The sequence below is a fragment of the Armigeres subalbatus genome, chromosome 3 (assembly GCF_024139115.2).
Source record: "Armigeres subalbatus isolate Guangzhou_Male chromosome 3, GZ_Asu_2, whole genome shotgun sequence".
NCBI classification, from domain to species: domain Eukaryota; kingdom Metazoa; phylum Arthropoda; class Insecta; order Diptera; family Culicidae; genus Armigeres; species Armigeres subalbatus.
In genome coordinates, this window is record NC_085141.1 from 262,473,132 (window position 1) to 262,579,518 (window position 106,387).

A 106,387-nucleotide genomic window follows, 5' to 3' on the forward strand; every position below is an offset into this window, starting at 1 on the left:
ACTGACTAAATCGAATGGCTAATTGACCACTCTGACTGATCGACTCGACCGACTGGATCGGGATTGATCTTGAATTGATCGGACTGACGGACTTCCGACTTTGACTGGATCTTGGACTGAACGGATCGATCTAGCAACACGCAAACTGAACGAAGCACACCGAAAAAGTGGAACCACTCAAAATTTGCGAAGTTCCACTTTTTACGAAAAAATGAGCAAAGATTTCCGTGAAAAAAAAGAAGACGGATTTACAATTTACTCACCTGTCTCTGAGTAATTTGAACGGGCGTATGGAAGGTTCCCCTGCTAAAAGTTAGTAGTGCAAACAAAAAAAGATTGTTCAGCAACTAACAGTTACTTCATTTTTCCAATAGTTTTGCTATTTTTATATAAAGCTAGTAAAAAATACCCAGCTTTGCCCGGGTGTTTATGATGCAAATGTCACCAATCGTCAGATGTTAGATCAATTACCGTGCTATTGTTTTGCTTCCCTCAACCATTGTCCCAAAGTTGCATTCTATTGATTTTTTACCTTTCCCCGTTAAATTAATCAACTTTTTGTACATACACCCAATATTTTTTTACACGGTTGGTATTCTCTAATTTCCCGGGTTACCTGATTTTTCACAGATTTTTAAATACCACCTGAATTTCTTTGATTTTTTGTGAATTTTCATGGGGTTAACTCATAGTTTCATCAACACTGAAGGTCGTAATCAACTAAAACCCACCCGTGTAAAAAAAGAACCGGGTGTACAAACCTTACGGATCCCAAGGCGAATCGATTAGGGATAAAATTTTGCAAATCGGTTAACCCATTCGTGAATGAAATCGGCAGAAAAGGAACCTAAACTAATTTTTATTTATATAGATTGATTACATAAGTTAATGCAGTGAATAAATTCTTCATTAGAGAAGAATCTGTTATATAAACGAGCGATGCTCACAGAAATCGTATTCACTGATCATTTCTTTCAAACCTGTCCACTGTCAGTGGTGAAGGTTTTAAGGATCTTCATTCTAAGTTGTTGAACAGTAATCTAACACTTTCAACCATGTGGAGAGTAAAATTTTAAAAATAAAGCATGAAGCAAGATCTGTCGATCATAGTATCGACCACTCAGCGGAACTAATATGTGTAGAAATCTGCAAACAAGGGCTATATTTCTCAGCATTAGTGTCCCACCAAACTATTTCCATGATTTAGACCGTAAATTATATTTACATTTTCAAAATATGAATGATTTCAATAGAATAGAGCTCTCCTATTAGTCTAGTGGCAGAAATGAAAATTGCAGTTTTATTCTACATGCGATTTTCTTAGATGCATTTTTTTAAAATTTGGTACAAGTATGCGTAGAACGGCAGTAAAAGCTACCATAGAAAAGTTTTGGACAAATTTAAAGTTTTTTAAACTGATGTGTTTTACGATTTTGTTTATTTAAACTAGGTATTTATTTTTATTTCTCACTTCTCTTATTAGACCAATGCACTATGGGGAATTCTCATACAAATGAGCGGCCAATATTTTTTTTCAGTGAAAACTGTTTCTATGCAACATATATTATGTGATGGAATATTTAACCATCGTTAACCTTTCAAAAGATGTCATACTCAAAATTTTTGTTTTATTTTTTTGGGCATTTTTTTTGCATGTTTTCAATACAACATGTATAAAATAGCAAATAACCAATATTGTTGTTCATTTTCTAATCATTACGAGGTACCGTGGACTCCCGGTAATATGACCGTTTTTAATCTGAACACTTTTTAATTTGAACTCCGTTGGTTTGAACATCGTTCAAATTAAAAATGGTTTAAACGTCATTTAGCACGTGCGAAAGAGAAATCGAGAAAAGAAAAAAGGAACATCGGGAAACGGAATGTAGACTCAAAACAAACCAGCGAAGAGAGCGACCAGAAACCAGTTTTTCTGATGCAAATAGAGTAACCAGTAGTTCAAATTAAAAATGAACCCCGTTAATTTGAATGAGGTACCGTTCAAATTATCGGGGGTTCACGGTATAGAGAATAGAAAACTTTGATTGCAGCGTTCTCGTAGAAGTGCAAATATGCGCAAGCAAATCACTCACTAAAAGCTGGAACTAGGGTTATATTTTATTCCCCCATTTACAGATGAGGGGCATTAGGTTTGCAGGATCATTTTATAGCGAAGAATTATTATAATGAAAGTTTTTCTTCTACAACTTTTATCTTCACGTGCAAAACAAACCCAATTATCGAAAAGTTAAGGTTTTAAGCCTGGAAATGGTATATAAAAACCTTATATTTGGAGAAAAATGGAGATTGATTAAACTCTAAATCCTCAATGCACCTTGAACTACCTCCCTATACCTATGATGGTTGTACACTGCGTGTTGTCCGGCGCAAAACCGAATGTAATGTTGTAGGCGGTATTGAGGAGTGTTATACCTCGATAACTAGCACAAACTAGTCTGTGCACATTTTTTGTAGATAGAACGTATGATGCCATCAAGCCAAATCGAAAGCATTTCTTCTCCTTTCCATCTATTGTTGGTGGCTCCACTGCTTGTCCACCATCCTCAATCCTGATTCAGTTTATTCCCTATCTGTCCAATTGTCCATTGAACATTAACTCAAAGTATTCCTTCCACCTAGCAGCCCTGCTCGGTCGGCCATCAATTTTCTATAGATGTAATTGATCAGCAGCTCCTGGCCTGGTTTTTCTCATCTGTCGTTCTTTGGCACTCCACATTAAACCAGCCTTTCCGTCGGTTTCCTTGTGTGGTACTAAGTACCTCTGTGGCTGTTGAATTGACCGCCTCGTGGACTTGTTGCCACAATATGTTCAAATTTTCTCCAGTTGGGTGTCCTTCGCTGTATGTTCAGCCGCATGGCTCTCTCACGCCGGTGATACTGGACAGCCTTCTCTTACGATTCTTACAGCGAATCTTACATATCACCAGATAGTGGTAGAAGTCAATATTTGGGCCTCGGAAGGTCCTCACATCTATTACACCAAAACATTATCGATTTGAGAACACGTATCGCCATTTGGGTGTCTTAAGGTGTCCCTCGACCCTCCTTAGCCGTGCGGTAAGACGCACGGCTACAAAGCAAGACCATGCTGAGGGTGGCTGGGTTCGATTCCCGGTGCCGGTCTAGGCAATTTTCGGATTGAAATTGTCTCGACTTCCCCAGGGAATAAAAGTATCATCGTGCTAGCCTCATGATATACGAATGCAAAAATGGTAACCTGGCTTAGAAACCTCGCAGTTAATAACTGTGGAAGTGCTTAAAGAACACTAATTTGCGAGGCGGCTCTGTCCCAGTGTGGGGATGTAATGCCAATAAGGCTGCGGCAAAATTGACTAGCCTCAGGCCGTTGTCATTGGAAGTTGCGTGGAGGCCCTACTTCCCAATTTCTTGGCGAAAAGACTCTTCCCTTTCGACCTGTGCGTTTGCTTCACCGATGATGAACTTTGGGCATTCTACGTAGGTCTTGTTTAGACGCTCATACTGCCGGGAATTGCATATTTGTCCCATATGAATAGGAAACCCAGCAAAGATGGGACAAATATGCGATTCACGGCAGCATAGAACTCGTTCTTCAAATTATTGGGTTTGTCGTTGGTTGGTGCGTATACATTGATCAAGCTGGAAGTTGAAGAATTTGCCCTTAATTCTCAACACGCAGATGTGATCACACACCGACCTCTATCTAGTAATTTGACGCTGCTGCTTACCAAACACTACAAACCTACTCCATGCTCCGCCCCTTTAGTAGATGTGATACTTCAATGAAGTATCCCCAATTGGGTCTTTTGCCGTTCTCCTGTTCTTCGATATCGGACCTCCTGAAGTGCTGCAATCTTCACCTTTTGTAGCTCTCGAGCAAGTAGGGCAACTCGTGTAGGTTCCAACAGGGTTCTAGCGTTCCAAGTACAGAGTTTCCAATTAGTTTCAGCTACACATTGCCATGTCCTTCTCCAATTTAAACAATCGGGGAAGGACATGGCAATGTGTAACTGAAACTAATGTATTTTCATGTATTTTCGATTACATTTTTTGGGGTTGATTGTTGGTTTTTCGGTATGCCGCCTTACCAGAGCTGCGATATCTAGCCACGTAATGGAGCCAACTTCGGAATAGCTGACGTGACACCGCATCTTGTTCAGCCGCCCGCTCCTGACGCTGTTTTGAGCCGCCCCTAACATGGGGAACAGACGCTCATGTAGACAAAAAAAAATCCTCCACTTCAGGACTAGGCTAGTGCGCTTTGAGCGGCACACGCGCTGATAGAACCTGCTTTCGTGGATACATGCAGGTTTTTTATAGAAGTTCAACAGAGCCCACTGTCAAACCCCACTACATCCTAGGCTAGGCATCCTTGAATTAGACTATCCTTATTAGTAACATTGAATTAGAAGTTGATTAAAAACATCGGAAATGTGTTTGATCATATAAATAAGTTTCAGTCGAATGTATGACCAATGACCACAAAATCAACATTTAAAACAATAATTTTGGTGGTGGCATCATTCGAGCATAATCTCTTAAAGTGCAACAAAGATACCCAATGTTTTATTAGGTTCAAATTCAAAACATTTATTCAAATCTATAGGCCTTGCTCGTGTTACCCCGAGAGGGTGGCGAATTTGCCCCATGCAGTATACCGTGGACCCCCGATAATTTGAACGATACCTCATTCAAATTAACGGGGTTCATTTTTAATTTGAACTTCTGGTTACTCTATTTGCATCAGAAAAACTGGTTTCTGGCTGCTCTCTTGGCTGGTTTGTTTTGATTCTGCATTCCATTTCACGATGTTCCATTTTTCTTTCCTCGATTCCACGTGTTAAATGACGTTTGAACCATTTTTAATTTGAACGATGTTCTAACTAACGGGAGTTCAAATTAAAAAGTGTTCAGATCAAAAGCGGTCATATTACCGGGGGTCCACGGTATAAACAACTCGAAAAAACATATTTTTTAAAACCAATTATTGAGATGCCTGAATTTCAATAAACAATACTTTTTCATGACAATATTATAGGAAGACACGAAATAGATGGCTAAGAGACAAATCTTCAGTATGCGGAGAATTTTTAGTGTTCCACAAAGTGATCTTGCCCCACTTTCGCCTATGTTGAGCCAGTTTGGAACTCAGTTTTGATTTAGTTTATCAGTCCGTCATTTTTACTACCTTTGTTTTCAGTAGCAGCTGTGTTAAATTACTTTATTAACGTGATTTTGAATACATTTAAAAAATAAAATCACGGAGAGAGCCATAGCACACATGTCAGAAGTATCTGATCCTACATTGAATAAGTTTATTATGGTGGCTTTTTATTCAAGTCAAAACTTTTATCAAGTACTCAAAAGTTTTTTTTTAATTCGATTTATTTTTTTCTACGAAAAGCAGAATTGCATGAGTCTAGGGGCCATACAACATATTACGTAAGCACTTATAGGGGGAGGGGGTCTGCCGTTTTCTTACGCACCATAAAAATCACCATATAATCATTCGTATGAAAAAAATCCTTCATGGGGGAGGGGGTCGAAAATCCCAGAAAAATTGCTTACGTAATATGTGTACGACCCCCTAGTTTTATTTAGGCCGCCAATGTTGAAACAGCTTCATGCAACTTTGCCTTTTTCTATCATGCGATGATCAAAACATTAAATAATCGAATATTTTTGGTACATTCAAAGTTAATTGCTTTTGTTCCGGGTATTAAGCCACTCGGAGTGGAATTTAATTACTTTGTCTGAAACTCGATTATGCATTTGCTCAACATGTGATAGATTTAGTTCGGAAAAGGTTTTGGAGGATAACCGTTCCCTTCGTTCGGGTTTGATCCCACGCAACTAGCACGATAGACAGGTGCTTTCCTTACTAAGCTACGAAGGACCTTCGTCGTCCTCCGCAGCTTAGCTAATTCATAGAACTGGGCACGTAGCCGAACTCTCGCATTACATTTTCAGAACTAACTCTCTCATACGTATTTTTGTACAAATGCCAAACAAGTAGGATGAGTATTTAGTATTGTCTGGCTCCTACACACTTGCTTCATCAGCAACGGCGCTCGACCAAGTAGGGTTGTGTTAGGTTGTGCCAGTTAGTTGTCAGATTCCACCTCAACCACATAATGTCTTTTCTTCAAATTATTATAAAACCCATATTCATTCACTTAGTAAAGACACTGCAATTTTCGCATTTATCCAAGACACCAACCTTTTGATTTGATACACAACTATTAAACGCAATAGCTGATTGCTATTAATTGAATAGTTAGCAACAAGGCTATCTATCGAATGCAACTTATTGCGAGAAAATCGGTTCAGAATTATACATCACAGAAATAGAAACCCGTGTCAAGCAAAACATATAACAAACTTGCTAGTTGGACTAGGATTTATAGCAGCTAATTGCATAACACGAACCTCTGAGATTAAAATCACTGTTTTCATCATAGCTTCTAAATGAAATTGTAAATAATTTTAAAACGATAATAGTGTCAAACTAAGAAAGATTTTTCGCGTTGCATTCAAATTGGTTGAGTCTAACTGTATAGAAAGTTTTGCAGCACAATAAAGTTGTACCGAGGGGCTATCACTCAAAAAACGACTATTTTAAAGATGAAGTCCCACAGTGTAGTAATATACTGTCCGTCCGGGCCTTCCAGTCAATAACTAAGAAGCTTTTCTAGAATGCAAATGTTTAGTTCCGAGCTTAAATTCATTAGGACTTAAATTCGCCTACTATGGTCCATGGTCCATGGGGTCACAGGGGCGTTTCCTCCATCAATGCACCTAGATAAAACTCGATGGTATAGGAAATGAGAATGCCTCTACAATGTTGTAAAATGTGTTGAAGTGAAGCACTGAAGTCATTTAAAAATTTAAAGGAATAAAGAGAAAAAAAAAGAAAAAAAGATTAATATTATATTTAAACAATTTTTGGTCTGTGGGGTTCTAAATTCAACATTCTTAAGGATTTGCTGCTTTTTCAAAATGAAATATGAATATCGAGATAATATAGGTACCTATCTATATACATAAAAATGAATTTCTGTCTGTCTGAAGCTTATAGACTCCGAAACTAATGAACCGATCGGCGTGAAAATTAGTATGCAGAGGTTTTTGGGGCCGGGGAAGGTTCTTGAGATGGTTCGAGACCCCTCCTTCCTTTGAAATGCGGGGCTCTCATACAAATGAAACATATATTTCTGCATAACTCGAGAACTAAGCGGAGAGTAAATCCATTTTAGGCGATACGAAGTTCGTCGGGTCTGGTAGTTTTGCATACATGCATAATTTTATAATTCGAAACCCTATGTAACTATTGTCAGATTTTCTGGATATGATACACTGCGCGGCGTTTGTAATGTTCCCAAATGGGTACTTGCACAAAACTTCACGCGGCGAATGACTGTCGAAAGGTACGGCCGCGCCAAACGATACACCGCAATGCTTTTCTCCCATAAGAATCAAGTAAACGGGGTGCAGAAAGCGCGGCGGTACCTATCCTGAAGGGTACGCCGCGTGCAATTTTGAGAAAATCAGGCAATAATTTGTGTGATTTTAAAATTCTAAATCAAATCCAGATTTTTTTTGGAAATAATCTCCTATTTAAATAAAGACAATAATCATCCGCGTGAAAGCCGACTTCAACTGTATCTACCGCTTTTCTATAGGAATTGAAACTCTATAAATAAATCAAAATAATAGACCTGTGCAGTGAACCGAACCTTTATTGCTCTATTGTTTTCATCTCAATAAAAAATATTGAGTGTCTTTCACTTTCACGAGGAGCTGGTTGGCTCCATTTCAACCTTAAATAAACTAATTAAATTAGGACTCGTAAAGTTTCCGATATAAATTTGTTTTCAGTGATCATGACGAGCATAGCAAAAGGTAGGTTTTCCATTTCGATAGAAAATATGCCATACAGGCCTCGCTTACAACAGAGAGTGTTCAATGTGATGAACGGTCAGATGTATCAATAGATGCTATACTTTGAGCTGAATTACAGCGGCACGTACGAAGTTTAAGTGAAATTTTGATGAAATGGGCTATCTGCTTTGAACTTTTTTTTTTAATTTTATAACTATCTTAACGTCTGTCTATCCATGAAAACAAAATTTTCCCATGTTTCTTGTATTAGTCATTTCACACAAAACAGTTATGTTATAACTGTTGAGTATGCATTTTTAAACAGCTTGGCCCTTTTATAGTTATGCTAACGTTAATGAAACTTCAAAGAATTTGAAACTAACAGTTGCTTCTAGCGATAGCTATTCCTACAAGAAAAATAGCATAAAAGTTATTTGAATCCATATTTAGTTGAAAGTTCGAAAAATCATGAAACGAAATTTCCAATACCTTTTATTACACTAAAGCCTTTGTTTTTATATTATCACAACTCCCGAGTTTTGTTAAAATCTATTTAGTTTAATCAAGCTTCTTATCATTTCCGTTGCACTTCCCTTCATTACACAAAACACATTTCCCTCCCAATCTTTCGTTATCATTCAGTAGCATGACCTGTTGTGTGTGTATCATTTGTCTTTCTTTCGTAACATATTCTGGCCTTACAAGTTATCGGACAGATCTTAACCCCATTGCTGATGCATACTTCTATGGACGGTACCCCGGTACCGTACCGTACGGATCTCTAATTGTAGATGTCTGGCGAGCACGAGGCCGGCGCCACCCTGGTTTGCGTACCTGGGCTACTTTGAAAGTAATTTGGAAGCGAAATACCGTGCGGAAGAAGTGAAGTTGATTGAATGAAGAGGCTAGTCAAGTGTTAATTTGTTTTTGGGTAAAGGTGATCGTTTTCCGGACCTTGCCCAAACGAAAAGCTAACCATCGCAAAGGATTTCTTTATTTTTTATTGGTGTGCACTACGCAAAGGTAACGACATACAAATTATGAACTTTGTTTTTGGACTCATTGAAATCCAAAATTTTATTCGTGAGCATTTTTCAAGGACATATATATAATAGCACCTGTGTTATTCATTATTTTAATACGTTTATCTGTTAGCATTATTTATTTAGTATTCAAATGTAATATATTCAATTTTAACCTAATCCGGCGATAGATAGTGTTCGAGTAGAAGAAATCATTATCTATAAGTGATTCGTATAAATAAAGCAACTAGTGTACTCGGTTGTATAAGTTGGATTGAATATCACATTCAAATGAAAACGTTACTTAAATTTCAGAAACTCAAAACTTTGTTCTGTCAGGTTAGTTAAAATATATTGTAAGTGTGATAATTCCAATGTTATCCACTTCGTTCTACTTAGATATCCTTCAAATTATTTACTTCAAAATGGAAACAAGTCTATTTTTAGCAGCATTCTTCAAGAATATTCAAGAAATTCTTCTCTTGGGATCCAAACGAGCATGGAAAGTTGAATACCGTGTAAGTTTCGTTAAGACTGTGCAAAACTTACGTATTCTTACTTTTAAGTTGTTATGTTATTATAAAGATATTTTCATATATTATCGTTCATTCATTATTCAAAACAGTTCACTAATGACTCATTGTTTTTAGAATCGGATGGCATTAAACAGGAAGTCGTATCAGGTGACGAGAATCAACCCATCAAACAGGAAATCAAAACAGAACCTGTGGATCCAGAACCTGTGAATTCAGAACCTGTAAACTCCGAATCTGTAAATTCAGAACCTGTAAATCCAGATCCTGTGAATTCAACACCTGTGGAGAATGGTGTGGCAATCAAGCCCGAGCCAATGGATACCAACGAGGAAATTAAAACGGAAGAAAATGTGCAATTGCCAACAGAGATCAAGGCAGAACAAAAAGACGTTAAACCGGTGTTAACTATGGAGCAACTAATGGCACAGCGTGCTCGGTTCCGCAGAAAGCGAACTCCTTACAATCGTCATCAGTTAGTGGAGCTGGAAAAAGAGTTCGCAGTGCGTCAGTTCGTCAACTTCAAAGAACGGGCTAAAATAGCAGAGGGCCTCCAACTGACTGAAAGACAGGTAGAGTAAAAAAACATGGTTTGATATGCCTCTTGTCTAAAATTTTATTCTTTTTTATGAAGGTTAAAGTATGGTTCCAAAACAGAAGAGCAAAGGGAAAAAGGATAGATGCTGGGCTAACCTCACCATGGACTCAAACGCGATGGAGCACTGGTAGTGATGTGGCCGTTGGCGCTTTACCCCGTAAGCCACCGAAGAAACAGTCAAATACAAATACGCCAGTTGCTCCGATTGGAGGACCCGAAATAAAAAAAGAAGAAGGAGGTAAGAATCGGTCATGATTTCATAAAAAAATAAGATAATAACAATAAGACTTATTAACATCAAATTTCAATCCAGATGGAGATGTAACCATCGTAGGTGTTATCCACGTCAAAGGGGAAAGCGCCAAATACCGCCAAAAACGTACCAACTTTTCAGTGGAGCAACTGGAGGTATTAGAAAAGGAATTCACTGAAAAAAAGTACCTCAACTTCATCGAAAGATGTCACTTGGCGACAGAGCTGAAGCTTACTGAACAACAGGTTAGTACGCATTGATAAGTGTCTGGGCAATTGGGCATATGTTTTAAAAAATCTTCTTCTTCTTCAATGGCTCTACATTCCAATTGAAACTTGGCCTGATTTTCAACTTAGTGTTGTAATTGTATTTCCATAGTTATTAATTGAAAGCTTTTCTATGCCCGCCAATTGCATGAATATGTATCTTGTGTGGCAAGTACATTGGATACACTATGCCCACGGGAGCCAAGAATGTTTCCCACCCGAAAATATCCTAGGCCGTTCCAAGAGTCGAACTCGCCATCTCCGGATTGGCAATCCTACGCCTTTGGTCGCAATGCTAACTGGAGACCACCGAAGATTGGAAAAAGTCCATAATTTGAATTTATTATTATTACAATTAAAAAGTCCATAATATCAAATTCGCTCTTGAATAAATTATCTGCTAAAAAAATCAACTAAGTAAATTTTCTATATCATAGATTTATAAAAATAAAAATACTTTGCTTCACTTTTACTTTACTCTACTATGTCATTCGAAGTAAAGATTTTAGGTTCTTTAATTTATAAAAAAAAGTAAGATTTATTAAAAAAAAATAGTCCAATCTCATAGAATGTAAGAATGTAACTTTTAAAAATTAAGCTGTTCTTTCTAATACGTTCAAAATGTGTCTTTCTAATCTTAAATCACCACAAGCATGCTGGTCTATGTCCTTCTAATTGTTTTTATTAGGTTGCAAATGAATGTAATATCAATCAACAATAACAGCAAACTGTAAGACACTAAGCCTTAACATCGTGTACCTATATGAAATCTAATTCCAAATTGAGGATAATTTTTTGAACAATCGAAGAAAAAAACAATTTTTTCTCAACATTCCTTTATTTTTACAGGTCCAAGTATGGTTCCAAAATCGTCGTTCCAGATGGAAGAAGCTCATGCCTGACCCTGAAAATCCTGATAGTAATAAGTACGTCAGTTTGCGTGGATCATACGTTGATTTGCCCTTGAAAATCAAGAGTGAACCCGACTGGAATGAAGACGAACCGTTGGATTTCTCTGGTTTACAACCGATTGGAAACAACTCGCCGACACATCATCAAATAAAACTAGACCCGGACCACGTCATGCATCAGGCGATGATGCAGAGATCAGATCTCGAAATGATAAGCGATGCTTTCCGGGTATTGTCCGGAACGGACGAAGATATGCATCGAGGTGGTAATGTGTACAATAATGCCGTTCCCATGCTAGGAGCTGTAAAGCAAGAACCAACTTCTCCAGAGGATAATTCACTTGAATATCCCCCATATCCCCCATTTTACTCCAATGCTGAACCGAACGTAGATCCTGATATAATGGATCTATCAATTTCCACAAGGACGGTAACATCACATAGGGAAATACCACCCCGTAGCTCACCTAGTGGTGTTCTTAGTGAACTGCAAGCCGTTGAAATCAAAGTCGAAAATGATTCAACTGATAAGGAAATTGTAGAGAAGGCAGGCGCCGTTGTAACACCTGAATCTGGTTCGAATTCACCCGTAGAGACAACGGACGACGGAATACTAAACCTCGATACATCACAAACTACTGCGAAGAAATCGGAAAAGGATTCATCAGCTACTGTCGAAGAAACGTCCTCACACCCATCGGAAATGGTTTGTACTGATGAACCTGAATTGAAAACTCAATCAGAAGAGCCTATGGATACTGGAACAGATGTGCGAAATTCAACGGAATGTGTTGATAATTTGCCGTCAACTACATCGACTGTTAAACCTACAATTTCTAGTGAGGAAAATCAGGGTGAAAGTGATAATGTTAAAATAGAATCTAGTAATGCTGTGGAATCTGATGAAAATACATCGAATGTTTTAAGCACAGACTCGTCATCCACAAAGACAAATGTGGAAGTATCGAACGTGGAATCCACCATCACGAACGAACTACCTGAGGTTGAGAAAGTTACTGAAGCAGAAGTAATGCCATCTGACGAATCCGCAACTACGATTAATGGTTGCGAAAATTCAGAAGCAACACCACTAATAGTTCCTCCAACTGAGCAGGCACCAGATAACACTGAACCAGTATCATGTCCTGAGAAAATGGATGATTCCAATGAAGAATCAACTGCTTCGATCATTGACGAAACTATCACTACTACATCGAGTGATCAGAAGTCTGTCGATGATGTTTCGAACAATGATCCCGTACCTACGAATGAAACACTCGAAACTCCTAAGGAAGAATCACAGTCCGCTGAAGAAGCAGTAGCCACACCGCCAGAAAATAAAACGTCCGAGGCAGAACCTATGTTGAACGACTCAAAAAGCGAGTCAGCTGACGAAGCAGCGCCAAGAACAGCAGAAGCTCTGGCAGAGGAATCAAAGATCGAGGAAGGCAAAACAGGAAGCGACTGAGCCATGTAGAATTGTAAACGTGGAGTAGTAAACTTGGAGAGAGGATGAAGATAAGATTATGTGATTAGATTTTTTATTTTTTTAGGTTACTGCAGTATTTTAATGAAAACAAGTTTCCTTATATTTTTGGAAATCGTGTCTACGAAAACATTTATTTTGTTCACCTAAATAAGTTCAATGCTTGGGATGCTCAAGCACTCGTTTACGTTAGAGGTATTGAATTGCACTGATAACAGCGCGCGTACTTTCGTGTGCAATGTCTCACTCTGTATTATAGGTTTCATAAATTGAACATGGAGGATTCTCAAAACTGATTATTGGGAATTATGTTAGTGGTTTTAAATCTTTCTTTAGTACAATATTGTAATCGAATTTAAAGTCGGGAAATATAATTCACCTGTGCGTTTATTTCTGTCCTTAGAACCAGTATGAATTAAAGGTATATGTTCAACTTAGATTTGAAAGCAACTTAATATATATAAACATCACCACATTAGACATGTTTGTAGATATAAGCTTGGATGTTCATCGGAACTGACACATCACGATTTACGAAATAAAAGAAACCATGCGATTGTAAAAACATTAAGTAATTATCTTTGTTTTTAGTGATTATCACCAGTTTTGACCATTTAGTACTTCAAACTTTTGTTATTGAATGTATCGGTTGTAGGTCAATGTCCAGAAGACCAATCCTCAGAATCAGTTCCCCAGAATAGTATTTCCCAGAATTCCATTTCCCATAACGACCAATTCTACAAAATGGTATTCCCCAGAATGCAGCGTTTCCCTGAAAAAAAAATCCCCAGGATGACCCATTCCCCAGAAACCAGAAACCCAGAATGACTCGTTCCCCAGAAAAAAATCAGTCGAAAAATCTATGTTTTATTTTAAAATTTTCGCTGTTATTTCTATAAATTAAAAATACTTCTTTTGAAGCACGCATTTACCCGGATTAAAACAAAAGAGCATATCACTATTTCAGATTATGGCAGATGTGGTCCCTTTTTAAGCATGCTTCATCTTCTTATTATTGGCATTACATCCACCCATCCCATTTCCGCCTCGCCACGGCAAACACGATGATACTTCTATGCCGAGGGATTTCGAAAAAAAATCCCACCCGAAAATTTCCTAGCCTGGAACGTGGAACCTTTAGCATGGTCTTGCTTTGAATCAGCGCATCTTACCGCACGGCTAAAGAAGGCCCCTCCTAAGCATGCATTTGCCCGAAATAAGGCAAAATATAGTCCCTTTTTTAAAACATGCTCGACATTTGAAGAGAGACCAGAGTATTTTAAAACATGCTCCTGTCCGGAATAAGGCAGAACGATATATGCCACCGATATATGCCACCTTGATACTTGATGGGCTACAGCTCTTCGATGAACCTACGCCGAATGGAGTATCCTTCTCCACTGGACTCCATCCTGGGCCAATCGCTTCCAGTGGCCCTGAACATTGAGCGCTCTCAGGTCCTCTTCAACTGCAAAAAGCCATCGTGTACGTGGCCTTCAACGAAGCCTGCGGCCTCTTCCGGGTTCTCTACTAAATATTATCTTCACTTGACGTTCTTCCGGCATACGAACAACGTGACCAGCCCACCGTAGTCTACCGTGTTGTATACGCTTAATAATATCCAGACCTTAATACACCTAGTACAACTCGTGATTCATGCGACGCCGCCAGATACCGTTCTCCTGTTTACCGCCGAGTATTGTCCGCAGCAGCTTACGCTCAAACACTCTGAAATCTCTCCGATCAGCCTCCTTTAACAGCCATGTTTCATGGCCGTATAAAGCCACCGGAAGAATCAGAGTAGTATACAGCGCGAATTTTGTCTTCGTTTGTAGACTACGGGACTTAAGCTGGTTACGAAGTCCGTAATAAGCCCTATTTGCAGTTGCAATACGCCTTTTCACCTCGCGGGTAACATCATTATCGCACGTCACTAATGTTCCAAGATACACAAATTCTTCTACCACTTCAAACTTTTCACCATCCAGCACCATTTCGCTACCACCACCACTAATGAACCCACGTTGATTGCCAGCGACCATGTACTTCGTTTTGCTGGTACTGATCGTGAAACCAATCCTCACTGTCTCCCTCTTAAAAGGCACAAAAGCCTCTTCCACGGCACATCGATCAATCCCGATAATATCGATATCGTCCGCAAATCCCAGGAGCATATGCGATCCTGTGATAATGGTACCGATTCTTTGCACACCAGCTCTCCTAATCGCTCCCTCAAGCGCTATATTAACCTTCTTCGGATATTAGAAAAAACTTACGAATAAGATGTTGGGGTCATATTGACCCAGAAATGTAAATGCTTATAAAACAGTCAAATTATAACCGAATTACAAAGTTTATATACCGTTCGAAAGATAAACTCATCAATTTTTTGGCTATGTGGTGATATACTGGTTCTGGAGACAATGACCACCGGGAAACGACTTCCACGGGGACCTTGTCGGTCATATAAGGGAAGCAGAAAAATCGCTCCATATATGCCTTTCGATCGCTAATTCTTCATAGATTCTCCTAAAATGGTAATGTATGTTCCATGAGAGGGCTCCCGATGAAAGTGGCCACTTCTGGTACATGCAAGGTGCCCCCGGGGAACCCGCAGGAGGGGACATTTCCGTTTTAGCACCAAAATATGCCGTGCGGCGGCTCTTTTGTCATGATTTTCCACCAAACAGATGGTTATGCGCTTGAAATCGATAAGTGACCACATTGGCCACTCTTGGAACCTCTGAGGTGCCCTAGGGGAACCCGTAAAAGGGGACATTTCTATTTTAACACCAAAATATGCCGTGCGGCGGCTCTTTTATCATGATTTTCCACCAAACAGAAGGTCATGCGCTTGAAATCGATAAATGATCACATTGGCCACTCCTTGTATATGCAAGGTACCCCCGGGGAACCCGTAGGAGAGGACATTTCCGTTCTGGCACCAAAATGTGCGGTGCTGCGGCTCTCTCGTCATGATTTTCCACAAAATAGATGATTATGCGCTTGAAATCGATAATTGACCACATCGGCCGTTCTTGGAGTCTACCAGGGGCCCCCAGGGAACCCTTAGAATGGGATATTTCCATTTTAACACCGAAATATGCAGAGCGGCGACTCTTTCAGTGTGTTTTCCCACCAAAGAGATGGTTATTCTCTCGAAATCAATAAGTGACCACATTGGCCACTCTTGAACCTATGAGGTGCCCTTGGGGAACCCGTAGAAATGGACATTTCTCTTTCGTCACGATTTTCCACAAAATAGATGATTATGAAATCTATAAAATGATATGATATTGAAATCGATAAGTGACCACATTGGCCACTCTTGGAACCAATGAGATGCCCACGGGGAACCCGTAGATGGTGACATTTCCGTTTTTATACCGAAATGAATAAGTGACAACATTTTCCATTTTGGAACCTATGAAGTACCGCCGTGGAGCTCTTAGGAGAGGACATTTCCGTGCTTACTCTTACTTACGGCCGATGCCCACGTAGCGTGTTTTCAAGCTGCGTGCACGCCGCGTCCACGTAAGGTACCCGGCATCAAATGTAGTCGTGCACACGTTTACGTGTGCATTACTCCATTTGATGCTGGGTACCTTGCGTGAACGCGGCGTGCAAGCAGCGTGAAAAAACTTTACGTGGACATCGGCCCTTAAAGACATGCCGTGCAGCGGTTCTTTCACTATAATTTTCCATCAAATAGTTGGTTATGCTCTTGAAATTTAATATTAACCCGGGGGAACCCCAGGCCCAGTTTCGGTAATTGTGGAGTGCCGTGAAGAATCCATTGAAAATGTCTGTGCATACAAAATCTCACTCACTTTTTAGGAACTTTTCCTCAACCGAATTGCTCGCAGTAAATAGCATTCGACGAAAATCCTGCCCTATTGTTTCCTATTGAAAATTGGCCAGATCGGACTATGGGCTCCGAAGTTATGGCCAAAATACTAATTTCAGCAGCTGCATGGGAAAATCACTTTTCTGGCACTTATGCTCATCCGATTGGCTTGCAATAAGTTGCGTTCAGCAGAAAATTTTAGAATGCAAATAAACAAATATGAAAAATAAGAGCTATCTACCTATTAGTGTTATATTAGACTTTTCTTATATATTTCTCAACCCTTTTGAACGAACGATAAAGGCACCATCACCACTAGTAATCTACCACTAGGTAGATTAATCTTGATTTTTTTCTATCAAATAGGTCATTCATTCTGAACCTAATATCTACAACCTACAAGGTACCCGCAGGAGTCTCGCAGAAGGAGAGATTTTTTTTATATCGAAATGTTGAGTCAATATTGAAGGGACCATCGACTAATGGTAATATCGAGATGCGGAATAGAAAATCCTTGGAGAGCTGTTCGAAGGAATCATCACAGTAGCCCAGAAACTATTTTTTAATTTGACTCAGTACTCAATTTCAAATGAAGAACAATTTCAAGCGCATAACCAACTTTTTGAAGACTTGTGGCCAGGGTAGACAATGTGATCTAAATCGATTTCAAACGCATAACCATCTATATGTTGGAAAACATGGAGATAGAGCTGCCGCAAGCAACACAGTACATTTCATGAAATTGTCCTCTCCTACGGGTTCGCAGGGCATCTCTAAGGTTCCAAGAGTACACAATATCACTAATCAACTCCAAGCACATGACCATCTGTTTGGTAGAAAATAACAAAGAAAGAGCCACCGCACGGCATATTTTGGTGTTAAAATGAAAATGTACTCTTCTACGGGCTCCCGGAGGCACCTCATAGGTTCTAATGGTGGACAATATGTCATTAATCGATTTCGAGGGCACCTATTTGAAGGAAAATCACGACGAAAGAGCCGCCGCATGACATATGTTGGTGTAAAAATGGAAACGTCATATTATACGTGTTCTCCGAGGGAGCCTCATAGGTTTCAAATGTAACCAATGTGGTCACTTATCGATATCTAGCGCACGTCCATCTGTCAAACAGAAACACCGAAAGAGAAAACACCGAAAGAGCCACTACACGGCTTATATTGGTGTAGAAATGGAAATGTCCCCTTCTACGGGTTATCACTTATCAATTTCAAGCGCATAACCATCTGTTTGGTGGAAAAATCATGACAAAAGAGCCGCCGCACGGCATATTTTGGTGCTAAAATGGAAATGTCCCCTCCAGCGGGTTCCCCGGGGCACCTTGCATGTACCAGGAGTGGCCAATGTGGTCACTTATCGATTTCAAGCGCATAATCATCTATTTTGTGGAAAAACATGACGACAGAGCCGCCGCACGGTATATTTTGGTGCTAAAACGGAAATGTCCCCTCCTGCGGATTCCCCGGGGGCACCTTGCATGAACCAGGAGTGGCCAATGTGGTCACTTATCGATTTCAAGCGCATAACCATCTGTTTGGCGGAAAATCATGACAAAAGAGCCGCTGCACGGCATATTTTGGTGCTAAAACGGAAATGTCCCCTCCTGCGGGTTCCCCGGGGCACCTTGCATGTACCAGGAGTGGCCAATGTGGTCACTTATCGATTTCAAGCGCATAATCATCTATTTTGTGGAAAATCATGACGACAGAGCCGCCGCACGGTATATTTTGGTGCTAAAACGGAAATGTCCCCTCCTGCGGATTCCCCGGGGGCACCTTGCATGAACCAGGAGTGGCCAATGTGGTCACTTATCGATTTCAAGCGCATAACCATCTGTTTGGTGGAAAATCATGACAAAAGAGCCGCCGCACGGCATATTTTGGTGCTAAAACGGAAATGTCCTCCTGCGGGTTGCAGGGGCATCTTGCATGTACCAGGAGTGGCCACTTTCATCGGAAACCCTCTCATGGACCATACATTACCGTTTTAAGAGAATCTATGAAGAATTAGCGATCGAATGGCATATATGGAGCGATTTTTATGCTCCCCTTATATGACCGACAAGGTCCTCGTGGAAGTCGTTTCCCGGTGGCCATTGTCTCCAGAACCAGCATATCACCACATAGCCACAAAATTGATTAGTTTATCTTTCGAACGGTATATAAACTTTGTAATTAGGTTGTAATTTGACTGTTTTATAAGCATTTACATTTCTGGGTCAATATGACCCCAACATCTTATTCGTAACTTTTTTTGTGGGGTCGTTCCTGTTGCACCTTAAAATACTTTTGTCATGTCAGATGCTTCATTTCCTCAAAATATTAAAAGTCAAGAAATTTCAGAACGATCGGATTATCAGGTAAAAAGTTATTCTACTTTGAAGTTTTGTTTTGGGTCATATTGACCCCAACATCTTACTAAGGTTAAACAGTAGAATCGAGAGTGCATCTTCTTCTTCTTCTTCTTATTGGCATTACATTCCCACACTGGGACAGAGCCGCCTCGCAGCTTAGTGTTCATTTAGCAATTCCACAGTTAGTAACTGCGAGCCAAGCTACCATTTTTGCATTCGTATATCATGAGGCTAACACGATGATACTTATGCCCAGGGAAGTCGAGACAATTACCAATCCGAAAATTGTCTAGACCGGCACCGGGAATCAAACCCAGCCACCCTCAGTATGGTCTTGCTTTGTAGCCGCGCGTCTTACCGCACTGCTAAGGAGGGCCCCTAAGTGCATCACCCTGCTTCAATCCATGTAGGGTAACAAATCATGTCGATATTTCATCCACAACCCTTACACTTGATTTCGATCCGTCCAACGTTATACGAATCAGTCGTATCAGTTTCGCCGGAAAACCATGTTCTTGTATAATTTGCCATAATTTATTCCGTTTCACTGAATCGTACGCCGCCTTGAAATCAATAAACAGATGATGTGTCTGCAAGTTGTACTCCCGGAATTTAGCAAGGATTTGTCCAAGGGAAACATTTGATCCGTCGTTGATCGGCCCTCACGAAAACCTGCTTGGTTTTCGCCGACGAAGGTCCTTCAAGGGGTCTCAATCTGTTGAACAAAATACGGGACATAATTTTGTACGCCGAATCAAGGAGGGTTATTCCTCGGTAATTGGCGCACTCCAGTCTGTGCCCTATCTTAAAGAGCGGACGAATGAGGCCGTCCAGCAATTCCTCGTCTTCCCATATTTTTAACATAATATGGTGCAGAACTTCATAAAGCTGCTCACTGCCATGTTTGAGAAGTTCAGGCGGGAGCAGGTCCATCCCGCAGCCACATTGTTTTTCAGCTTTTTAATAGCTTTTCTAACCTCATCTAGTGTAGGCGACTCCACAGCTTGTCCATCGTCGCTAATATTTATTCTGTTCACCGATACACCGTCACTTCCACTGTTAAACAAAGTCTCGAAGTGTTGCTTTCACGCCACTTCGGCTTTATCTGTCAGCAAATTTCCTTCTAATAAAATCTCCGCATATCATTCTGCTCCATTTTTTCCTGCGCCTCGCTAATCACGTCGTTCGTCGTACACTTTTTTCTTCTGCGTTGGGTTCGTTTTTCGGCTGCTCTTGCTTCCTTGTACCGATCTCTATTCGATCGGGTACCCGACACTAACATCCGGCTTCTGGCAAAGTTCTTCTCGTCTGTCACTCTCTGACACTCCACATCGAACCAACCTGTCGTGCTGTTTGTGCTCACCGCTCCATAGATCGACTCCCATAGATCGTTCATGTTGTCGCTACCGTTGATAGAAACTCATCCGTTCGTCGAGCTTCTGGCGGTATTCAGCCGATACTCCTTCCGCCGACAATCGCTGGATATTGTAACGCATCGTTCGCAGTGATTTTTCGTTCGATACAGTTGACAATCGTGATCAAATTTTACTGACAACGAGATAGTGATCAGAGTCAATGAATCGCCTGCTTTGAGCGTGCTTACAGCGGCACACTAGGAGTTAACTTTCTGAAATCAGTATGGCGAAAGGCATCTAAGGTTGATTTTTCAAAATTAAGCACCTTCATCAAAAAAATATTTGGTGGGCGTAGTAGCGGATACCGTCCTACATAATCGGTACCAAATAGTTTTTCATAAAAAAAATCCTAATTTAAAGAAAACCCGCGTTAGATGTCTTTCGCCATACAAATTTCTGGCGATTAACTCATGCTGGCTATTCGCGCATATACGATAGCGCCTGGATATGGAAGCGGCGGGTTGAAAATCAGCCACTGCCAATAATTCATTTTCGGACCTCTGAATGTCCGCACATCGATAACATCCGAAAAATGGCGCCCATCCACCAGAACATGGTCTATCTGGTTGCAAGTTTCACCATTTGGGTGTCTCTCTTCGGATGTTCTTTCGTGCAAAGTAGGTGCTACTGATGGCCATCCCTCTCGCAGCAGCGAAATTTAGCCGTAGGTCGTGTGCTAAGACAAGACAAGGCAAAACATCTTGGATCCAACAATTTGATCGAATGCGTCATTTTGTGTTCGTCGCTGAATTCTGTGGCAACAACGATATGGTGATTTGCTTATCGCTCTTTCCCATCAGCCTGTATCCGTTGTCATGTGGGTTTGATCTTGATCAGGACACATATGGCAACTGGACGAGCCACGGTGGACATATTCAGGAACAGGATACTATCGATACTATAGTCATTTTATTAGATTGAGGGTTCGCCCGGACCTATGTGGCTGACGCTGTCGTTGCTGCTGTTGTCTGTCGTATTAAAATGGATAAAAATATTGAAAATTTTATTTTATTTTTCAAAAAATTAAAATATGTTTCAAAGTTTTGCACAGAACTCCACCGTGTTCAATTCTGACGCACCACCTCATTCTCCGCCCGCTTCGTGATCCTATATAGATAGGTCAGTGAATAATCCATCACGATAGGTTATTACTGTGAATAATAAGATTAATGGTAGATACTGTGAATCTGTTCTCAACGTGCTTTAAATGCTTAACATTAGTCATATGATTTTTATTTGAATCATTTTATCCCAAATTTCAACACGAAGTATATCTTGGAGGTTGGTCATCTGCTTTTTGTATCGAAAGGCTATATATTCAATTCAAAATCAGTTATAAATCATAAAGTAAGTGCTGCATTCAAACCTATAGCATGAAGTTGTACATACGGTACAAGCATAACCTGAAGAAAGTCATTTTTTTTATAACTATCGATATTTTTTATTCATTTAGATTACATCTAAACAGGTACCTAGCACGCCTTCTTGTAACTACCGGATTGAAGGGACCACCATCTGGGTTGCTGTTCGGCATTCTAGCAACATGCCTTGTCCATCGCATCCTTCCGGCTTTAGCAACCTTCTGGATACTGGGTTCGCTTTAGAGCTGGGCGAGCTCGTGGTTCATCCCTTCACGAAGAAAGTCAACAGTGGTTAAATTTGGCGAAATTCGTAAATTCACAATGTTCTGAAAACTCAGATATGAATGCGTACATTATGTGAAAGATTATGATTTGAAATATGTATTGGAGGTAGCCACTTTCCTTTGCTTGAACTCGAACCCCACGACTCTCAGTACGCTTGACTGGTGCTACGAAGGCTACGAAGGACCTCCTTAGCTGATTAAAACCACCAGTCTAGTGTACTGAGGGTCGTGGGTTCGAGATCCATCCACATAATGTACATATTCACATCTGAGTTTTCAGAACATTGTTAATTAATGTCCATGTCGGAAAAATAGGCAATTAACTTTGATTGAACTGAAAGTCGTAAAGTCGTCTGCCGGTATAGAGGAACTGTTCAGTCTTCCATCACAATGAACATATATTCATCTCATCGTGAAACAATGCTAAGCACCAATTTCGTCGCTTCTTCTTGCTAACAGGAGTGCTCACTGTTGATTTTTTTTAAAATGAGAAACAAATAAAATTCTTTTTCATTGTTTGGATTTTTATGAGATGAACACAGGAGTTATGAGAGTCGAGGAGCTGTAATCTTATGTGCACTCAAATTAGAGATGGTCAAGTCAAAAAGTTTTAATAAATAATAAATAACAGATATAAATCTTGTTTTAATCATTAAAGGCTGCGGAGCCGATGTAAGTGGAAATAACAATAAACAGTCAATCCTTCTAAAGTACATACATAATTATTCTTCACTTGATTGTTCCAATTAATTGTAATGCTTTAAAAGCCGAGTGCTATATAATAGCTCGCCGAATTAAGGGTGATGTGTGTTTGTAAGTAAAAATACTTCCATTTTTACAACTGGTACTCAACTTATTTACTTGTACAGTCGCATTCAACAAAGAATCTTGCACCATTATTTTCTATTGAAAATTGTTCAACACATTTGAGTTTTGTCTTCAAGAATATTTGACATGTGTTCAAGCGAGAAGACAACATTCCACTAAATGGATTAATCTGTTTTGTATTTTCTATCGTCGAATAATGCGTTACCGTTATTGCCATTTCTTAGGACGAAGATAAAACTCATGCTGAATCATATTGGAAGGTGATCGCCTAAAATGCACTAGTGGGTCAAAATAGTTCAAAATCTCAAATGTATACAAATCTCTTGAACAAATGGCGATAGGATTAAAATGAAACTAGGTTGGTACGTAACAAGATCAAACTTGTTTTTCGTTTAATTAGCGTTATTCTAAACAACACATGACTGTTCCCGTTTATTTCTTATTTAAGAGCGCAATTCTTGTTCTTGTATGTATTGTAATCAAAATTTGAATGCATTTAGAAGCCGCAAACGCCTAGTTGTATACTAAATAGTACTAGTACTATACTAGTAATATGCTATAAGTACATCAAATTGTTTTGATATGTAAGGATTTAGTGCGCAAAACACCGACATGGTCAAAGGTGTGCATTTTGGCCATTCATCCCTGTTGTCCTAAGTTTGGAGCAATCGCAAATGGTTGAAACAGGAACTGAAGCCAGAGAAGTAAATCCGGCGATATGGAAGAAAAACAGACTCTGGCGTGGTATACCTACTATTTTATTATTCGGAAAATGTTCTATAAATAAAAGTATCTGTACTCTCCGAGTAACTGGAATTTATATGCTCTTTGCGTTGGATTAAGCAGATGATTGGATTTTTCGCCAGTCTTTTGTCAGAATCTCGATTGGAAAGTAGTGATTACTGTGTAGTGAGGTACAAAACAATTTTGGGTAAGTTTGGCGAGCAACGTAAAACAACCATGTGATGAGTGTTGTGTAGTAATCACTATGCGACAAAAATATCAAGCTGTACAAAGTTATGAAGATGTCGATATTGTCCATTTTAAATATGAGGTGCATGCAGTTAATTACTTTTTTCCAGATCTCTGATTTTTTATTTTTTTTAATTTTCGAGGTGAGCGCCTCTGATTCTCAGAATTTATGTTTTCATCTGAGTGTTCAATACCTAAGTGTTACTGAGATAAAACAAATATGTTGCTGTAAATTCGTTCTTGCAATTTGTGAGTTACATCAGGCCTGATTCTGTCGAACTTGGAAATGAAACACTTGGTGTGTATATTTTATTGGTAGACTGAATTATAATTTTTAGCTGAAATATTAAATTCTATTCTTCTTCTTTCTAACTGGATCTTGACCTGCTTTTGAACTTTATTAGGATTTCCACAGTTATTAATTTAAAGCATTTATATGCCCGCTAATTGCATAAATATGTGTCTTGTGTGGTAAAGTACAATGGATACGCTATGCCCAGGATGCCGAGAATGTTTCTCGACCGAAAACATCCTAGACCAGATCGAACTCGCCATTTGCTGTCTCCAGATTGGCAATCCCTATGCCTTTGCTCGCAAGGCTAACTGAAGACCCGCTTCAATTCTATATGTACTACCTATGATGGTCGTACACTCCGTGTTGTCCGGAGCAAAACAGAATGTAATATCTTCTTCTATATGTACTATCGTCGCCAAAAATACACCTCGAGTTCAAAATTGACAAATTGGTATCTTCAGAATTTAGTAAATGGTTAACCTCGAGATACTTAACAAAACTGATGAATAAACTTAATCGATTATTATTAGTGGATCATAGATTATGAACTGTCATTTGAGGTCTTAATCTTAACAATACATAAAGTCATGTAGTGATGAAGCATTAAACCACAGAGAACAGACATGAAGGCTTGAACTAATGTTGTTAAACACATTTGAAACGTTTGTTTGAGAAACTGCATATGTAACATTTTTGGCCAAAATGAGATTTTTATATATTCTGAATCCTTGTCCAAAAATACATATTCTGGCAAAAAATACGAAAAAAAAATTTTGTTCAGGAGTGTATGAAAAAAATTTCGTTTGTTTGAGAAACTACATATGTCCATGTACTTTGAAGAGAAATTGTGGAGTACTGTTTACATTTTTTGCACTAAAAAGGCCCCAGGGTGTTGAGTTTTGCCAAAAACTAATGATCTGTATCGAGGAAATCGAAAGATTCAGTGCAAATTTGTTAAAAAACAGTTTTTTGTTGTTTTCTCGAAATAGTGTAAAATGGACTTATGCAGTTTCTCAAACAAATGATTCATTTGTAGAGATCGCACCTCAACGCCACCATCGAATACAAACCAATATCCAAATTAATCCAACCTAGCGATGACATTTGTATACATAACATAACCGGTGGTAATCTTTTTCTATATATAAAAATGAGTTTACATTCCCTTTGAAGGAATACAACTCACCAACGGATGGACCGATTTGCTAGAATTCCTCACGTCTTATGATCAGCTGTGTTTTTATATATGAAAAGATAAAACATTGCGCTAGGAAAGTTGAGTAAATGTTAAAATATTACGATTACGCGAGTTTAGAAGAAAACCATCAAGCTCGAACTGAAATCGATCTAGAGTGCGACATGATTGACAGTCGAAAAAAAACTTAAGCAAGATCTAAATGACTCTCGTTGATATCTCCAGGAACAAGTATATGAATCATGTACAACAATATAACTTCGACGTACACATTTTGTCACAAATTTCTATACTTTTATCACCAGAATACACCTAGAGCTTAAAAATTGATAAATTGGCATCTTCGCAACTTTAATTTTGTAAATCGTTGGTAAATCGTATCTTAACAAAACTAATGAATAAAATTATTCAATTTTCTATTAGTGATTCAAAGATTATACGTTAGCAACGCACAACTTACATTTTTATTATTTGACCTATGCTGCCGCGCAGCAAAGCTGAAATATTCGAAATGACCAGCATGAATACAATTTCACACTACGGTTCATACTAAAATAAACTTCTGCTCTTTTGCATACCTACTGTTTTTTTCTATGTGAAACACAGATTAAGGACAAGCTTCCCGAAATCCAAAACTATTTTCACTCGCGTTTACAAAGGGCACCCCATTCAATACGGAAGCAACGCACAACTATCATGTGTGGAATAATAAAAATTACAGTCGTGCATTGCCTCCGTATCGAGTGAGGTGCTCTCCAGAACGCGAGTGAAATTTGTTTTGGATTCCGGAAGGCTTGTCCTTAAGTAAAACTGCAACATGAGCTGGAGGAGTGGGATTAGTCAATCATTCTCACTGTGTTTCACAAACAAATAAACATCTTGAGATGTAGGATAGGGTCTTCAGTTAGCTAGACGGATGTAATTGATAGCTACAGACATACATTGTGTATTATGTAGACACAGCATTAGAACAGATAAATAAATAATGTAAATTTTCATTACGTTAAGTAATTAAGTAGTTATGCTTGGGGAAAAATATTTATCAAAGGGTTATAACCAATCTTTTCATATTCACAGAATAACAATAGGGTAAATCACTACTTGGGCCTATGGACCCGATTCCCGGCTCACTGCACAGAAAACTAATGATTTATGATTGGTAATTTTTAAAAAGTCTCCCATTTATCTTTCACAATACTCAATATATTTCAACCACTTGTTTTACTCCTAATTGATCCAATTGTAGAAAATAGAAATGTAGATTTCAAAACTTCGCTCTCCGTTGCCACACCACTGAGCCGGAGTGATTCTTTCCCCTTTTACAAAACGGTATCATCAAATAAACACCTACCTGAAAATCGTCACAGAGCTCGATACAACCATTGCTTTAAGTTGTTAATCACTACCCAACAAACAACGACAAGCTACAAATAAGCATCTAAGTCGAATTATTGTTTATTTGTAATCTTCATAGCTGAATGAAATGGATGCTGAATAATTCGCTAGACAGATTTCATCTCAGCATTTGGTCCAACTAATATTCAACTTGGCCTATTTATTTGTTTACCACCTTTATTTGAGGTCGAACTAACGCTTTAGTTTTATCACATTTCAGCACATTGGGGAAGTTCATCAATGTGCTGAACTAATGATTTTCAAAATTCTCTGTTCGACTATGATGAGATGCTCTAAAAGGGTGGTCGAATTGTGTTTGAATAGTAGATTAATAAGCAAGCATTAGACGTCCTTCTTAACCGTTGTCCTTTTTTTCCAGTTCATTTATTTGGTAGGCTCAGTCGTGTGTGACACTTTGCGGAGCCGCAATTCCAACCGTTGTCCTTCTAAACCATTGGAATTCACCTTTACCGGATTTATCGCACAGTGGGAGAAAACATAATAATAGTTTATGCTTTTTCCGTTTGGAAAAAAAAAATCGTGATGGCTTGAATTGATGATATTTGGATAGGAAAATAATAATTTATTTTCAAGACATTGTTGGATTCATTGACAAGAACACTCAGGCTTTTTATATTCGTGGGGCAATGCATAATTGTTTCGTGATACATAATTAATTCCTGATCTAGGATAAAGCTGTTGGAGATTATAACGAACAAAATTGCTGGTGCAATGAAGAAAATTCATGCAGTTTTTGTAAAGTCGACCATATTGCATGTCTGTTACAGATTTCCTTTATACTAGGTGTTTTTTATATGTAAATAAATGTCGATATGTGTAGTTATTTACTCGCTGCATGTGTGGTATTGATGGCAGAATAATATCGCGACCGGTTATTCAGAGTATCCGAGAAAGGTCGAACATAAATTCATTAAATTTTCATAAACCCCATCATTGGAGACGAATTTTATTTTATCGTTTTGACATTATTTTCTTATACTTTTTCCCAGTGTTATGTCAGGTTATGACTGACTGAACAATGGTTGAAATAAAAATCTTGTACAGTTATTAACAAACTATAGTTTGACAGATTGACTCGTTGATTAAGAGTCCAATAATGATTCATATTCAGCCATACGATTATTTATGTTATGCATTAAGTAAGCCATAACTTAAAAATAAAGGATGGCGCGGATGACAACGTTACCGGCGGATGATCAAATGTCAGCAGTTCGAGACCCGATTAAGGAAAATTTTAAAATGATTATATGAAAATAGCAATTGCAATACTTAATGGAGATCTTGATCATGGTACACGTATACCAGGAATGACAATATTATAAAACTAAGATGAACCTCCGATCTGTTTTCACAGGGTTCTAGTACTAATCATCCCATTTCAGGAAATCATTCGATCAAAATATTCTATCGGTGAAAACTTAAGAAAATTAGGTTTTAAGATTTTACAGGGGTTAGACATAAAGGCTGAGACAGCAAGGAAAATGTCGAAATTCAAATTAGCATAACTTTTCGTAAAATAATTCACTTTTGATAAAAATGAAACCATTGGATGCTAAATGTTTTCTAAGTTTTACCTCAGATGAAATTTCATATCGGTCTGAAGATAGCGGAGGTATTCCGGAATTCCGAGGTTGGTGGAAAATGCATTTATTCCACTGATGCTTTTCATTATTTGAGACGTAAGCTTTGAATATTGTTTATGCCTTCTTAAGGAACTAGCACTAGTCTAATGCGGGCTATATGTCGATAATCCGCAAGGAATTCTCAGATATATGGTTGTTTCCGTGGAATTGTTGAAGGGAATATGAACGAATTGATAATCGATATCATGGAAAGTCGTTGTCCAAGACGATGATTATAAAGGTTTTCAGGATCTTAAGGTGGACTGACTTCCTTAGAATATGTTGGAGGAATTGGTTAGTTTTGGAATCAATCGGAACCATATAAATATGGATTGGGTATCATATTTTTTATTTTGCTTAAGGGGCAAACCCGACAAAACGCGACGAGCGATGCGACGCGACAGTGCAATTTGACAATATGAGTCGCATCGCATTTACTTTGGCTTGCCCCTAAGACGATGACTACGTCGAGATTTTCTAGACCGTGAGATTCAATAGCCAATCTGTAACAGGTTTTCGGTGCTCCGGAATTGTGACAATCGGTTCAGGGAATATGAGCAAATTGCTAACGAACGAAATTAAGTTAATATGGGTATCAAACTTTATAGTTATGCGAATCGATGACTATTCAGACATTTTCAAGATAATAATTATATCTGACTATCCATTAGTTGATTCCAGATTCGACAAGAATGCCATTTTATGTTTTTTGAACACTAGTTGCATTCACATCAGAAATATTATGACCGTTGTTGCTTATATTTTTTTCATTTGATAAGCAAATTTGGCAATTACTGATTTCACATTTCTATGGCACCTGGCAACTGATAAAGATTAGTCAGTGAGTCTTACAGTCCTGAAAATCTAATTAAAACCAGAGCAAGAGGTAATAACATACATACATATATCATAACTTGATATTAATAAATGATACTCGTCATAGATGAGTTACAATGACTGTGATACGACTTTATTAATTTATATGCAAGTTGCTGTGACCAAATCGGTCTAAATTGTGTTGATAGGATGATAAATACCTCAACCATGTTGTTATTGTGTACTATACTGCCGTCATACGCATATCTGTCCCATGTTTGCTGGGATTTCCTATGTACATGGGACAATTATGCGTAGAACGGCAGTATATCCGTATTATAATAACTGAATTAACATGCATTTGATATTCGTAGAACATGGTTGAGTTACTATTTCTGGATATTTCCGTTATATGCAAAGCTCTCCCAACTAATAGATCATTGCGGTTGAAAGTATTGGATATTAAAGTGTTTTAAATGTATTCCCTCTTGCTCTAGTAGTTATCGTTTTCAAAATATGAAAGCTAATATTATATATTTGCATGGTCTCGGTCAGTGTAAAGCTCTCCACATAGCGGTGATGATGCCTTTCTCGTGCCTTTGTAAGAGTTAAAAAGCATACAAGAAAGGTCCAAAATATCACTGATAGGTAGATAGGTCCTAGATATAGATTTTTGAATCCGTTTATACCCATTTTAAAATTTCACGTCGAACGCAATTTGTTTCGACTACATCGGATGAGTATAGATGCCAGAAAAGTGATTTTTCTATACCTTTTTTTTCGCCATAACTCTCAAGCCCATAGTCGACGTATGGCGTATTTTCAATAGGAAATATTGGGGATGATGAAAACCATCCTTTTAAAGCCAATCGGATACCACTGAGTTATTTCACGAAAAAATATGCTAAATTGAATTTCGACAATTTTCTCCTATCTCAACCTATATATCTAACCCCTGCAAAATCTTGAAATCTAATTTTCTTAAATTTTCACCGATAGAATATTTTGAACGCATGCTTTCCTGAAAGGGGATGATTAGTACTATAACCCTGTGAAAACAGATCGGAGGTTCATCTTAGTTTCATAATATTGTCATTCCTGGTATGCGTGTGGTACTCTCAAAGCGTTATTATTTTCGAAGAATTTACTTGTAGCTGAATTAAGGCTAAGTAAAATGCTTAATAAAGGTTTAACGAATCAGGTAATAAAGTTGTTTTTCAAAATGAGATGTTGTAGCTGTATAACTTCTCCAAAATTGTGTGAACAAAGCCTGAACAGAAGTTGCGATAAGAAATAGTACAGACATACAGGGGATGTCCAAAATAACTGGGATAGGCAAATTTTGGACATAATTAGATGCGTTGTAACTGTGTCAATTATTATCCGATTTGGACAATTCAGGGATGCCTGAACTAGAAATTTAATGTAGTTTCACCATATGTCCATGGAACCGACCATGGTCATCGGATACCGGAGATATTCCGGGTTTTTCTAAGGTAGGTTCAGAACCGTGAATTTGTGGTGGGTATTAGGATAAGTTATGGTTAAAAACAGAATAATATTAGTAACCATAAATAAAGTAGGGCTCTTTCTGATTGGAACCATATGTTGAAATTCGAAATCGGACCAGGATCAAGCGAGATATGGCCATTTGTTTAGAATCGGTGCCGATCGGGAGTTTTAAAAGGGACCAGGCCACAAATTCATTTGAATCAAGCTTTTTGACCGATCTTCCATTATGATTACATTCCAAAAGTCTTCTGATACGTCAATAATGAAAAACCAATTTAAAAGACGAATCCTAAAGTCACTGGGGTGCCCCCGGGGAACCTATAGAAGGGGACATTTCAGTTTTAGCGCAAAAACTGGTCATTCGACGGTTCGTTTTTCGTGGTTTTCTATCAAGAAGCGAGGAATGAATATAAAATGGACAATTGACGGCTCTGACCGATTCCGGGACCTACGGGTTGTCCCCGGGGAACCTGTTGTGGGGACATTTCAGTTTTAGCGTCAAAACTGGTTATTCGACGGTTCGTTTTTCATGGTTTTCTATCAGGAAGCGAGATACGAACATAAAATGGACCATTGACGGTTCTGACCGATTCCGGACCTACGGGTTGTCCCCGGAGACATTTCAGTTCTAGCGCAAAAACTGGTCATTCGACGGTTCGTTTTTCATGGTTTTCTATCATGAAGCGAGGTATAAATATAAAATGGACCACTGACGACTTTGACCGCTACCGGGACCTACGGTTTGTACCCGGGGAACCAGTAGAAGGGGACATTTCAGTTTTAGCGTCAAAACTGGTCATTCGACGGTTCGTTTTTCATGGTTTTCTATCAGGAAGCGAGATACAAACATAAAATAGACCATTGACGGCTCTGACCGATTCCAGGACCTAAGGATTGTCCCCGGGAACCTGTAGAAGGGGACATTTCAGTTCTAGCGCCAAAACTAGTCATTCGACGGTTCGTTTTTCATGGTTTTCTATCAGGAAGCGAGGTACGAACATAAAATGGACCATTGACGGATCTGACCGATTCCGGGATCTACGGATTGTCCCCGGGGAACCTGTAAAAGGGGATATTTCAGTTCTAGCGCAAAAACTGGTCATTCGACGGTTCGTTTTTCATGGTTTTCTATCATGAAGCGAAGTATGAATATAAAATGGACCACTGACGGCTTTGACCGCTACCGGGACCTACAGATTGTCCCCGGGGAACCTGTAGAAGGGGACATTTCAGTTTTAGCGTCAAAACTGGTCATTCGACGGTTCGTTTTTCATGGTTTTCTATCAGGAAGCGAGATACGAACATAAAATGGACCATTGACGGCTTTGACCGATTCCGGGACCTACGGATTGTCCCCGGGAACCTGTAGAAGGGGACATTTCAGTTCTAGCGTAAAAACTGGTCATTCGAAGGTTCGTTTTTCATGGTTTTCTATCAGGAAGCGAGGTACGAATTAGGGTGGTCTAACCGGTAGTACCGAAACCGGTAATACCGGTATTACCGGCCAATTTTGAGTACCGAAAATACCGGTATTGGAGCTGGAAAATACCGGTATTTTCGGTATTTCAAAAATTGCTGTCAATATAATAAATCGCGACTAGTTTTCACCTATATTCACGTATATCAGCTAAGAGACTCACCGTGTAACAAACACAACAATTGCGAGCGCGCATGAATAAATCTTTGCACAAATAAGGATCATTAATGACGTCCACGCTACAGCAAAAATCGATTAACATCGTCATTAATTATACGTGTTGCCAAATTCTCCTAGCCATCTGTCTAATTGTCAATCACTTTTTTCTTCAATGAATATTGTTTACATCGTCGAGAAATTTCCCGCAATATTGTGAAAAAGATACGTGCCGTAGTAATTCTCTTCCTGTGATAAATAATTTGCTATAAAATATGTCCGTTCTGAATTCGGTAAAGAATATGTATTGGTGGCTGATACCAAGACAGGTTGGAATAGAATGTTATCCATGCTCAAACGGTTTTATGAGTTCATGGGATCCGTTCAAAAAACTCCGAATTTGAAGATCCAATCCAAATTCAATTTCAGTGATGATAATTTTTTGGCGATAGGTGGAGAAACTCAAGCCTCGAACCTGTTCAAGCTACTGTCGAACTACTCTGCCGTGAGTTCTGCACTGAAATCAACGAAGCCCTCTATTTTATGTTGGATCAATCATCAAAACAAGCCACAGAAATGAACGCCAACTTATTCAATGCTCTCAAAAAGCGAATTCAAGAGCAACGATCAAAATATGCCGATCTTTTTGTTTTTGGGAATAATCCTGCAGTGAAGCAATACCTTTGAAACGATTTGGGCATTTTCTTAAAGATATCCACATGAGATCTTGAAGCGTCTAATCATTCCAGATGCGATCGTTGAAGAGACTGCAGCAGAGCAAAACACTTGCATTGCCGGTGGCAACTACTTTGACACCAGAATTCTTGCAAGCAATCCGTAAAGAATTCTTCTAAAATGAATCGGAAGGGATTAAATGCAAGTACTTGCCACTGATCTTCGACACTCTTAGCATCATTTGTCCAACTTTCGTTGAACCAGGGAGAGCATTTTCAGTAGCTGGCAACATTTCCAACAAAACCCGAGGCGGATTGGGAGATTCATCACTTAGTATCTTATCTCTTCGTAAGTTTCACTCTACCCACTTCAACCAATGATTTTAATATTTGGAGTTTGTCATTAAATATCGTTTATCACCCAAAAGTCCAAAGCAAAAGTTTCTTTTTCTGAAATTTTCACAAATACCGGTATTTTACCGGTATTACCGGTATTGACTACACCAAATACCGAATACCGGTATTTGTCAAAAATGGTCAATACCGACCACCCTAGTACGAATATAAAATGGACCATTGACGGCTCTGACCGATTCCGGGACCTACGGATTGCCCCCGGGAAACCTGTAGAAGGGGACAGTTCAGTTTTAACGCCGAAACTGGTCATTCGACGGTTCGTTCTTCATGATTTTCTATCATGAAGCGAGGTATGCATATACAGTCAAACCTCCATGAGTCGATGTTCTATGACTCGATATCGACTCATGGAAGCAAATTATCCCATATTAAAAAATATTTTCTGGGTTACTGTGATGGTCCCTTCAAACAGATTTCCAAAGATTTCCTATTCCACATGTCGATATTTCCATGAGTCGATGGTCCCTTCAATATCGACTCATGGAGGTTTGACTGTAAAATGGACCACTGAAGGCCTCCACCGCTTCCGTGACCTACGGATTGTCCTCGGGAAACCTGTAGAAGGGGACATTTCAGTTATAACGCCAAAACTGGTCATTCGACGGTTCGTTTTTCATGGTTATCGATCAGGAAGCGAGGTATGAATATCAAATGGACCACTTACGGCTTTGACCGCTACCGGGACCTACGGTTTGTCCCCGGGAACCTGTAGAAGGGGACATTTCAGTTTTAGCGCCAAAACTGGTCATTCGACGGTTGGTTTTTCATTGTTTTCTATCAGAAAGAGTTTTTAACCATAACTTATCCTAATATTTATACCTCGCTTCCTCGGTTCCCGGGGACAATTCGTAGGTTCCGGTAGCGGTCAAAGCCATCAGTGGTCCATTTTATATTCATACCTCGCTTCCTGATCGAAAACCATGAAAAACGAACCGTCGAATGACCAGTTTTGGCGCTAAAACTGAAATGTCCCCTCCTACAGGTTCCCCGGGGACAATCCGTAGGTCCCGGTAGCGGTCAAAGCCGCCAATGGTCCATTTTATATTCATACCTCGCTTCCTGAAAGAAAACCATGAAAAACGAACCGTCGAATGACCAGTTTTGGCGCTAAAACTGAAATGTCCCCTTCTACTGAATCCCCGGGGACAATCCGTAGGTCCCGGTAGCGGTCAAAGCCGTCAGTGGTCCATTTTATATTCATACCTCGCTTCCTGATCGAAAACCATAAAAAACGAACCGTCGAATGACCAGTTTTGGCGCTAAAACTTAAATGTCCCCTTCTACAGGTTCCCCGGGGACAATCCGTAGGTCCCGGTAGCGGTCAATGCCGTCAGTGGTTTTGGCGCTAAAACTGAAATGTCCCCTCCTACAGGTTCCCCGGGGACAATCCGTAGGTCCCGGTAACGGTCAAAGCCGCCAATGGTCCATTTTATATTCATACCTCGCTTCCTGAAAGAAAACCATGAAAAACGAACCGTCGAATGACCAGTTTTGGCGCTAAACCTGAAATGTCCCCTTCTACTGGTTCCCCGGGGACAATCCGTAGGTCCCGGTAGCGGTCAAAGCCGTCAGTGGTCCATTTTATATTCATACCTCGCTTCCTGATCGAAAGCCATAAAAAACGAACCGTCGAATGACCAGTTTTGACGCTAAAACTGAAATGTCCCCTTCTACAGGTTCCCCGGGGGCACCCTAGCGACTTCAGGATCCGTCTTTTTCATTTGTTTTTCATTATTGACATATCAGAATACTTTTGGAATGTAATCATAATGGAAGATCGGTCAAAAAGCTTGATTCAAATGAATTTGTGGCCTGGTCCCTTTTAAAACTCCCGATCGGCACCGATTCTAAACAAATGGCCATATCTCGCTTGATCCTGGTCCGATTTCGAATTTCAACATATGGTTCCAATCAGAAAGAGCCCTACTTTATTTATGGGTACTAATATTATTCGGTGTTTTACCATAACTTATCCTAATACCCACCACAAATTCACGGTTCTGAACCTACCTTAGAAAAACCCGGAATATCTCCGGTATCCGATGACCATGGTCGGTTCCATGAACATATGGTAAAACTACATTAAATTTCTAGTTCAGGCATCCCTGAATTGTCAAAATCGGATAATAATTGACATAGTTACAACACATCTAATTATGCCTAAAATTTGCCTATCCCAGTTATTTTGGACATCCCCTGTAATTCAACACAGTGCTGAACTGAATCATCACACTGATGTTAGTTAAACTAGTGAATGTTTGTTGGGACACCATAATTCTAAACACACGCACTTCAATTCTTCCTATTAGTTCGTTTCACTAGAACTTATTTAAACATATTAGAATACATTTTAAAATGTATTCTCAAACCGAACAAAAAATCACCTCGGCCCAAGAACTTCTATCCGCACCGTGCTGCCAAAAGGCCAGGAGTATGAAAATGATCCTTCATCGTTAACAGGAAAACTGACTAATACGTTGACGCTATCATGTTATTTATAATTCTCTCGATTTCAAAAAGTGAAAAGAATATTGTTTTTAAGTGTTTGGAAGAAATTTGGATGAGTAAATATATCTTCTCAACCAAATAAAAATGATTATGAATAATACCATCTGGCATCTTGTTGTCGTGGAACGTGCATATTTTTGTTTACGTCTCATTTTCTACCGTCCCGAGAGAGAATGAGAGTAAAATGTAGAGAGATCGAGTAATATTTTGTTTAGGCCGGGAACTGGTTTTACGTGTGCCGGAATGGCAAATCGCTATGACTGAAATGAGTGCTGCACATCGTTATTTTAAATCAAATAAAAGCTTTTTTGAACGATATTTAGCACGAATAGCTATTTTTTTTAGCAGAACTGAACCCCAGTGCAGTATTATACAGCCCACAAAATTCAGGAAAAGCTGCTTCCTGTCATAAATATCAATTAAATGAACCGGTGCCAGCGAAAGTGGTACATGTTACATTGAGCAAATTTTTCAGGAGACGCATTTTTCCAAAAACACCGAATAATAAATTCATATTTGCAATTTTTTGCAACTAAACTGTGCCAACATGTTATGACTGATGTGCCTAAAGATAGTAGTGAAAAATAAGCGAATTTTATGACAAACGTCAAGTTTATCAGAACAAATTGCACATGTACCACTATTAATGGGAACAAAAGGAAACAGAAACCGAAAAACGTTGACAGTTATAGTGGTACATGTACATTTTTAAAATCATTCTAAACGGCAGTAAACTATCTTGAAATGCAGAATAGGATTAAAATCTGTTGTGAAAACAGTCATGTTGCTGAATTTTCATTTAAAAAAGGTGATTTTAGTGGGTGGAACTGTACATGTACCACTTTTTCTGGCAACGAAATGGCCATTGTGATATATACCAGAAAATAAAATGTGCATATTTCGAGATTTAGTTGCCAAAAATCACTTTTTCGTTATTCCCTTACTAGATCTTTGCAAATAGAAGCCGTTGGTGTAAAAAACCCAAAATTGACAACCACTTTTGCTGGCACCGGTTCAAATAATGCAGTCGTACGCATGTTAGGCCGGGAATGGGGTAGGAAACCCTAATTATGTTTAGATGATTATTCTTGATTGTAACTCAATTTGGCGAGTCTAGCACGACATGCATACTTTTGATACCGGTAACTGTTCCCATTCCCATCTTATTGAGCATATATTGATCTCATCACCAGTTCCTCCTTCTACGAGGACTACCGAAGGAGGGAAGTAGTGAATCCCAAAAAGGCGAAGAATGAGCGAAAAGCAGTAGAGGAGGCGAAAGCGCCATTGGCCAAGAAGGGGAATGCCCGTAGAGGAAAGGGCACATCTTCCAATGGTCATGGCAGGAAGGACAGAGGCGAAGCAATTATCGTCAAGGCTGATGGTAAGAGCTATGCTGACGTTCTGAAGGCTTTGCGGGGCGATAAAAAGCTCACTGGCCTAGGGGATGATGTCAACTGCATCCGCAGAACGCAGAAGGGCGAGATGATCCTCGTCCTGAAGCGGGATGCTGCGCGGAAGAGTTCCGCGTATAAAAAGTTGGCAGAAGAGGTGCTGGGTGATGCGGTTCAGGTGAGAGCCCTATGCCCAGTAGAGGTAATCCAATGCCGAGGCCTGGACGAAATTACCGAAGCCGGTGAGCTGGTAGCTGTACTGAGAGATCAGTGTGTCGTTGAATTCCAGGATACCGCGGTTCGGTTGTGGAAAGGTTATGCTTCAACACAGGTTGCCTAATTCCAGGTACCTGTGGCTGACGCCAAGAAGGTACTGGATAAGGCCTAGCTGAAGGTGGGTTGGTCGGTATGCTCGGTGAGCGCAAACCACCAACCTCAGGCCTGCTTCAAGTGCTTCGATTACGGACATAAGTTATATGACTGCAAAGGTCCTGATCGGAGTCAGCTTTGCCGGAGGTGTGGAGCTGAAGGTCACAAGGCTCAAACCTGCCAGGCCGCACCGAGGTCTTTGATCTGTGGTCCTGGCGCAGACAATAAACACCGATGGTGGGCAGGCCTGTCCGGCCTCCAGACGGGCTCGATCATGAAAGTAGCTCAGCTAAATCTCAACCACTGCGAGGTAGCGCAAGCGCTGCTACAATAGTCGGTACACGAGAATAAGACTGATGTTGCCTTGCTGTCCGACCCGTACCGCATCCCTGCTAAACATAGCAGTTGGGTTGCGGATAAGTCCGTAATAGTGATTATCTGGACTTGCGGGAGGTCCATCCAGGAGATAGTGTCATCTCTTGATGATGAGGGTTTTGTTATAGCAAAGGTACACGGAGTTTACTTTTGTAGCTGCTACTGTCCTCCTACATGGAGCATAGAGCAGTATACTAGGGTGTTAGATAATCTTGTAGCGAGACTAACTGGTCCTAAACCATTAGTTGTAGCAAGGGACTTCAACGCGTGGGCAGTGGATTGGGCCTCTCGGTTCACTAACGCTAGAGGTCATATCCTGCTAGAGTCTCTAGCGGTACTAAACGTAGTCCTGCTGAACGAGGGCCAAGCGTCAACGTTCAGAGAGCCGAATAGCGAGTCATGCATCGATGTGGCCTTCTGCAGTGCGGGATGGACGGTGGAGCCTGAATGGAGGGTTCACGAAGGGTATACTGCTAGTGACCATCAGGAAATACGTTTTATGGTCAGCTGAACCCCCAACAGAACCACAAGGCGGATCAGTAAAGCTGATCTAGGATGGCGTACCTCGCAGTTCGACCCAGAACTGCTGGAAGAATCACTACGGTGGAAAATCGGACTCTAGGCCTTAGTAGTAATAAGTTATCCGATGTCCTAACACGAGCATGTGACGTGGAAATTCCCAGAAGGAATATGCCAACCGGCAACCGCAAATCGGTGCACTGGTGGACGAGCACAATAGCTGATCTTCGCAGAACCTGTCTTAGAGCTAAAAGAAGGTTGCGATGAGCTAAAACCGAAGCGGACAGGCTAGAAAGACGCCGGGTGTTCCAAACAGTGAAAAGAGCTCTGAACTACGAAATCAAATGTAGTAAGAGAGCCTGCTTTCAAGAGCTGTGTAGGATGGCCAATAATACTCCATGGGAAGATGCATACAGGATAGTGATGGCTATAGGACAAACAGCACACCTCTTGAGAAATCCTCGGAGATGTTAGCCAGGATCGTTGAAAGCATGACTCATGGGACTGGCTCGTCACACCGTACGAGTCAGTGAACGTGGTACCGCTAGTGACTAACGATGAGCTTATCGCCGTTGCAAGAAAACTCAAGCTAAACAAGGCACCATGGCCGAATTGTATTCCTAACCTGGTCCTTAAGCACGCGATTCTTGCCGCTACATATATGTTCAGGTAATGCCTCCAACGTTGCCTGGACGAAGGAAACTTCCCAGATCGTTGGAAACGGCAGAAGTTGGTGCTATTGCCTTTCATGCATTCAATGCATTCAATAACGCTAGCTGGGCAGCTATAGCTGATTCTCTGCATCGCTTGAGAGTCCCGGATTATCTGTACAGGATTCTGAAAAGCTATTTCCAGAACAGGATATTGTTAGTCGACACCGACGCTGGTCAGCAGTCGATTGAAGTGTCAGCAGGTGTTCCACAGGGATCGATCCTCGGACCGGTTCTGTAGAATATCATGTATGACGGAGTATTACGCTTAAATCTCCCGGGTGGTATGAAAATAGAAGGCTTCGCGGATGATGTAATGCTAGAGATCACAGGCGACACTCTCGACGAAGATGAATTGAAAGCTTCGTACGCGATTAGCAGAGTATAAAAGTGGCTCACCTCAAGGAGGTTGGCGTTAGCACATCATAAGACTGAGGTTGTTGTGGTGCATAAACCACCATGGGTTGCAGCAAGCGAGGATGAACGGATCCAACGGATCGGCTGTGCAAAGTCGGTGCGTAGGCTTATAGTGGGTGTAGCATTGTCTATTATTCGATACGGCGTACCAGCATGATCCAAAGCACTAGAAGCTGGGTGCAATGTTAAGAAATTAATCAGGGTACACAAAAGATATTTTAGTTACCAGATAAAGATTGTCGCTTCGGTTTCCTTTGTTCTGCTGTCCGAAACATGTTGGGTACCTACCTGTCAAATCGTATGTATTTTTCCATTTTGACATTTAGATCTCCTATCCTCGCCAGCAAAAGATGTTCTGGACAGCGACGACAGCGACAATGTTTATCTGGTAACTAAAATATCTTTTGGGTACACCGGCTGATGTGTCTGCACCATATCTTATGAGGAGGTGTGCGTCATTGCTGGGATGATGCCGATAGACATACTTCTGAAGGAAGATGTAGATTGCTTCAACGATTGGGACTCGGTGCAAGTGCGACGTGTCAAGAGAGCAGCTTTGTTGCTCAAACGGCAAAGAGCATGGGACACTGCAGTCGTTGGACCCACAGACTGATGTCGAAGGTATCGAATTGGATTAGTAGGAAGCATGGTCAGGTCAACTTCCACCTATCACAGGTGTCTGAACATGACTGCTTTAAAAAGTTCCTGCATAGGTTCGGGTTCACCGATTCTGCGGAGTGCCCGGAATGTGTAAGTGAGCTAGAATCGGCAGAGCATGTGATGTTTGCATGCCCGCGATTCGATGTTGAATGCAATCCCATGCTGCTTGTAAGCGGCATGGATACTAGCCTAGATTTTGTCGAAACTACAGCGCTTGGCGTCTTGAACAAAACCAGCAGCTGCAGTAGAGAGTACTGTGATGCAGTGAACACAATGCTCATCCCAACAACAAAAACGTCGCGGTTGGGCCGCGCGGACCTCCGTATGTATAGATATAGAGGTCATTGCGGTTCACGCATCACGTTCTACAGTCAACTCAATGCCGTCGTAGATAGAAATCCGAAGGGTGATATCAGGATCTGTTTGGACGACTTGAATGCGAAGATCGGATCCGACAACTCGAACCATGAGCACATTATGGGACGCCATGGTCTCGGAGAAATGAGCGAAAACGGAGAGCTGTTCGCAGAATTTTGTGGTAATAACGAGATGGTGATCGGGGGATCGCTCTTCCCTCGTCGACCGGTTCACAAGGTCACGTGGGTCTCCCGTGACGGCTTTACAGAAAATCAAATCGACCACATCTGCATCAGCCGAAAATGGAAACGGAGGCTTCTTGATGTACGGAATAAACGTAGTACCGATATCGCGTCTGATCATCACCTCCTCATCGGCGAAATACGCCTGCGCATTGCGCGGATTCGTCGGCAGGAGGAAAGAGTTGGACGACGATTCAACACACGCCGACTGGAAGAAGCCACGGTGAAACGGTCTTTCGTTGAAGAACTGGAGACGCGTGCTGCAGATATTCCGGAAGGTGGCAGCGTGTAAGACCAATGGACCGCCATCAAGAATGCCTTCATTGCCACCAGCGAGAACAATCTGGGCGAACTGCGCACCCAGAGAAAACAATGGATCACCGATGAGACCTGGAGGAAGATAGAGGAGCGAAGAGAAGCCAAAGCCGCGATAGAGCGATCGAAAACCAGAGGAGCCAAAGTCTTAGCCCGTCAACGATACGCGGCTCTTGAGAAGGAAGTAAAACGCTCATGTCGACGGGACAAGCGAGCGTGGGCAGACTCTCTGGCCGACGAAGGAGAGAGAGCCGCCGCAACCGGGGACATTCGCCTCCTCTACGATATCTCACGACGCTTAAGCGGGGCGAAGATGAATGCAACGATGCCTGTGAAAGACGCTAATGATCAGTTATTGACCGACCCAACTGACCAACTGAAACGCTGGTTCGAGCACTTCGAACAACTTTTTCAAGTTCCAGCCAGGCCATCACCACCTCGGCATGATCTGCCTAGGATCCGACGTATAACACGCGTCAATACCGAAGCTCCATCACTGCTAGAGATTCAAACAGCCATCCAAAGCATGAAATCGAATAAAGCCCCAGGGGTCGACCGCATATCAGCCGAGATGCTGAAAGCTGACCCCATGACATCCGCTCAACTACTGCATCGTTTATTTCGTAATATCTGGGACACCGCAACTTTCCCGGTCGACTGGATGCAAGGTATCTTAGTGAAGGTGCCCAAAAAGGGTGACCTGACTGTATGCGATAACTGGCGAGGCATTATGTTGCTGTGTACCGTTCTCAAAGTTCTGTGCCCCCTCCTAGCCCGGATTCAGGAGAAGATCGATGCGACTCTCCGGCGGCAGCAGGCCGGATTCCGTGCCGGAAGATCCTGTGTGGACCATATTGTCACGCTCCGCATAATTCTGGAGCAGGTCAACGAATTCCAAGAGTCCCTTTACTTGGGTTCCTGAGAAAATCATCGGCCTCATCGAGGCACAGTACGAGGCCTTTTCGTGTAGAGTGCTGCACAAGGGGGTCCTGTCCGATTCTATCCGGGTCGTAGCTGGTGTGAGGCAAGGATGTATTCTATCACCGTTACTGTTCCTCATCGTAATCGATGAGATTCTGGTAGATGCGATTGACCGTGAACCAAACCGCGGGCTGTTATGGCAGCCTATAACCATGGAGCACCTACACGACTTCGAATTGGCTGATGACGTTGCACTCCTCGCGCAACGGCGCTCTGATATGCAGAGTAAGCTCAACGACCTTGCCGAGCGCTCTTCCTCAGCAGGTTTAGTCATCAACGTCAACAAAACCAAATCGTTGGATGTAAACATGGTGACTCCTTCCAGTTTCACAGTAGCCGGGCAACCAGTGGAGAATGTTGAAAGCTTCCAATATCTTGGTAGCCAAATGGACCGTCAGACGGCGGTACCAAGATCGATATAGGCGCACGAATCAAGAAAGCAAGGGCTGCCTTTGCGAGTTTAAGAAATATCGGGAAAAACAGGCAGATAAGTGAACGCACCAAAATACGAATTTTCAACTCTAAAGTGAAATCTGTGCTGTTATACGCTAGCGAAACATGGTGTGTATCAGTGGAGAACACTCAACGGCTGCAGGTGTTCATTAACAGATGCCTGCGGTATATAATTCGGGCCTGGTGGCCTCACAACTGGATCTCAAACAACGAGCTCCATCGTCGTTGTCACCATAGGCCGATAGCAACAGAAATTCGGGATCGGAAGTGGGGCTGGGTCGGCCACACTCTACGTAGGGGCGGAAACGAAATATGTAAACAAGCATTAGACTGGAACCCAGCGGGGCATCGCAGCAGAGGCAGACCCAGAGGCTCATGGCGGCGAAGCCTCAATAAAGAAATAAAAGAAGTCGACCGAAATCTAACATGGCAACAGGTTAAAGCGATAGCCGGGCAACGCTCAGGATGGAGATCTTTCAAGTCGGCCCTTTGCACCACCGGAGGTGTACAGGATCCATAAGTAAGTAAGTAAGTAAGTAAGCGGTTCATGCATGGTGTTTGTTGTTTATTATTAAATCCAACGATCTTTTGTTCCGAAGCTTCGGTCCGGATTTAGAACGTCCATATTAAATATTTAATACACATATTAATTAAGTTTTACATTCGCTGTCTCGCAATGAGAGTTAAATAGTGCTTCTTTGACCGAAAAATACGGAAGGCTACAAACTAAATTGAGATGGGTAAATCACGATAGAATTGGTTTTCCATGTTATTCACCGCGAGCATCTTCAACGTTGTCTTGTTTTAATATTATTATTTAAAATATCTGTCTATTCTACATAACAGAGGTATCAAAACCATCCACATATACACTCTCTGCTCTGGATATATAATTTTATTTTGTTTTCTGTAGCCTCTCTCAAAATTCCTATAGTTTTTCTTTAGATATTGTTTTAAATATGAGCTCGGGCATAAATGAGCACGTTTTCAATTATCCGGAAGCATGCATGTTATGTCAGATTTTGAAATAGGGTATCCAATCATGGTTTGAACCAAATGGCGGGTTTCAGATGAGCCGTCAAATCAAAGTTGATTTATTTCACTAAAAGGGACATGTTAGAACTACGATTTCTAGTTTATATAGAAGCTTAGTTCATTATCTTTCTAAAAACATCCTGGGTGCACATATTTATGCTTAGTTTCATTGAAAAAACTTAATAATTACATAACTTTGATTCGTACCATGGTTTGAACTACACTGTTCATGGTTTGAACTAAATTCGTACCATGGTTTGAACTACTGCAGCAGCCAGCAGCTGCTAAATATAATACTAATCACATGCATGAAACGCTGAGGAAATGTATAGAAAAGCAAATTTGTTTTACTATTCATCTTTTCGCATTAGATTAGTAACTCGAAACATGTGAAAATCGACTAAATTATCGATATGAAAATTGCGATTTTTTCATATTGGAAATGTAAACAAAATGCTCCAGCTAGGCGCATGCAGCGCTCCTAGCGGACAGCAGCAGAACATGACTGCATTTACAAGTTCAAACCATGATACGAATTTACAGTCACTCTCAAAATTGAGCGTACACCATGGATTAGATGAATATATTCGAAAATTCCAAAGGAAATTTAATTGTTGGCTCGGTTGTTTTTAATGCATTTCAATATTCATCCCTTCCTTCAATGTATGCGTACATAAAATGGTTGAAATTTTTTCTCTAAAGTTCAGTTATTTGAAAATGATCTCAAAATACGCCTATTAGATGTTACAAAATTGAGCGTACAGCGAATTTTTTTAATAAAATTTCTTATTATAAACATGATTAATGTATTTTAATATTGTTTTTTTCATGATTATATTTATAATAATAAACATCCGCTACTTAAACATTCAATGTTTTGAAATTAAACCATGTTTTGGTCAAAATGGCGAACAAGTGAGAGGTAAGAACATTGCTATTTAACAATTCAATGCTGCTAGGGAAAATAAATGCTTTAAGATATGGATTTCACCGGCATCGTATCTTATATATGATAGATAAGCGAAATCGAGCGAGACATACGATAAATTTGGGAAAATTCAGTCGGTAAATGATGAAAACAGATGTAAACTTACAGAGAAAACGACAAATGTTAGGAATGACATAATTCAAATTTAGTATGTCTTTAACTGAAATTTGTTTTAAAGCTTGATTTTTGTCTCAGGTTTTTCATTAAGGGTAATATTATTGAATCCAATCATTAACAGTCAAATTCTAAAAGTACAAGGTACATGTTAAGGTACCGAACATAAAAACAGCTTTTCAACCCCGTAGAGCAATTCTGATTGAATATTGAAAAGATAGCTTTAAATTGTAATTTCATAATTAAATTTGGATTAAACTCCACGATCTGTTACCATAAGGGATACAATTGGATGATTTCCATGTGGAGAGAAAAAATAAACTTTTTTAAAAGTTCGACAGCTTATTTAATGCTACCTTGATGAATTTAAATGATTCAACCAAATTTGTTCCTACGGTGACTGAGTCTTCAAATATAAAATGACGTCTTATAATGTATCCGTGTTCTGCTCTTTTATTAATATTATTATTAATGAGTGTCCTGAGCTTATAAGCTACCTATACATTGACTTTTAAATAAAGTTATACTTAATTTGAAATATGTCATTTCCAACATTTGTCGTTTTCGCTGTATGTTTACATCTGTTTTCATCATTTACCGACTGAATTTTCCCAAATTTATCGTATGTCTCGTTCGATTTTAATAATCTATCACATATAAGACACGATGCCGGAGAAATCCATATCTTAAAGCATCTATTTGGCCCAGCAGAATTGAATTGTTAAATAGCATTGTTAATACATCTTACTTGTTCGCCATTTTGATTAAAACATGGTTTTATTTCTAAACATTGAATGTTTAAGTAGCGGATGTTTATTATTATAAATATAATCATGAAAAAACAATATTAAAATACATTAATCGTGTTTATAATAAGAAATTTTATAGAAAAAAAATCGCTGTACGCTCAATTTTGTAACATCTAATAGGCGTATTTTGAGATCATTTTCCAATAAATGAACTTTAGAGAAAAAATTTCAACCATTTTATGTACGCATGCATTGAAGGAAGGGATGAATATTGAAATGCATTAAAAACATCCGAGCAAAAAAAAAAATTCCTTTGGAATTTTCGAATATATTCATCTAATCCATGGTGTACGCTCAATTTTGAGAGCGACTGTAGTTCAAACCATGATCAGTTTTTACCTTGTATAAATGTTACTATTTTAACTATTTAAAACTGTTTCTCAATTGTATGATGGTGTCAATCGATTACAGATAAAAATAGCGTTCTTTTGATATATTGATCTCACTCCTGGGTCATAAAATGCGTCCTTTACGAGCTTTTTGAAATTATGCCACTGGTGGGGGAGATTTAGCGCAAATTCAGGACGTTTTTAAATCGCTTTATTTTATTACTTAAACAATATGTACGAATGTTTAAATAAACTCTATCACTTCTAGAATACCTAAATATGCCATTCATACTGTTTTAGGTTCATTTCCTGCCAATGAGATGGTAATTTCAACTGATTTCAAAATGGTTCAAACCATGATACGCTTTTCACTAGTTCAAACCATGATTGGATACCCTACAATTTTACCTGGTTTAGTTTTTAAACTTCCTAAAATACTGGTTCTCGAGAGAAGTGGTCCCTTTAAACTGTTTCTCAATTCAAGCTTGTAACATTTAAATTTCTTTATTTTGAAGAGCAGGCTAATGAGAACCACTATTTAGGAATGATTCTGAAGGTGATCAGATGAATTGAATATCTTCAACTACTTCAACTATCTTAAACTACTATATGCCATTGCTAAGGTATGCCTACATCTAAGGTACGAAGTAGCCAATAGCGGGTTGATTCACCACTTCTTGCCATATAAAATGCACATTTTCGGCTTAAAAGCCAGAGGTATTGGCCATATGTTATGAATCCATCCACAGAGGATTAAAATTGCGAATGAAGACTGATTTATGCCGAACGTATCACAGCTTACCGCTATATTCTCTTGATTTACTTTGGCAATCGCATATAAATAGTATCGTTTGCATTCAAAACAAAGATTTCTCATTCTGACCACAGGATCTAGTAGCGATGAAAACCGGCTTCAGTTTACAACCAGAAGATGCATCCCTTCAACGAGTCCCCGCCCCAAGATTTTTCTGGGCCATGCCAGTTGCGGTACGTCATCATCGACTAGACATGATACACTTGATCGTTATGAGTTTTAAATAATTACCTTTTCTTCCCCACAGATCAACACATCGCAATATTCCTACCCGTTGGAAGTGTGGGATCAAATACCCGATAAAGATATTATTTTGAAGCTATCGATTTTGATACCGATTGTGCTGTTTGGTATTCTTGGCAACGTGTCCCTACTGGAGATTATTTTCACCAACCGATCACTGCGCACGCCGACGCATCTGCTGATCGCTAATCTTGCTCTCATTGATCTGGTTACTTTATTGGTTTGTCCACCAGTGTTCATATTGCACGATATTCATCAAAGTTATGTTCTGGGACCTATCGGGTGCAAACTTGAAGGTTTTATTGAAGGTAATCCGATTAATACAATTATTTGACGATGTAATGTAGTTTATTTGTATGGAATTTGTCAGGTGGACTACTCATCACCTCGGTGCTAGCATTATGTGTCGTCAGCTACGATCGTTTGGCAGCCATTGTACTGTCCAGGAAGGCAAGATTTAAAATGACTAGCGTTAGCATAGCTTCGGCAATTTGCTGGATTCTGGGATTCGTCGCTGCATTGCCTTTATCAATCTATCGAAACTACAAAGAACGTAACTGGAGTAATTTTCGAGAAACATTTTGCTCAGAAGATAAACATGTGATGCCGCTATATTGGGACTACATCGTAGTTTTGTTGGTTTGGCTCCCGCTGTGTGTAATGCTGATTACTTACACTACTATTCTATGTAAGCTAGATCGCTATGAAAGAAAAGCAATGAATCGAGAGCATCCGATGGTGGTGCGGTATAAAAGCCGAGTGGCGAAGACCCTATTTATAGTTCTGATAACCTTCGTGGTGGTGAGGATACCTTTTACCGTTATGCTTCTGATTTACTACAAAGATGTGGATGACGGTAATAGGTTTGAGGTAAGTAATTGAGTATAATTTAATAATTATTAAGGTATTTATAAAGCAAGTTTGAATACAGAAGCAATAAGAAGATGCACCATAATCTGAGGACAATTTTATTGTCAGGGTGAAATGCATCACTAAAGCCTCCTCTATATCATAAGACATTTTGTGGATGTTAGGTGATTTGGTCACGCCAAATAAATTATGTATCGGATGCCCAGATAGTTAGATAACAAAAGAAAAGAACGATTACTTCATTAAAATATTGACATGGGTATTTTTGTTGAACATATTATTTTACAGATAAGCGAAAGTTTCATCATGCTGTGGTGGATCGCCAAAGTGGCGTTCATATTCCTGTACTCTGCAATGAATCCAGTCATTTATGGTCTTACCAATAGGACGTTCAGAAAAGCATTCAAAGATTCGGTAATTTTGGGAACGCTTCTACGCTTCACTGACGATGAAGAAGGCTCAGAAAAACTTAGAAATCACAGGATTCTCTCATTCTCCAAGAAAACACGTACTGATGGATCAATGTTATACAGAGAAGCAAAAAGGTAAACTACACAAAACACATTCTTCGTAAAGGGGTGAGCAAGCACCAAATAAAAAAATCACTCAAATAAAGTTAAAAAAATTCTTCGTATCTTCGAAGAAATGATTAGAATATTATTTTCTTTCAGGCGACCTATTGCAAATTGGTTGAACTCTACAATCAGATGGAAAGATAAGCGTGCTAGTGAAAGGATCCCAGAAACCAAAACCCCAGAAGCTGACGGCACACAATCTTCGGAAACAGCACAAAATGTTCCGAAGCGATAAATAAACAATCGTATCATTCTTGTACATATATTTATCACCAATCGTAAAAGCAATAAAGAAGCATCAATTGTCTTTTGTTACCAACGTAATAAATTCGCAGCGTTTGCAATACTTATCAAACGTAATTAATATCCTTTATGCTTGTCTCCGATTGGAATGGATTTGCTTCTGCCTCCATAATCGATATGGCGGGTTCAAATCAAAGATATGAGGGTCATGTCACCGCTTATCAGACTATTAGCGTGCACATGGGATCATCATTGTTTTCCGCATAACAGGCCAACTAGAAGATTAGAACCGCCTGGGAGAGTGCTTCATAATCCCCACAGCGTCATTGTAGTGCTGTTTTCCGTGACAGAGACAGGTTAACAAAAAATGGGAACGTCGTTGAAGAGATTTAGAGTGAAGTGAGGGCAGATGCAGTGTATAAAATAGTGCTTGAGTTGTTGTGAAACTAGTTGATAGAATGAAAACCGTCTGTGACATACGGGAGTTTAACTGACAAATATGGTAGGATAAAATTGTTATCTCTTGCGCACTTTATAATTATTGATTAGTTTGCGATGGTTATTGCTCACTGCTTCAGTCTAGCTTTTTTAGTTGCAGTTGAGAAGTTGCATTTTGCAGTTCGTGATCTAGTCGTGGGTCTAAAAAAAGTGTTTCGTACTGAATTTTTGTGTGCCTAAAATTTTTGAAAGTTATTCCATTTGCTCGTGATACAAGAAAAAAGTGTCATGCTGAGATTTACAAAATTGTTGAATTAGAGCTAATTGAATTTTTTTCTGATCTGATCACATCTCTATGATGAATCATTTCATATCTCGGATTAAAGTGATTCCATCTCGTCATTCCAGGCTCCATGTTCCAGGCGATCTCGATTTGAGATTTTTTTTTTTTTCTTATTGACATTATATCCCCATTGGGACATTGTCGCTTCGCAGCTTAGTATTCCTTTAGGCCTTCCACATTTGTTAACTGCGAGGTTTCTAAGCCAAGCTCCCATTTTTGTATTCCTATATTATGAGGCTAACACGAGAATACTTTTATGCCCAGGGAAGTCAAGAAAATTACCTACCCGATAGTTTCCTAGAACGGATCGGGAATTGAATCCAGCCAACTTCAGCATGGTCTTGCTTTGTAGCTACGCATCTTACCGAACGTCTAAGAAAATATTTGAGATTTTATTTTTTTTCGACTAATATTTTTTGCGATGACGCATGGTGTCTTTCCGAGTAACAGCATTCATATTCAATAGAATTTCTCTTGCAAGAGAGTTTCCCAAGAACGGTCAGCAGAATTCCTCGTGGAAGTACAAAGGAAGTTTCTATGGAAATTCAACAGAATTCGTGGATATGTAGCGGATATTTTCATGGAAATATAAGAGAATTTTCCGTTGATGGGAATTTGACTTTCACGAAGAGATGGGAATTCGAAAAAAATCTGGAGAATTTCCGGTGGGAACTCGGGCAAATTCTACATGGAGAATCGGTCCTCAAGAGGGGGCCACCGAATTCATCCTCGTAGCGCGTATGAAGTGGCAAAGTCTGTTTGCTTTAGTCGCTCTATAAAGGTCATACCGAGACGGCCGTCGGTACCGAACGTTGTTGTTGGCGGATAGTTTTGGGCGAAGTTTAACCATCACCAGATAGTGGTCAGAGTCGATGTTAGCGCCACGATATGTCCTGACGTCGATAATGTCGGAGAAGTGCCGTCCATCAATCAGAACGTGATCTATTTGTGATTCTGTCTGCAGTGGTGATCTCCAGGTTTACCGATACGGAAGGCAGTGTTGGAAGTAGGTGTTGCAAATGACCTAGGATACAAAAAGTCGTCGGATTCTATGGGTCACCTTTGGTTGTCTTTGGTTGATAAAATTAATCTCTGTAATTTTTAGCTTAATCGGTTGTTCCATACGCTGGCGCATTTGATTTCAAGTTAATATGGCCCAAATATATAAGAAAATACACACACACTTTCGTTCTGGAAGTTGGTTCGTGAGGGGTTTGATTAAGTTGCCATCAGCGTGTGTTTAAATATTAACACCTCAGCATTTCAATCGGTGAGCAGCAAGCCATGACTCGGCCTCTCCTTGTCCGATCTTCGTGGTGTGTACACGCATCCTCACGGAGAGCTGCTGTCATCGCATTTCGCTCCGGGCATTTGGGGCCACACATTTTGGCGATCCTCCCTGGTTATGTTTTGGATCCTGCCCTGACGCTGATTTCAAAAGGTGAGTTGAATTCAAGTGATTATTAACGCATTTGCCCAAAAGTACACGCGGCGCTCCCCAAAAGAAACGACGCACCGCGCTTATTGTTGCCCGTATACTCGATTCTTATGGGGAGATAACATTGCGGCGTTTCCTATGGTGCGGTTGTTCCTTTCGAATGCGAAACGCCGCGTGGAATCTTGTACAAATGCGCTTTTGGAAACATTACAACAGCCGCGCGGTCTATCGTCTTGAAAGCACCCTACAATAATGTACAAAGAATAAATTATATGATGGTTTAAAAAATCATAAGACAAGGTGGTTTGTATTGCTGCAAAACGCGTCTGGACGACCGCTGGGATATGTATTGTGGTGTGGAAAATCACAAAGCGTGTCTGGACGAGCGCTGGAAAATGGATTGTGGTTTGGAAAATCACAAAGCGGGGCTGGAAGACCGATGGAAAATGGATTGTGGTTTGAAAAATCACAGAGCGCGTCTAGAAGACCGCTGAAAACTGGTTGTGCTTTGGAAAACCATAAGACGCGTATGAAAACTGATGTAAAAATCACAAAGCGCGTCTGGACGAGTGCTGGAAAATGGATTGTGGTATGGAAAATCACAAAGCGCGGCTGGAAGACCGATGGAAAATGGATTGTGGTTTGAAAAATCACAGAGCGCGTCTGGAAGACCGCTGAAAACTGTTTGTGCTTTGGAAAACCATAAGGCGCGTCTGAAAACTGATGAAAAAATCACAAAGCGCGTCTGGACGAGTGCTGGAAAATGGATTGTGGTTTTGAAAATCACAAAGCACGTCTGGAAGACCGCTAGAAAATTGGTTGGGAAAATCCCAAACCGCTTCTGGAAAACCACAGGAAACTGGTTTACAGTGTGGAAAAACACAAAGCGCGTCTGGACAACAACTCGAAAATGGATTGTGGTTTGGTACAAAGTACATCTGGACGACCGCAGGAAAATGGTTTGTGGTGTGGAAAATCACAAAGCGCGTCTGGAAAACCGTTGAAAAATTGGTTGTGGTTTGGAAAAACACAAGGTGCTTTAGGAAGACCGCTGAAAAATGGATTGTGGTTTGGAAAATCACAAAGCAAAAAAAACCGCTGGAAAATGGATTGTGGTTTAGAAAATCACAAAGCCCGTCTGGACGACCGCAGGAAAATGTTTTGTGGTGTGGAAAGTCAAAAAGCGCGTCTGGAAGAGCGCTGAAAAATAGATTGTGATTTGGAAAATACCAAAGCGCGTCTAGGGAGTGAGTGCTAGTAATGGACCCCGTGCGTATAATGGACCCCCTGAACAAAATCCGAGAGTTTACGCTTGAATCTACAATTTCCTGCAAACTTCCATAGGATGAAGTTGCTTCACTTATCAGGGTAGTAGTTCCATACAATTGTTTTGCACTGGGAGACTGAAATTTAGTTATATTAACTAATTTATGAATGTAAACGCGCTAGAGGGTCCATTACTAGCACAGAAGGGGGGGTCCATAATAGGCAACAGGAACATGTGGAAATGGAACATGTAAATCAAATGGGGGGACCATAATACGTATGTAAACAAACTCGATGTTGCGTATTATGGACCCGGGGGTGGCCATAATAGGCAACATAATTTTAAAATACATAATTTAGTAGTAAAAATGAATGTTTTATCATGTGTAATGTACGAAACGCGATGCTGATACCTGTTGCTTGTCATCTAGTGCTGCAGAATGGCAATTTGTCATGAGTCTTACTGTAGCGAAGCGATTGAAGTAAGTTTCCGTCGTTAAGGGGTCCATTACTAGCACTCACTCCCTACGCGATGGAAAATGGATCGTGATTTGGAAAATCATAACGTCCGTCTGGAAGACCGCAGTAAAATTGTTTGTGGTGTGGAAGCACTTTATGAAGCGCGTCTGGACGACCACTAGGAAATGGATTGTGGTTAGGAAAATCACAAAGCAAAGCGTTTGGACGACCGCAGGAAAATGGAATGGTTTGTGAAATGGTTTGGAAAATCACGTCTGGAAGACCGCAGTAAAATGGTTTGTGGTGTGGAAGCACTTTGTGAAGCGCCTACAAGAATGTGTCTAGAAGAATGTGTCTAGAAGAATGTGTCCAAAAGATATTTTAGTTACTAGATAAAGATTGTCGCTTCGGTTCCCTTTGTTCTGCTGTCCGGAACATGTTGGGTACCAAGCTGTCAAATCGTATGGATTTTCCTTCTTTGACATTTAGCTCCCCTATCCTCGCCAGCAAAAGATGTTCCGGACAGCGACGACAGCGACAATCTTTATCTAGTAACTAAAATATCTTTTATGTGTCCGCATGTCTAGAAGACCGCTAGAGAATTGGTTGGGAAAATCCCAAAGCACGTCTGGAAGACCGCTAGAAAATTGGTAGATAAAATCACAAAGCACGACTGAACGAGCGCTGGAAAATGAATCGTGGTTTGGAAAATCCCAAAACGTGTCTGGAAGACCGCTAGAAAATTGGTTGAGAAAATCCCAAAGCGCATCTGGAAGACCGCAGGGAAATAGTTTGTGGTTTGGAAAATCTCAAAGCGCGTCTGCACGACCACTCGAAAATGGATTGTGTTTTGGTAAATCAGCACGTCTGGACGACCGCAAGAAATGGTTTGTGATGTGGAATATCACAAAGCGCGTCTGGAAAACCCTTGAAAAATGGATTGTGGTTTAGAAAATCACAAAGCACGTCTGGACGACCGCAAGAAAATGGATTGTGGTTTGGAAAATCATAAAGCGCGACTGGACGAGCGCTGGAAAAGATTGTAGTTGGAAAATAATAAAGCGCGCTTGGGAGAGCACTGGAAAATGGAATATGCTTTGGAAAATTATAAAGCGCGTCTGGACGAGCGCTGGAAAATGGTTTGTGATTTGGAAAATCATAACGCACGTCTGGAAGACCGCAGTAAAATAGTTTGTGGTGTGGAAGCACTTTGTGAAGCACGTCTGGACGACACCAGAAAATGGATTGTGGTTTGGTAAATCACAAAGCACGTCTAGAAGACCGCTAGGCCGCTAGAGAATTGGTACGGAAATTCACAAAGTGCAAATGGACGAGCGCTCGGAAATGGATTGTGTTTTGGAAAATCATAAAGCACGTCTGGGAAACCGCTAGAAAATTGGTTGGAGAAATCACAAAGCGCGTCTGGAAGACCGCTAAAAATAGATTGTGTTTTGGAAAATTACAAATCGCGTCTGGACGAGCACTGGAAAATGGATTGTGGTTTGGAAAATCACAAAACGCGTCTGGTTTGGAAAATCATAACGCGCTTCTGGAAGACCGCAGTAAAATGGTTTATGGTGTGGACTGGACGCGTCTGGACGACCACTATAAAATGGATTGTGGTTTAGTAAATCACAAAGCACGTCTAGAACACGTGAAGCGCGTCTGGACGACAACTAGAAAATGGATTGTGGGTTGGTAAAGCTCTAGAAGACCGCTAGAGAATTGGTTGGGAAAATCACAAAGCGCGTCTGGAAGACCGCTAGAAAATTGGTAGAGAAAATCACAAAGCGCGACTGGACAAGCGCTGGAAAATGGATTGTGGTTTGGAAAATCACAAAGTACATCTGGACGACCGCAGGAAAATGGATTGTGGATTGGAAAACTACAAAGCGCGTCTGGACGAGCGCTGGAAAATGGATTGTGCTTTGGAAAATCACAAAGCACGTCTGGACGATCGCAGGAAATGGTTTGTGATGTGAAAAATCACAAAGCTCGTGTGGAAGACCGCTGGAAAATGGATTGTGGTTTGGAAAATAACAACGCGCATCTGGAAGACCGCAGTAAATGACGTCTGGAAGACCACTGAAAAATAGAATGTGGTTTGGTATATCACAATGCACGTCTGGAAGACCGCTAGAGAATTGGTTGGGAAAATCACAAAGCGCATCTGCAAAACCGGTTTGTGGTTTTGAATATCACAATTAACTTTGATAATTTTACGACAATGTGGTTACCAGATTATGCCAAAAAAATTTGTGCACAACTTTGACAAAAGTTTTCTCCAAAATTTCTCATTGTTGCCCCTAGCTTGGCTTAATTGGCCGCCAGTAGTTGCTCTTCCATTATGACCAAATCAACTTTTCTTGTACAGAGAATCAACTGATGCTTGTTTGGAACTAGCACTCATCTTCAATGTACAAGAACTGGTGATCAGTCATTCGTCCACTGTAAGTCGTGTTTACCTCTGCACTTGCCACGAGTTCATGCGGATTTTTTTATTGGAATTTAGGGTTAGGTTGTATGGCAGAGGTTCGTCTTGGTAAACGGTTTGCCAATGGGATAGGAAAAAAAGGATGATAGTTATATGTTGACCACCGGTCGAGTTGTTTTGCCCGACTAAGGTTCTGCCTCATTTGGAGAATTAAACTTAAAAGTGACAGTTCGAAAATTAGTAAATAACCCGGTAATAAGAATGGCTGGTGCTGCCCAGCAATTCCAATAAGACATCGATGCAAAATGATTCGATATCTGTCAAAAGCAATCTTGCTCTGCGAGCAGGGTTATTTGATAATTATTGAAATGTCACTTTTAAGTTTAATTTCAGTTTAATTCTCCAAATGAGACAGACCCTAATACTCGACTTCTCTCCTCAGGGGTCACTCGAACGGTCGCTGGCTGAAACTTAACATATTGCTTTGCACAAAGTGCTTCTCCAACTTGACCACCTCCCAAGCTACGTTACTCGAACTCTCAAACTCTTCCAACCCGCCAACAAATCCCGGCAGAAATTATGCAACGCGAAAGATCAAAGTAGTCAACGGAACGGAAAAGCGAACGGAATGATCTCTCAGCGATTACTCCGACTAAAAAACTACTCGATCTTCTTACTTAAAATTCATGGGGTTTATTTGTTTCGGGTTGAATCCATTTGGAATTGGTACGGAAATGGAAATGTTTATCTAGATCATGGCCATGTCTACACACTAGTCACATACCTGCACAGGTTTCTTCTTCGTCGACTTGCTGGGTTTCGCCGGCGCGATGGCGGCGAACCGGTTCGGAACGATGGCGTCGAACCTGTTCGTGGCGAAGCTGTCCTTGACGATGGCGGCGACAGAAGAATCGCCTAGCTACAGGATGGTGCGCAGCTGATGAGCCCGTGCAAGTATGGCCGAACTAAATTTGCGAAGTGGGTGGCGGCTGGACGGAAATCCTTCGATTTTCTCGTGAGAGCTGCGTCGACGGATGTCGCGCTTCCCGGGTTGATTTTCCCCTCCGGACAAGGGCCAACGTACCTCCGCACGGCTTCGCTTTTTACGGCTATGACCGCCCGTGATGAAATGAACCCTCGCCTTCGATTCCAATCCGGCACTGTGGTACGCAATTGGCGACGTATTCCACGCGCCGAGCTCTCCGTAGGGTTCGGAACGTTTTGGACCACCGTCGATTGATTGGCGATCGACGGTTCACTTTTTGCTTCTCTTTTTGATGAAACTTCACCACACTCCGTTTCACTACCCCAAAGGGCGGGCCTTGACGAGCGCACGGACTCCACAAAAAATTCCTCCAAACGATAAAACGGCGGAAGTGCCGTAAACCCTTTTCGTCGACTCCGGCTCGCCTCCGAAATTCCAGCCCGTACCAAAAAAAAAAGTCCAACGCGAAACATAAATTAACATTTAAACAGACAACGAGTAGTTCGACAAAAATTTACTAAATCTACAGAACGAACGAAAAAAAAAACTAATTACAATCATGTACAAAATCACTCCAATCACTTTAATTACCTCGACAAACTCGCAAAACTTCTAACTGCCAGCCGTTATGGAAGCGAAATGACCGAGTTTGAGTTTGTTCTGTAACAAGAAACCTTCTACAACACATAACCCATTATCTAGCAATTGCGCCAATTTAAATTTCAAATGGCGACATAGAGATCGCGCCTTCGGAAACATCGAACTAACTTTACTACATAGAACATTAAAAAATATCGTTGCCATATCAAATATGGCTGTCGTCATAGTACTCAAATATCACAACATTTAGTCGAGACACAAACCATGTCGACGAATTGCTTTCTCGTTGACACGTATCGAACATTATTTTACTTAAAAAGAAAAAAAAACTTCAAAAACTACAAATATTAAATTCAACTAAAATGGACGACACGTAAAAACTATTTCCAAAACTTATTTACACTTGATTTTGCTTAAAAGAATAAAAACGCCTGAAGCCACGGAAATTTACGTAAATTTAAAAAGGTAAAAAACGTAAAACGTTACAATGTAAATCCAAATTGTAAGCAGAAATAAGCTTTATCGCTTATTTCGAATTATAAATGCTACTGCTAGAATAGTCTAGTTGAATGGTATAGGATGGAGATGGAAACTGGTATGAAGTCCATTTCCAGTTTTAGCGATTGCTAAAACATTAAAAATATAAGAAAAGATAAAAAATAGGAATGTTGAACGGGCCTCAGGGTTGAACCCACGACCTCCTGCGTATGAAGCACAAGTGGTAGCCATATTACCACCAAGCCCGTGACACTAATTGCAACATGTTAACCAGAGATGATTTTGAGTAAAGCGGGACTTTCTAGAAATAATGCTCAATGACTGACGGAACGAAGAAAGTGTTCGGTTGATGATAAGCTATTTTTTTTTAGCAATACATAACGTTCGGCGGAATTTGCATTGGCTGCATAGAATGACGATTCTAGCCAGATCTCCGTGGCGTGCATACGAATCCACGAAGAGCTACTGTCCCTGTCATCGCATTTTACTAGGGCCATTTGGGACAAACAGTTCAGATAAGTCAGATTGAGTCTAGAATTGCAAAAAAGGCAGCTGGTATGTTAAATAAGGCTTCCATAGAACATTGTACAAAGAGGAGTAAACTTTTAATTAGTTTTTGGCTGATTTATTCGGTGTTCCGTTGTTATTACGTTTGTGATGTTTTTTGTTGGCAGAGCAGCGGTTATTTTTTAGCTCGTTCGTACAATTGTTGCTATGCGAGTTGATGGAGTATGGTGGTGGTGGTATGATACTATGTTGGATGCCGAATTTCAAAAGCACTTGGAATGATAGAAGAATGGTCATGCAATAATGAATGGTGTCTAACTTGGTAGAGGACAAATATGAGAGGAGTGTCCCAGTGCAGTGTTCGACAAGTTCCCCAATCGCCTAACTTAGCTAACGCCTTCACACGCCGCTTATATTCATCTATCAGCGTGTTAAGTTCCAGTACCAAATTCTGTCTCACCACCGGGAGGTCGAATAGGCATCTGAATAGTTCTTTTCGTAGAAACCGCTGGTTGACGTATTGATTTATCAATGTATCCCACGTCGACGCACTGTTGTTCGCCTGTCTATCTACACTCTCGAAAGGCCTCTCGCTCCTTCCTCCAATTGCTGCAAGCTATGTCCTCGTTGCAAAGAATCATCGAGATGTACCTAAATGTTTCGGAATGACTTCTACTTGGATTCGTCTCTGTGGAACTTCGGGAGATCGATCTTCGCTAGCCTATGGTGGAAGCTTGAGTTGGATTGAGCAATACTGTGAGTCATGGATGCATTCATCTGAGAAATTGAGGGTGCTCATTGTCGGAAGCAAAAAGCCCTTCACCGCACAATACTTGTCTTCGAAAGCAGTGCGGGCTTCGATGTGTTTTTCAAGCATCTCGACTTCGCTTTGGGTATAGGGTTTCTAATCGAACTAATACTTGGTTGGAAACACGCTCGTGATTATACTCTGCCACAATGTTCTCCGTCACATCACGTATCGCTAATACTCGCTTCAGGGTTAAAAGGGATTTTTCCAACTTCTTTTCCACTTTAGTAGCCATCATTCACTTGAAACCATGCGAACCGAAGCGAAAGCATAAAGTTCGAATAATATGATGTACAAAGTTTTATTAAGTATTCAATTTTGTTGGAGATGTTCAGCACTGGGCGGGCCTATGACGAGATTCGGATTAATTTATGTTCTCATTTCTAAAACCTTTATTAATAATAGTTAAAATATTTTAAAAGCAATGCAATGAAATAAGTGTGACTGCGTTTTAGATTTTTTTTTTAAAGAATATGAATAAAATGCTAATGAAGCCAATAATATCGTTAGATGATTCGGGTAAATTTGTGCATTACGTCACCGATGAAGATCTCTCGTTGGTAATTGGTCTGTTATATAATAGTTGGAAATCGTTGAATCATTTACTCTTTTCTGTTACATTTTCAGATGAATGTCAGCATCTACGACTATCCTCGTGAAATATGGGTGACCATTCCTTTTTGGGAGATTTTGGTTAAAACGGTCACCTTCTTGCCTTTGATCACGTTCGGAATTTTCGGCAACATTGCACTTCTATGCATAATCTTTACCATTCGGGCCCTCAGGACTCCAACCAATATGCTGATTGCAAACTTGGCCGTAGCTGATTTGGCCACCTTGATCATCTGTCCTGTTATGTTCATGCTGCACGATTTTTATCAAAACTACGTTATGGGATGTGTTGGCTGTAAGCTGGAGGGATTTTTGGAAGGTGATTAAGTATGATTAGATCGAATTCATTTTTACATTTGCGTCTCATTAAACAGGTCTCCTACTAATAACGTCCGTCCTTTGCCTTTGTGGAATAAGCTACGATCGTTTAACTGCGATTGTGTTTCCAAAGAAGTCCAGGTTAACGATGCGAGGTGTGAACGTAATTATTGCCAGCTCGTGGGGCATAGGATTTTGCCTCGCTCTTCCTTTGACAATCTTCCGTAACTACAAGGAACGTCAATGGAAAAATTACTTGGAAACCTTTTGCGCGGAGAATACGAACTTTTTACCGCAATACTGGCACGTCCTGATTGGAGCCTTGGTATGGTTTCCTTTAGCCGTAATGATCTGCTGCTATGGTTTGATATTTCTCAAGCTTGATCGGTATCAAAGGAAGGTATTAAATCGAGAGCATCCGATTTCAGTTTGCTACAAAAGAAAAGTGGCAAAATGTTTGTTCGTAGTACTAATTGTGTTCGTCTTGCTGAGGATACCATTTACCACTTTAGTTTTTATTCGGTACTACCGATTCGTTAATGCAAATAGTGATCAGATAGGAAAAGACTTTCTTATACTTTGGTACGTGTCTCATTACTTGATGTTCTTGAATGCGGCCATTAACCCAGTAATCTATGGAATGACAAACGATAACTTCCGGAAAGCATATAATAAAACAAAAATTTGGAGATGCTTCTGGAAATCTGGACCAGTTAAAAAGGTAAGAATAAAAACTTGAAAACATGGATTAAGATTAAGACAATTCAGCAGTTTTAACATATCTTGAACATGGTAAAAAATGAAAAGTTTAACCCTTAGAGGTGCAAGAACAATTTGTAATATATTTTCGTGAAGCATAAACTATATTATACATATGACATACATCTCGTTTTGTTCGGAACCCGTGTAACATAATGTTATGTTTCAGGCCGATCCACGGATGAAGGAACCAGCAGTGATGATTATCGGTCACCTTCAGCCACGTGGTCCTTGTGGAAGTGAAAAGTGCATCGATTTTTCAGAGTGGATCATTCAACCTAAACAAGGTGTTCAAACTGGTGAGTCGAGAGAGACTAAATCCTCCCAGTTGAAGGCAACCACGGAAGAAGTGCAAACAAAATGTGAACAAAAAACATCCCATAACTGTGAGTTGATTATTGCTGATCAGTTTCGAGAAAAACAGAGCAAAATGCAGTCAGCAGGATTCATTTGAATATCAAATTTGTATAATACATTTAATCGATTAGAGATGACTCAGTCCAGTTGCACTACCCCACATGATCCTTCGACGCCAAACAAATTTGCGGCGTTCTTCGGTTGTCCAAGTCGTTTCTTCTCATCGGTTCCATATTGATCTTCCTGCAGGAAGTAGTCCCGGTACGAAACAAGTTTCTTCTCCCAATTGAAAATAAGATCTTGCAGTGGACCGGCATCTCCTCCGTACTCTGCCGGGAGCAGTCTCCTCGGTACGTGTCGGTAAAACGATTCAAGATCTTGCCCGTGGACATAGAGCTGTTTGGAAAAGAAAAAAAAATAGTTGAATATTGTTTATGTTGCACAAATCGGATATCAATATTGCATACAAGCTCAAAGAAAATTCCAACTCAATTCATAATTCTATAATAATTGTATAAGTGTGTTCTTGTGTTTCTAGTCATTTTGTAACTGGCGGAGACGTGTAAGAGTCGTAATAAACAGTCAATTAGCATTGATCACCATTGGGGAGCTGAGCTATGTAAAATTTTGGCATCGGTGTATAAGCTTTTACAACAATAATTTGTTGATTTTCAGTATTTAATCTCTGATCCATAATTAAACTTCATTTTATGAATGTTGTGGAAAAACAGTTAACTTTTCTAATGATGAACATTCATATGTATCTCACCATTATTATGTTGTCTGTTGGGGTAAATTCGACACCTGCCATCGAATACCAAAAGCCTCTGTTTTATTAGACTCATCATTCGCATAATATAATTCAAGTATTGGAAAGTTAGACGCCGGGGAATATAACTTAATCATAGACTGATTACATTCCATATCATCATTGGGCATGAAAATAGGTCTAGGGGGTAATATTGAGTCGTCAAGGAAAACCTGCAGGTCGAATAACAATAGCGCTCAAAGAAGAATCGTAAGCCTAAAAGGCTTGTTTTGCTCTTAGATACATATATTCAATCCCTTCTCTATAGTTCTTTAGTTCTATAGTTCTTTCGTGATCCATTTTCACTTTCGTGATCCATTAGTTCTTTAGTTCTTTCTTCATCCATTTTCACCCCTGTAAACATGTAGCTTGTCGCCTACGGAACTAGTCATTTTCATTTCTTGTCATAACTGCACCATACGCATTTATTTTAAATCACCGTCATTAACAACTTTTAAAAATAAGTGAAATATAAATGTAGGTCAATATTTACAGTAGTTAGCATATTTGTTACTAACAATCTTATACTCTATATATTTATCACCGTGGGTCGGGAACTAAATAAATAAAATATGATAGTGGTGATGATTTTAAATATACAAAATTTTGATTAACCATCGTTTATGAGTGACGCCTAAACATATACACACACATATCAAAATGAATGTTGTTAAACATTTTCAACATTCCACGTCGAGCATCCGTGCGAGACGGTTGTAAGTCCGCGTACGGTCTGCTTCTCATTCGGTTTTTTTTCCTGAAGTACAGGTAGTGGTTTTTTTCCGAAAGTGTTTTGAAGCATAGTGCTTGAGTGGAAGTGGTGCTTAGCTGTAGCAGTTAAGTAGCCATTTCGTTGGTTTTGCAACTACGCAAAACTTTGCAGTTTATTCGGCGTCCATCGCAGGCGCAGGCATCATCGTCCCACGCCGACAGTCATCATCCATCGTGCGTCTCCACCAACACAGACGCCGCCGTCCTGCCACCATCCATCCACCCAGTTGCAGTGTTGGGTGCGGCGAGAACACCAACAATAGTGTGGTTCGCTTCGACCGCACCACCGGCGAGTGTCCATCGAGCTAGTGTGTGCTGCCAGAACTGTTAGCCGGCAACACAGCAGTGTGAACGCAAGTATTTAATTGAGCTCCCTCTCATTGTTCCCCTCTCTTCTCCATCTTATTGGAATAGTTTTTTTCTTTCATTTTTGCTCGTTTTCCCCTCTGTCCCAAATCATTATTTTGTTTGTGTGTGTGTTTTTTTCTGCCCTTGTGATAATTGTTTAGTCTTAACAGAGAGTGTGCCTCGCTGCAGCGGCGCATTTCGTGTCCTGCAATGCGCGAAGGCGAAGTTGGCGGGGGTACTTCGTATTCCATGTCAGATGTTTCGTTGCATTCGGGTGTTCCAAACCAAAACGAAATGGACACCAGCAACGCTAAAATTTCCTCTACGAGCCCCCGTCCCAAGGTCTACCCTCACGACTCTAGTGGGCCGTATGTTGTTTTCTTTCGACCCAAAGGCAAACGTTTGAATATCAGCCAGATTAGCAAAGATCTGGAAAAGCGATTTTCGTCTGTCACGACCATTGACATGGTTGGGTCCAGTAAACTCCGTGTCACGGTCAGTGATCGCAAACAGGCCAACGAGATTGCCACCTGTGAGCTTTTCACTCTCGAATATAAGGTGTATTTACCGTCAGCAGTTTGTGAGATCGCGGGGTGGTGACGGAGGAAGTATGACATGCGACGATTTGAAACAAGGTTTCGGTCGTTTCAAGAACGTTTCTTTGCCTCCTGTTGCGATACTCGATTGCAAACAAATGTATTCGGTGTCGCAGGAGGGAGAGAAGCGGAGTTATTCCCCGTCTGACTCTTTCTGCGTCACTTTTTCCGGGTCCGCACTGCCTGACTACGTAGTGATTGGCAAACTTCGTCTACCTGTTCGGCTGTATGTACCGAAGGTGATGAATTGTGTTAATTGCAAGCAGCTGGGCCACACCGCTCAGTACTGTTGCAATAAACCTCGCTGTGCATCATGCGGAGAGAAGCATGTGGAGGAGCGTGCAAGACGGCACCGAAATGTGTCTATTGTAACGAAAGCCCTCCACATGCTCTTGAAGCTTGCCCAACGTACATACAGCAGCGAATCCACCAGAAGCGGTCTCTTCAGCAACGTTCTCGGCGAAGTTACGCCGAAATGTTGAGGAAGGCCGCTCCTCCACTCGTTTCTGACACCATCTACTCGTCTCTTCCTTTGGACGATCAAGGTAGCTCTGACTCCGAGGTTGGAAATGGGGTTCCCTTTGTTTTCAATGGCTCAACGAGGAAGAGAATAAAACAGAGCCAGCGACCCTCGAAAAAGCCTAGAAAACAGTCTCAAAGTGAGTCCCAAACCAACATGGTCAAATTCAAAGCGGGAGGAAATACTCAAAAACGATCAACTTTTGTGGTTTCACATCGGGATAATCGAGAGTTTCCACCGCTTCCGGGAACATCTAAAATCCCAGATACCCCATTTTTTGCGATTTCTCAGCCAGAAAGAGAGCATACAGAGCGAGCAGAAGAACTCCCGAGCGCTCCAATGTTCACACTTTCTGGCATCGTGGAGCTCATCCTCAACTTCTTTGATGCTTCCGGCCCCGTGAAGAACATGGTCAAAACTGTTCTTCCTATTCTGACTCCTCTCCTGAAGCAGCTGGCTTCGAAAATGCCCCTCCTCGAGTCATTTGTATCCTTCGATGGCTAACTTAGTCAATAAGGGTAACATGATTTCGATTCTACAGTGGAACTGTCGAAGTATTCTTCCAAAATTAGATATTTTTAAATTTTTAGTTAACAAATTACAATGCGATGCTTTTGCTTTATGTGAAACATGGCTAACACCAGATGTGAACCTTCATTTTCCTGATTTCAACATAATCCGCCGCGATCGGGCCAATCGATATGGAGGGTGCTTTAGGGATCAAAAAACAGCACTCCTTCTATAGAGTCGATCTTGCGCTGATGTCTGGCACCGAAGCTGTCGCATGTCAGGTGACTATTCGAGGAAAAGACCTCAGTATCGCCTCGATATATCTTCCTCCAAACACCGCGATATCTCGAAGAGATCTCTCGCACATCTGCTCGGTTATGCCCGAGCCACGGTTGCTCCTGGGAGATTTTAACTCCCACGGAACAGGCTGGGGGGAACTGTACGACGACAACCGTTCATCAATGATATACGACCTCTGCGACGACTTCAATATGTCAATTTTGAATACAGGAGAAGTTACACGAGTGGCTCCTCCAGCAAGAGATAGCCGTCTAGATCTTTCCATTTGTTCGAGCTCATTATCGTTGGACTGTACTTGGAAGGTGGTCCAAGATCCCCATGGTAGTGATCATTTGCCGATCGAAGTTTCGATTTCCAATGGACATAAGCAATCTGCTTCCATCGATCTTTCATATGACCTCACGAAGCACATCGATTGGGGCAAATATGCGGACGCCATCAGCGATGGCATACAGTCGATAGAAGCACTTCTCCCGCGGGAAGAGTACAAGTTTCTATCGCAGTTGATTCTTGAAAGCGCTCTTCAGGCACAACGTCGGCCGGTGCCAGGAGCTTCGGTTCGTAGGAAACCCTACAGTCCGTGGTGGGACATCGAGTGTACGCAACTTTATCGCGAGAAATCCGCCGCGTTCAAAGAATTTCGGAAACACGGGGCGATCGTTCTTCACAAACGATACACCGCGCTCGAAATCCAGTTCAAGAAACTGGTCAAAGTGAAGAAGCGCGAATATTGGCGCACTTTTGTTGAAGGTTTATCGCGCGAGACTTCAATGAAAACTCTGTGGACCGTCGGGAGAAGAATGCGCAACGCGTCGTCCGTAAACGAAGATCGTGAAAGCTCGTCGCGGTGGATACTTGACTTCGCAAAGAAAGTTTGTCCGGATTCGGTACCGGTGAGGCAAGAGCTACGTGATGCTTTTGCAGACAGGGATGATATGGATCGTCCCTTTTCGATGATTGAATTCTCACTTGCTCTCCTTTCATGTAACAATTCCGCTCCAGGGATGGATAGAATCAGGTTCAATTTGCTCAAAAACCTCCCAGACGTCGCGAAGAGGCGCTTATTGAACTTGTTCAATCAGTTACTGGAGTGCAACATTGTTCCGGATGATTGGAGGGAAGTGAGGGTGATAGCCATCCAGAAGCCCGGAAAACCCGCGTCGGATTGTAACTCGTATCGCCCCATCGCGATGCTGTCATGTCTTCGGAAGCTGTTGGAGAAGAATATTCTCTTCCGGCTAGACAAATGGGTTGAATCGAATAGTTTGTTGTCAGATACACAATTTGGTTTCCGCAGGGGCAAGGGAACGAACGACTGTCTTGCGTTGCTTTCTTCAGAAATTCAGCTTATGCGCACAAGGAGCAATTGGCTTCAGTATTCTTGGATATTAAGGGCGCTTTTGATTCAGTTTGCGTCGATGTCTTATCTGACAAACTCCACGAGTGTGGACTTTCACCAATTTTGAACAACTATTTGTACAATTTGTTGTCAGAGAAGCGTATGAGTTTTTCTCATGGTGACTCGGCACCTTCACGAATTAGCTACATGGGTCTCCCCAGGGCTCATGTTTGAGCCCCTTCTTTATAATTTCTATGTTAAAGATATTGATGAATGTCTCATGCCAAATTGCTCGTTGAGACAGCTTGCAGATGATTGTGTTGTATCCGTTTCGGGGCCAACATCGGTTGATCTGCAAGGACCATTGCAAGATACTTTGGACAATTTGTCTACTTGGGCTACGAAGCTGGGTATCGAATTCTCTCCGGAAAAACTGAGATGGTTATCTTTTCAAAAAAACATTAGCCGGCAAAGTTACCGCTCTAACTGATATGTAAGACAATCACCCGTAGCATAACTTCTAAATACCTCGCGGCCTGGTTCGACTCGAAATCTCCCTTCCGGAAGCACATTGTGTATCTGACACAAAAATGCCAGAAACGGATCAACTTCATGCGATCAATAACCGGAACATGGTGGGGAGCGCATCCCGAAGATCTTATGACGTTGTATAGAACAACCATTTTGTCGGTCCTCGAATACGGTAGTTTCTGCTTCCAGTCCGCGGCTAAAACACACATGCTGAAGCTTCAAAGGATTCAGTACCGCTGTCTCCGTATCGCGTTAGGATGTATGAATTCGACACATACAATGAGCTTGGAAGTACTTGCGGGAGTACTGCCACTAACAGATCGTTTCGCGGAATTATCGCTCCGGTTCCTCATCCGCTGTGAGGTTCTCAATCCATTGGTCATTGATAACTTCGAGAAGCTGCTCGAACAAAACCCTCAATCTCGATTCATGAGTATTTACCACTGGTACATAACGCTGGAGGTAAGCCCTTCTTCGGTAGATACCAATCGTGCTAACTTCTTAGACTCTTACAGTTCCTCTGTTACTTTTGATCTGTCCATGAAGCAGGAGGTTCATGGAATACCAGACTTTCTGTGTGCGGAGGTCATACCTCCATTATTTGCAAGCAAATACGGGCACGCCAGTGAGGAGAGAAGCTTTTTACAGACGGGTCAAAAATTGATGACTCCACTGGTTTCGGTGTTTTCAACGTTTTTCATAGCGCCTACTTTAAGCTCAAAGAGCCTTGTTCCGTGTATACTGCTGAGCTAGCAGCTATACACTATTCACTCGAGCAAATCGCATCCCTACCTCCAGACCACTTTTTCATCTTCACCGACAGTCTAAGTTCCGCGGAGGCTGTTCGGTCAAGGAAACTCAGTTAAGCACTCAGCGTATCTTCTAAATGGGATACGGAAAGCTTTGAGTGTCTTATCACAACGGTCTTACACAATCACCATGGCTTGGGTCCCTTCTCATTGCTCGATCCCGGGAAATGAGAAAGCGGACTCTTTGGCTAAGGTGGGCGCTATGGAAGGTGATATTTACGATCGGAAAATCACCTTCGATGAATTTTTCACATTAGTTCGTCAGGAAACCTTGAACAGCTGGCAACAGAAATGGACAAATGGGAGTTGGGTAGATGGCTGTATTCAATTCGCCCGCAGGTGTCGAAGCGTCCATGGTTAAAAAATTGAATATGGGACGAGACTTCATTCGAACCATGTGTCGTCTAATGTCCAATCACTACACTCTAAATGCACATCTTTTCAGAGTGGGGCTCTCGGAAGGAAATCTCTGTGTTTGCGGCGAGGATTATCAGGACATCGATCATGTCGTGTGGGCGTGCGAGGAGCATCGTGGCCCCAGATCTGCGCTAACTGAACATCTCCGGGTCCGAGGAAAACAACCAAAGCCTATTAGGGAAGTGTTGTCGGGCCTTGATCTCGAGTACATGTCCCTGGTCCACCAATTTTTGAAAGTTGCTGATGTAAAACTGTAATCATTGCCTGCCCATTCCCTTGTCTGTCGTACCCCATATTGAATGTCTTCCTCTTGTTGTACATTTCCATGTATGTCGTTAATCCCTTCCGTATGTCTGCCTCTCGTCGTTGTCTCCCAAAAAAAAAGTTTGTTTGTCCCGTTACAGATGTAAAAATGCGAGGAATGTCAACTTTGTGAACATCAGCATCGTAATTACTTAAGCACCCGATGTGCTTTACTACAGGTGTGGCCCAAACCCTAAAGTAGTATTTGTTCAACGAAAATTCGCTCTTTTGAGAGAGATACTCTCAGCTGGGTTGCCGAAGATGGCCGAAGACGACCGAATGTGACGTCACGTCTGGCATACTCAGTACAATTTTTATAACAGACGTGACGTTTCACTCCGCCCGCCCACTGTGGGTGGCGATGTTTACATTATTTTTTCGACTAATACAGACATATAGGACTTTGGCCCACACCTTTACTGAAGCACATCGTTAAGCACCCTAAAATCCTTTCCTTTCCTACCGTATTATTGTATTCCCTAACCTCGACAAAACCGCGAGTCTTTCGGTTCCCCAAAACTAACACTATGTATAAGAATCAAGAAATGTATTGTTAAACTTGATTTCGGCTCCGTAACGCTTCACGGCAAATGAGCCTTCCAAATAAACGAAAGATAAAAAAAAAAAAAAAAAAAACATTTTCAACTATGTTGTAACATCTTTTTCTTCTTCTTCTTCTTATTGGCATTACATCCCCACACTGGGACAGAGCCGCCTCGCAGCTTAGTGTTCATTAATCACTTCCACAGTTATTAACTGCAAGGTTTCTAAGCCAGGTTACCATTTTTGCATTCGTATATCATGAGGCTAGCACGATGATACTTTTACGCCCAGGGAAGTCGAACCAATTTCCAATCCGAAAATCGCCTAGACCGGCACCGGGAATCGAACCCAGCCACCCTCAGCATGGTCTTACTTTGTAGCCGCGCGTCTTACCGCACGGCTAAGGAGGGCCCATGTTGTAACATCATTTAGAATAAATTCACTTTTATTGGAATATCGGTATCGATGCTGCTCGTATAGAGGAAGGGAGCAGCGTGTGCGCGAAAGCAGATGGGAAAGAAACGGAATCCGAATGTTATCACTAGGCTGCGACAAGTGTGAAAATGGTTTAAAGGTGTTGATGTATGCGAGGGCCCTCGCATACAGATTATTGTTCTGATATTCGATTCCATAACGACTTGATGTGTCGGTTTTACCCTCATGTGGTGTTGATCTTACCCGCATCCCAGCTGGTTGGGCTGGAAGATGGACTGTTCGCGTTTTCATCATAAATCAAATTCTATCAAGATATATTGTCCTGCGACCTCATGGACTGATGCATGAAGAGCCAAAGTATGCTGGTATGAAATTTCTAGACCGGAAAATTGCTTCATAGATTGGGGAACTGTAAAGTTGCTTAGGGGCAGCAGGGACTATGTCCAAGGGCTTGACGATCCCTCCCCAGGCCATTTGCGAGTTGTGGGGCTTGCCTAGGATGTGGTTGGGTTTGACAGTGGGGGCTCAAAGCGCACAAGCCCAAGTCCTGACGCTGCAGGTGATTTGCTCTACAGGACAGAAAGTGTGGAAAAGCGGGCATCGAGCGGCTACCTTCTACCAAAGCTGTGTCACCACCAACGAGCTGGGATCCGGCTTCATAGTGCTGGGTAAGATGCGCCAACGAGTGGTTGGGAGGCAGCCAATCAACGCAAGGATGTGCAAGCTGAGGATAAAAGGCCGTTACTTCATCTATAGCATCATCAACGTGCACTGCCCTCACGAAGGGAGACCCGACAACGTGAAAGAAGCGTTCTACGCACAGTTGGAGCAGACATACGATGGATGCCCACTGCGGAAGCCAAAATCGTCATCGGTGACATGAACGCTCAGGTAGGAAGGGAGGAAATGTATAGACCGGTCATCGAACCGGATAGTCTACATACCGTATCGAACGACAACGGCCAACGATACATAAACTTTGCAACCTCCCGCGGAATGGTAGTCCGAAGCACTTTTTTCCCCCGCAAGAATATCCACAAGGCCACATGGAAATCAGTTAATCAAGTAACGAAAAACCAAATCGGCCACGTTGTAATTGACGGTTAAGTCTTCTCCGACATCACGAACGTACGTACTTACCGCAGTGCGAATATTGAATCCGACCACTACTTCGTTGCAGTATGTCTGCGCTCAAAACACGCATCGAAGTCGGACGCCACGGCTTAACATTGGGCTGCTACAAGACGGTAGGCTAGCCCAAGGATACGCACAGCAGCTGGAAGTGCCACTCCCAACGGAAGAGCAGCTAGGCGCAGCGGCTCTTGAAGATAGCTGGAGGCATATTCAATCTGCCTTTGGTAGCACTGTAACCACTGCACTTGGCACGGTGCCCCCGAATCAGAGAAACGACTGGTATGACGGCGAATGTGAGCAGTTAAATAGTGGAAGAGAAGAATGCAGCATGGGCGAGATTGTTGCCACACCGCACGAGGGCGAACGAGGCATGATATAAACGGGCGAGGAACAGTCAAAACTCGATTTTCCGAAGGAAAAAGCGCCGGCAGGAAGATCGAGACCATGAAGAGATGGAGCAACTGTACCGCGCTAATAACACACGAAAGTTCTATGAGAAGTTGAACCGTTCACGTAAGAGCCACGTGCCACAGCCTGATATGTGTAAGGACATAAACGGGAACCTTCTTACGAACGAGCGTGAGGTGATCCAAAGGTGGCGGCAGCACTACGAAGAACACCTGAATGGCGATATGGCAGACAACGGTGGCGGTATGGTAATGGACCTTGGAGAACGCGTGCAGGACATAATTTTACCGGCTCCGGATCTCCAGGAATTCCAGGAGGAGATTGGCCGGCTGAAAAACAAGGAAGCTCCTGGGGTTGACCAACTACCAGGAGAGCTATTTAAACAAGGTGGTTAGGCACAGGATAGAGCGCTGCACTGGGTCATTACCAATATTTGGGAGGAGGAAGTTTTGCCGCAGGAGTGGATGGAAGGTGTCGTGTGTCCCATCTAAAAAAAGGGCGATAAGCTGGATTGTAGCAACTACCGCGCAATCACTTTGCTGAACGCCGCCTACAAGGTACTCTCCCAAATTGTATGCCGTCACTAGCACAAATTGCAAGGGAGTTCGTGGGGCAGTATCAATTTTCAATAAGTCCGTCCAGCTATTTGACTTCGCCGACGACATAGATATCATGGCACGTAGCTTTGAGAATATGGAGGAAGCCTACATCAGAAGAAGAGGGGAGCTAAGCGGATCGGACTAGTCATCAACACGTCGAAGACAAAGTACATGATAGGAAGAGGTTCAAGAGACGACAATGTGAGCCACCCACCGCGAGTTTGCATCGGTGGTGACGAAATCGAGGTGGTAGAAGAATGTTTGTACTTGGGCTCACTGGTGACTGCCAAAAATGATACCAGCAGAGAAATTCGGAGATGCATAGAGGCTGGAAATCGTACGTACTTTGGACTCCGCAAGACGATCCGATCGAATAGAGTTCGCCGCCGTACCAAACTGACAATCTACAAAACGCTCATTAGACCGGTAGTCCTCTTCGGACACGAGACCTGGACGAAGCTCATGGAGGACCTACGCACACTAGAAGTTTTCGAAAGGAAAGCGCAGCGAGTGGGGTGCAGATGGCGGACGGTACGTGGAGGAGGCGAATGAACCACTAGTTGCATGAGCTGCTGGGAGAACCATTCATCGTTCACATCGCGAAAATCGAACGATTGCGGTGGGCCGGGCACGTAACCAGAATGTTGAAAAAAACCCGGTGAAAATGGTTCTCGACAACGATCCGACGGACACAAGAAGGCGAGGTGCGCAGCGGACAAGGTGGAAGATGACTTGCGGACCCTTCGTAGACTGCGTGGTTGGCGTCGTGGACCGAGTCGAATGGAGAAGACTCTTATATACCGCACAGGCCACTTCGGCTTTAGTCTGAATAAATAATAATAATAAAGTTGCTTAGGATATCGGTTTTACCCACTTTTCCCCTACATGAAAACAACGTGGAAAATTATTGTTATTACCATTCTGGCGTACTTATGTATTAGGATGGTTTGAAAAATCGATTTCTCTCCACCACACTCATTGAAAACCATTCTAATGTTCTGAGTGTTCTCCGAAAATTTGAGCTGATTAGGATTAAAAATGCATTGGCTGAGCATGCGTGAAATGAAAACCCAGAATAATCCACCTTGCGGTGATAGTGCCTTTCTCGTGTATTGTAAAATGTAACAAGAAAAGCACATAAGAAAGGTCAAAATTGCACCTTAGAGAGATAGATTTAGTTATTTCCATCAATTCACATTTATTTGCATTTATTTAATTCAATTAAATAAAAATGCTTTGCAGCAGTTTTTGAAAACATTTTTTTTTAATTTTGAATTTTTTTTTTCTCCAAGTGGGGTTTTGGAGTGATCCTATAGCCTTTACGTATACTTATCCGCGTATAGATATCAAAAAATGACAGTTGTGCGTCGCCTCCATTTTGAATGATGTGCCCATCAAAACGCAAGTGCATTTAGTTTTGGATTCCGGCAGGCTTGTCTTTCAAATCGATTGCTAATCATTGAAACGATCAATCAAGATGTGCTATAATGATCAAAAGCGATATAATCATTACAATGGAAAATTTAAATTTCTTATGCTAAAGTTAATGCAATCTTGAAACGGTTTATTCTAAGTCAGTTTTATCCAAATTAGCTTAATTTTTTGAAAAACTCTCAGAACATAAGCGTTGCGCTCGGTCTTGATGTCCTTTACGTCCTTCAGGTTTATTTGTTGTATGTATTTATTTTGCTTCTCACAGATTCAATTTAACTTTTCGTAGGTATAATTTTAACTATTTATTTGTAAAACTCAATATGTTTTTAATTTTTATAAGTAACTTATGTTGGTTATGAAATAGTAACTCACAGTCAAATTTGAATCTTATCATTACTAGCTGTGGGCTAGAATGGTGGTATATATTTTTAGGATTCAATCGAGAATGATGTCATAAAATGGATGAAAATAATTAAAGGCAGGGTTCTGCTAAATCATTGTCATACGATAATGATTGGAATTATCATTTGATGACTTCTCAGGTGTAAAAAATTGGCGAGTTGTCGTCGGCATTTTTTTACATTTCTAGGAATCAATTGATGATAAACACAAAATTATTCTGAGAATGTTGTTCATTCTCGATTATTTGAAAATTTGATGTTTCCTATCCCTGCTTAAAGGTATTGGAATCAAATCGAATACAAAATAAGTGATTTTTAAAAATGTTTTCAGTTTTCATACATGCGAAAAAGAGGGAAACCAACATACGGAAAACTGTAGCAAATATTGTTAGTTGTGTTTTTATAGTGATTTTGGCTCCATTGAATGTTCAAAAGAATCCAAGAGTGTTAAGGCGCTTTGAACATTTTTCCGCAATGGATGTCGTGCCATATTAATCGATTGGCATCCGCCAGACAAGCAAAGTGACTATATACGCAACCAGCAATTAAAGGCTAAATACTAATTTCTTGCACTTTCGTTAGTGTGGAGATTTGGTCTTAGAAATTCTTAAAAACGTTAAGCGAATCTCACAGCAGAATGAAAACCGAGCCCTGGAAGAGGACTCTCCTACCTGAATCCTACGTAGTCTTATATAAACAGACATTTTTCAAAAAATGATAAGAGTTTTTTCAAACTCTAATACATGTTATGCTAATACACAACAAAATAATTAGTCCTAGTAGAATTGAATGGAATAGTTCTGTGAACTTTATAAAAACAATTATAAATCTAAAATAAGTGAAACGTTAGTAACTTACTCTTGACTGGTTTTTCTCAGACATAAAACCTTTGAACATATTGAAGACCACCTCGAACCCACACGGAGTGTTGATATAGTGAAATCCTTTTTGCCTCAAAGGGGACGCTTCCTGACTCATCATAGTCATTTTCTTTACGAATGTAGGAGAGAACTGGAGAAAGTGATCCACTGTAACATTCGCAAGATCCAAGATGCCAATCTAAAATATTTAAATTCCACATAAAAATATGACTTAAAATTTACATTTGGTGAGTCTGAACTTACCTGTCCGGCAATCACGAAGTTGTCATCCTCAATCAGCATTATGTCGTGGGTCATGGTGCTCACTCGAATCACCTCCTCTATACTAAACTGGGACGTATTATAGGCAGCTGGTCGAACTAGAACGATTCTTGGCGAATCGGGGGTTGCCGTGTGTGGCAGAGGCAACCCAACACCAAGGCGAATGATTGCCCTTGTTCTCACGTTTTCCGGATCTCGCGTTCTGATCAATTCAGGGCACACTGTCCGAACTGTGTAATACAAATCCAGTTTTGCTTTGGTTCGCTCCAAACTATATTTACACCCTCGAAGAAAAGCCACTAGAAATTGATCGTCAACACGCGGTCGCAGATGGGGGCTTTGGGCAATCCATTGGCGGAGAATTTTCAGATCTTCGTGAATTCGTTCCGGTACCTCATTCAGTTCATTTTGAGCCTTTTTACTGAGCGAGCTCGATAGCGGTCGAATGTGAACCATAGCGCTGCCAATCAGCCAAATTTCGAGGTAATCTGGAACCACACGCAATACAAATGGTTGTTATAATCGATTTGATGGTTTTTCGTCGTTTTTATTCAACTGCCAGCACTACATGTATAGGTTCATGATCAAACCGTTGATAAACCCCTCTAAGTGCTTATCACTCTGTCTAGATAAGAGTTTATATTTTCGCATGATGATTCAGCATTTTTTCATAGTTCAGTACATTGTGTTATTTTGCTTCTGAACTAAATTTCGAAAATCTGTTCATAATTTTTATAATTTTTTTCACTGAAAAATATGTACTTTATACTTTTCCAGTTAAATATTCCAAAAGTCTCATAATTCCTACCTAAAACCTGTCACAAACAAATGAACTCAATTCGTCGTTCATGTGTTTCAACGCACGCTTGCAAAAAGAATCTGTGGAATGAGTACTTCATTCTTATGCTTAAGGATAACACGAATATAGGAGCGTACGATAGAAATATGAGAAATTTCCCTTTTTGGTTCTAAAGGTATAAAAAAAGGGATATAAAAAAAATAACTCGTAGATTTTTTGGACGTCCAGCTTTAGAATGATAATTTCCAATTTCAATTCCTAGTAGTGAAATATTCTGTACGAAAATATAAAACTACCTTCACTATAGACGAAACATAAAATGAATCATCATTTCTACTCACCTACACCGGACGACACCTCGCAAATGTTCTCACAGGCGGTTGTGGATCAACTGAGTGCTAGTAGATAGTATGTCTCGTGAGTGAGACTTGGTATCGCTCGCTCCAGATATGACGTATGAAACGATGATGCCTTTTGATAAGACAAAAATTGTAGGCAGCTACCCACCAGAAGAGATTATTTCCCATAACTACATTTTTCTTGGAATGCGAGGTGTGCTACATGACATCGAGCAGCTCGTTGGGTTACAGCTTATGAACTCTTTTGTGTGTACTAAATCGAGTTGAACATCGGAATTGACGACTAGCGAAGCGTGAATCTGTTTGTCAATTCGTATGAAATAACCAATCAATACAGTCCCTTCCCGATTTTGGCAACACGACCGGATTTTAATGTTGCCAAAATGGGGATGTTGCCAAAAACGGGAAAAAAAATTTCATACAAAATTTCATTTTTTTTTGTTTTCATGATTGATTTTAAATACTTAGAATATGTACTACAAAGTATGTGGAGTGTGTTTAAGTGATGCACGTGCATCATAATCGACATTTTTGCGGTATTATTCATAACTCGGAGAATGTAGTTCAAACAGATTTGAAAAAAATTCAACAATGATAATCAAACGATAATGTAACTAATTAGACAATTTCATAATACAAATTAAATAATAAATAATATTATTATTAAATAATAAATAATATTAGAAAATAACTATAGCGTCGGCCACGTCCTTACTAAAAATTATGACGTCCTTACTTAAAATTGTGGCGATTTAAAAGCGTTTCTGTTTTAGTTCATTGAAGTGCTGACTTCAATCTGACATCTCATATAAATTTTAGTCCACCAAAAATGCTTGTTTTTATCATAATTCACTATATAAATCAACGACGGATACAAGATGACTAAATGTGCTACAAATTTCGAATTCTTATATAATGGATTTTGATGGAGGAAAACTTTCTTGTAGTCGGTGTGATTAAGAGTAAAGTTCTTTCACAACTTTCGCTGACATTATGGAAAAAATGAACGCAAGGCATAAGACATTCCTTTGTTTTAGAAGATGGTTATAGAAATCTGCATTCTGCACATTGGTCAAGAGTATCCAATGTCGTGTGAGTATGGGTTAACTACACTCGACTCACTAAAACCAAATCCCTTTGCACTAGTCGGTTTCCTAGCACTCAACCCAGGAATATTTCAGGCGGCAATGATTGATCCATGAGCACAATGTGCACGTCGCACTACGAGTGACAGTGTGGCCAAATGGAAGCTGGAAGACCATTTGCGGCATGCCACATATGACACTCGATAGCAGTCAACCTACGGACAAACTGGTACTCGCTGCAGGTCATCGCACTCCAGTTCTCCATGCACTACTTTCATTATTATAAGTTTAAAAAGATGGAAGAGCTTGCATCAATGGCAACAAAATCAAGGTGGTTGAAGAATTCGAATACCAGCAGACAAATTCGGAGACGCAATGTGGCAGGAAAGCGTACATACTTTGGACGTACCGTACCGTACGTACCGTACCTTACCAAACAGACTCCCTTATTAAACCGGTGGCGATAGCCCTCCGTGGACACGACTACACGAGATCTGGACAATACTTGTGGAGGACCAACGCGTAAAAATGGTTCTCTACAACGATCCGACAGGCACAATAAGGCGAGGTGTGCAGCGACCAAGGAGGATCGATCAGGTGGAAGACGATTTACGGACCCTCTGTAGACTGCGTGACTGGTAACGTACAGCAGTAGACGGAGACGACTGTTATGTACGCAGAGGCTATCGATTTTAAATTCTGAACTATTTTTTTCAACCATCTAAGACGAGTTTAGTACCCTCAATTGCAGATACGTATTTCGACCTCACAGTTGAGGTCGAAATACGTATCTGCAAAGATAACAAAATGTAGGGGGATTAAATGGAGAGTACTAAACTCGTCTTAGACGGTTAAATACCTTCTACTAAAAAGAGCCTAAAATATTTTTTCTATTTTTTTTCCAATGCCTGCTCATAACTTGCCGCACGGCAGAGCATCAAGTTGGCTTAGATTAACCCGATTTTTTCTCATGATCAGATTTTTTTTTAATGCCTGTTCGAGAGCCTTACGGTTACATGTTACCAAACTCTTACCATTACTGTCGAACTGTTGGCAAACATGCTGGAATCAAAAGTCTCGTTATGCAATTAACACATCAGGAAACTGGAAAAGCCCATAGTGTTCTGATATTAATCGCTAGACAAATTTGCATCAATTTAAAACAATAAGACTCTTTGAAATAAAATTATTGCTTATTGTCTATACGGGAATGCAGTAGAAAGACGGATAAAATGATAAAATGACAGTTTCTCGGCTGATATAAGAAAAGAGGCGCATAACAGGAGCATAACGACTTGATGGCTATATAGCGCATTTAGAAAATAGCAGTAGCAATTAAATCTACTGGGGCTTGCTTGCTCCTGGATCACTTATGCAGCATCGGTTGCATTGTGATGTAAACAGCGGGCTTCGCTTAATAGGTGTTGTACTATGTACATTGGTGTGAGTCGGCTTGTCTACGACAAAATCAGTGAGAATGTCAAAAAATACGACATTCTACGGTGGGCTGGTTAGATTAGGGTAGTGTGAATAGGGACATGGAAAACGTGAATAATAAGAGCAGAAAAGTTTCAGTATAAATTGTTTGCAATGAGCGGTGATACGAGTGGTGATTAATTTTTTCAGTGAAAGTGCCCACTATTCGTACAGAGCCCATAATACGCATATAAACCTTAATGATATTCACTTTTGGTTTTGTTTATCCTATAACATATTAATAAAAAGGATTTAGCTCTAAAAAGTAGGTTGTTGCCAAAATCGGGAAGAAAATGTTGCCAAAAACGGGTGTTGCCAAAATCGGGGGTAGACAAAAACGGGTGTTGCCAAAATCGGGATGGGACTGTATTTCAAAAATTTGATAATCCAACTGATTTACAATTTGAAAATTTAAGAGAAAGGTGTGCTTATTCAAATTTTATTAAATATTTCAAGTGTATCATCTTGGAGTTGCCACCCTGTATGTGAAGTAAACTAGACTGTACAATGCTGGTACAGATTTATCATGCTAAAGCCCATTTGTCGTCACTAAAAAAAATAACGTTTGCAACTCGTTTCAAAACTCATACACATTTCCACTTGCTCCACGTTCCACTAAGATTAGCGAACTTTCATAGAATCGAGTTGAAAATAGGTTCGTCGCTAAAAGTTAATAAAAGTTATGGTCTACTGGTCTCCAATGGTCATGGAGGAGAAGAAGGGGGGGGGGGGGTTATGTTAAAAATTAAATATTAAAATGAAGGAAATGAATTTGTGAGGAATGTTTTGAATATTATTATTGTTGCGCCCTCAAATTTTTTTTTAACAAAAAAATTCGAAGGGAGGGAGGAGACATTATTTTTTGAAAATATATGTATCGACCTTATGTTGAAAAAAATATTGAATAATTTTCAAAAATCTAACTTAAAAAACCCTTTTGGTCCATATATTATATGGGTCTCCTTCTAGCTTTGCGTGCAAAGGCTTGGGATTGCCATTCTGGAGATGGCGAGTTAGATTTTCGGTCCGGTCTAGGTTGTTTTGGGTTTGGAAACATTCTCGACTGAAGACAAAGACTCTATGACAAAAGGTCGAAGGACAAAATGTCGAAAGGACAAAAGGTCAAAAAGACAAAGAGACGAAAGGGACAAAAGTTAGATCAAGAACAAGTTGATAATACGTTTGGTGTATTCCCAAGGAATTTGTGAAATGCATTTAGCTTTAAACATTGTATTACCCATCAATCAAAGATGAAGAATGAGCAACTTTCAAAGAAGGAGTAATTACTATAAAACAATATTATGAACATCTACATAGTTTTGTGAGAGATAAAAGAGATGCTTGATTTAAGAAATGAATAAAACCTGTATTGTGCAAGATTGATACTCTCCGTTTCAGTTTCTTGTGTATTTAGACCTTTTGTCCCTTTCGACCTTTTTCCTCTTTGCGACCTTTTGTCTCTTTCGACCTTTTGTCCCGTTCGACGTTTTGTCCTTTTCGATCTCTTGTCCTTTCGACCTTTTGTCTTTCAACCTTTTGTCCCCATCCCTCAAGATCCTCAAGATACATACTCAATACTCATGTTTTGACTGGCATAGACATGCTTTCAATTCATAATTGCGGAAATGCTAATAGAATACTAACTTGAACAGCAGGTCAAATTTCAGTTGGAATGTAGCGCCATTGATCAAGAAGAAGCTAAAGAAGAAGAATACAAGAACATGGAACTGAGTCTTGAGGGCCATAATTGATTGGGGGTACAATATTGGTCGTTTTACTCTACAACACTGTACGTATCGCTGTTGAGCAGTGCAGCAGAAGGTCACACGCCGCTAACCATTATCATTGGTAATGGAATGACAGGACGGAAAAAAACTTTATCTACCGATTTACGTGTTTGCGTCTTCGATGACTATCTATACATCGTTTTTTGGGCACTCTGTGTGGGCCTTATCAAGGCTCTCATTCTCATAGAACTCATCCTTCATGTCATCGACGTATCGTTCGTTTGCTGACTAGGCTATATTTGCAAACATTGCCCTTCATTCATACAGTATATTCGTGTAGTTCTGGATGTAATAGCTTTAGATTTGGTCACTTATCGACTATGACCAAATAACTCGCTCCATTTTCTCTCCCGATTATTATGGAACCAACCACGCGTTCTGCTCTGTCGCTACAGGGTGTCGGTTATTATTAGCTCCATTGGAATCACAGTATCTGGGTAATAATTACTAGATAATGCCGCGCAAGACTGAGTTCAGGCACAGATATTTAGAACAGATATTTAGACTAGAACTAATTTTATTGAAAATCCTGTGTTAACTTTTGCTCTGTTTGCTGTTAACATCTACTCTGATTGCGGAAGTACAAATGCATTGACAGATGCATTTGAACTGCGTTTGTCATAACAATGATCTCCAATCGACTGCCAAACGCGGTCTCAATTCAAAATACATTTGAGTTAACGGTTGCGGATGTTTATACATGTATCAGCCAGCCTCATTATCTATTATCTGTGGTTCAAGCTTATTGGGCTAGTAGTTTTTTTAACCTACTTCTCCCGCAAATACTTCCAGATTTACCGTCCAGTATGATATACTATCTATATATCCAGTCATATCCGTTAACAACGGTACGGAGTCCGTTGAAGCTACGGCATCTGTGTTTTTGCTGCGAACTGAAAGCAGAAATAACCGACAGAATGGCTGTTCGATACAACGTGATAGGGTTTTCTTGTCCACCATGTTTTGGCCGTTGTTCACATGAATATGATGCGCTGGACTCTCTTATACTTTGAGTAAGACTGACCGATAAAGTCGATAAACAAATTATTCAAACATTGTAATGTAATACTTAATTTCAGGTGATTGTATCGTTTCAGATACAGAAATAATAATAATTATATGTTTTACAGGCCTTAACATTGATGTGCTTCAGTAGAGGTGTGGGCCAAAGTCCTTTAAGTCTGTATAAGCGTATATAAGTCTAAAAATTATATGGACATTACCACCCACAGCGGGCGGGCGGAGTGATACCTTACGTCTGTTATTGCCTGATTTTCTCAAAATTGCACGCGGCGAACCCTTCATGAAAGGTACCGCCGCGCTTTCTGCACCCCGTTTACTTGATTCTTATGGGTGAATAGCATTGCGGTGTATCGTTTGGCGCGGCCGTACCTTTCGACAGTCATTCGCCGCGTGAAGTTTTGTGCAAGTACCCATTTGGGAACACTACAAACGCCGCGCAGTGTATCATATCCAGAAAATCTGACAATACACGGAACTCTAGAACTACCTGAAAGTGGGTTGTTTTCATCAAAGCCGTAGTTTGGGTATAGTAACCCAATTTTGAGTAAAATAATTATTCTCGCACTAGGTAGTTTGCCTTTAACCCCGGGCAGAAAATTCACCCAAGACTGAGTTTAATTTACCCAACGTTGACCTTAATTTACTCAAAATTGAGTATATTGAATTTCCTCAAAATTTGAGTTATTGTACTGTGCAACCCCGGTGGGTTTGATGCATCTCGTTTTATCTTTGACAACAATCATGGAAAAGAAAAGAAAGCCCTACCCAAATTTTATTGATTTTTTGCGTTTTTTATGGAAAGTTTTTAATTTTTTTGTGGAAAAAATACTTATTTCGTGGAAAATTTTGTAATTGTTAATTGCTAATATTGATTTATTTATAGAGAAATTGTATTTTTTTCCTTGGAACATTTTGATTTTCTTTATGGAAAATCTTGAAAACTTTGCTTTTAAAAGTGCTAATTTATTTTTGTATTGTGGAAGATTCTCGATTGATTGTGGAAATTTTGCATTTTTTGTGGGAATTTTATATTTATTTATTGCTTTATTGAAAAGTTCCCAATTATTTTGTGGAAAAATTCTTATTGTTTAGAAGGAGTTTTTATTTTAGTCAAAAACTTTTGCTTGAATTTAGGGTTTTCAATCTTTGAATACTTCTAAACCTAAGGCGCGTCTTAGGCAGTTTAGTTGATAAATGGTGGTCAACCTTCTTCTTCTTCTTCTTCTTATTCGGATTACATCCCCACACTGGGACAGAGCCGCCTCGCAGCTTAGTGTTCATTAAGCATTTCTACAGTTATTAACTGTGAGATTTCTAAGCCAGGTTACCATTTTTGCATTCGTATATCATGAGGCTAGCACGATGATACTTTTATGCACAGGGAAGTCGAGATAACTTCCAATCCGAAAATTACCTAGACCGGCACCGGGAATCGAAGTCAGCCAGTCAGCATGGTCTTGCTTTGTAGCCGCGCATCTTACCACACGGCTAAGGAGGGGCCTGTCAACCTACAAGATGCGAATAGTTAATAGTAATCAGGGGTATACCTCAAAAGTTCAACCCAATGGACGCAGTGGTACCACGCCCAAAAATAAATAAATAAAAAACGGCACGTGAAAACGTCCCAAAACACCCAGATTAATCCACCTAGCAGTGATGATGCCTTTCTCGTGCACTATAAAATATATTGAAAAAATCACATTAGAAAGGTAGAAAAAGCTCTTTAGGATCACATTTTTTCGATCATTTTACATATTTTTTGCATCGATTGAAATGCATTGCCATTGGGAAAATACAATAATTTTTCAATAATTCCGAAATGCAATGTCCGATTGGGCAAACAATGGGACCGCATTCCCCGTCGAATGCAACTTGTTGCGAGTAAATCGGATAATGCTAAATTCCAGAAAGGGTGTCAACAAAATTTGTTCACAAACACATATACACACACACATACAAATATCACCTCAGTTCGTCGAACTGAGTCGATCGGTATAACACTATGGATCTCCGGGCCTTCTATAAAAAGTTATTTTTTGGAACAACTTTGTTGTAAGAGAAAGGCAAAATTGTTGGATATTTTATTTTATGATTGAATTAAGAAATCCTATTTGAAAATTGGTTCCGATTATTACCCAGGTTTTTTACGTCTCTCAGTCAATCTGAACATTCACAAATTTGTAAACAGGGGGGCTGTTCTGTTTTCCATATCACCATATTCATCTCATCGCAAAACAAAGAAACACAGCACCAATCTCGTTGTTTCTTTTTGCTAACATACGTCCTCACTGCTGAAAAAATCACAAAAATAAAAAACGTAGAAGGTTGTATCAGAAATACGACCGCAAAAACAACGTAGAATTACGTAAGTGACTCAGAACAGTAATTATAGGTTTCTTGCTTTTAATCAGTTTTCGAATTTGATTTTAAACATTTATCAATTCATGCGCTAGATGACTCATAGCAGAAATGTAGGCAATTAACTGTGTATTACAAGCTTTCAACAGTGCCTGACGTAATTCAATTTTTCAATAGTTTAGCACCCTTATTAAATTGTTTTGAATAGTTGTGCAAAATCTTAAAGAGTTTGTCGATCGTTTGATACAGAAATCATCAAAATCGGTTGGAAGATGGCTAAGTTATTAGCCCATACTTCCTGACCACTTTTCGTGATAGTCTCAAATTCAATTCTGCAGACTGACCCCCCTATGTTTTCCCGGAAGACGTATTCTACGTCAAAAAAACTGAAAATTGCATCACGTTAGACATTGAAAGTGATGTCTGTGCTAGAGAATGCATGCATATTGCATGCCAAATCGAACCTGGTGAGAAAATGTTTATTCCAAGAGCACCCCTGTTTACTTAGTAGGTGCTGGGATTAAAGATGATATTCGATTGAAGATTTACTCAACTGTTTCATATTTCATATTTTTAATTTTCATATTTATTTGAATACGGCGCTGTTCTGTTGCTCTCAAGCAATTATGAAGTTCACTGTGAGGAAAATTCGTCTCAGCTCAAACTTCTCCCACGTAATATGATGGAAATTTTTTTCCAAGCTCGTTTATTTGGTAGGCTCAGGCGTGTATAACACAATATGATGGTTATGATTAGAACCAATTTGTTTTCCACAATACGCCTATCCAATCACAAGCAGCAACAAAGCTTATGATTGGTACTTTGAAAAATATTTGTCTCGGCTCAAAAGAACCCATTTGTTTTCAGTAATGCACCCTCTCAATCACAAGCAGCGACAAAACAGAAGCAGAATCCAAAGAAAATTTCATTTCATTGCTACTGACCCCAATGTCATCCACTCGATAAGTTACCGCTAAAACGCGATAGACACCATCCATGCGAATCAATTTTCGCAGCATCCCCCTCCGAAGAGCGCTTGCGCTGCTGCCGACGCTAAGCGATAATAGTTTTCACTTTGAAAAAGTAAAAGAATAAGAAGAAGAAGGAAAAGAGGAGGCCCTGGTTATGTACGAAAGCACTGGCATCGAACGAAAGAAAGGTGGAGCAAGCAAGCCGATGCCAATGATACGGCTCCCAAAGGGGCGGGGCCTCGGACTCCATGCAAACGTATTCTGACCAGCCCAAGTCTGGTTTTCTCGGAAAATCGGCAGGACAATTGCATCGCAGCGCCAACCAGACATCACCGGCGGTGGCAAGGCTGCGGAGAAGGCAACAGCAATGATGGTTGCTGTGTGGCCTAATTCCCCCGAACGAGCAATCCGTTGATTTGATCGCTTGTGTGCTGTCTTCTTGAGCGTGCAACTCCTAGCGTGCCCGACGAGGAAAGAGGCAAAGTCATGGCCTGTTATTCACTAGTCAATGTTGGCAACCGATCCATTATACGGATGATATTTACATGTCTGTCATCAATGCACGCTCAGAGTGGATTGCCCAATTTCTATTAAATCTCACCCTCACATTCCCCTTCTTCTCTCATCAAAAAAGAAGAGAAAAAGAAAGAAAAAGAGAAAAAAAAACATTGACTTGCGATTTTCATAAAACAACTAAAAACAACGCATTTTTTTACATTACAGCCGAATTTAATTTTACAATTCAATATCCAATATCCGTACTCAATTCCCATTTTCAAAATCATCCTAATTCAAACATGTCAATCCTACGTTTGATACGATTTTCCCATCCATACGCTAGTGCATATTTACTAAACAAATTAATCCAAATAATTTTTTTTCTGAGCCTTCTGAACTGTCAACTTTTTTTTATGTTCATGATCCTCTATCTGTATTCCTTTTTTTGCAAATATATCCAGCATTTCAATCCAAAACCCAATAGAATTAGAGGCCGTCAGACCATATACAATACAATTTTGATGGCCTTCCAACAGGAAAAGTCAAAACAATATCGGTGGCTCTCCAAACATACTCTGTATTGGTTCTTCAAGCTTAAGCCAATCAGTTCGGCACTCTCACAATACACCATTGAAATTCAAATTTGAAACGTTGTGTTCTGCTGGTCCACCGCATTAACGTTTCTTTGACGCGAACAATCCGCCCCTCTTCTACACAACCATCAAAAGCTGCAACAACCCGATACTCTTCCAGAGCACCTTCGACAACACAAGCAGAAAACCGATGAGAAAACAAATCATTTATTCCGAAAACAAATCATGTTTAATCGAAACCGATAAGAACAACAAATCATTCAATCTAGTACCTTCGACATTACAAGTGGAAACCGATGAGAAAACGAATCATTTGCTTCGACGCTACTTCAGAGTTCTTTCGATATTTAAACTCGTTTAAGTCAAACCGATAAGAGAACAAATAAATTATTTCAGCGCTCTTCCAGAACGTCTTCGACGTCACAAGCCAAAACTAATGAGCAAACATTCAATCCGTGCCACAGCAGCTTACCACATCGCATATCAAAACCAATGAGAAAATAAACTTTTTTTTAAATTCGAAACCGTTGAGAAAACAACACATTTTTCAATCCAGAGTGCCTTCGACATCACAAACCACAACCGACGAGCAAATCATTCAATCCGACGCACTTCCAGAGCATCTTCGACATGACAAGTCGAAACCAATGAGCGAATCATTCAATCCGGCGCTCTTCCAGAGCGTCTTCGACACTACAAGTTGAAACCGATGAACAAATTATTCAAGCTGACGCCGTTCCAGAGCGTCTTTGACAACACAAGTCGAAACCGATGAGACAATCATTCAATTCGACGCTCTTCCAGAGCATCTTTGACATCACATGTCCAAACCGATGAACAAATCATTCAATCTGATGCTCTTCCTTCTTCGATATCACAAGTTGAAACCGGTGAACAAATAATTCAATCCGACGCTCTTCCAGAGCGCCTTCGACACTACAAGTCGAAACCGATGCGCAAATAATTTAACCCGACGCTCTTCCAGAGCGTCTTCGGCATCCCAAAGCGAAACCGATGAGCAAATCATTCAATTCGACGCTCTTTCAGACCGCCTACGACACTACAAGTCGAAACCGATGAGCAAATCATTCAATCTGACGCTCTTCCAGAGCGTCTTCGACATTACAAGCTGAAACCGATGGGCAAATCATTCAATTCGACGCTCTCCCAGAGCTTCTTCGACACCACAAGTCGAAACCGATGGACAAATCATTCAATCCGACGCTCTTCCAGAGTGTCTTCGACATGACAAGTCGAAACCGATGAGCAAATCATTCAATCCGACACTCTTCCAGAGCGTCTTCGACATCACAAGTCGAAACCGTTGAGCAAATCATTCAATCCGACGCTCTTCCAGAGCGCCTTCAACACTACAAGTCGAAACCGATGACCAAATCATTCAATCCGACGCTCTTCCAGAACGTCTTTGACATCACAAGTCGAAACCGATAAGAAAATTATGCAATCCGACGCTCTTCCAGAGCGTCTTCGACATTACAAGTCGAAACCGATGAGAAAACAAATAATTTGTGTGTGTCGCTCGCTGCTGATCGATCGTTAAAGCTCTTGCCCTTGGTTGTTATTTCACGTTGTAAAACTGATCAATCTTGCCCAGGTTTTCTAAATTATAATTCGTTCGTCTGTGCATCGTTTCTGTAATATATATGTGCATCGTATTTGATTGAGCTTCGAGTCGAAAACTCCGAAAACTGCCAGACCATTATCATCGAATTCAACCATACCGATAAAATGGATCAACAATGTAGAAAGTGCACAGCAAACATAGACGTAATGAACGAGCTCTACACGGTATGTGAAGGAAGATGTGCAAATAGATTCCACGCTTCATGTGTTGGTGTTAGCGAGGATCAACTGTGCGCGCTATCCAAAAATATAATTTGGATATGTGATGAGTGCATGCAAGAATATTGTAGGTCTAGGGATTCTATGCCCGAGGCACCTCGTATTAATTCGACGTCTTCAATTGCAACCGAGCTGGATGAACTAAAGTCCCAAGTAGCAAAAATCAACGATGCGATTGCCAGGATAAACGATGCAGTACTGTCTTCTGTTCCTCCATCACATCCACATTCAACACCAGTTAATTCGGCGAAATCATTTACCAATGCAAACAATAGTCGTATACAAAATAACGATGAGTCTTTTTCATTTGTTTTAACAAATATTGATTGCTGTGTGACCGAATCAGAAATTGCTAGTTTAGTTTCAAATTCTCTTAACGCTCCCATGCCCGAATGTTTGAACGTTACAAAGTTAGTACCAAGCTGGAAACGATGTGAGGGTTTAGATTATATTTCTTTCAAAATTGTTTTGAATACACGATGGAAGCAATCAGCTATGCATGCGAAGACTTGGCCACGAAACATTAAATGCAGAGAATTTTTCAACAGGTTGAATGAAACATGGAAGCCGGTAAACGAGTAGGTTTGAACTTTGTAAATTGGTCGGTGTGAATTTGTGTATTATGTTTTATTAATTATGTATTAGAGATTGAATAGTTAATGTTTAGTTATACTATGTAAATTTGAAAGTTTGATGTAATCACCGATTGTTACCGTTAAGAAATAATGTTTGATGTCAACTAGAATAAGAAATTCAATAAGATCAATGGTGATCAGTTGGAGTATTACTAATAAACAAATAAACAAATAAACAAATTTATTCCGGCGATCTTCCCTTCGACATCACAAGTCGAAACCGAAGAAAAAAAAAAATGTCCCAATCACGCCCACAGGATACTTACAGAACAATAATTTCCATCCAGGAACAACCTAGCAGGATCGCCAAATGTGTGGCCTAATTCCCCCGAACGACCAATCCGTTGATTTGATCGCTTGTGTGCTGTCTTCTCGAGCGTGCAACTCCTGGCGTGCCCGACGAGGAAAGAGGCAAAGTCATGGCCTGTTATTCACTAGTCAATGTTGGCAACCGAACCGTTATACGGATGATATTTACATGTCTGTCATCAATGCACGCTCAGAGTGGATTGCCCAATTTCTATTAAATCTCACCCTCACAGTTGCTACGGGCGATGGCAGCGACGATAATTGCTACGAGCGGTGGCAGCAAGGCTCAGAGAAACATCATCAAGGGCGTCTCGTAAACGACATCTTCGTGCGTTTCGAGCTGGCCAAGCCCGCCGTATCGGAGGGTTCCAAAGTCTTCACCAAGTAAGTCAGCTCCTAGTGAATGAACGAGGAATTAGCTTTATTTAAAACGGCCCTTTTCAGGGCCACAGTCCCACTCAAAGAGGAGAGGAATTTTCGTACCGCGCACGCCGGAAATCAAAATTTTGAAATGAATTTTCACTACTGATGCCACTGTCAGCCAATTTATGATTTGCCGCTGGAACACGATAGATGTCATCCATCCTAATACATTGTTTAGCAACGTCTCCATGCAAGGAGCGCATGGGCTGCTACCGTCAAAGAATTTTGCCCGTCACCAAGTGATTATGATTTGCATTTTTTGCAGATTTTTGTGTCGGCTCAACCTTCTCTCGTGTAAAAAACTGATTTTGTTTCCAATGACGCGCCTTTCCAATAATAAACAGCAAGTATACCGAAATCAGAATCTTTGGAAAATCTCACATGACTGCTAACGCAACTCAATGATGTGAGACGTCATCATTGTTTACTTCCCGCACTTTCACTGCTATCTATTCCAACTTTCTACCGTCGCCAAGCGATGTGCACATTGAAGAAAATATTTCGGCTCTACCTTCTCTTGCGTACAATGGTAGATTTGACAAGAATCGATTTTGATCCATAATGCGCCTTTCTAATCATTCATATCAAACAAACGATAGTCGGACCGTAATCGATGCCAGTTTTGCAATCAACTCTTTCTTCTCATAAAATGTTGGTCCTGAGAAGAACCGATTTTCTTTCCACAATGCGTCACTAACAGTAACTAAACGATAGTCCGAACATTGTTGCTTGTGGCGATGGTCTCTCGATGTTCCGCTTTCTGCTGAGACTGCTGCTACGGGTGTCATCGTTGTGGCCGCTCTCCGAGAAAATTTAATTGAACTGAGGATTGGAGTCGAGCCCGTAAGTTGCATGATTTTGATGTCTGTGCTTGCGATGCACATACGCGATTGGTTGGTTTACCGATTTTTCAGTGCCTAGTAAAATTCAATTTTCCAATAGTTCAGCACCTTGAATGCATTTTTTCGATAGTTGAGCAAAATCTTAAAGAGTTCGTCGATCGATTAACACCAAAATCTTTCAAATCGGTTGAAAGAAGGCTGAGTTATTAGCCCATACTTCCTGACCACTTTTCGTGACGGTCTCAGATTTGAAACTGCAGAATGACCCCCTATGTTCCGGAAAGACGTAATCCTACGTCAAAAAACAAATCAAATTTCTTTTCATTGCTCTGTTTTTGATGGGATGGAAATGGGAGCTATGAGATCGGCACTTCATCTCATACCGTTCCCCTACCACCTGAATTTTCTCTGTTTTTTGTGATACTTTTCGTTAACGCATTGTTTCGGTGACGTCAAAGGTCTTAATCGACTAAACCAAACCGTGTAAAAAAACTTGGGATAAGGATTGTAGGTACTTGACGATTGATTTTATTTTTCGATTGGATTACAAAATTGGATTTTGTGTCTCAATTTGGAGATTGTGTTTGAAAATATGAGTTGATGATTTGCAGTAGAAATTTATGGTTGAGATTTAAAACTAAAAATTGAATTTGGAAGGAGCTGTTCTTTCAGTTTGTTGACGATTTTAGAGACGGAATGTCGCAGACGGATTGTCACAGCGTTTTGGTACTGGCAAGGCTTGTATATACAAAAAGTTGATAAAAATTAAAGGGGACATAAAAAAACATAAAAAAAACATTAGAATACAATTTTAGGTCAGCTGTTAAGCTGCTGAGGAAAACAAAACAAACGCACAGAAATTGATCTAGAGTGCGGTGCTGCAAATAATTCATACTGACATTCGCAAGCTGGGTTTCTTTCGCAAGTTTTAAATGGATTGTCAGATTCTTTTAAAAAATTGACAAACTAAACTTTTGTTCAATTTCTGTGCGATTCGATTCATGACACTTTGATAATCAGTCGAACGCCCTACCAACTGCACCAGATACGCGGCACGTTGCAGCATGATGTTAAAATTGAATGACAATCTAACAAGTCACCAATTATTAATTTGTCTCAACATTTCAGGTCCCAACCAAAAATATTTGATGACGATCATTGAAAGGCAATGGTAACTTGTTCGATGGAAATGCCTACCAGCGTGCAAGTCTTTGTAATAAAGCAATCAATTAAGCAAATTAAAATGTAAATCCACTCCTCAATTTTCTACAATTTTGATTTGATACCCGCTTAAGATTTAATACCGTGCTATACTGCAATGAATGTGTAGCTGCAACCTACCGACAAATTCAATCCAAAAAAATATCTGGATATAGATTTCATAGGCCTTCTATCAATGAAAAATGTTGATTTTTGAATATCTCGAAGGACGAAATCTTTTGAAACGTGTAGAAGATCTGTTCCGATTATAACACAATGTTCTACAAAGTTTTCTAGGATAGGGTGGTTCAAATAAGCGTGGAGCCACAGCGCTCATCTGATTCTTTATCATATTTTGAGTGTCCTCTGAAAATTTGAGCTCATTTGGATTAAAACTGATTTAGCACTAGCCGTTCCAAGTTTGCATGCAAATTAGTATGGGGAAATTTATTTTTTCATTAACTTGTTAATGACGCTTCCCTATTATATGGTATGGCTTTCATTTAGTTGTTGTTGCAATGAATTTCCTTCATCACACTCAGAGTTACGATTTTTTTAATGCCAAAATTATGCCAAAAACACTAAATCAATTTGAAGCACACCTAAATTTCAACCAATTGAGCTGAAATTTTCACCAGAAGTCTATCTTAGCATAATAATTGTGAATACCAGTTGATCGGTCGATTTAAAGAAACTTTTTAAAATTTGACAAGATCTAATATGGATTTATTAGTCATAACGAAAATAGTTAAAGTCTTCTGTAACCTCCAAATGTCCCAGAAATGGTTCTCCGGAAGATCCGGAACATCCGTAAAATGGCTAATTCCAAAAGTTCATCAAGAGCTGCGCGATTTTTTGATAACCATTAATTCTGGCAAATTGATAGGGAAAGTCTTCTATGATCTCCAAGTGCTTAAGGTCACTCCTGACGGAACCCAAGATTAAAAGTGCTCGCGTTTTAGGGGGCACACCACTCGATGCAGAGGCGCCGCACAACTGTCATTTTTGTTGATTTAGCTTTGCTGCGTCGCAGCATGCGTGAAATAATGAAAATGACAGTTGTGCGTTGCTTCCGTATCGAGTGGTGTGCCCCCGAAAACGCGAGCACTTTTAATCTTGGATTCCGTCAGAAGTGACCTTAAGAGACGGTCCTCCGGAATATCCGGTTCATTCGTATAAGTGGTCAATTCCAAAAGTTTATATCATATCATCGCGATTTTTTCGTAACCACCTATCCTGGCTAATTGTGTTTGCAATCAATAATAAAAGTCTTCGGTACTGTACAGTAATAGTACTCCGGAAGATCCAGAACATCCGTGAAAGTGGCCAATTTCAAAAATAATTCACGGAGGAACTTCCGGATTCATACTTCCTTGAGAATTTCTGGAGGAATTCTCGGAAGAAGTTCGGTGGAGTTCCCGGAACAGCCCCCCGAGGAATTACTTGATGAAATTTTGGACGGATTTGCGGAAAAACTTCTAGAGGAATTCCTTTAGGAACTGTCCAAGGGATTACTTGATGAACTTCTTAAGGGATTACCGGATGAACTTGTGGACGAACTTCCGGAGGAAGCTCTTGAAGAACTTCCAGGAGTTTCTGGAGAAGCTTCGGAGAAGTTCAAGGAGGAACGCCGCCACGCCGCCGTCGCTGGCTAATGATGATAAGTTACGCTAACTACAATTCCATTTAATTCCACCATTTGATTGTACCTTTGACAGATACGTATTTCGACCTTAATAGTAAGGCCGTCTTCAGTGTCTTATACTTGATTCGTCTTTTATTATTGTCATTGCATATCACGGAGGATTTTCGCTATTGATTGCATACATAATTCACCCATATGAATGAAAGCAACAATTAGCAAAGTTGTGGGATGATCTTTTTGAATTGACCATTTGCACTGATATTGCACAATCACTTCCCCACTATGGATGTTTTCGAAATAAAATGTGGAGCTCTGGGATAAACTTCTGGTATTAATAAGATTAGCGGATGTTCAAATTTCCCGGAGAGCCGGAACAATTAACAATGTTTTCTAAAAAAATCGAATGTGATTAACTTTTGCTAGGTCACAGAGGACTTTCACTCTTTACTCCACATATAATTTACCGTTACTACGTGAATGCTAACAAAAATGCTCAGCTCTGGGATCAACTTTTAGGATTATACTATTTTACGGATATTTCGGGTTTCCTGAGGACCGTATTGTGGTCATTTCGGTTCACAATAGACTTTTACTATTGATTGCATAATCAATTCGCTGATATAAACAGTTTCGAAAATTTGCTTTGAGATGAACTTTTGGAATTGGCCACTTTTACGTATGGTCCGGATCTTTCGGTCATCCGAGTTTTCGGGAGCTTTTTGGAATCACGGAAGACTTTCACTGATGATTGCATTCATTATTCGTCAGGATGGATGATTACGATACAATGCGAATGAACTGTTGGAAATGTCCGTTTTTATGGATGTTCCGAATCTTCCGAAGCACCGTTTTGGGACCATTTGGTCTCAGAGCACTTTCATACACAATTCGCCGATATGAATGGTTTCTAAAAAATAGCGAAACGCTGGGATGAATTTTGGAACTGGCCATTTTACGGATTTTCCGGAATATCCGGATGACCGTTCCTGGGGCATTTAGAGGTCACTAGAGACTTCAGTATTGATTGCACCCACAATTTACTAGAAAAAATGATTACCAAAAAATCGCGAAGCTCTGAGATTAACTTTTAGAATTGATAAGAAAATTATTTTGAGCTTTTTAGTGAAATGTCTTCACTTGTCATAAGACGAGTTTATACAATCCCATTGAATTCCACCACTTAATTGTATCTTGACAGATACGTATTTCGACCTCAACAGTAAGGCCGTCTTCAGTGTCTTGTCTTGACTCAAGTCGAGTCAAGTACAAGACACTGAAGACGGCCTTACTGTTGAGGTCGAAATACGTATCTGTCAAGATACAATTAAGTGGTGGAATTCAATGGGATTGTATAAACTCGTCTTATGACAAGTTTTAGAATTGGCCACTTTTAAGAATGTTCCGGATTTTTCCGGGGGATTGTTTCTGCGACACTTGGAGGTCACAGAAGACTTTAACTATTGATTGCATCCACAATTTTCCAGAATGAATGGTTACCGAAAAATCGCGAACCTCTGGGATAAACTTTAGGAATTGGCCATTTTACGGATGTTCTGGATCTCCCGGAGGACCGTTTCTGGAACACTTGTAGGTCACAGAAGGCTTTAACTGTTGATTGCACCCACAATTTGCCAGAATTAATGGTTACGAAAAAATCGCGAAGATCTGGGATGCACTTTTTTAATTGGCCAAGCTCCGGAATTGGAAGTTCCGGATCTTCCAGAGGGCTCTCCGATGACCGTTAGAGGGATAAATTTGCCAAGAAATTATATGTCATTTCTAGATAGATAGATAGCAAATACAGTTGGCATCATCAGAGCACATATTTGCAAGCAATTTTATGTTTCACAACACGAAACTCGAAAATTTGGTGCCAAATTGAGAAGCTCAGAAAGTACAAGCTACACTGCCGCTAACCGCAAGTCGAGCACATCTGTATATGGGCCTCCATATACAGATGTGCTCGACTTGCGGTTAGCGGCAGTACAGCTTTCGTTTGGTACCTAAAGATTGAAAATCGGTTGAAATTTGAGCTTTTGTGATCGTGACGAAATCTTGGGTCCAAATGGACCCCAGTGCACAATGTGTAACTTTTTTCAAATGCATTAGGAAGGTTAAGAAATTTATTAGTTTACGGAATACCAATAAATACTCACTGACTGTTATCCATTCGGAAATTGACAGTGCGAAACCGAATATGAATCTGTTACGAAGTGAGGTGACAAAGAAGGCTTCACTTAAAACAATAGATTAATTAAAGAACTGGCATGGACGAGACGAGCCAGCCTCGGGCTGAAAGTCTCGACAATAAAGACTCTCAAGCTCTGGCTTGAGATATTGATCACTTATTTAAGTAAGCCTAATCTGATATGTATTCTCAAAATATTTCAATGCAGCATATCGATCTTGTCGTCTGACTTTCAATCTCTTTTATCAATCATGTCAATATCTCATTTTGTTATCAAATCATGATATGTAGCATTCGTCTTTTCGGGTATGTATGTCTCTCTCGTAACTGATACATGCCAGTCGTCATCATTTCATCATTACGAAAAAAAAAAGTAACTGATTTAGTAATGAAGTATATTCCAATGAAAAATAATTCACTCAATTAATCTACTTCCAATTTTCGGAATGAACCTTCGATGCCGAAAAGCGAATCCGCATTCTTAGGTTTTCCCGGCCGTTTCTTCTCGTCAGTTCCGTATTGTTCATCTTCCTTGAAGTAATCACTGTTACTCTCTATTTTTGCGACCCACTTATCAACTAAGTCTTGAATCGGGCCAGCATCACCACCGTATTCCGATGGTAGCAAACGTTTTGGAATATATTGGTACAGGGATTCCATGTTACTACCATGTACCATCAGCTACAATCATGTAAGAATATGGTTTTAAAGTTTAAACAGGTTTCATTTTATGCAAAATTCGCTTTCACTTACCCGTGATCGGTTTTTCTCTGTCATGAAAGATTTGAATAAATTATAGACAGTTTCGAATCCAGAAGGTGTATTGATGTAGTGGAATCCTTTCAAACGTAACGGTGAACCCTCTTGCGACCACATTGTGGCCTTTTTCACAAACGTGGGATTGAATTGCAAGAAGTGGGCCATCGTGGTGTTGGATAAATCTAGGATTCCCATCTGTCCAGCAATGCCTAAGTTGTCATCTTCTTTCATCATAATATCTCCCATCATTGAGTTAAACTTGAACACATCTTGGATGGTGAATTTGGCCGGGTCATAAGCACCTGGTCGAATAAGGAAAATGCGAGGACTAGATGGGGTTTCGGTATTGGGCAGAGGAACTGCTGATCCCAGTCTCATCAGGGCTGCCATTTTCTCGTCATAAGGATCACGATTTCTGATCAGCTCAGGCAGAGCCGTTCGAATGGTGTAGTATAAGTCAAGCTTTTGCTTGGCTCGTTCGATGCTATGTTTGGCACCACGCAGAAACATGAGCAGAAATTGATCATCATTGCGTGACTTGATGTGAGGGCTCTTGGCCAACCATGTACGCAGCGTTGCTAAATCCTCTTCTATTCGGTCTGGAATTTCGTTCAGCTCTTCTTTTGCCTTCAGGGCAAGCTCAGGAGACAGCGGACGAATATCAGGCATGGCGAATTGCGCGGAATTGTAATCTGGGAATGAGCAGAACCGAATAAGTTTAATCTTTTTCAAGTTCGTAGGCTGAGCTTTATTGATTGTGATAAGAAACTACCTTTGTTCGCGATAAAAGATGTTTTTGTGCAATGGTATACATTTAATGACCATTAAGTATTACTTTAATAATTTCATACTGTAGTAAAGAAAATATTGATTCAATATCCATATAGTACCTATGGAATGAAAATTTACAGAAACTAATTGGAATTGATGAACAAGATTAAATATTAGGCTTATGCGAAACTATGTGAATGATTTTCAATTAGAAAGACAACGAATAAATTGAATATAAATTGATTTAAAATAATAATTGATTAAAAAATAATTGAAGGAAAAAAAATGAAAAATCGAAAACATTATATACTCACATGTGCAACAGGGTTAGCCTTCTAGGCTTATATGTTTGCTCAGCACAAAGTGACGATTGGAACTGTACTGAATTAATCTGTCTGCTTACTATCTGCGTTTATTCCCGATAGCATTTTATGCGAATATAATCAATGCGAAGTGATTAGATAATAAGACGAAAGCAGAATCGTACGGGTTTTCGCCTTCATTTTCCATTTGATATACAGATGGCATTCCGTAGCAGCTCTGTGATCGCGTGGCACATGGAAATTGAGAAAAATGTTAACAAATTTATTAAATATTTCCATGTTTATGCAAGCAGGGCTGTAGGCTGTAAATTAGATCCATTGACAATGTTCCATTGCAATGACACTATAAAAAGTATACTGCATATGAATTTATAGCCGAGTTGAAAGACAATAATCAATATCCTTCAATATTCAATGATTCTGCATTTCAGCTAGAACATAAACTGCTTTTTCATTTATTGTTCTTTTAGTACACAGTTGTCAATTGAAAGCTTTTCTATCAAGCTGTCTTTGTCCGAAGAGGCTTATTTAAAAAAAATTAGTATCTCTCTCTAAAACACCCATTACACGAAGGTATAGGTTTTCCTCTTTTTTTAAATGTTCTATCGGGGTTCATTTTTTCATACATGGGGTGGGGTGGGGTGGGGGAGGGGGAATGTGGTGAGTGTTCATATCGGCTATCGTTCTATGGAGTTTGGACCAAAAATTCCAAAATATTCTAGTTTGCTCATGATATGAAAGAGCGTGGTGGGTGGTTTAGAGATACTGATTATTTAAAAATAATATTTCCCTATAGAGACACCGTGATATGCTTATTATTTAATGAATAAGTATTTTGTATAGCAAACACAATGGATATATACAATATGTACTATGCCCAGGGGATTGAGAATGCCTCCCACCCGAAAGCTTTTTTGATCGGACCGAGAATCGAATTCGCCATCCCCTGATAGGCCCCTCTTGCCCTGAAACCTCTTCGCTAACAGGAGACACAGACAAGAAAGCCAAACAACCCCAGTAACATTTTGGTTTTAAAATGGTTTTAAGACACTCTTGTAGAGTAAATAATTGTCTTCTAGAGCGTTATAGAACTAAAAATGTTACTTGGGAAAGATTCATACTAGCGATACTGCCCTTTCTGTAATTAGCCAAGGCAACAACTTTTTTTTTTATTTGATACACTATGTTCGTCACAGATTTTGAGCGCAGTTACCGATTGTGATCAAATTCATAAGTGGTCCAATAGGATAGGAAAACAAACTAATCACGATTTTATTGCATTCAAAAATTATTTGTTGTTGTTTGTTTTCGCTTTCTTTTTACGGCGACCGAAAGTTTTTACAACCTTAGTTCTTGAAAAGAGTTGTTCACACAGATATGTGCTTTCGAATTTAGATTTGAGCTCGTCGTTATATTGGAGATCAATACAATGGAAATTTCATTACTGTGTTCTCGAAAATCAGCGAAAAGGCTTGAAAATTAATGTTGAAGGGTTTCGCATATTTACCAGATTTGCATGAACTGATTTAAACAAGATGAGGCAATCAACTGTGTCAAAGTGATTGTTTCCAAAGGTTTAATGTTAAGAAATGAGCCAGCCTAGAGCTGGAGGTTTCTATAATAAAGCTAATAATAATAATAATAACATGCTTGTTGGATAATATGAGTTCGACGTGTTGATCCTTGTCTGGTTGCTTCATGTGCCAGTCATTGAGGTGTTTGTTGATATCTTATAGAAAAGCTAAGTCACTCAATCATTCAGGGTTGTTCAGCCTTGGGCTTTCCTTTATCTTTTAGAAACAATTTCCTTTCGAAAAGATTAAAATTTTACGATTTCGCGAATCTCTGTATTCTGCCTTCATCATTTGGAATTGATGGTGGTTGAGTTCAGTGGCGTTTATAAAATTAATTGTTTCAATGGCGAGCGTCATTACTTCAGAAATATTCACCATTTCCCACATGGATCTTCTAGGTAGGTTCTTTTGAAGAAGAATTCAATAGTTCATTTATTTTGCATACATTTAAACCGATAATACTGAATCACCAAATTGTTGCCACAAAAGACGGTTCGAGGCCACATCTTTCCATCCTCGAATGCGCCCCACGCTCGCCAAGTCGTTCTGTTCTGGTTCTGTTCCACTTTGCTCGCTGCACTTCACGCCGCACATAGGGGTATTTCGCCATTCTAGCCGGAATAAAGTAAAATTTTCAAAATTGTCCTAGAGCAGTCTAAATATGTCTCAAACTTCTCTGAATAGTAGACGAGCTACTCCTAGTACTAGGTTTTCTATTGAGATTTAAAGTTTTACCACTACACTTCTAGAAAGTTGGAGGTTTTTTTCATTGAGGAAATTACCGGTTTTCTCTGTTGAATTTGATTACGTTCGGTATGTTTTATTGTGGTCAAATATTTGTCACAGTAATCCACAGATCAGTACATACCATGAAAAATAGACAAAATAGTATCATGTAAACGTGTTTTTGACAAGAATAAATGATTCTGAACAGAAATACAAAAGAGTAATTCGAAGTCCATTTTCGAGCTAAAACTAGTTAATGTTCCTCATATTTTCAATAAGCATAAAACACTTATTCGATGATATTCGGTAATATTTCAGTATAGAGATGACGCATGTATGTCTATATTTTAGAATCCCGATAAAAAATCTTGCGCAAATTTGCGCCATTTTGAAAGGGGATGTTTTTAGTTTGGTACTGTATTTAAGGCATTTATGACCTATATCATACATTCAACATCCCTATGAAAAGAGGAAGAATCATAGAGCAATTTCCATGACGCCATCTTTTAGCTGTATGTTTCCCCTTGCAAACACATAGAGTTGAACTGATTTCAGTAGAAGCGATGACGAGAACGAATTAATTGAAATTATCAATGTTTTTCAGGGTTTTGAAGGGTAAAGCACATGGGTCAAAAAGTGAAAATTAAAAAACTGATATTTCAGCTAAATTATCATCACAGTATCATAAAATAAGGTGAAATATAGCAGTTTGAGAGATAAAATAATTTATTCCGGCTAGATTGCGAAAATACCCCTATGTGCGCCGTCTCGTACCTGCCGGATCGGAGGCGAACACAGAAAATGGTTACCTCCTATCCGGCAGGTACGAGACGGCGTGGAGTGCAGCAAGCGAGGTGGGCTGACCAGGTATAGAACGACTTGGCGATCATGGGACGCATTCGAGGATTGCTGTCCGGCATTCTTGCAGCATGCCCTGCCCATCGTACCCTTCCGACTTTTGCTACTTTATGGATACTGGGTTCGCCATAGAGTTGGGCGACTTCGTGGTTCATTCTTCGCCGCCACACACCGTCTTCTTGCACACCGCTAAAGATGGCCCTTGTAGTAGATAAGATCAGGTCTATAAAATATCGAAAAAAGTTGTCCACTCTACTGCATTGTGATATTAGCAATCAGTAAATTTCTTATTATAGTATACTCTCTTGTTGTGTGTTTATTTTTAATGTGTAGCGAGCTACCTTGGTTTTAAGACATATTGATTCAATCTATCACGAAAACATTTCGGAATGATCGTGTCAAAAAACGAAGTGCGAATCAGTTTGCTGAGTATTGTTGCGACGAACGGATGAGTCTAGAAACCTCGTCTGGGTCACGACAATGATGCAGCCGGTAGATTTTGAACCGTTTTGCCTTTCTCGTACAACAAAGTTGTACCGAAAGGCTATCATTTCACTCTGAAAACCAACTTTTTACAGGAACATCTGATAGTAATGTTTCTTATACCATTCGACTCAGTTTGATGAATCGAGGTGATGTCTGTGTGTGTGTGTATGTATGTGTGTGTATGTTTGTGTGTCTGTATGGTCACTTTTTCAACCTGAAAAACTCACACGATTTTCATGTACTTAGACTTAACTGATTTTATCGCAACAAGTTGCATTCTGCAAAGCCACTCTTCTAATTACATGCTATTTAATTTCATCAAGATTGATTAAGGCAGATTTCCATTTTTTCCCATGTAATCGGGACTACGAGCATTGAGCAGTTACCATGCTAATATAAATTACGTTTGCTCGATGGGTTAGAAACCTCGCTACGACAATATCGATAACGCTAACGCAACGAGCAAAGCTCTTCAAAGCTTGCAATGTGGAACGTGTTGAACACGAAAACTAATCGACGAACAACGTACGCGCTTTTAAGTTTAGAGCCGACTCGATGATGTTTATTGCCATTATACTTTATCGGAGCATTCGCACCAACACAGTTGTAAGTTTAATTTCTCTGGTGGTTTCATCGTTGGCAACAGAAATTGCACTCGATAACGACACGATTAACTGCTGGTTCGTACGCTCGTGGCCATGGTGCTGTTTGCGTTTGTTTTGTGTCATACATTGGAAGGGGATAAAGAGGGGTTTCATTGATGCTTCAACATGCTGTTTGGTTTGGGTGGTGTGTGGTATGATGGGTGGTGTGGAGTTTGGGTGTTTGGGTGAAGTTTGGTGAAGTTTGGGTGATTTCAAGGGCAAATTTGAATATAGTTTTCGTTTTATACATCTCCTTATTCCCATATTATATTATGTATGCGGTTTTGTTAGTCTTCTATTTATATTTAGGAATCGTTCAAAAATGGCATCGCGCCTTGGCGAAGGGGGGTGGGGGTGTCGTTGGTTGAATAATCTTAAATGTATTTGACGTCATATTCTAGTCGGCCTTGAGAATTATTGGCTTAATTTTCAAAATGTTCGTGTACGTTTCACTCCGAAATCGAACCTTTTATAGAAGCCTTGGAGACCCATGATGTTTTTGCCTTTCTCGTATACTAAGTATACGGTAAAGGCTATATGATCGCTCCAAAAACAAACTTTTTATAGAAGGCCCGGAGACCCATAGTGTTATATACCAATCGACTCAGTTCGACGAATTGAGGTGATGTCTGTGTGTGTGTGTGTGTGTGTGTGTGTGTATGTGTGTGTGTATGTGTGTGTGTGTGTGTGCGCAAAACTACTCAAAAAATGTCACTCATTTTTCGGGCACTTATCCTTAACCGATTTGCTCGCAACAAAATGCATTCGACGCAGAATCCTGTCCCATTGTTTCCTATTTGAAATTGGCCAGATCGGACTATGGGATCGAAAGTTATGGCCAAAATACAAATTCATACGAAAAAATCTTGTAAAAAATGTCACTCATTTTTCGGGCACTTATCCTCAACCGATTTCCTCGCAAGAAGTTGCATTCGACGCAGAATCCTGTCCCATTGTTTCCTATTTGAAATTGGCCAGGTCGGACTATGGGATCAAAAGTTATGGCCAAAATACAAATTCATACGAAAAAATCTTGTAAAAAATGTCACTCATTTTTCGGGCACTTATCCTTAACCGATTTACTCGCAACAAGTTGCATTCGACGCAGAATCCTGCCCCATTGTTTCCTATTTGAAATTGGCCAGATCGGATTATGGGATCGGAAGTTATGGCCAAATTACAAATTCATACAAAAAAATCGCGTAAAAAATGTCACTCATTTTTCGGGAACTTATCTTCAACCGATTTCCTCGCAACAAGTTGCATTCGACGCAAAATCCTGTCCCATTGTTTCCTATTCGAAATTGGCCAGATCGAACTATGGGATCGAAAGTTATGGCCAAAATACAAATTCATACGAAAAAATCTTGTAAAAAATGTCACTCATTTTTCGGGCACTTATCTTCAACCGATTTCCTCGCAACAAGTTGCATTCGACGCAGAATCCTGTCCCATTGTTTTCTATTTGAAATTGGCCCGATCGGACTATGGGATCAAAAGTTATGGCCAAAATACAAATTCATACAAAAAAATCGCGTAAAAAATGTCACTCATTTTTCGGGCATTTATCTTCAACCGATTTGCTCGCAACAAGTTGCATTCGACGCAGAATCCGGCAGCCCTTACTTTGCACCGTTCAATGTGGAAAAACGATCCATAAAAAATGAAAAACGATCCATAAATAACATCTGAATGTTCCATAAAACGCTACCATAAATCCATAAAATAGTTCGAGAGATTCCATAAAGAATATTTTTATTATCTATAAAACTTTGAAAAATGATCCATAAAAACTATATATTGATCCATGAAATTTCAAATTTGCGCAATTTATATCCTGATGATGATCCATAATTTCAGCCATATGATCCATAATTTTGATCATATGATCCATAATTTTGATAATGTGATCCATAATGCTTGGAAAGATGGCCAATGAAACTACATTAATTGATCCACAAATTTTATAAAATCTATGGATCATTTATCAAAATTTATGGATCATATCACCAAAACTATGGATCATTTGAACAAAGTTATGGATCAAATGGCCAGAATTATGGGTCATATGACTAAAATTATGGATCATATTGATGAAATTATGGATCATCATCACGATAAAAAAATGCGCAAATTTGAAGTTTAATGGATCAAAATATAGTTTTTTATGGATCATTTTCCAAAGATTTATGGATCATTTGTCACATGTTCATGGGAAAATAGCAAGAATTGTATTGTTTTTCTTGACCATGTTAATGGAACATATTTCCCAATTAATTGCTAAATTTTAGCTTAGTTATGGATCGAAAAATTATTCTTTATGGAATCTCATTAACTATTTCATGGATTTATGGTATCATTTTAAGGAACATTCAGATGTTATTTATGGATCGTTTTCCAGTTTTTTATGGATCCGTCTTTATCGTTTATATGCAAAAGTATGTTTTGCCGCAGAATCCTGTCCCATTGTTTCCTATTTGAAATTGGCCAGATCGGACTATGGGATCGAAAGTTATGGCCAAAATACAAATTCATACGAAAAATTCACCTAAAAAATGTCACTCATTAATCTGGGTTTTTTAATGGAAAAATCGCTAAAAAAAATGTCACTCATTTTCCAGGCACTTTTCCTCAATCGATTTGCTTGCATTAAATTGCATTCGAGGCAGAATATCTCATATTTTCTTATTGAAAATTGGCCAGATCGGACTATGGGCTTAGAAGTTATGGTCAAATTACTGTTTATTATGAAAAAGAGTTAAAAAAAGCCTAGCTCACTTTTTTAGCACTAAGACCTCATGTATTCCCCAAGCAACACAAGTTCAACAAATCTGGTTGCAGTAACCATATTGTGACTGAATCCGGTCATATTTAAGTTACTGTGATTGACGTGCAATATGTGTGCTTCTCAGGTCGCTCGCAACAGATTGCATTCGACGCAGAATCTTGTCCCATTGTTTCCTATAGAAACTTGGCCGGATCGTACAATTGGGTCAAAAGTTATGGCGAAAATACTAATTTTAAAACTACAAAATAAAATGCCATTTTTTGCTCTTATGCTCATCCGATTTGTTTGCAACACATTGCGTTTGGCGAGAATTTTTTTTATGCATATAAACAAATATGAAAAATAAGACTAATCCACATATTGGTGTTAATTTAGATTTTTCCAAACCTTTTGAACGAACGAGAAAGGCACCATCACCGCTAGGTGGATTAATCTGGGTTTATCAATATGTGTTACAATTGTTACAATTACATATATCAATATGTGTTACAAATAACAATACTTGAAATAATGTCTCTGTCAAAAATGGATAAAAGAAAATTTCACGATATGACGGTCGCTTGATTATAACATAATGTATTATGCTTATTTTACAGAAGAACAAAATTGCCAACATTTTTGGTAGATAGGAATTGGAAAAAAACGAAGTTACCACCTTCAGTATATCTTGATTTAATCGAGAAAGGCATCGTCACCACTAGGTGGATTAATTTGGGTTTTTTTTGTTGATTTTATTGTGGTGCTCAATGAAAATATGTGAATAGTGAATAGTGGGGTCAAGTAACGGTAAGCTAAAAAAGGAAAATACTAAAAAACAAGATAGAATAACAAAAATGTAAAGCCAAAAAGCGAAAAAAAACAAACGGAAAATGTCCCCGGTAGGCTCCCTGACGGAAGGGCAGAGGAGTAGGCCGGGTGACAAATTAAAGTACTAAAAGAGATCGTGCTAAAAAAACAAAAAAAGTGAAAAAAAAATATGGAAAGTTTATAAAAATGCGTCTCCGCTAGGCCACTCGACGGAAAAGCAAAAAAAACAAAGCGAAGACAATTTGAAAAAAGAATTATATAAAATAGGTTAAGTTTGAATTGAATCGGAAATGAAACATGTTTGATTGAAGCAAAATAAAACTTAGAATCGATATTTTAAGATTCGATGAAAATAACGGTTTTGTAATTAGGTTTCAAATATTTTGTTTACTGAACTTCCATTTGAAAAAAGTTTCTAGATTTGAAGATGTGTTTCAGAGACCGTATAAGCGTTTGGAAAACTGGAAGCAAACTCGAAGGTAACAGTAGATTGGAATTGATTTATTTTTAAATGAATATGGGAATGAATATGGGAATCGCAATAAGAATTGGCATTTGGAGCTTGGAATGGATTCGGATTGAATTTGGATTAAATTTTGATTGCATTTGGATTTCTTTTGGATAAAGTTTGGATAGTGTTTGGATTGGATTGAAATGGCTTCGGATTTGGATTCGATGGTGATAAGGTTTATGTTAAATTTGATAGAATTTTGAGGAATTTGGTTTGTTTTGAAATTAGAATGGTTTTGAATTGGGTATGAATTGGGTGAAGATTGAATTTGGATTAGATTTGATTTAATTTGAATTAGATTTGGAATGGATTTGGATTGGACTTCAATTTGGATTGGATTTGTATTAAACTTGAATTGGATTTGTATTGTTTTTGGATTTCAATGGGATTTGGATTGGATTCGTATTGGATTTAGATTGGATTTGGATTGTATTTGGATAGGATTTGAATTGGATTTGGATTGGATTTGGATTTGGATTAGATTTGGATTGGATTTGGATTGGATTGGATTTGAATTGAATTTGGTTTGGATTTAGATTGGATTTGGATTGAATTTGGATTGGATTTAGATTGGATTTGGATTGAATTTGGATTGGATTTGGATTAGATTTGGATTGGATTTGAATTAGATTTGGATTGGACTTGGATTGGATTTGGATTGGATTTGGATTGGATTTGGATTGGATTTGGATTGGATTTGGATTGGATTTGGATTGGATTTGGATTGGATTTGGATTGGATTTGGATTGGATTTGGATTGGGTTGGATTTGGATTGGATTTGGATTGGATTTGGATTTGGATTGGTTTTTGATTGGATTTGGATTGGATTGGATTTGGATTGGTTTTTTATTGGTTTTTGATTGGATTTGGATTGGATTTGAATTGGATTGGATTGGATTGGATTTGGATTGGATTAAATTGGATTGGATTTGGATTCGGATTGGATTTGGATTGGATTTGGATTGGATTTGGATTGGATTTGGATTGGATTTTGATTGGATTTGGATTGAATTGGATTTGGATTTGGATTGGATTTGGATTGGATTGGATTGGATTGGATTTGGATTGGATTGGATTTGGATTGGATTTGGATTGGATTCGGATTGGATTCGGATTGGATTCGGATTGGATTTAGATTGGATTTGGATTGGATTTGGATTGGACTTAGATTGGATTTTGATTGGATTTGGATTGGATTTGGATTTGGATTTGGATTGGATTTGGATTGGGTTTGGATTGGATTTGGATTGGATTTGGATTGGTTTGGATTGGTTTGGATTGGTTTGGATTGGTTTGGATTGGTTTGGATTGGTTTGGATTGGTTTGACTGATTTGGATTGGATTTGGATTGGATTTGGATTGGATTTGGATTGGATTTGGATTGGATTTGGATTGGATTTGGATTGGATTTGGATTGGATTTGGATTGAATTGGATTTGGATTTGGATTGGATTTGGATTTGGATTAGATTGGATTGGATTGAATTTGGATTAGATTGGATTGGATTGAATTTGGATTGGATTCAGATTGGATTTGGATTGGATTTGGATTGGATTTGGATTGGACTTAGATTGGATTTGGATTGGGTTTGGATTGGATTTGGATTGGATTTGGATTGGACTTGGATTGGATTTGGATTGGATTTGGATTGGATTTGGATTGGATTTTGATTTGATTTGGATTGAATTGGATTTGGATTTGGATTGGATTTGGATTGGGTTTGGATTGGATTTGGATTGGATTTGGATTGGACTTGGATTGGATTTGGATTGGATTTGGATTGGATTTGGATTGGATTTGGATTGGATTTTGATTGGATTTGGATTGAATTGGATTTGGATTGGATTGGATTGGATTGGATTTGGATTGGATTGGATTTCGATTGGATTCGGATTGGATTTGGATTGGATTGGATTTGGATTGGATTAGATTGGATTGGATTGGATTTGGATTCGGATTGGATTTGAATTGGATTTGGTTTGGATT

The 106,387-nt window shown here is 40.0% G+C and overlaps 4 protein-coding genes and 1 pseudogene across 7 annotated transcripts; 3 read left to right on the forward strand and 2 right to left on the reverse strand.

Annotated features, from left to right (window-relative positions):
* The window catches only part of LOC134222439 (uncharacterized), a 30,661-nt pseudogene extending 17,140 nt beyond the window's left edge, over positions 1–13,521 (forward strand).
* Positions 13,522–23,774: 10,253 nt separating this feature from the next.
* Positions 23,775–49,001, forward strand: LOC134219399 (neuropeptide FF receptor 2-like). The gene is made up of 6 exons (XM_062698120.1): positions 23,775–23,988; positions 47,073–47,171; positions 47,246–47,549; positions 47,612–48,111; positions 48,400–48,656; positions 48,783–49,001. The coding sequence occupies exons 2-6, from the start codon at positions 47,085–47,087 to the stop codon at positions 48,919–48,921; spliced, it is 1,287 nt and encodes a 428-aa protein (XP_062554104.1). The 5' UTR covers positions 23,775–23,988; positions 47,073–47,084; the 3' UTR covers positions 48,922–49,001.
* A 304-nt stretch (positions 49,002–49,305) lies between these two features.
* Positions 49,306–60,848, forward strand: LOC134219401 (neuropeptide FF receptor 2-like). 3 transcript variants are annotated; one of them, XM_062698122.1, is made up of 5 exons: positions 49,306–49,431; positions 59,161–59,265; positions 59,333–59,636; positions 59,692–60,356; positions 60,564–60,848. In XM_062698122.1, the coding sequence occupies exons 1-5, from the start codon at positions 49,429–49,431 to the stop codon at positions 60,846–60,848; spliced, it is 1,362 nt and encodes a 453-aa protein (XP_062554106.1). In that variant the 5' UTR covers positions 49,306–49,428. The 3 variants fall into 3 exon arrangements, with proteins under 3 accessions (XP_062554106.1, XP_062554108.1, XP_062554109.1); XM_062698125.1 differs by having other exon boundaries at positions 49,309–49,431; positions 59,216–59,265; XM_062698124.1 differs by lacking the exon at positions 59,161–59,265 and having other exon boundaries at positions 49,308–49,431.
* Positions 60,844–87,956, reverse strand: LOC134219402 (alpha-tocopherol transfer protein-like). 2 transcript variants are annotated; one of them, XM_062698126.1, is made up of 4 exons: positions 87,813–87,956; positions 74,082–74,587; positions 73,816–74,016; positions 60,844–61,147 (listed from the first exon to the last, which is right to left on the reverse strand). In XM_062698126.1, the coding sequence occupies exons 2-4, from the start codon at positions 74,553–74,555 to the stop codon at positions 60,890–60,892; spliced, it is 933 nt and encodes a 310-aa protein (XP_062554110.1). In that variant the 5' UTR covers positions 74,556–74,587; positions 87,813–87,956; the 3' UTR covers positions 60,844–60,889. The 2 variants fall into 2 exon arrangements, with proteins under 2 accessions (XP_062554110.1, XP_062554111.1); XM_062698127.1 differs by lacking the exon at positions 87,813–87,956 and adding an exon at positions 75,240–75,406.
* A 6,581-nt stretch (positions 87,957–94,537) lies between these two features.
* LOC134219403 (retinol-binding protein pinta-like) lies at positions 94,538–96,137 on the reverse strand. The gene is made up of 3 exons (XM_062698128.1): positions 95,998–96,137; positions 94,907–95,604; positions 94,538–94,834 (listed from the first exon to the last, which is right to left on the reverse strand). The coding sequence occupies exons 2-3, from the start codon at positions 95,579–95,581 to the stop codon at positions 94,577–94,579; spliced, it is 933 nt and encodes a 310-aa protein (XP_062554112.1). The 5' UTR covers positions 95,582–95,604; positions 95,998–96,137; the 3' UTR covers positions 94,538–94,576.
* Positions 96,138–106,387: the final 10,250 nt, after the last annotated feature.

Coding starts and splice junctions, on each gene's coding strand:
- LOC134219399 (XM_062698120.1), top strand. CDS start 47,085: ATGAAAACCGGCTTCAGTTTACAACCAGAAGATGCATCCCTTCAACGA. Junction 47,172..47,245: donor TCTGGGCCATGCCAGTTGCG/GTACGTCATCAT, acceptor TCTTCCCCACAG/ATCAACACATCGCAATATTC. Junction 48,112..48,399: donor ATGACGGTAATAGGTTTGAG/GTAAGTAATTGA, acceptor ATTATTTTACAG/ATAAGCGAAAGTTTCATCAT.
- LOC134219401 (XM_062698122.1), top strand. Junction 59,266..59,332: donor CCGATGAAGATCTCTCGTTG/GTAATTGGTCTG, acceptor TTACATTTTCAG/ATGAATGTCAGCATCTACGA. Junction 60,357..60,563: donor AATCTGGACCAGTTAAAAAG/GTAAGAATAAAA, acceptor GTTATGTTTCAG/GCCGATCCACGGATGAAGGA.
- LOC134219402 (XM_062698126.1), bottom strand. CDS start 74,555: ATGGTTCACATTCGACCGCTATCGAGCTCGCTCAGTAAAAAGGCTCAA. Junction 74,017..74,081: donor ACTTCGTGATTGCCGGACAG/GTAAGTTCAGAC, acceptor TAAATATTTTAG/ATTGGCATCTTGGATCTTGC. Junction 61,148..73,815: donor CTGAGAAAAACCAGTCAAGA/GTAAGTTACTAA, acceptor TTTTCCAAACAG/CTCTATGTCCACGGGCAAGA.
- LOC134219403 (XM_062698128.1), bottom strand. CDS start 95,581: ATGCCTGATATTCGTCCGCTGTCTCCTGAGCTTGCCCTGAAGGCAAAA. Junction 94,835..94,906: donor CAGAGAAAAACCGATCACGG/GTAAGTGAAAGC, acceptor ACATGATTGTAG/CTGATGGTACATGGTAGTAA.